Genomic DNA, 139,249 nt, shown 5'->3' on the forward strand with positions numbered 1-139,249 from the left:
CACCTCAGTATTCACCTGCCCCAGCTCAGCAGAGCCCTGACCTGCCCTCCCCTCCAGCCCACTTTTCCCTATCTCCCGTCCTGAAAAGAAAATAAATGGTTGAACTATGGGAATGTTTTTCTTTCCAATGGACCCTATGGTGCTTGTCACCCTCATGCAGATTGGGACATGCAAAAGCAAGCCTGATAGGATGCCCACCCACAGCAGCTCAGGCTGCTGGGGCTGAGGGAGGCTGCAAGGGGAGGGCTGGTTGCCCTGTGTAAAGCAGGTATCACGACAGGAGCTGGTGGGTCCCTTTGAGGACAGGTTACCTTGGGCTAGACCTGCCTCAACAGGGCACTGCTTTGTTGAACCCAGATGGTAGTCCTCTGTGGGACTGGAAGAATCCCAGGACAGGGACTGGCATGGCTTCCTCCACCTCCTGCCCCTGCCCCGGGTTTCCCCATGCTTCCTTGCCTGGCTCCCAGGAGACAAAACTGTGGTGTGTCCTGGACAGTAGACAGGAGCCCAGAGCAGTTTCTGGTGCACTATTTGGACTCTGTCCCTGTCCAGTGCCCTTAAATCCCTCTGATTTTCTCAACTATAGCCCAGAGCAGATGCCAGCCCCTTGCTGGCCCTTGGGCCTCCAGGTCTAAGTGCTGTAGGTAGCAGGTGACTTGTCCAGACTGGTACTGGTAGGCCAACCAGCTTGGCCTCTTCTACCACAGTTCTGCAAGGTCTGGTGGTCTCCCACAGCCTGTTTACTTTTCCCCACCACACACTCCTCCCCCCTCTTGTCTTTTTCTCTCTTTCTTGCTTCCTTTCTCTTCTTTGGATCTGAGTCATCTTTGGCTCAGAAATGTCAGCGCTGAAAAGAGAAAGACACCCAGCTCTGTGTGGGATAGATGAAGAAACTGGTTCAGAGAGACCCAGAGTTATCTGAGGTCACACTGCATGCTTCGGTCAGGGCCTCAGCCTGTTGTCTTTGTGAGGGCTCCTCCTCCTGGCCTCTGTCTGCTTTCCTGTCCATAGCCACATTTGGACACAGCCCTGGGAATGGGGTATTTCACACCATGATGCCCGGGAAGCCTTCAACCCTTTCTTTTCCCAAGAGACAGAAAAATCACTCAGGAGAAAGGATTTCAGGTGTGACAAATGTTGGGGGCAGGTGGGAGTCCTGGCCTCCCTCCCATCTCCTAAAAGGGTGGCTTCAGTTCTCCTGGAGGTTGGGAAGGGGTTTGTCTCCCTGGTCCTTCTTCTCATCAGCCTCCTGGTCCATTATAGCCTTGACTTTAGCTCTTGGGACTGCAAAAGGCAGTAAGACTGTGGCCAAGGGCTGAAGACCAAGTGGGGAATGGAAGGAGGCAGCAGGGCCTGGGTCATTTTGCCTCCAGAAAGAGAATGCTTGTTGAGCTTCAGTATTTAATAAAGTCATCTTTAGGGGCCAGGGTGAGACTGTCCAGTGCACAGGGAAAGAGGAGGCCTGCACAGGGCTCAGGTCTGCTGGGAGCTGGAGGTCTCTGCCTGGGTTTCTGCAGGCTGGCTGGCCTTGGGGTTAGAGTTGGGCAGTGAGACTTCCTGCTTTGAAGGCCTTTTGAGGTCGTTGGCATGGGTCGAGGCATTCTGTGGGAGGCAAGGTGGACATGTGTGTGTATTTCCATTCCCTGGAGTGACCTCTTCAAGGGCATCTTGCCCAGCTGGCCACACCTCTGGGATCCACCGCGCATAACTTATGGAAGATTCCTCAACCCATCTGAACACAGCAGATGACGCGTAATCTCTCCAAGAGACTGTGGGCCCAGAAGGGCTTGCAGATGGTCTCTGTGTGCTTGTCAGTCTGTGTGTCCTTGTAAGGCCCTTTCTAGGTGTGTGGAGACTCAGCCATAAGCAAAATACTGAGGGCCAAGGGCAGAAGTCAGGGCCTTTGGGACAGGGTGAGGTACATCAGCCTGTTTGCTCCTGGGAAACTGCCAAGATGGCGTCTACCTCAGCTGTGTGGGGGCAAAAGGGCAGACCGTAAGTGAGATGTTTAGGCACAATGCATTTAGCAAATGGAGGCTACACAGCCAGTCCTAGAATATAGGCAGTGACAGATAAAACATTCCAGATGTGCCTGTTTGCACACCCCCTCATCCATAGTTATCTCTTCCCAGACTTGCACAACCACCTGTGGAGGAAGGAGCTCCTGTTCTCCCAGATGGATAGGTAAAATGAGACCAAGTGACAGCTTCAGTTGGTAGCAGAGCAGGGACTGAGCTCAGGACTTCCGATCCTAGCCATGGGTCGGCCCTTCAACTTTTTCTCAAGCCCAATGACTTAGGAATGGGGTCCCAGTCCTACCACCTGCGTTCCAGGAATGGGGTCACTCACAGACTGATCTGTGATGAAGAGGTTTGAGTTTCGCCCAAAGCCATGTTCTTGTTCCTGCAGCCGTGTGGCCAAGTTTTGCTTCTCTCGGCCCCATCGTCGGGCTGAGTCCTCCAACTGCAGACATGGACAGGAGCAGTACAAGACCCAGAGGCCGCTGGGGCCCATCAGGATCTGGGCCTGCTTGCTGGGCAGAGAGCAGAGCTCCTGGCAGCCTGGTCCTGATACCCTTCCCAGGGACCTCAAGGGTGGGTGAGGGTGACAGAGAGAGATAAACTGCCAGACAGACGTGGAGGACCTTCTCTGAACCCTGATAATAGTCTGGTCACAGACTGAGTCTAACCAGGTCACACACTGAGCCCAGGTCTTATTGCACACCAAGACCTGACCCTGGTCACACTGAATCCTGGTCTTAATTCCATGCTGAGGGTTGGTCAAATAGCTCAGCGGATTAAAGTGCCTGCTTAGGCAGACACAGGGGCTGAGAGTTCGATCCCCAGGCCTTCCATGCTGGCCCCTCCCCTGGGGTGCACTGAGATGCGATTGAGACTGGGTGTGGTGGCATGCAGCTGTAATCCCAGCACTTGGGAGGCTGTAAACAGGAGGATCACTACTAGTCCTATCTACATAGTGAGACCCTGTACACCCTGTCCTAAATACAAAAAAAAAAAAAAAAAAAAAAGCTAGTTACATGCTGAACCCTGACTTTTGTCCTAGACAGAGCAGTGAGCCTTACCCACCTGACTTTCCAGGGACAAGATCCGGCTCTGAGCCTGCTCCAACTTGGCCATGAGGTTAAACTTGTCTGTGGTACTGGCAAGGAGATCCTGTGGGCAGAATAGAGCTTGTATTTGGCTCCATCTGGGGAAGGGACCCCAGGAATTCAGGCTGCCCCAAGGATGTGGAGGAGGAGCGACCAGTGGGTCTGAGTCCAACCAGCTCCTGGAAGCAGCACCTCCTTCCAGTGTTCTGAGTTTTCTTCACATTTGTTTCCTCTGCAGAGTTGGGGCACCACCCTGTTCTAATATAAAAGGCAGCAAAGAGCTCCCTATAATGTCCAAGAGGGAGTGGGGTGGGGAGTCTTTGTGCAGAATGAAGAGAATGGAAGCCAGGGCCCCACCTCGTTTTCCCTCGATGTCCACCATCAAGGGCTTTCAAGGGGAGCCCACCTCCTACAAGCCGTGTCCCATGCACCCCACCCCACCTGCTGTGATTCCAAGCAGCCTATCATTGGTTGTGTCCAGCACTGGGAACCTGGAGCAGCCTGGATAGAGGAGGGACACCCACCTGTGCGGGTAGGGTCTCTGTGTACTTGTAGTGGCCTGGGCCATCTGTCTTTCGCATCCTCTCTGCCAAGTCTCCACCTGCTCCCAACTCCCTGGGGTCCACCTGGGATGGGGAAAAGGGCTCTCCAGGCCTGCACCAATCCTGGGAAATTATCTGGAAGAACTCCATGAGGCCTGTGTGGGTTCAGCTGGGAGCCAGAGCTCAAGGGTCAGCTAGGGGCTCGCTTTCTCCTAGGATGATTAGCCTGAGCCAAAGTGAGGTTCCAATGCATGCATTCCCAGGAGTTCTAGGTGTATCAGTGAATCTGGGAAGCCCAGCTACAGGCCTGGATCTTCAACTTGGATTGCGCTGTGGGTGATTTGGGGCACCTGGTGACCAGTGCAGATGGGTCCAGGCCAAGCCATGGTGGTGGCTCTTACCGGCAGGGCCTGCTGCTGCAGGATGATTGGTGCTGATTGGTGGTGGTTCTTTTCCAGCTCGGCCCGCAGCCTTGAGTTTTCTGCCAGTAACATTGAGTAAAGGTCGACAGGCAAGGTCTCTCCTATGGAGCCCAGGTGGAGGCCAGAGGCTGAGGGCATGGAGAAGGCTGTGAACATGGCCACAGATGTTTGTGAGCTGACCCTGCCTCCACGTCCCTGCCCTGGTCATTTTGCTCCTTGCTTTGGAATTTGTTCCCACTCTTTCCTGCCTATCTAAACTGCCTCTGGCTGGCAGTTCCAGGGGCTATGGTTCACCTGAAAGGGGGCCATATTGGTTGGTTTACTTTGCAAATGAAACCTTTGAAGATTTGGGAAGATAGTGGAATCATTCAAAGGATCTGGTTAAAGAGTCAAGACTGCTACCCAAGGTGGCTCTCTGCTAGGGAAGCCTCTCTCTGTGGGCCTGTGTCCCTGCTGTGCTCCCAGCCTGCAGGCCTCTCCCTGGACAGTTGGCCTCTTTCCAGCCTCACACTAGTGTCTCCCTAGGGCTGCCCAGGGAGGAGGAAGCTTAGGGCTCTGGGGTAAGGGAACAGCACCGACCTGTGTCCTGGCCCACAGATGTGACTGAGTAGGTTCTCCTGCAGCTGGGGCTCCAGAGGACTAGGCCTCCCTCAAGAGCTGGGCAGGATCTGGGCAGCAGATCCCTGTCTGTCCAGAGTGGAGAGTGGACCCACCTACATGTGGCTTTCCCAGCGGCCTGCCGGAGGGCTTGTGCTCCTTCCTCTCCTGCCGCAGCCGGTCCTCCAGCACCCTCTCCATCTTCTCTATCACCTTTGAGTGGAGCACAAGGCTGGGCTGGGCAGGGGCCACCACACCTTCCCGTGTGCATTCTCCACCCTAGGTGAACCAGGCACCTGCCTTCTCCTGGTGCTGCACGGTATCCTCCAGTGCCTTCATCTTCTGTAGCTTGCCCTGGTACCTCCTCAACAGGGCAGCCTTTGGCTGCTGTGCCTGACACTGTACCAGCAGCTCCTTTTCTCGGTCATTCTTCTGCAAGGAGCAGAGAGGAGTGGAATGGAGTGGTGGGTGGAGAAGAATGGGTGCCTGAGGGAACCCAGGCCCCCTAGAATCTACTGCCAACCCCCTGGCCCCGATTCTCCCAACCCTGCCCACCCCTTCCTCAAATCCTTGCTCACCCGAATCAGCTCATTCTGCAGGTGCTGTACCTTGTCCCTCAGTTTCTTCGCATCCAGCTCATTTAGCAGCAGCTTCTGCCTCATGGACATTGCTAGGGTGGGCAGGGAGTTGGCTCATTGGGGTCTCTGTAGCTCCCCTCATCAGGGGAAGAGGGATCAGGTGCCCCCCAGCCCTGGGCTGGACACTCCTTTTTCTATCTGTGAGGACACAGCTGGGCAGGGACCATGTGACTCTCTGTAAGTGGTTGGGTGGGTGAGGTGTATGAGGACTCCCATCGGCCTGAATCCAGCTGCATAAACATCTGGGGAATCTCCCCACCCACCACCCTGTCTCCAACACAGACTCAGGGCCCCAGAAGGCATCTAGATTCGTATAATGGCCAGAGCTTTCTCACCCAGGTCCCGGGACTCATCAGCCTTGCTCTCGTCCACCTCCTGCTGGACCAGGCGATGCCTGAGCGCCTGGTTCTCCACCTCCAAGAGGCTGGCCTGTTTCCGTAGCAACAGGATGTCCTCTGCCATCCTCTGCATGGCCCGCCGGTAGTTGTTCATTTCCTGGGGGGCCCAGAGCCAGAGCTGAGCCCCTGACCCTTTGAGAGCCCCTGTCCTACATCTGCCCTCATGTTTGGGAGGTAGTGGACCACTCTCCAGGCTAAGCAGCAGCAGCAGCAGGAGCCTCAAAGTGGTGTCCCCAGGTCCCAGTAACTCCCTGGATGGACCACTTGAGCCCCATCCTCTCAGGTGTGTTAGGGCAACTACATAAATTGTTCTCTCTTTGTGGCCATAAGGATTCCAGTGATGGTAGCTTAGGGGGAAAACAAGGGCACAGACCACAGGGCCAACGCTCTGGGTTAGTGAACTGAAAGGATCGGGGTCACCAAATCTTGCTAAGTCATGGCCATTTCCAGCCATTTCCCTCTTGCTTTCTCCTCTTCCAATCCCTCTCTTTCCACAGTCACTGAGCCCAGAGAAAAAAACTCTTAGAAATCCCATTAGTTGCACTGAGAAGCTGACCCTCGTGCCAGCCCAGCAGTCAGGAAGGTCATAAAGGATTCAGGGAGACTCAGGGTCAAGGTCAGATGTAGATTGCTGGTCTGGAGCCAAGAAGCAAGAAGCAGTCAGTCGTTAGGTTAGTAACAGCAATACCAGCGTTCCTGAGCATTGACTATGGTCCAGGCTTCCTTCTGATTGTTTTATGAACCTCCCCTCATTAAGTCCTCACAGTGAAGCTATGGGGGTAGGTGCTCCCATCACCCCACCTTGACAGATGAAGAAACTTGAGAGAAAGGCCCAGAGAGGTGAGTAACCTGCTCAGTGACCAAAGCAGTAGGTGGCAGAGCTGGGCCTAAAACCCAGGCCTGTTTGTGCTCACGTGTTCTTACCTGCTGTGCAATCCTACCCTGATGTCCACCCACACAAAGAGACCTCAAAGTATGCCAAGTGGTGACCAAAGAGGCTACAAAAGCCAGAAACGTTCAGGTAGAGGAGGTGGCAGGACTAGGCGGGAAATGGTATGAGCAGGGACAGGCTTGCTTGGGGAGCTCAATGACCTACGAACTTTCTGATGAAGTGGAGTAGGGACTACCCTAGGGAGCAGAGCTCTGTCCCCAACCCCCCACTTGGGCTTCATACTGCCTGGGGAGGTGACCTGGATATCTGCCACTGCCTCCCACCTGTTGCGTGGCAGGCCACAGGGCTTCTAGGGGAGGAGCCCGAGACAGCAGGAGCCCAGCAGCCACCACTTGTCACCTGTCACTGTCGATGGCTCAGGCTGGACTCCCTCTAGCTGGTGGTGCCAATGTTGGGTCTATCTCACCCATTCCTGCCCCGGCCAAGGTCCAGGTCTTGGCTTCTCCCAATCTTCCCATCTGGCGTCCCCAGACAGTGCATTGGCTAGGGACGCTCAGCTCAGGGACCGCACAAAAGACAGTGGCTGGGATAGGCTGTGCGGATTTGGGACTTGGAGCGCCTCACAGTCCTGGGGTCTCTTTGAGGCTTAGAAGCGGCAGGTGAAGCCACTGCCTAGGCAGGGCTAATTCAGAGGTGCTGTTCTCATCCCTTCCATTTTCTCTCCTCTGCGCTCCTTGAACTCCTTGCTCCCTGCTCTGCTGTGGTGTGGGTCTTGATTTACAGAGTTGGGAGGCTCCACAGGCTCCCTGGAGAAGTCCATGATATTGTGACAAAGGAAATTTGTCTCTTCCTTTCCTTTCCTGCCAGCCCCTGAGTGTCAGCCTGGGCCAATGGCAGCAGCAGCCACAAGGGTTTCTTGCCTTCTAGTCTTCTCTACACATGCGCACACACGCTTGGTCAAGAAGTCGTGTTCAAGAGTGTTCACTGCAGCACAGCTTGTTATCTTTTATGTCAGGGCACGGTTGGTGTTTGCTCAACAGTCACAAAGAATGGCCTGGAATTAACTGTCAGGACCCAAGGACAGCCACAGTCTACCGGGCAATGAAGAGAGCAGAGAAAGGAAGATCCGCCAATAGCCAATGTGGACATGGATGTCCCAAGGAGTCAGCTGGGAAGGGGTTGCCAGCTGTGCTGCCCATGGGTCTGACTCATTCAGGGACTCTAAGACCACGCTGTTCCCAAACCCCTTCAACCTTGGGGTTGTGCTCCGTCATTACATCCCTTGACAGGGATGAGAGTGGAGACGCAGAGCAAGGATGAAAGTGACTCAGGGACATCTGGGCTCCTGACGAGGTGGGTATCTTTGCCTGGGTCTCTATACCTCCACAGCCCTGTCTACTGCCACTGTCCCACCTTGGCCCTGGCCTGCCCCCCTTAGTCTCTGTCCCTGTCAGCGCTCCAAGTACCTGGGAATCAGGGGTCTGTCCTTCCTCCTCAGTTGGCCCCACTCGCCTGGTGGAGTAGAGACCTTGGGAGACCACAGCCTGTAGGCAACAGCCCTGACCTCTCCCCACAGCTGGAGCTGGGCTGTCTCAGGGCCACACTGTGCGTCACAGCCTTGAGAGCATGCGGACACCATGCCCCAGATTTCGCCTGTGGCCCTGCTCCCCCCACCTGTGCCCTTCTGCTGGGGCTGCCTCATTCTCTGTGAGCACTGACTTCAGTGCCACTCTACCTGACGCTGAGCACCCAGCGTCATCCGCTGACACCACCAGTGCCAGGGTCTTGATCCTCACAGCCTGCCCAGATGAGATACTCTGGGGCCCCCAAGCTGTCACTAAGCCCTGGTGACCTTGGCCACAGCAACACCCCCTCTCTGGCTTAGGAGGGTGGCAGCTGTCCCCTGAGCCTCATCCAAGTGGTGGGAAGCCACAGCTCTGGGTTGCTGTGGGCAGGGGAGCACGAGGACAGGCTGGGACCTGGTTCTGGGTGCCTGGCCCCTACCTCCCTTCCCTGCCCCCATTTGAATTCTTTAACCATTCTTCAGAGAGCCCTGGGCATTGGGCACAGAGGTAATTAGGTGGTGGTGCCCACATTATAGGGTAAGGCTGTTCCCATGAAAGAGAAGGGCAGGGCTGTCCCAGAAGAGGTGGAGGGTGCCACTTGGCTCCTTTCTCCCAGGATAAGAGGCCCCTAAGTTAGCTCTGAGCCCCCTTACCCAAGTGAACATTCAACTATACCCACAGCCACTACCAACCACAGGGATCAGAAGGATGCTCAGGCCCTCCTTGTACTAATGGAGACACTGAAGCTGGAAGGGGTGTGTTCAAGATCCCCAAGCCTTCCTTATAAAGCCTATGGTAGAGCAGCGCAGTGAACACCTGGCCAGTCAGGATATGCTGAGGGCCACTGCATCTGGACCAAAGCCCTGATGTCCCTGCCCATGGTGCTCTTGCCTCCACACCAAGGTGGTGGCAGGAGTGTCCTTGCAGAGAGGGCTTAGAGGAGGTTCTTTCCCAGCCTGGAGGTGCTTGAAGGTTTCCTGAAGGTGGTGGCAACTGACGCTGACTCTTGGGTGAATGGGTTCTGTCTTGGGGTGGTGTGAGGGCTTCTAGGCAGAAGGGGAGAGAGCAGGTGACAGGGACAAAGTGAGTGAGATGCTGGAAGGCAGTGGGAGGGGAGGGAGGGCTGCAGGGGATGTGAGAAGCCCTGTCTGGCTGCCCAGTACCAGGATGGCATGGGGACAAAGGCCAAGAGCTATGTGCCAGGGGAGGCACAACAGGGCTGTGTCAGGTAGAGGCAGTGGGCACAGAGGGGGACAGGAGATTTGGGACCTGAGATATCATGGGATGGCAGACACAGGAGTCTCACAGCAAGTGAGAAGACAGGCTGAAAAGTGTGGTTGGGGCTTGGGAAGGACGTCATCTTCAGGGTCAGAGGTGAAGAGTGGGAGGAACCCCGAGAGGCAGAGGCCAAGGGGCAGCACAGGCTGGCAAAGCCAGGGCCACAGATGGCTTCCTAACAGAGGCTGGGGTGGCTGAGCCTGGGCATTGGTTTTGCTGGACTAGGCACACCCTTGCCTCCCTTTCCATTTTCTGGGCATTCTCCAGCTCCCTTGCTGGCCAGCCCAGGCCACATGCATGTCATTTGTCTTTATGGCCAGCAGAGGGCAGCCACCCCCCACAGAAGCCCCTCTTCAGCTCCTGATGCAAAAACCTGGCTGGGTCAGGTGGGGCAGTGCAAACCTGTAATCCCAGCACTGGAGAGGTTGAGGCAGGAGGACTGGCAAGAGTCTAAAGCCAGCCTGGGCTATACAATGAGATCCTGTTTCAAAAAAAATTTAAAAGGGTCTCCCTGAGCAGGTCCCAGCAGAGAGAGGCAGGTCTACCTCCTCCTGACACCACTGGGCTCCTGGCTCCTGGGATGCTAGCTGACATACATAGCCAACCCTTGTTGCAGTGGTGTTTGTTTTCCCCTCCCCCAGCCTCCCAGCTCTGTGCCTCCCTTATGGCTTCAACATACAGCCGCAGGGAGGGTTGGCAGAAGTCCCACTGCTCCTCCCGTCCCCTCATCAGGTCTGGGCTGGCCGCCTTGGGTACTTGCAGGAGGCAGCAGAGTGGCTCCCTGGAGAGGCCACGAGGTGGGACAAGCCCCGCATGCCCAGTCCTGAGCTCCCCTACCTCTGCATCCTGTGTCATCCCACAAAGAGTGGGACATGGGGAATAGCTCTCTCTGCTGGGCCTCAGCTGACATCCTGACTCACAGAACTGAGACAGCACAAAGAAGACAAAATGACTTTAGGCTGTACTGCCCAGAAGGTATTTGTTAGGCAGCAATACACAGGGGGACATTGTCCCTGGCATCTTGGATGAAAAGTTTTCTGTGCCCCCCCTGTGCCCACATCACACACTTCCACTTTGAAGTTGGTGGCAGCCAGTCCCACACAACTCAACCTCCTTGCACAACTGAGCTCTGGCCACTGCACCCATGGGCCCAGCCTCCCAGGCCTCTTCACAGGCTCACTGCTGTGGACAAGGGTCTGTTCCTGCTCCACGCAGCCTGGCACTCACGTCCCTGTGCCAAGTAAAGGCTGCTCTGCCTCTCTTAGGCAAAGCTGGGGGCGGTGCTGCTCCTGCCACGCTATAGACATGGAGCATGACAGAGGACTTTCCTGCTAATCCATTATCCAGTATTTTATGGGAATCAATCACAGCACTCAGGGGAGATGGCTCCCCCATCAATCACAGCACTTGGGGAGATGGCTCAGTTGAATAAGCACTTCCCTGGCAAGCTCAAGGGCCTGAGTTCAAGCCCTGGCTCCACAAAAAAAAAAAAAAAAAGAAAAAAGAAAAAATCACAGCACTCTTAAAATAAATGCAAATGTGTCACCACCAGGGGGCAGGCAAGGGAGGCCTGTGTGCTCCAATGGCAGTGTGGGACACTGAGGCACAAAGCCAGCCAGATGGGGCAGTAAAGGCAGGGACAGTGGGAGATGCCACACACTGAGACAGAGTGCAGGGCTCAGAGGTTTAGGTAGGGAGTGCCATTTGATATGGCCTTGGCCCTGGCACTTGGGGGTCCTCTCTCTGCTTGCCACCTACCTGCTGCTCAGCCCAGCTTCCCAAGCCTGTTCTGGACTCTGTATTGTGATAACTCTCCCTTTCACCTCCTACCGCAGCAAGGCTGACAGCAGGATCTACACCCCACGCTCAGCTCCACTAGAGTGGAGAGACCCTGGTCCCTAGAGAGCCACCAGTCTCAGGGTGGGGATCCGGAGAGGGGAGACATTGCTCACAAAGTATAAGAGGCAAGGAATGAAGATGGGGTCCCCTCCAGATGGGGTGGAACCAGGTGAGGCAGAAGCAGGATTTTCCTGGTCTGGGTGGGATTCGAGAGGGGAGGACACGGCATGCAGCACAGGCCGTGAAGCACTCAGGCTTGCACCACCAGAGAGTAGTGTGGGACTCGCCTGTGGGGCTTGGAGCCCTGCCTCTAACCAGAGGGCAATCAGAAGCCACCAAAGGTTCCAGCACCAGGGCCTGCCCATCCCAGCTGCTGCCCCTTGAATGCTTCACCTTGGAGGTTCAGGGCTCTGTGGCAGCCATGTGGCCTCCTGGGGAGGGGAGGGCTTGCCTCTTTGTTCAACTCAAGGTTACAGTAAAGAAACAAAGGCATAGATTTCCCCTTTCTCCTGTTCTCTTTCTCTCACCTCCTGCAGTGGCAGAGAGGGCTGCATCTAGAAAGCCTTTCCACTGGGCTGGGCTGGGCAAGCTGGGCTGGGCAGCCCGGCCTTGGCCTGCAGCTGACCCCCGCCCTGGTCTAATTGGGCCCTGCAGGAGCCAGGCCTGCTAATTGGGCCATGCCGGGACAATGTGGTGGGCAGCTGGTGGGGATGAGGCTTCCAGGGAGACGCAGGTGCCCCTCCCCCGTGTGTCACTCCCCCGCCCCTCCACCCCCCAGCATCCCTCCATCCTGCTTAACCTTTAAGGCTCAGCTCTGGGGCCTCCACTCCAGGAAGACCACAGGCAACCTAAGCCCAGCCATCAGTCACACTTCCTTCTAGTCCAACAGCACATTGGCCCAACTGGGAAGGACAGGCCTGTACCCTGGGGGCTGGGAAGGGTCTGTCCCTCCACAGAGTGACTCTGTTCACTCTCCCACAGAGACCCCTTCCCACTTGAAGGGATTTCCCCAGGGGCTGGCCTGGCTTCCCTCTCTGGGTTAGGGTGTAGGGTTGGGAATCTCTTAGAAAGTTTCTGTAATCTTGGACAACTAGGAAACAGGGCCTTTCCTCCCTACCTTCCTGTAGGCACTGGAAACACCTCTGCCAGTTGCCTGGCAACCACCCCTACACACCTGCTTGCTGAGAGCCCCATCTAATCCTGGAACGAGGGGCATGGGCGCACGCAGACTTACAGAATCACCATCAGCCAGGCCCAGGGTGGCCTTGGGGGCCAGAGGGGGTGGGGGCCCTGGCTCCCCCATCTTTGCTTCCAGCCGTCCTGATCCTCATCGTGGGTCCTCAGGGGCCGTTGCTACAACAAGTGCCTGCCTGGAGACCCAGCCCAGCCCTGATCAAGGAGGCAGGCAGGCAGGCAGGCAGGAAGGCTGTGGCCACCTCCCCTTTGTCTGGAGAGGTGGGGTGTCTGGGCTGGGCAGCTGGGCTCACTCTTTGGCCAGGGAAAAACTGCTGAGGAGGTGACAGGGCTGTGGCGGGCTGTGGGGACCCTTGAAGACTTGGGGCTTGAGTCCCCCTGCGTGGGTCTCAGGAACCCCACACTATCCTCCACTTCTCTCTCCCCTCCTCTTTCTTGCTCTTGTGTTCTCACTCTTGGTCTGCAATTATTGTCTTGTTTTTGAGACAGGGTCTCACTATGTATCCAACGTGCTGGGATTACAGGTGTGTTCAGTCTTCGCTTTTTCACGTCCTCCATCACGCCCCCTCTCTTCCCTTTCCCTCTTCTGCTGTTTTCCCTCTTCACCCCTCCCCTCTGTGCTGCCTTCCCCTCCCCCCCAGGCCAGGCTCCCTTTCCTCCTTGCAGCTGTGTGGAGCAGTTTGGGGGCCCCACCCGGCCCCTGGGGCCTCCAGGCTCTGCTTTCCTGAGGTCTGGACAAATTCCTTTCCCTTTAGTTCAGCGGAGACAGGGGTGGATGTTTTCAGAAGGAACTCTGGGAAGCAAAGGGAAAACAAACCCAAACCAGCCGGCCCACCCCCTAGAAATCCGGTGGCTGTGGTGGGGTCATGAACTGCCCTAGTCTGGTTGGGGGTGGGTGAGTCGTGTGTCAGGCAGTGCCTGTCTGCCTGTCTGTCCAGGGGCGGCTGCATTTGAACCCAGCAAGGTTCCAGCCCAGAGCCAGGTTTGCTTGCAGAAGTGGTGACTCGGGGCCTGCATGCGTGGGTGCCAGGCAGGGTTCTCTGGGGTCTGGGTGGTGGCACTGGTGCAGTCTGGGCTGGACAGCCAAAGACAGCACCTGCGCCTGTTTCTGCCTCTCCTGGGCTCTGGCCTCTGTCGGTGCTGCAGGGGGCCTTTGTCTTCTCACTTTTTGTTTTATGAGACAAGATCTCTCTGTGTAGTCCAGGCTGGTTTTGAGCTCACTACCTAGCCCAGACTACCCTTGAACTCATGGTGAACTTCCTCCTTCAGCCTCTGAAGTGCTAGAATCACAGGCGTGTGCCACCATGTCTGGCTTCAAGGTCACCGGGATTTCTGCCCCCGTGTGATGGGACAGGCAGTTGGACTGGACCATCGCGTCCTCTCTGCAGCTGCAGATGGCCTGGTGAAATGGAGATCAGCTGTATGACTCTGGACAATCACTCAACCTCTCTGTGCCTCTGTTTCTTCCTCTGTGCTCACCTTATGGAGCACTTTGTAAGGCTGCGTGTGTGGGACTCAGGGCAGTGCCTGGCCCTACTCACTCCAGGGGCAGCATCCGGGTGGCTCTGAAGGTCCTAACCTGGGGAGTGGCAACCAGGCTTGGGGTGGTAGCTAGATGCAGGCTCTAATGTGGTCTAGACCTTTCCCTGCAGGGATGTAGGTTTAGCTTCTTGTTCCCTTCCCAAAAGTCCTAGGCCCTAAGTCTGTGGGCCCGACAGGTGCCCTTCCCTGTAGATGCCCCCATCCTCCTGAACCCACTGAGCTGCCAATCGATAGAATCTGTTCGGTCCTCTGGCGTGACATGAATTTTTCATCAAAGGCCTGTAGACTTTGGGAAACACACAATTAGGACCCTATCAATAATGCATCACACGGTGACTTGGTCCCACCCAGTGGGACCCAGACAAGACTGCATTCCAGCTTGCACCGCCAACAGGGAGAAGGGGTGCTGAGGGGACCCTGGGGTGGGTCTGGACAAACAGGGAGAAGGATGGGAGCTGTACCCTTGAGTGGCTTGGGCCCCAGGGGTTCATCTAGAATACATGTGCTAAGCCCCGCCCCCATGCCTTGCCCACCCCTTACAGCAGAGGGTTCCTGTGGTTCCTATGCCAGGTTGGGACTTTTTTCTTCTTCTAGGGGTTGGCAGGAAGCCAGGCCAGTTCCAGGCCCTGCAGGGGAGAGGAGGGGAGAGAGCAGAGACCCCAGAGGTGATGGAGGCTTTGGGTACCAGTCCTTCCCATGTGGCCATCAAGGTACCTGTGGTACCCTTCCTCAGCCACAGTCCCCCACCTGCAGCTCCTCCCAGACCACCACAGAAGGCCTGGTTGGTGGTGAGCTGTACCTGTGCTGCGCATGACAGCAGAGCCCAGATTCCCAGTTCCCCAGAGCCACAGCCACAGGCCAGTGCAGAAAGCAAGTCTGCTGGAGCACGAAGGGTCTTGGGAAACTTCTGCAGGCTGGGATGTTGGTTACCAAAACCCTTTGCATGGGGACAGCCCAGGGAGCTGCTACCTGCATCAGCTTTCATTTGCCCCAGTGTCCTCACACACCCCACAGTTGTCTGAGTCTCCGCCCCTGTACTGCCCTTGACGCATGTTGCTCCAAGGAAACAGACTTGGGAGTGGTTCCTGAGCGGCTCGCCAAGACTGTGACTCAAATGCGTCCCTGTTCCAGCAGTGGGGACCACCAGACCTCAAAAGCCTGGGAGCCCAGCTTCTCTCACCGAGGCCAGCTTTGGCTTCAGGGGTCTTGGATGAAGGGGATGCCTCAGCGTGGTGAGACTGGGCACCCTGTTGCTGCTCTGGGGCCCATGGAGGAGGAGGTGGGACCCACACACGCCTGACGGATGCAGGAAAAGAACAGATGGCGCCAACAAGTGCAAATTAATTGAGCGCAGCCAGTGTACCAGGCGCTGGGAACAGGCAGTTGACAGGTTGGGAAGGCGGGGGCCAGGGCAGGGAGCAGAGAAGCCGTAATGAGCACTTATCGATGTCTCACTGGCTCTGCAACCGGGTGCGGTTATTGACAAAGCCTGTCTATAAATCTCCCAGCCTCATCCAGAAGCCTTAATTACAGGCCCTCATTACCCTTCACACCTCTTGGTGTGGGGGACCCTCCTGGGCTGGGCTGTGACAGAAGGCTGAGCCCCTTCAAGAAGAGGGGGAACATTCATAGCCAGTGACTGCTCCGAGGACAAGCAGAGCAGGAACTTTGGAGCCAGAGGGCTCTGGGTTTAGGTCCCAGTCTTGCCAGTTACTGCTGGCTATGATGAGCGCTCTGCCTCTCTGTGCCTCAGTTTTCTCCTCTATACAATGGGGCGAAGGCTGTGAGAAGATAAAAGGAGCGACATCTGTGGAAGGCGTGTGAATATGGTGCTGACAGGCATTGACCCCCCTTCTCCACATTGTTCCCTAGCATCGCACAAGGCTGCTGTCTGACCACAGAATCCACCAAACTGCTCTATTCCTGGCTAGCAGGATGCTGCTACTGCTTTACAGTGACAGTTTTAACTTTGTGTCACCTCCCCTGCCTTCTATATGTCCATGACCAGGATCCTTGTTCACTAAGCCGCCCCCCCTCAACATCCAGTTCCTCAAACCTGGAAACACCCGCCCCTGCTGCAATCAATCCCCTAGTCTTTCCCAATCCCACCTCAGGGCTACCTCCTGCCTGGGTCTTGTCCTCTTCTCCAGTGATGAGAATCCAGGGCCCAGCCCCTTACAAGCACAGGCAGCCATGGGGGACGTGGCTTCATGGGGCCAGCTCCCCTGACCTGGCTCTTCTGGGATGGCCCCACCCCTGCCCCATTACTCAAGTCCTGATGAGACTGCTGCCCATACTCAGCACACCCAGCCCACCCAGCCCTGCCTCCCTCCCAGGTTCAGGTGCCCCCTGCTACAGTGGGTGGCACATAGCAGAGTGTGCAGCGGCTAGAACCCAGCCACAGTGTATGGGTGGATTCCCCAAGAGAACAGCTGGTGGATGGCCGTCCCACAGCAGGGTCTTGGATGGGAGAGATAGAACTGGCCCCCAGGCCCTGCTCAAGGGCTCCATGGGGTTCCCATAGCTCATGGGTGATGGTTGGCATCTCCTGAGGTTCCTGGACATGCTGGGTGGAGCACGCTTTCCTCTTGTCTACACCACCCAGCTCCAGTGGGTGTAGATGTACTGAGACCCACCGTGTATCAGGCAGATGGCTGTTCATTTGGGGTTCAGGCAAGGACTTGGGGTATAGGGCTCAGTGGCCCCAGACCCGTCAGGGCTTGGGGCTCAGGCTGCAGGTCACAGAGCCACGGAAGTGTTCAGAGCAGGGGCAGTGTCTCTGGAGCTGCACTAGGGAGGCCAGCCAGCTCCAGATGGGCTGGCGTTCCTGTCATGACAAGAGGGTACTGTAGTGGGGTCCCCACCAAGCCTGCCGAGGAGGAACCAGATGCTTCCAGTCTCCCATGCTGGCCCTCCCAGGGTCTTCCCAAACCCAAGCCACCATCAGTCCCATTCCCAAGGCCCAAGGGGCCAGGCAGATTTGCATATCTGAGATTAAAAAAAAAAAGTCTGTGCAGAGGCTTAGGGCCATTGGGGCTGGGAGCCCCCTTTTGTCTATTTGAGTAAAAGCTGGCTAAAGGCAGAAGGATAATTAGTCCCCTGTGGGCTGTGCGCCCCCTCCTTGAAGATTTAAAGGCACAGCCAGCACTACCCAACCCCCTCTCTTCACTGAGCCTGTGGGAGCCGATGAAGGGGCATTTTATCTGATTAAACTGGGAGTGAACTGGCTGCTCTGTATTATCTGTGGACTCGATTGGATATTTAGCGCTAAGTGTGTACGCCTGCCTTGGGTGTGTGTCGGGTTTTTCTAGTCTGTGGCAGGAGGAAATTGGATTGCACTGGAAAGCATTTAATCTGAGCTCAGGGCCACCCTACCCAAGTCACAGAGCTGGGGTGGCACTGGAGGGACAATTTGCTCTCAGCCCCAGACAAGAGGGGCTCTCTCCCAGGACCCCCTCTGTTAGCATATCCTGTTTCTGGTGCCCCTGGGGTGCAAGCCTTCTATGGGGTGGAGAGTTGCCCTCATGCCCAAGGGTCTCTGTGGAATCTGAGAGATCTCTGAGGTCCTGCATAAGGTCCTTCTGCCATGGTAGAAGGACAGAGCCTATTTAATAGTCTGCCCCTTCAGCCCAACTTGTAACTGAATTATTTGGAGCATAGACATCTGATGCGTGGGCCCTCAATCATACTCTCAAATGCCCAGGTGGGCCTGGGAAGGGGCCGGTAGCTTACAGAGCTGTCTCAGGAAACTGAGGCAGCCCTGTCCCCCAGGTGGGCTGGGAGGATGGTACATCAGGCTTCCCAGGTGCCTGCCCTCTGAGTCACTGAGCTCTGCCCAGCTGGAGACCATGGCTGGTTGCTCAGAGGGGGCCCTGAGTGGTGGTGGAAGTGGAGTGGTCTTTTCCCCACTCTCAAAGTGGAGCTGATAACTGTACAAGATGTGATTGAAAAATAAGGTAAATGTTTAAAAAATGATTACAATTAAAGACCCATGACCATTCACCCCCCTCTTTCTCTCCACTGCTTTAGACATACGTGTCCCAGGGTTTTGGCTACTTTCTGAAGCAGTTCTGAAAGTTCAGTTTTGCATAGGTCTTTAGTTGTGTCATCAGTTCTGCCTGCCTCAGTGACCTAAAATCTACACAAAACATTTCCTTTTCATGGTCATTTTGACTTTGGGGGAGAGCTACAAGTCCAGTAGTGCCAGATCTCTCGGACAAGGCAATGAAGAAGTGATTTTTTTTTTTTTTAAATGGAACTGGGGATTGAACTGAGGCACTTGCGCTTGCCAGGCAAGCGTACTTATTCTACTGGGCTGTCTCCACGGCCCCAGAAGTGATGTTTTTATGAGCCTGCCTTTCCACAGGGCGGCACTCAGTAGCAGTATTCCCTGCTTTTTCGATCATACCTTTTATGTTCCGTCAGCTATGATACCACACTTAAATGAAATTATGTTGAATGTTCTAGGTACAGAGTGAGCCAGGGCTCACTAAACAATGCGGGCTTTGCTCAGCATCATTACCAGGCGGCTCAGGTCGGCAGCTAGCCGTTCACAGGAGACCTGCTCTGTGGCCCAGGCTGGCACTACCACTTGGTGATTCAAGCCCTCAGCAATGATAACCTTTGCCTCGTTGCCCCCTTATTTATGGAGCGCACCTTGCTCTGGCCTTGCCTACCTCCCACGGACCAGTGGTTAATCAAGTGCTGAACAGAGACACCTGGGACACCAGCGCCTTCTAATTCCCCAGTTTTGAAGGATCCAAGAGTGTGTTAGGATTGAGCCCCCCCAGAGGGGACAGCCTTCCCCTGGGCCCAAAGCACTGCCACCTGAACCCATGGGAGGGACAGGGAAACTTTCCTCTACTTGACAGTGAGGACACTGTGGATTAGAGATGCATTGTCCAAGGTTGTACTGCTCTTGGGTGTTGGAGGGCAGAGGCGGCCAGGCAGGCCCACTTGGCGGGGAGCCCTTGCCAGTTTCTCTCCCTTGATCCCTTCTTGGCTCCCTTAGTTCAGCTCACACTGCGGCCGGGTCCTGGCCCTTCCGTGGCTGGAGGTGGGTGATGCCCTTTCTTACGTCCTCCTCAGCCCCCTTGGCCTCTGCAGGCCCCTCCCATTGTTGCCGGCAGCTGAGTTAGATAGAAATATTATAGGCAGACAGACGGGGCCAGGCCCTCGAAGGAGAGGGCACAAAAGATGAGATGACTTCCAACTGTGGGAGGGGCAGATGCTCTTGCTGTGAGCCAGAGCTAAAGACCTAAAGGCCAAACAAATGCTAAAAGAGTAGCACCTGGGATTGATATTCTAAATAGGTATCGATCAGGTGGAAAGACCGAAGAGAGTCACTAGCCCAACCCCCAACGGCAAGAGACCTTGTCCCGTATTCAGGCCCGCTTACTCCGTGACTCGCTTCCCCATTTGGTCCTGGGTCTAATCAATTTTACCTGAGCAATGGTGCTTGTAGTCTCATTGGTTGACCATAGTTTTGTCCCGCCCCACATCCACCGAAGTGAGTTCCCATTCTCTCCACCTTAGCCCCACATGGTTTTACACTATAAAAAGTCCCTGGAAGAGAGAGCTTCCTGGGGAACTACCTGCTCGGGACCCCCTTCTGTCCCTCTGTTGGACAGGAGCTTTCTCTAAATATATTCTGCTCATAATCTCCGTTTGTTCCTAAAATTCATTCGGTTTTAGAGAACATGAACTTGTGCAGGTCAGATCATTATTTTTCCCTATGTCATTTGGAGGTTCTCTGTGTCGTTTGGAGGTCACCCACCCAAGACCAGTTTTTCTCCCTGTACCACCATGAGGCTGGGGCTTTTTCCAAGACACAGGACTCCCCCTGCCCAGGACCAACTCTTAAGTGGCTTCCTCAGTTACACCTAGGTCTAAAGCTGCATGCCTTGAAAATGACCCTGAGAGTGGTCTGAGATGTGGAGTTTGGGCCCTGGGTCCCTCAATCTGACCAGATGGGAAGAGACTAGAGTCCTGGTTCTGGGCTTGTGCTTCTGACCTCTGGGGACCAGCTTTTTTAGCGGCCCTGACTCCCCACCTGTTCTAGGGCTGGCGCTGGGGTGGGGGATGCTGAGCTGTCTGGGTTGTGGGGGGAGGGGAGCTGGCCAGCAGGGGAGCTGGCCCAGCTTCTTGCACACACCGGGAAACAATAAATTGACAAACACTTAATCTCTCTGCAAACTGAAACGGAGTCGTAAATATCTGCTGCGTCCTAGCCGCTGAGTTATGAGTCTCGTTTATTAATCTCTTCATTCTCTGGTGACGGATGGAGGAGGAGAAAGACTCTCGCAGGGGAGGCAAGGCTGGGGGAGGGGACCGCGAATCTGGGGCAGCCCCTCAGAGAAGGGGTCAGAGAGAAAGGGCGAGACCTCAGGGCTTGTGCTTCCTCTCTGTTCAGTCTTGGCCTCGAAGTACCTCGTGAATGCGGAGACTGTTAATCAGGCTCCTGCAAAGTGGCCAGACCTGTACACTTTCCAACACTCTACCTTCCCCTCTCCTGTTAATCCTCCCCACAGCCTCAAGAGCTGGGCACGGGGACAGAATTCCCTCCCTGTTACACTGAGTGCATGGGATCAGAGAGGCGCAGTGCTTTCTCTAAGGTCACACAGCTCTGGAGTGATAGAAATGGAGCTTGTACCTGCTAGAGCCACACAGAGAGGGGAAGGGTCTGTCTGTAGGGAAGTCACAGGCCTGTGCAGGTGATATGAACCTCTTTTTTTCCTGCCCAGCTTTCTCCTTCCCTCTCTCCCTGCTTCAAATGCTTAGTAAGCACCATATGTGTGTGTGTGCATGTGTACCAGAGGAGGAAAAGGACAGAGACAGAGGAAGACCAGGAAAGGAAGCAAGCTGGCAGGGTTATTTTTAGAGCCCCTTCCAGGGACCAACTGAAAGGGCTTGGGGCTTCAGGGGTGCAGTGGGGGGTGGCAGGCCAAGTGAGGGTCAGGGCCCTTTGTGGGTGTGCAGTGCGCATGTGTGGCAGGAGGGTCTTGGGCCACCCAGTAGAGCACCAACCTCCTCAGTGACAGAGGCAGGATCTGGGGACCCGAGAGAGGAAGGGGCGTGCAAAGTCACTAGAGAACCAGGAGAGGCTGTGAGTACTGGGCACAGGGGCCCCCTGCCCTTGAGCACCATAGGGCAGGAGCAGGGAGGCCACGCAGGGGCCACAGCAAACAGGTCATGCTGCTCTCCTGGGTGACTGGTGGGACAACCAAAGCACAGGGAGTTGGGGTGGGACACCTGTCCACTGGAGTGCCCAGGATATTGGGCCTCTGGCTTCAGTTGTCTCTCATCTTTAGGCAGAGTTACATGGGGCAGGAGGAATCCTCTGGGGTCCAGCAGGCTCAGGAAAGGGAAGGAAACAAAGCTGGAGCTGGGGGCAGGGCTGGCAGAGGAGGAGAGGCACTTTCACAGAGAGAAGGAAAAGAAATGAGTTATTCCAGTGTGGGGAAGCTGGCAAAACTCCGCTGAATGTTTAAACAATCCTGTCAATTATTCATCTCCCGGCATGAGGGCCGCTGGTCTGCTGCAGAGCTCCTCTGAACAGGGGAGGAAGGAAGGGGAAGAAGGAAGGGAGGGAAGGAGAGAGAGAGAGAGAGAGAGAGATGGAAGAGAGGTATGCATGTACACGTGTGTGACAACCCCATGCTTGGGTTTCTGGGGTGGAAGCAAGACTGAAGCAGTTTCTTGAACAGCCCCTGAGCACCTGTGCCTCAGTTTGTCCAGAGCACAGCCCACATTCTTCTCCAGGGAGCCTCACTCCCAACTTCAGGGGCCTTAATGTGCCTTGAGTCTATGCTGGACCACTAGTCCTCTAGGGGACATGGCAGCTGCTGCCTCCTGGGGACTGTCCAGGATCATCCTGCCTCCCTCTTCCCAGAAGGCAGGGGGGTCTGGTTTTCTCCATGCCTGGAGCCATGAGGAACCGGGGAACATAGGTGGGAGGGGGACACCTCCTAGGCCTCTGTGGGTGGAGCCCCTCAGCTCACCTGCGGAACATTGGTGTAGGAAGACAGAAGTGGCTGGGGCTCAGCGTGTGCAGGGGAGAAAGGGGTGTTGGAGAGCTGCCACATTTAGAATGACCCTCAAAGTCCCCCTTCACATCTCATCAAGGCAGACATCCTGAGCTGCTCAGAAGGGAGGCACATGTCCCTTAGTTCCTGGAGCCTGGCGCACACACTGGACCTTAGCATGCCTTCCCTGGGCCAGAGCCTTGACCCGCAGGATAAAATGACACTCAAAGGGGCTGTGGCAAGGCCCGGTGTCAGGAGACAGGAAGAAATGGCTGAGTTTGGCAGGGGGCCCAGGTTAGGCTGGTGGGCTGTGGCTGCAGAAGGGAAAGATCTGGGGGTCTTGGCACCGAAAGGCATAGATGCACCCCGCTGTTATCCTGCAAAGAGCTCCATTTTCCACAAAATGTTCTTTTCCTGCTAGGCCAAAGTGGGCTCTAGAGGGAGGTAGGGATACGTGGCTCAGAAGGCATTGCGTGTGTAGACACAGACCAGTACTGGGGGTGGTCGGGAGACACTACGGGCCGTGGCCAGGAGCTGAGAGCGCCTGGGCTCACTCTTGGTTACTACCCATCCCCGCGTGTCTCTGCGCGGCTTCTCCCACAAGCTCCACCACCACTTCAGAGACATGTCTAGGACCCCCAGGCTTGTGGCAGGGTCACTGCTGCCCAGATGGGTCTTGGCTTCTCAGGACCTTTCCCTGATCTGTAAATTTGTCTATGGCTCACACAGCTCTGAACTCTCACTCTGCCCCACAGTTGCAGCCTCCTGCGCTATTACGTGACTTCTGTGCTCCCTGGCCACGTTCTGTTGCTTGTCACTCTGCCTCTTGGTTGCAGGAGTCCAGGCATCGCTATGTAATTTTGCTTGGTTGCTATGGCATGGTGATCTGTGGTTGTGCGACTACCTGTGATCATCTCGGAGCTGTCGATCGTTGCTACCTGCCTACACGCTAAAGCTGTAACGGGCTGCGCTGGCCCCGCAGGAGGATGCGTGTGTGTGTGTGTGTGTGTGTGTGTGTCTTGGTCCTGCTCTGGTCCTTTTGGGCTCTGGCCCGCAGATAGGAGCTGATGTCCAGCAGCCAGTGAGGGCACAGTGTCTGGTGGGACAGCCAGCATGGTACATATGAGTGTGAGAGGCACAGAAAGAGGAGGTAGGAGTCCAACTGGGGTAGGAAAGAAAACAAAGAATGGACCCGAGAGTCAGGAACCAGGAGGGGAGGAAGGGATGGAGATTGGCAAGGATGGGGGAGGTGTCAGAGGGATCTGATAGTGATAGTGAGCAGGGCTCTGGAGCCTTCTGGGGCTTCCTGGGATGGACTCAAAGCAGCACGGGAGGGGGAGGTTGGGAAACCCTGAGGAGGTGTCTCTATACCACCACCTCACGGCTACCACTGGGAGGGGGGAAGGCCACAGTGGATTCTCATGAGGTCTGTTCTGATGCCCTCTCTGTCCAGCCAGGGGTTTTGTGACATTGTCTTTTTTTTTTTTTTTTTTTAGGGAAGTACCTACAAGATGTTCAGGGTCTCACTACTAGATCGGACTCATAGTGATCCTCCTGTTTTCAGCCTCCCAAGAGCTGGGATTACAGACATGTGCCACTATACCCAGTCTCAATCACATCTTAGATTGCTCCAGGGGCGGGGCGGGCACGGCAGGCCCAGAGATTGAACCCCTGGCCCTTGTGCCTGCTTGCAGGCACTTGAATCGGCTGAGCTATTTGGCTGGCCCTGTGACATTGTCTAACAAGCTTTTGACAAAATGTGTGTGTGTGTATGGGAGAGCCCCAGGGCCTTACAGCCCAGAGAGGGGACAACACTGTGTGCATTAGTTCAGGGCTGGGTGGCAACAGCTTGGGGGACACAACTCAACAATGAACCAGCAGCCATTCTTTGGAGCCTCTCCAGATGTCCAGCAAGAGAGAGGAGGAACTGGGGATCGTCCTCTGGAAGCATGGCCCTCCATGGAGTGCCAGGGTGACACTCGGGGTGGACAAGCTGGGGACCTCACCATGGGACCCAAATTACTCTGTAGAGATGGAGCAGCCTGAGCCCCTCTCTATGCCTTGATCCTCCCAGAATTCTATCCTGGCCCCTGAGGCCACCTGTCCTCTCTCCCAGTCTGTCTATTCTTGCTCAAAGACAGGCCCTGCCCATGGCCAACCTTGACATCCTGGCTGCCATCTGGCCAGCTCTCGTCTAGGTTAATCTTTAAGAGAACATCAAGACTAGCGGTGCACTGCCCGTGTGTGATCACACCATTCTTCCAGATACTTTGAAGATGTGTCTGCACTGCCCACCCATCACATCCATCCTGGGTCTCCAGGCCTCTTCCTCCCCACCTCTATTTTTCCCTCCTTCATGCTCCCACTATTAGTCTCATCACACTTGATAAGCGTAGCGTGACTCATGCTAACCCACTGCCCCCAGCCAATCCATGGTACTGAGTTGTTTGTACCTGTTGTCTCCTGCATAATCTAGGCCCTCAGACCTATGGCCTCATATGGACCCTGGATTCTTCGCTCAGCAGATACCAGACCCAGGAACCCAGCCAGAGGGAGCTTTAGAAGTGCTGAGGCTGAGTGCTGTGGCTTGGACAGAAAACGGTGGAACCACTCAGTGAAGATATTCCCGGGCCCACCCAGTGGGAGTCATCCTTGCTATATGTGTGATAGTGTTTGTCCCAGAAGGGTGCAGAGGTACATAGGTGGATGAGGAGGTGGCGAGGGGCAGGGGTAGAGCCCAGAACAAGGAGGACCTGGGTGTCCTTTGGGCTGGTGGCCTTGTCTGTGGCAGTTTCAGATCATCTCTGAAGTACTTCCCATGACCCAGCGGACCCAGCCCTGAGGGGTCTGAGACAGTATAGGCAGGGACTTGCCTCCAAAGAAGTCACATGAGAGTCCGTAGCTGAGTATGCTGGTACACACACACACACATACACCCAACGCCTGGGGGGCTGAGGCAGGAGGATTGCCTGGCGTTTGAAGCCAGCATGGGCTACACAGTGAGTTTAAGTCTAGACTGAACTACACATGACACCCTGTTGCAAAAAACCAAAAACCAAACAAACAAAAAACCCTAAGAAAATACCCAGGTGTGGTGGCACATGCTTGTAATCCCAGCACTAGGGAGGCTGAGGCAGGAGGATTGTTTCGAGTTCAAGACAAGTCTGGGATACAAAGTGAGCTCAAGACCAGCCTGAACTGCATAGCAAGACCTTGTCTCAAAAAAACAATGAAACGAAACAAAACAAAATCCTAAGAAAAATTTTTAAAAAGGACTCCTGCTTTCCATCATGTTCAGAGTGCCCCCATCTCACACCCATCCCCTAGGTGGCTCCTGAGCTGCCTTCCCCAAGGCTCTTGGGGCTACTGGAATGTAGGGAGGCACTCACTGCGTCATGTAATGTGGTCTCTGGTGCCTGGGGCTCCTCTGATTCCCGAGAAGTGGACACACTGGAGTCTGGTGAGCTCACAGTGGACTTGGACCAGGATTCACGGATGGTAGCCAGCTTCTCCTCTAGGATTTTGGGGTCCAGGGTGGGCAGTGTCTTGCTGTTGATGGGTGTCAAGAAGTTTTTTGGCCTCTGAGGAGATGCAGAGAAACTTCAGTTGGATCCTTTCTCTGTGCCTCCCACCCTCGTGGCTCAGCATACCTGGTCTCTGTCTGTCTTTTGCCACCACCCCTGCCAGCCTTTAGCTTGTTTGCTGGGCTCTGGCCACCCTGTCCTGCTGTTACTCTGCCAAGCCAAAGTCTTCCCAGCCTCAGGGCCCTTGTACCTGCTGCTCTCTGTGTGGAAGGCCTCATGGAACTTACGTGCCATCCTCATTGTTCAGAACTCAGCCCAGATACCATCTTCTCTGAGAAGCCCTGGCTGTGGAGGTGTAGACCCCCACTCTGCCCAACCTAACCCCACTTTCAGAGCGCTCTATTCATAGCACCCCATTTTACAGTGCTCACAGAACTTACTCTACAGGAAAATTAACTTACAAAAAGTGGGCTTAGTTGTGAACTGCCTGCTCTCTCCCATCCCTGCAATACTCAGACTATGATGTAGTTCTGTGTAAGCAAGCACAATTTTTACCTCCTGGCTCATGGTAGCTGCTCAACAAACATATATGGGCGCCTAACAAGTTTGCCACCCAGGGCCCCCTCCTCAGGATAGTAACACCTTCCAAAATCCTTTGCTTTCTGGGTGAGGAATATAGCTCAGCAGCATAAGCACCTGCCTGGCAAGTGCAAAGTCCTGACTTTGATCCCCAATACCAGCAAAGCAAGCAAACAAACCAGAAATAAACCCACCCCTCAAATACTTTGCTCTGTGGGCACACTTGTCTGCATAAACTTGTTTCCTTTCATCTTCCCTCATCCTCCAATCTTGTTCCAAAATCTGATCCTACTCAGATCCCTCCTCCCCAGGAAGCCTTCATGCCTCAGCCTAGAGTTATTTGCAGTTTTTCTCTGTTCTTGCAGTTTAGCAACTGGATATCTGTATTTTCACAATGCTCTTTAATCCCAGACTTGCTTGCTATTTTTTTAAAAAAAACTTTAAGTTTCTGGGGTTTAGGGACATACCCATGCTCCCTTTGGAGAGAGATGTCTATAAAGTTTGCTTGAAATCCATGGTTAGTTCTAAAATCTGCCCACTGTTTGAAAAACCATGCATTTGTAGGGCTCTCAAAGGTGACTGACTCAGTGCCACCTCCCTCCCATCAGCTGTTGGAACCCTCCCTTGGTCACCTAGCACACATGTTCTCCCACATCTAGAGTGCTATGCTAGATCAAGGACAGCAATGGAGGGGCCGGGGAGATGGTTCAGTGGAATAAGCACTTCCCTGGCAAGAGCAAGGGCCTGAGTTCGATCCCTGGTTCCGCCAAAACAAAACAAAAAGGACAGCCATGGACATGGTGACAACTGGGACGGTGTGATCAGGGTTAGAGGTACCTCAGTGTTCAACCCTGACCTACCAGAGATCGAATGAGGACAGTGGCTTCCTCTCTAGGTGGACACTTATCTACACACATGAACACGATGACTTGGGAGGGCAAAAGCTCCACATTTTACCACTGAGATCCTCTAAATAATCCCATCATGTGCTCTGCAATTTGGTGTGCAGAAATGCATGAACATGGAGTTTGTTCAGGCTTGAGTCAGTAGATTAAGGGACAGGTGTACAAGAGTGTGGAATCAGCCAGCCCAAGAGGGGTCCCACATGGAGATGGAGACACAGCAAAGGGAAGACAGCTATGAAAAGACTCTGGGAAGGGAAGGGGAAGGCCTGGGTATCCAAGGCTGACTCCAGTAGGCTGGCTACTGCACTGGAGTGCACGACTCTGGGTGCATTCTGTTCAAGTGTGCAGGGCCTTGCTCCTTTTGGTAGCTGCAGGTTGGAGGGTGCAGGATTTATTCAGAGGCTTCCAAGACTTTCTATCTCATACATCTAGTTCAGCACCTGCACCATACAAGTTGGGTTTCCTGTGTGTTTTAGGTAGGAAGCAGTACCACATCTGCCTCCCACTCAGAACTGCTGTATTCCAGACTGGGACACAGAGACAGCTATGATATGCATATTGGATGGATGGATGGTTGTATGCATGCATGCATGGATGGGTAAAGGAATGAAGGAAAAAAACAAGCCAGGGTAAAGGTTGCCTCCTCATTGACCAGGTGGCCCCCAAGGCCAGGGCGAGATGCTGATTCAGGACCTGTAATGACATTTCTCCTCATTTCCAGGCAGAGAGCCAATCTCGATGCCCTGGATTTCATAGACTGCCATCTAATTCAGTTAGGGGAGGAAGTAGAAGTAATGAAATCACGGGAGGCCTCCAGAGGTGCCCCCATCAGTTCTGAAAGCAAGGACAATTGTCTAGGGAGCCCCCTCCCCCACAGTCAGGCCCCCTGATGTCCACTCCACATGGCCTCAGCCATTCAGTGACCCAGAGCCAATGTTTATGGAGCTTCTGGTCAGAGTTCAAAAGAACTTGTCAAGTTCTTTTTTTGTAGAATCCATTAAATTTTATCACAAAGCTGAATTAAAAATGAGACCAGCCCTTCAGTGCAAACTAGTGCCTGCAACCCAATCGGTTTCTGGAGGGTAGGGGGTACCTGAGGCAGCAAGAAGGGGAGTCAGAGTGTCCATGGCTTCACATTGTCCGGACCCAGTATCTTCCTGCAGACCTTGAGGCTCAGGGGCCCTGCTGTGTCCTTCCCTCATCGCCAGCCCTGGCCTGGTTTCCTTGGTGCTGTTACCTCCCACCTCAAGGGTCTCCTGTGCACATACCCAGCCTTCATCGCATTCAGCTTTGCCAGGGTCTGTCCTGGCTTGGGCTTTAGAGGTGAGCTGGGTGGGTGAGTTTTCTGGAAGTAGCTTTACACTTCCAGGCAGTGTAGGTCCTGCAGGGGAGGCCAGAGGCAGTTGCTTTCATCATGTGAGGTTCGGGGACCAGGTGGAGCATTGCACCACCTCCCACAGCACCCAGGTTCTCTCAACAGTTCCTTTTCTTTAGAGCTGGCATCACCTCTTCTGCCTCCACAGCTTCAATGTGCACATGTTTGGGGAAGGAGCAGACCTGAGACCACAGGGAGGAGCCAGGCTGCTGGAGGGTGAGGAGACAGGGAGCCCTGGGATGAACCCTTCCAGGTAAGGCCCATTCATGCCTTTCTGCTCCCTTCTTCAGTGCGGTTGAGAGCAGTGCTGTTAGCCCACCCCACAAACTTGTTTACTTGCTTGTCTATTTGGCAGACTCCACCTCACTTGCTGGGGCAGCTTGGGGCTGACAAGTGGCCCCTGGCTCTGTAACTCCGTGGCTGCAGTACATCCTGCTTCATTAGGGCACTAATTGGAGGCTGACTTTGAAAGCTCAAAGCCATGCACAGCCATGCACTCACTCGGACTCATTGCCCCTATCGCTGCGCTGCTCCATGTGCGGCTGCAGCTGCTCCACCCCCTCCTCCCCACGTGAGTACCGAGGTAGGGAGAAGATGCCCCTTCCCCAGCCTCCTGGCTCTCGCCGCCGGCCGAGACGGACAGACGGGGCCAATGGCATGCTAGGCTGGAAGCTTCTTAGGTCACCTGTCTCCCCGCTCCTGCTAGCATCCTCTGCCTACCTCCTTCCTCTTTTATCCCCTAGATCCCTGGTCATACAAAATGCAACAGCTTCAGCCTGCGGGGCAATTAGGAAGTGGCCAGGCCACAGATGCTGTCCTTGGTGCTGAAAGTGCCCGCCTTCCGGCCAGCCCGCCTCTCGCCCCGCCCCGAGCCTCCCAGCTGAAGAGCACAAGCTTTTAATTGAATTAGCTGGCCCTGAACCCTCCCCAGGGAGCCCGGAGCGGAAACTGACAAATTCTGTTTAACAAAGACATTTGTCCCTCGCCCTGCCGGCTTTGGGTTCTGTACTCCTGTATCCCGTTCATTAGGTATCTAACAAAGTGCGTCCCAAGAAATCTGCTTCCAATCGCTAGTAATTCAGGAGGCCTGATGCAATTTTCTCCCTGATAAGGGTGTCTCGCCCGCTGGCAAGCTCCGTAATGAGCCCTGTGCAGCGGCTCCCTGATCAGTCATTGCTTTGTCATTTCCTGTGGCCACAGTGGTAGGTTCTTATCTCTTCCGTGGTAGGCGAGGCTCAGACAATGGGATCCCTCAAGAGGACTATGCCCTCCCCTGCATACTGCAAGCTCATTTATGGCATCTTGCACGGTCTTACAGCTGTGGTGAGCCTGTCTCCCAGCAAGAAGGGCCCAAGTGTTAATTTTCCATGGGAACATCATTTATTTCCTAGGAAAACATGTCAGAGGGTTAATCCAAAAGCAAGGTATAGGGTCAGGGGAGGGCACCACTGATAAAAGTTTTTGTCAGGGGTTTTAGGATTAAGCAGAGCCTTGGGTGTAGCTCTGTGGATGTGCTATGAACTCTTGTTAGCCTGAAACAGGCTCTTTCTGTATTTAATCTTTATTTTCCTTTAGAGTCCCCTGAGTCATATCTAGAGAGACCTTTACAATCTATAGGTCAGATCACATCCTACTGGGGCTTAAGTACCTTCCTTAGCTTCCCATCACTTTTTGGCCAAGTCCAAATCCTACATCCTGGCACTCAGGTCCTCCACAAGCTGGTACCATCTAAGTTTCTAGTCTCACTGACTGCCAGAGCCCCCAAATGTCCAGGGACTCCAGACACTGCCTTGTCACCACCGTGTTGCATGTGCCTTTTTGCTGGATGCACCTTCGCCAGTCAACTTCCAAGCCACAAGAAGGCAGTGCTCAGACCATGCCTCTATGTGGAGGTCAGTGCACCTGCCTCCACTAAGACCCTGTGGCAAGATGGATGGTGACAATGTCGGAGCACAGACAAGAACAGCTTAGGGATCGGTCATTAACCACCTGTCAGTGGTTGATGACCTGGTTGGCTACAGGCAGGTAAGTCTATGCTAGGGGTAGTCTGGATTTGAGATGAAGACAATCCCAAGGGCATCCACCACCTTCTGAGAAATCTGATCTGCATGCTTCTGCTGCTTCTGCCCCCTGTCTCTCTTCTTTCCCTTTCCCTTCTTCAATCTCACAGTGACTCATTGGTCTCATAAGGAAAGCAGAGCAGGCTGAGCCCAAATGTTTCATATCTCAACCATTCCAGCATTTGGACCTTACTGTGTGGTCTCTGGAGGTGAGTTGCAGGCTCACAGGCCCAGGCAGCACAGGCTCCTGTGAGGGATGTGGGCGAGATGAGCCCGTAGCAGGCCTATGGAATTCCTATCAAGTGGAAGCAGCATAGCTTCTAGAAGCAGGCCTCCATTCCTCCATCTTCTGCATAGCCCCCAGCTCAGGGCAGGCTGCTACCCTGGGAACTTCAGTCCATCTGGCCTCTGGAGGGATCACTGGCTGTCTCTTTCCAGTTTCTTCATTCTCTGAAAAATTTCTGGAGATCACACGTGGGGCTGGGGATATTTATCTTCAGCACTTGACAAGAGTTCCTGATGTCCTTATGGATGCAAAGCTGGTAGGTAGGTGGCTGTCAGGAGGGGCAGGCGCTGAGTGATGGATTAGCGGGGCTCCAGTGTCCCCTCCCTCAAGAGACTGCCCTCATCCCTGATGAGTTCAGCACATTTGCCAGCAATTTATTATTTTGTTTTGGGGGCAGTACTGGAGATTGAACTCAGGGATTTCTGCATGCTGGGCAAGCACTGTACCCTTGACAAACTGTATTAAAAATGAGCAGTGGTGGGACAACATGCTGGGCACTGACCCATGCACCCCCATTCTATTTCCACTATATCCCTGGCTGTGTGGCATGACCACCCCTTTTAGGGACCAAGAAAGTGGAACTCAGAGTTACAAAGGTGCTTCAGGAGATACAGAATTCAAGCCCAGGTCTTGGCTTGTACACTGAGCATTGCAGCACTGGAAGTGTCCTGACTATATTGCAGGTGACCTGGAGTTCAGAGGGGTGTTCAGGTGGGACCCTGAGTGTGCTACGTGACATACTCAGGGTCCGGATTGACCTCAGCCTTTGAAGATGGGCCAGGATGATAAAGGTGAAGTCCTACAGGGAAGAGAAATCCTGTTGGAGTTCAAAAATGCAGGAGTAGAGGTGCAAGGTGAGGACATGCAGCCTTCCTGACATGCCAGAGCTAGACTCCTGCCTCAGTGCACTCTCACCACCTCAGCAAGGATTGACAACAAACTACAGCCTCTGGCTGCCCCAAAGCAAGAGCTTGTTTAGAGAGAGGGGGCAATGGTCCTGTACTCTCCACCAGTTTTGATGGAGTCCTACCCCTTCTGGGGATGCTTTAAGAGGATTGTTGTCAAAAGGAGACAACTAAGAGGATGAGCATCAGAACACAAGTACAAGAAAAGGCACCGGGGGATGGACCTGGGTCAAGCTGAGGAGGACACAGAAGCTTGCAAATGTCAGCAGGGTTGGCATAAGTGTAGGAGCTGACCTCCCTGGGGATATCAGCAAAGAGAAGCCACAGCAAAGTGAGGGCCACTACATGGAGACAGGAAGGAAGGGGCTTCCAAGGGCACTGAGAGAGGTTGGTGAAGCTTTCCCAGGAGGTAGTGAGTTCCCTGTCATGAGAAGCAAGCAAGTAAAGCAAGGCCCTGTGTATGTGCTGACTAGTGTGTCTGACTATTTCTCAGGTGGGGTGCATGGGAGGAGTTTTATGATATCCAAGAGACTATGGAAATCATTATTGTCTTTAAGATAAGGAGCACTGCCTGGAGGAGTTTCACAGTTCAGGCACTGTGAAAAGCAGGTAGGAACTCTATAAAGTGGGACACCGAGCCCTGTCACACACGGTAGATGTGTGATGCAAAGCCAAGTCTGGCCTTTCTCACACACACCTCACCTCAGTTTCCTTTGGGTTGGATGAGAGATGTCTCAAGCGGACCTAGAGCCTAAGATGGAGTGGACAGGGGCACTTGTGAGCTAGGGAGGGGCAGCTTGCACTCGATGTGGGCGGCTTTCAAAAAATTCACCAAGAGCCGTCAAAAGCCAACATGATTTTGCCTGTTCTCCACCCTCCTCTCCTCCTTCTACTAGAGAGTCTCTTGGCCCTACTCTGGACTGGTCCCAGAGAGAGCTTTGTAGAGGAGCAGAGTGCCCCCAGCCTGGAGAGGAGGTCAGACCAGACTGAGACAGTGGCCGTCTCACAGGGGACAGTAGGGGCCATCACCTCCTCTCCTCATATGCACCCTCCTGTGCCCAAATCCAAGGAAGCCAGTACGGTTCAAGTTTTCCCGGTGCTTCCTGGGCTGAGGGCATCAAAGAGGCCATATCCTGCTCAACGCTCTTCACCCTCCCTGGCTGAAGCATGGAATCCAAAGTCTCCACAGGGGGAGTTGTGCTGACCCCTCAGATGTCCTCCCAGGACTTTCTCACCTACAGGGAGCTGCATCTCTAGGCAGGGCCAGGCACTGACCCAGTAAGTACCTACTGTGTGCCTGTCAGCTCCATACCACAGGGTCAGCCCACTCAGTACTTCAAAGAAGCTAGCTGCAGGCTGGAGGGCACCCAGGGTGCTGTGGGACCTGACGCCGGTTCATTAAAAAGAGCCAGTCTGCTTAGCCTGGAGAAGCAGAGCTCCCAGGGCAAAGCACAGCCCACTCTTCAAAGAGAAGGAGCCTGATCAGAAGGGAAGGTGGAGACCAAGATCAACTCCTGTGTGTGCGCTGAGCAGCCAGAGGCTCATGGATTTGACCTAGGGTCTCCTAGGTCAGACCCTCTGGCCTCTGGCCGTGCAATGTGGAGTTTTCCGTGTGTGTGTGTGTGTGTGTGTGTGTGTGCATAGATGTGTGTGCTTTTGATTTTTATGCATCTGTGTATGCATCTTCATGCTCTCACCTACACACCAAATGCCAGCTTAAAGCAGATCAGTCAGCAAATGTCCAAGAAGAAGCGGCATTGGACAGTATAGGTGAAGAGACCGGTCCTGGCTTCTCTGCTGGCTGCTCTGTCCATGCACGTGCTTGCTGACTGGTGCTGTGATGTGCACAGGCTGGACAGGGACACGCTGCAACCCCCAGGGCAGAGCCTGGAGCCTGGATGGAGGGAGGAGGAGGGCACAGCTTGCACTCAATGTAAGGTGAATATTGTGGAGGTAGTGAGCTTCCTGTAGCTGCACAACAGGGGGCGAGGCCAGGAGGACCTCTTGGGGTGGGCGTGGCCAAGCACCTGCCTGTCTAGGTGTCTTGTGGAAGAAAGCCCTGCAGTCTCTATTTAGAAACTGCACCACGTTCTGGTTCCAGGAGCTGACAGTTGTGATGTGGAGATGGTGGATGTGAAAGGCTGCGCCCACCAATGTCTAAGAAACTAGGACAGAAGGAGGCTGTGCCAGGCCTGTGCACACATAGCCCCTCTCCCAAAGCATTTCCTCTCCAGAGCCCCTTGGAGCATTGCTTTGACTTGGCCTTGCCAGTCATGGGGATCAGGGGACCCTGTAGCTAGAGTGTCCACAGGACCCTGACAGCTCCAGGACCCAGGCTCCAGGCTGTGGCTCCTGGCATTTTAGGCAGTGTTTGTTGTAAAGGGAGGAAGACTGAATGGAAGAACTCTGGTCCTTACTCTGCGCTGCCTCCCTACAGCTGCAAGGCAGAGGTGGAAGCCGAGCTCCTCCCTCCAGGAAGGGGCAGGTGGTGAGGCACGTGGGGCAACAGTGTGGGAGGGCCGGGCTCTTTGTTACAGCAGCTTAGCCTGTGCCATGTCTCAGGGAGTCCAAATAGCCTCTGCAAAGACTCCCTCAAATGTTGCCGCCTTATTGTTAGCTGGATCTTGCATGAATGTACTGTTCGTTGTCTGTCCCGCACTCCCTGCTCTCTATCCATGCAAGCTTCATAAAGGAAGGGCTGGGTTTGTTGTTTGTTTTAGCAGGTTGTTTTTGGTCTTGCTCAGTGTAATATTCCTAGAGCCCAGCAAAGTTCAGCTGCACAGCAGGTGATGCATACTTGTGTGGTTGACAGAGGACAGTGATAGCTGGTGGCAGCGGTGACAGGTAGAGGTGGGGATGGAAGTGTGGGCTTGAGACTTATCTGTAGGGCCACCTGGCTCCAGCATCAAATCTCAACACTCTCCTGCCACCCTTAGGGAGAAGTTGACAAAAGAGCTCAAATGCTAGCAGAGGTCAAGGTGACCTTGACCTGAAGGTTACCTTGAGGCAGTTGGGTTCTGTGGCCACTGGCCCCTCTTCCCATGTCAGCATGCTGGGCAAAATGGATTGCTGCTGGGTGTGCAAGAGCCTTCTAGGAGCTCACCCCTGCCAGCGCTTCAACCCAGGCCTATAAATTGATCTGCAGCATGTTTTGATCCGAGTGATTCAGTTATTGGCCAATTCCTAGATCGAGAGGCAGTTAAGCTGCAGAGAGATTTAGCTTGTGTGTGCACCCGCGTGGTTGTGTAAACTGCCTGTCAATTTACACGCGTACATGAGCTTGCATATGTGCACCCTGCAGAGGTGCATGGACATCTGTATGTGACTGTACGTGCGTAGATGTTCAAATGTGACTGCGTGTATATGGGTGGAATCTGTGTGTGTGCATTCTTGGCTGCTGGACCTGAATTTCTCCTAGGACTGTTTTCCTGGTACACACCCAGTCTTGATCTCTTTTCTTTTCCTTTCTTCTTGGAAATCCATTACGAAAAGGATTTTTTTTTTTTTAAACCCACCTCCAGGGGGAGGGGGGCTGAGGGAAGGGGAAGCTAAAATCACAAGGCCCAGATCAAAACACTCAGCAGCTAAATGAATTCGGCAGCATTTTCCCGCATGACTTGGAGGGATAATTTAGTGAGGCTGCCAGCTGGAAGGAAAGGGATTAATTCTGCACTTAGCACAGCTCCAGTGAATAATTCATCACTGGAGACCTTTGTGCCAGCCTCTGGGCCATCAGGCCAGCATCCTGCCCACCTGCCTGTTGCCTGCCTGGGCCCCCGAGTCCCTTGACCAGGGCACCTGACGCTCCCTTCAGCTCCAGGATACCTATGCCTGGGACAGAGGCAGAAGGCAGAAGGAGGCAAGTAAGGGGTACTGGCAGATTCCAGACCCTGAGAAAGGCCCTGGAGGGCTTAGCTTCTCCCTGGAAAGTTTGTGACATTTTTCATCAAGGACCCAACAGTCCTCTTTCCTGGGATCTTGGTTTTTATTGTGACCTCCCCTTTCGGTGCCTTCTTGTAGCTGTGCCTGGTTTGGTGACAGGGTCGCTGTCAGAGCCTTTAAGGAGCTCTGTCCCATCTGGGAGCTACCTAGGCACCAAAGAAGCCTGCCTGGATGGAGAGCACGATGCTAAGCACCCACAGCAGGGAGAGGCTTGGTGGGTGATGCTTCAGGTTGGTACTTTCCAGAGAGAGCCCTTGACCCCATGATGAAGCTCCCCATGTCCTTCCCAAGTAAGGTCCCTCCCTAATCCTGGACCTGTAGCACTGTGAGCTGTCACGTGTGGGACTATGTCATGTCATGTAATGTTGCTGACCTTAAGGCTGGGAGATTACCCAGTAGCCTGATCTCATCTCAGCGGCCTCTTTAAAACCAGTTGTTTCCTTGGATGCTGATGGAAGAAGTCAGAATTTTCAAGCCAGGATAGACTGGATATGCCTGCTGGCATGAGGTGGAGGGGTGGGGTGAGAAGGACTGTGTGTGGGGTGGGGAGCTGGATCTGGGGTGTGGGGCCACGCTGCACAGAGCCAGATCTTGCCAGCAGCCCCGATGAACTTGGAATCAACCTCTTCCCTGAGATCTTTGGGAAGGAAGGGAACTTGCCAGTCTGTGGTGCCCAACTACTTTCCTGTGACAGAACTGTCAATGAGTATGCAGGTGCTACTTGAAGCCAACTTGTCCTAGTTCATATTTGCAGGAAATGGGCCCCGTGGAAATAGGCCCAGCCTGGGCTGGACCAAGGCCAGACCCCTGCTCTAGGCGGTCCTCTGCTCTCACTCTCCTCATCCTAATCCCAGCTTTTTCTCTGGCTTTCTGGAGCCTCAAGTCACCTACAGACATCCAAAGCAGCATCTCTATCCAAATCAGTGGTCATAAGGCCCAGGCTCCAGTCTCCAACCACAGCCAGCAGTCATGAAAGTGGCCGGAACCCAACGGAGGGTCATGGAGCCGGCATGTGTCTTCTGTGACCTTCCAGCCCACAGCCTTACCTCAGAGGAAAGCAGCTGCAAGGAGACGTCCACTGTGGGTGCCTCACCACTGATGGTTTTCAGGGTGGTGTCCTGCGGAAGGAGGGAGCAGTCAGACCGAGCTGGCCAGGGTAGCTTCCAGACTCTGCTCCACCCACAGGAAGTGCTGGGAGATGGAGGCGTGGCCAGGGGGGGTGGAAGGAGGTGAGAGCCAGCCTCTGCCTCTGTTGCCCTCCCTGCTTCCTTGCCATTGCCTTTCTCAACTCCCCTAGAGCCCTGACTGGCAGCTCTGGGCTCATTTCCAGGCATTTATTTATTGAGAGCTCTTATGTCTGGAGGTCAGGAGTACTTTAGGGGAAAAGAAATAGAAACAGACATAGAGAATAGTAACAGAATAGCCATAGGAATAGATAATAAGAATGGGAATGATATTCACTGTTACTGAGGAGCTATTCAAAATGCCTTCTAGACATATATTTTTCCTAACAAAATCTCAAGGCAACCATATGAGAAAAGTTTTGTTACTGTGAGCCCATTTTATAGACTTGGAAACTGAGGCAGTGAGGCTTTAAATAATTTTCCTACAGTCATGTGCCCTGGTAGGTGGTGGAATCAGAATTTGGGCCCAGAAGTCCCAAAGAGTTCTGAGAGCCTGAGTTCTTGACTCTTGTCACACACAGAGGCTGTCCCTGGGCATGTTGTTTCCGTTTTACAGATGAGGACTGAGATTCAAAGAGGTTAAGTCATGTACTCCCGAGAGGACTGGGTAGGCTGAAATTTGAACCCAGGTCTGGTTCGAGATCTTAGCTCTGTCAGCTTTCATGGGGCCTCTGGGCTGCTTCTCTGGCCCTGTTCTTCAGCCCCAGAAGCAAGACTGACTCTGGTGTTGGGGACCTCTTGAACTACAGAGGTGGGCTCACCTGGCAGGTGCCCTGATCTGAACTGCTGAGGGAGCCACATTCTTGAAGATGGAGCAGGCTCAGTGGAGGGGTAGGGTGGGGACACTGGGGGTCGGACAGGGGACTCACGGTGATGGGAAGCCGCTTGACATGCAGCCCATTCAAATCTTTCCCTGTGAGCATCTTGCGGTAGAGCTGGCTCTTCAGTGGCAGCACGGAGATGCCCAGGGGCTGGCTGAGGGTCCACGGTGTGTTGCCATGTGCTGCAGGGAAGGAGCAGCTGGGCTGGGGCCGGGGACCCCTGGGGTCCTCAGGTGCCAGCCTCAGGTCCCACCTGGGCCCAGCTCTGACACGGAGCCTAGCTCCACCCCACCACCCATCTGCTTCCTGCCTCCTGGCTTGTGCCTGCATACCCATCCTCCTTCTCCATCTTCAGGGCTTCAGGAATCTAACCAGGTTCTGCATCTTTGAATATTTGTATGATCACCTTAGTCTCTGTCATTTGGGGGATCTGATCTTAGGCTGTGCCGGTGAGGCCTGACCTGTGTTCTCCGAATCCGATCTTCCCACCCCTCCTTTGTGCTCTGGGAGCTGAAAACTCAGCGGCTCCTCCCGCCCCTCCTCACTGATGGCTGCTGTGAAAGCAGGTGGTGTAGAATAGAAGCAGGTGTACTGGCCGGTGCCCTGTGGCTTCCCCATGGACAAGAGGCCAGGCAGGCCCTCCTATCTTCATCTGCCCGCCTGGGAGCCTGCCTTGGCACCTGGGAGCCTGTAACCTATTGCCACAGGAGGCAGAAGCAGGAAGGTGCAAACACCACTTCCCTGGTGAGTGGCAACCCCTGCATGGCAGCACAGGGCACTGACCTGAAGAGGAGGGGTAGTACTCCAGCACCAGGGCTGTGTCGTCTGAGAAGTTGGTGGCACCATCTCGGCCTTGGAAGAGGAAAGACTGGTTCCACACCGGCAGGTCTGGGGGCCCTCCAGGCTTGGACAGCTGGAAGGAGAGTTGGCAGCAGGTGTGGGGCCACAGACCTCCCAACACCAGGCATCTGTGCATCTATATCTATGTGCACTTTGTCCCAATTGGAAAAGCAACACACACTGAATATCTTTAGAAAACTCAGAAAGTAGGATGGAGAGCGAAACCCTTCTAATCTTACACCAAAGACAAACACTCACAAAACAGTGTTTCTAGATTGCTCTGTGCACGTTTTGCATATAGTTGTCATTCTAGCAGCCTGCATTTTTCATTTCCCACCAAAACCTAAGTATATCCAGAGGTACAAGAAGCTCCTATTGCCCATGACTATAGTAACTCCAGGATCTCCTGTCAGATCCCAGTGCCCTAGTTTCTCTCTCCCATCTCATTTTTTTCCTGCAATAACACTTTACTACACGCCTTACCTCTGTGTCCCAATACCTTAAGAACCGTTGGGTTAAAGGATATGGTACATATTGTAAGCCACTTGGCTGGTGGCATTTTTCCTAGGTATTAGGCCAATGTTTGCAGCTGGTGGTACCATTAATGTGACATTAGATCTGTCCTTTCTGTCACAGCCCCCCTCTGTTCCATATGTATTGTTCAGGCTCTCAGAAAAGCCACAACAGGCTTGCAGATGCCAGGGACTTAGTCTGTGTGGTGGGGGGCATTGGGTACCCTTGAGACTTGGTGGCACACTGATTCAACACTTGGGCATACGCTTGGGGGTGACAAAGATGATGCAATGACAACATTCACTACAGAGGCTACAGGAGATGTTTCTAGGAGTGGTCAGAAGAGTTGCCTTGAAGGAAGCAGGATTAGAGGACGTCTCTGAAGGAAGATCTGGCAGGGTGAAGGCAGGGAGAAAGTGCTGGGTGGGAAAATGGCACAAGTGACAAAAGGTGGAGTTGGCACCAAGCGTGATGTTTGTGGAGGGTGCCTGGAATGAGGAGCGTCCCTGAGGAAACCCCGCATCTGCAGAGGCTACGAGGTGGGGAGATGAGGGCTGGGTGTCAGCTTGCAGCAGGGGGCTCTACACGGCCTCAGCATACACCCTTCACATGGCTGGCTCGTCCATGTGCCCGTCAGGGGCTGTCAGCAACAGGGACAGCTGCCCCTACCTCCCGTGGCCCTGCGGGAGTCAGTCGTCACTGGTAAAGGTCAGCACAAATGTGCTGTGCACTCCAGGAGTTATGGATGCAAGAACAAGGACCGTCAGCACAGAACCACTCCCCCATGGTGGCAGCATCCTGACGCCTGTCACACTAATGTGCCTGCTGCAGAACTCAGAGGCTCAGCTGTGCCTGCCCCCATCCCCAGGGAGATGGGTTGTGGTCAATGTGGGCCAGGGGGCTCCTGAACACTGGAATAGTGGCAGGGGTAAAAGGTGTGTCCCAGACACACAAGTCTGGTCCTAGGTTCTGTGGAGCAAGGGAGTGATCTTTCAGGACTGGTCCCCAGATCATGTCTCCCTGGGTGCCAGAGTGGCATCCATATGGGCTGGGCCAGATGCCAGGCACAGGGGCACCAGGAAGGACCTGTGACTCAGTTCCCTGCTGCCCTGTTGCTTGCTCTCAGCCTAGAGCAGGAATTAATGGATGCAAGCTGTCTGCTCTGGGGCCTATTAATATGTCTAAATGGAGCCTAGAAAGCAAGAGGTAGTGAGTGTGGCTGCCTGCCCAGTAAGAGAGAAAGTCCCTTCAGAGTGGCTTTCCAGAGTAAGTCCCCCTGGAAAGACCCTCTCAGACCTATATCTGGCAGGGAGGGTCAGTCCCCTCCCCACCCCCACACAGGACTTAAGGCCAAATACCTGCGGTCTGATGTCAGGGCTCTGCCGAAGGTATTGGTGCTGATGTGTATGCCGGTGTGGGTAGGGTGGGGGTAGACAATGCTACAGATGCTAATGGGACAGGCCATGGCAGGCTGTGGAATTAAGGGATGTGATTAACCCTCAGCTGTGATCTTCAGAAAAGCCATTAACCCCCGGCCACAGAGACAGCCTTGTCATCCCTGGGGACAGAGCCTTCATTCCATGGGCACACCACACCTCCTCCTGTGCCCCTGGGCCACCCACACATGCAGCCACCCTGCCTGCTGTGCTTGGGGACAGCAGAGGCATCAGGGAAGAGTAGCTGTTGGCAGCTGGGCCTGGAGTGGTGCTTCAGGGAGCCAGGACCTTTTGGCTCTGGGCCTGGTTCTCCCTCAGCCTTGCTGTGTGACCTCTCTTCTCTCTTGGACCTGGGTTTCTCATTGTCCAATAGGAAGACACATTGTGTGCCATACCTGGAAAACCAGTTGTGAGGTTGAAAGGCGCGATAGATATTTTACTATGAAGGTACAAATTCAATTCTGCAAATGCTGCCTGAGGGCTTCTCCACGACAGCCATCTGTAGGGTGCTACAGGGAATACAGGGAGTTAGTGCCAGATCTGTCCTCACTGTCTTGTAGCAGGGGCAGCTGGGATGTCTGAAGAGAATGCCTTACTCTGAGCTGGAGCAGAGAGGGTCTGAGGGATGAGACCAAAGCAAGGATGAGCAAGGCCATTTTGGGCTGAGGGAACAGCAGGGCAAAGGCTAGACATGAGAGAGAACATGAGGATATGACAGCAAGACCTCTAGCCAGTCTGGGGACTGTCCATATGACTTGGAGCAGGGGGTCAGGGGCCTGAACCTGGGCAGAACATGGCTTACCTATTTCTCAGGAGTCTGTGGGGACAGAAAGAGCCCCCATCAGAGCTTGGGGACAAACTGGCTGTGGGCTGAGACAGGAAGAGGAGGTAGTAGACACAACAGGCTCCTAGGGGACCACAGAGCAGAGTGTTGGGTTCAACCCTACCATACTCCTTACTCATTAGTGTCTGATCATCAGTGATTGGCTCAGGGAGTACACATGAGCCTATGCTGGCCAATGAGATGAGAGGGGAGGGCACACATGAACTCTGAGCTCATGGCTACTGACAGGTGGCCTCCCAGGTAGGGCTCTGCCCATCCCCCACTTTCTGCTCCTGCTGTCACTCCTGGCACCTGGGCACCTCTGTACAGGCTGTCAGTGAATTCCCAAACTGGCCTAGCTTTCTTGATGCTGGGTGACCTTCAACAAGTGTCCTACCACTGGACCTCTGGCATTGGGGGGAAGTCTCTGTGGTGAGGGGGCACTTCCCCAGCTGGGGCCAGTTAGGCAGCAAAGGCAAAGAGGATAGGAGGGGGTCCCCTCATTAAAGCAGGCAGAGCCTCCTGCCCCCTGGGACAGCCTGCTGATTGGTTCATAATTTTCTGGGCAAATGCAGGGGCATGTGTGAGATAACTCTGGGGAAATCAGGCCAAGGATTGGTTTGGGTTTGAAGCTTCTGTCCCCAGAGTCCCCCTTTGTCCCGCCCCTCCTCACCGCCATCACTCTTGCCTGTGCCTGAGCCTTCTTCTAAAGGCTTTGTCTTTAAATGAAGGCTGGGACTCCAAAGGGGTATCTCATTCTAGCTTTCCAGTGCCAGGCACAAGCCCTGGTGGGTAGACAGCAGGAGGGTCTTCCCAGAACCCCCCTGTCCTCCAAGGTCCCTAGAACTGTGAGAACCATCACGTAGGGGAAGATCTCACTGAAGTGTGGATGTGGGAAGAGATCAATCCGGACCTAGCCATGACCTGTTGACCCCCTCCGGATCTTCAAACACTGCCCCTATGTTCAATGCCACTCACTACAAACCATGCTCTTTCTGTCCTTGACTGCCCGGACCAACTCTCCCCCTCCCAAAAAAGCATGACCATTCTCCCTAGCCAACCATGCTTCTTGTCTTCTGATTAATTAAAAAAAAAATTTATTGCAGTGAAATAACGTACCATGAAATTTACCATCACGTTTTTTTTTTTTTTTTAAATTTATTTATTTGTGTGTGTGTGTGTATGTGGCCAGCTCAGCCCACCAGGGGGCTGGGCTGGCTGGCATGTGGTGCTGGGGGATTGAACCGCAGTCCCTGTGCTTTGCTAAGCTTGTTCTAAGTAGGTGCTTTAGACCACTGAGCCATCTCACCAGCCCCATCACGGTTATTTTAAACGCACAGTTCAGCACTGTTAATACATTCCTATTATTGTGCAGCCACCAAAAACATTTCTACAACTTTCTCATCGCCCAAACAGAGACTCTGGGTTCATTACACAGCAACTCCCCATCCCCCAGGAACAATACTCTGCTTTCTGCCTCCATGAATACACTGATTCTCTGTCCCCCTGCATGTGGTCAGACAGTATTTGTCCTCTACTATCTCTTCTTCTCTAGTTTTGGCAGCTCTGAAGTCCCTGTTGGCTATTAGGTTGTATATGACCTGGGATGATATTTAACATCCTATGTGTGGGTATCCTGTCATTACCAGGGACAAAACTGGTCCTGGATACACAGCAGGATGGGGTAAACTTGTTTCCAAGTCAGGTAAACCTCTGGTTCACACAGGTGGATGGGTAAGGGTTAGGGTGAGTCACTAGATCTGTGAGCTGGTGACAAGGTGACTGGTGAGGGGCCTTACCTGTGGGCACCCATCCTGGCTGACCTGAGGCATGTCGAAGTTCAGCACTGATGAGACAGGGAAGGAGAGTGTGGTGATGGGCAGCCTCCTGGAGGCTGGGTCCCGCCTTGCCTGGGTGGCCCTGGGGAGGCAAGTAGACAGGGAGGGGTTGGTACTCACCATCCTGTGCCCAGCTGGCACCTATGGCTTCCTTGGGGACTCTGGACTAGTGTGAGAATGGGAGAGGGCACTGAGCACCTGGTGTGGGCTAGACCTTGGCATAGTAGGTGGACCTGGTTCTGTGGCTGCTAACACGCGTCAGGAGGGATCATCTGGATGGGGTGCAGCTCCCAGGGTCCCTTATCTGGGACTTGCTGTGGCCTTGGCCATGTCCGAACAGCTCAGCTTGCCCACTTTTAAAATGATTCCACTTTTGAGAGACCCCCTCAGAGTAACTTTCCTGTCCTACCTTATGGGAATCCTGGCTCAGGCATGGAGAAACGTGTGTGTGTGTGTGTGTGCGAGCGCGCGCGCGCACTGGGCTCCCTGGGCTGTGTATCAGGACACCAGTCATCTCTTTCTTCCAACAATAAAGGGTGCCTGATAGGTCATTAAATCCCCCAGGGATGCAGGTGAGCCAGAGTCCTCTTGGGCCAACATGGAATATGACAGGGGGAGACAGTGGTGTGTGTCTCTGGAGCATGTGTTCACTAGGGGACTTCCCACTGTGGCCTGGGATGGTCAGCATAGCAGAAATCCCTGCATGGGGGCTGGGGAGATAGCTCAGTAGACTAAGCACTTGCCTGGAAAGCACAAGGGCCTGAGTTCAATCCCTGGCTCCGCAAAAAAAAAAAAAAAAAAAAAAAAAAAAAAAAATCCCTATGTGAGGACAGTGATCCAATGAACTCCAAAGGAAGTCAGGGGTGTGTGAAGACAAACAGGGGCCAAGGAGACCTCCAGGAGATGAGGGAAGGGACTTTTACATGGAATTCCGAGATGGCCTTAGGCTGTGTCCTCTGGGGACAGCCACCAGCTGGCAGCTGTAACCCTAAAGTAGATCAGGGGAGGGGACTGTGGAGGTGATGCTGAGATGGGAGGCAGGTTTGGAGGAGCAGTGGCTCCTGGGCAGGGAGGGGCCTGCAGCCTCCTCCACCCAGCTCTCCAAGCCTGTGTGCCCCATCTCATCCCCTCACCATCTCTGGCCTGCAGTGGGAAGCTCATGGGGCCTCCACTGGGATTTAGGGAACTTTGAAGGATCTTGGGGCCAGGGCAGGCTTCCAGGGCTCCTGAAATTAGTCCTCTATCCTTTGTGCTCCATCTCCTCCCTCCTGGCCCACACCCAGCTGGGACCCACTCACTTAAACTCACTGAGGCTGGGAACCACCCGGGCAATCACCACCATGGGTTTGGAGTTGTTGATCAGGGGCTCATTGACTCCCCCAAGAAAGACCTGGAGAAGAAAAGAGGCAAGTGAGGCCCACGTGGACATGGCATCCAGGGTATAGCCCACCCATCATCTTCATTTTCCAGTGAGGCCATCCCCACTGCCAACCTCCACACTGCTCTTCCCTGCTCTGACTGCACTTGGTCTGTGCTCTACTCTCTGTCTGGGGCCTGTGTCCCTGAGTGCCTTGGGGGCACTGATAGGTCTCAATAGGTACCCTCAAGCAACAGCTGCCTCTGGGGACAAGCTCTGAGGAAAGAGCCAGGCTGGGAGCACGGGGTCTTGGGGCAGGATAAGGTTGGGTGAGGCACTCTGCCTCCCCTACATTTCTGTCCATCAAAGAGCACATAAAGCCGGTTCTAGGTTTTTCTGGATCTCCACTTAAAATTTTGTGAGAGAACACTCTATAAACTGAGGACATCAAGTCCAGGTCTGGTCTCTCCAATCATATTGAGCTTTCTGAGATCAGAGGTCACAGTCACCCCCCCCCCCCGCCATCACTCTGGTGCCTGCTTTTGCCCATTTGGAAAAGAATCCTCAGCACTGGCACCTCTAGAATCCTCTCTGCCTCATACCCCCAATGACTTCAGTCATCTGTCACCCTCTGAGTATCCATGTATCCTAAGCCCAACTGCCATCTTCTCTCAGGGCTCCCAGTGGCAGGCAGCAAAGAGGCCATGTCCCCAGGGATTGGTGGTGACCAGAAGTATTGCCCTAATACTGTCACCTGCTCAGCCCAGCCAGGCCAGAGGGAGAAGACAGGGGTTGTGGCCCTGCATTCTTCCTCTGCCACCCCAGAAGCTTCTGACCCAGCTCCCCACCCATCCCCTCTTCACCTCCATTTGTATAGGCTTACCATGTTAAAAGAGAAGTGTGAACCCCAGGGCTGGAGAGAGGCAACAGCAATGGCCTCAGGGAGGCCTGGGAGCTGAGGTCTTGGGGGTGGGGGTACTTAGGAGAAGAACATAAAGGGAAGAGGCTCTGGGAATGGTGAGGAACCATGCCTAGGACAAAACTGGGGGCAGGAAGAGGCCTCACCAGGTCCCTTTCAGCTGGTCACCTGGCATGTGTTTGCTCCAGTCTGGACCACTGTTTCCCAGCTCTTATGCTGAGGGTTTGGGCCAGTCCTTGGGGGCCTTCTAGCTCTGGCCTTCCATGGAAGGAGAGGGCACAGGGAGAGGTTCATGCTGGATCTGTTCCCTGTGTTCCTTCCCCTCAGCACCACGTGGGGGCCCTCTGCCATGATCCCACTTGGCGGGTGTGAGCTAATCAGTGTGTGACAGTTCCCAGGACCTCCCAAGGGATCTCTGAGGATGGCATCCCTGGAGGGCTGTCAGGCCCCATTGCTGACAAGGACTCCAGTAGGTATAAGGTGGGGGGCTAAAATGAGGGCCATTTCACACCTATTCTGTGCTGGCTTGCTCAGGTGTAGGTGACACAGCTACCTAAGCACACCTGTTCACAATGGGGGAGAGACAAACAAGTCCTATCCCTGCACATGTGGCTAAAGCACAGTGCCTGTCCTGCCATGCTCACAGTGTTTGGAAGAGAAGGGGTCAGATCAGCCACACTGGATAGGGAGCCTGGGGCCCTATCCAGGGAGGTCATCTCCAGACCATGCTGGGTGTGACCTGTCATCCACAGGCAGTGTGAAGGCTGCAGAGAAGGGGAGACGGGCCAGGTCCCTGCACCATGTCTGCCTTAAACATCAACTGTTCCTCACTTGTGAGGGCACTGGAAGGCCTGGGATGAAAGGTTTATGGGGACTGGGATGGAGGTTGGGCCTGAGCTAGACCCAGGCCTGGCCTGGCTAATGGAAGAGGCCTGTGAATGGTTTTTGAATGAATGAATAAGCTCCCTCTACCTAATGGGCAGACTAGCCAAACCTCAAGAAGAGTTGGGGATGCCTTGAGTTTTTGCATGGGGAACTTGGGTCAGGGGTCTCTGTGCCAGGAGGAAGGAAAGGATTGAAATCAGCTAGCAGCTGTAGCCCCAAGCAGGAAGTTCAGGGCTCTCTCCACTTTGGTAAAATGCAGGGAGTGCTGAGACTATGGGAGGCCCTGGTCCTGGAGGGACCTTCAGGGCTCCCCCTGCAGCACAGCGCATGTCTGTAGCAGAGGGCAGCAAGGGGCATCTGTCCTCCCACATCACAGCTGTCCTCTCCAACTACTCTGGATATTTTGGAAACATTTGGCCTCTATGTCTTGATCTCTTCCTTGGTTGCCCCTGCTCCAAACTCTCAGGCCAGCCAGAGGTTGCTGCAGGCAGGGCCTGAGCATCTTCCCACACCAAGGACAACCCATAAGCCCCAGCCCTGGTACCTCCAAAGCCGTGTGGTCACTGCCAATGTAGCGGGGGATGAAGCTGCTTTTCCGAACAATGGTTGCGTACAGCTGCGTGTTGGCAGTGGCTTTGTTGCTGACCTCAGACTGTATGGGATAGGGACAGTGTGGGGGAAGAAGATGCACAAGAAAGGGCATGTCTGAGGAACAGAGCTTGGCCATAAATCCAGCCCTCTGCAGCCATCACTTGGCATTGCTCCACCGGGGCTCTGAATGATAATTAAAGCTCATGGTCCCCATGAGCCCTTCCAAGGAGATCAATACAATAAATCTCCCTTGTCCATCTGAATATTTCATCACCCTTTCGAGGGCCACCCAGGCCTGTTGTCTGGGTGAGAGGTGATAACAAGGCTAGGTTGTTAAGGGAGAGAGGGGTGGGGCCTGGCAGATGCTCCCAGAACTGCAGTCTCTATGCATCACACATCTCCAGGCCTTTATTTCCTGCCTGTACCTGGGGCCTCTTCCTAGAGCCTTGGGGTCCCTTGTGTCCTAGGGGAATTAGAGGCCCCTGGGGCTCTGGTCTGAGAGTTGCTCAATGGGAAGGTCAGTGCTGCAACCTGGAAGGGGGTGGGTGAGGAGGAAATGACTGGAACTGAGCCGCTTCTATAAGCTAGGACCTCTCTGTAGAACCCTCCAGATGACCTGGCCAGGAGGGTCCTGTGGCACCTTTGCTGATGAGAGATGGGGGCCTGGCACTAAGTGGCCCCCTGTGAGCATCCAGCTGGTGAGTGGCAGGCATGGGACAGGAACCCAGAGAATCTCCTCTTATAGTTTTTTACTCCAGAAAACTCCAGGGGTCTGCAGTTCCTGAGTGGGGAGGGGACACGGGTGTTGCCACTCATCTGTGGCCCATGCGTGGCACATAGTAGGTGCTCAATTAGTGCTTGAGCAGTAAGAGACTGAGACTTCTTCTTCACCAATGAGTGCTCAGCAGGGAGCAGAGGAACTAACCTGGGTCAAGGACCCAGAGGCTATCTGCTCCAGTGGGAGCTGTCCCTGAGAGCTGCATCCCAGGGAAAGCTTAACCCCTGGTCTTCTTCCTGCTAACATGGAAGGTGGTGGTGGCACAGAAAGAGCTGGAGTGGGGGCCAGCATGACCTGAGCTTACTGTCAGCCACCACTCAGAGGGCTACTCCCCCAGAGCAGCAGTCCCATGAATCAAATGTGATTGATGTTGAGGATTAGGGATGTGTGTGAAGCATGTAGCTCAGGCCTGAAACACAGTACAGACTTTGAAAGTACTCTTTAATTGGTGTATTTATTTAATGTGTTTTATGTAAATTGGGTTGCTTTATGAAGATGAATGGGGAAAATTACAAATTCCTTTCTGTTTTGTATTGTTTTTATGAGACAAAGTTTCACTGTGTAGTTCAGGATGGTGTTGAACACAGTATGTAGCCCACACTCACCTCAAACTCACTGTGATTCTCTGGGCTTAGCTTCCTCGAGTGCTGGGATTATAGGTGTGTACCACCACACCCAGTATAGAGAATTCCAAATTCCTGTGAACATCATTCCTATCAGGGGCTATGAATCCTATGTAATTCTGGACTTGTCTGGCTATGGGGTAGGTGTGGGTTGGCAAACTTGCTCTTGGATAACTGGGGGGGGTAATCAAAGTGCTCCTTACTAATACTTCCATTTGACCAGAGATTATGCCCAAACCCAGGGCTTTGACTCACCTTCCCCAGCTCAAAGTGATAGGGGTGGAAGACACGCAAGTACTTGACAGGAATCTTGTAAGACAAGAGCTCCTCTTTCTTTTTGTCATCCACCACCTGGAGGACCATATCTGGAAAGAGGAAAGGAACACAGGGTTAGGAAAGGAACAGGCATCTTCTCTCCCAGCAAGTAGAGGCAGTGAGAGGTGAGAGGCATTGCTGAGCACAGGGGCACAGGCCACTGCATGGACACACATCTGCACTGCAAGGCTCCGTGTAAGGTGCCATTAGGACCCCAAATGTGTTTTTCTTCCAGAGACAAGAAACTCCCATGGGCCGGGGAGATGGCTCAGTGGAATAAGTGCTTCCCTGGCAAGCACAAGGACCTGAGTTCAATCCCTGGTTCCTCAACAAAAAAAAAAAAAAAAGAAACTCCCAGCCCTGAGGTGCAACACAGAGCTGAGCCCTGACCCCAGAGGTGATAAGCACATGTGCACCCAGACAGAATTGAACAGGGACAGGTCCCTGCTGTTAGCCAAAAACACTCCTAGCTTCTCAGTCAGGATTATCTTCCCATGGTACAGTTGGGAAGGTAGAGGCTCAGTTAGGAAAAGGGATCTGCCCAAGAAATCCTCCAAATGCAGCTGTCAGCCAAGGTTTACTCCAAAACTAGTCTCAATGCCAGGGATAACTTTCCCAAAAGACCACCTTTTGGCATCCAATGGCATGAACATTAAGGTGAACTCCAATGTCCTGAACATAATCATGTAGTCCCACTTAGTGAGCACCTGCTCTGTGTCAGCCATGAGGATGACATTCTTTAGCTATACTCACTAGAGTGGGTGCCACCATCTCTGTTTGTGTGACATAGGCAGGGAGCACAGAGGGATTATAAAACTGGGCTAACACCACACTGCTAAGAAATGGATGATGAGAGAGACCAGGTTTGGTTGCCTTTGAGGCAACTTTCTATTGTTGAAAAATCTAATTTGAGAAGGAAGAGACAGAGAAGGAGGAAAGGAAAGATGGATAGAGGACGGTGGGAGATGGGAGAAGGAGGAAAAAGATCTAGAGGATGGGGAGGGAAGATGGGGAAGGGAGCTTGTGCCTGCAGAAGACCCTTGGGAGTCCCTCCTCTGCAGAGGACCACATTTTCAGCACCACGAACAGCAGCTGACCCAGAGCCCCATGACCCAAAGAAGCCTAGGGCTGACTGCAATCCTGGCAGCAGCTGGGCACCTTAGAGCTGAGGAGCTGTTTGGAGGCGTGGGTGGAGAAGGAAGTGGGGGGACTTTACTAACATTCCTCCTCTCTTGTCTCCCTACAGCCACCCTGAACTCACAGAGAGGGAAAGATACTTGCCAAGATCCAGCTATGGGGTCCATGCTCAAAGGGAAGAGTAGAAAGGGACACCAAAGGTCTTGAGACTGACTTTTATTTTATTTTGTTTTTTATTTTTTTGCAGTACTGGGGGTTGAACTCAGGATCCTACGCTTGCCAGGCAAGTGCTTATTCTATTGAGCTATCTCCCCAGGCCCGAGATTGACTTTTAGAAAGTAGAGTAAGGCAAAGGATTTGAATTATGGGGGCCAGTGAGACAGTTCAGCAGACTAAAGGGCCTGCTTAAGCAAGCTTAGGCAAATGCAGGGACTGAGGTTAGATTCCCGGCTCCACATGCTGCACCATCCTTGCCCCCAGGGCAGGCTGAGCTGGCCAGAGTCAGGGCATAGTGGTGCATGTCTGTAAGGGGAGGCTGAAAGCAGGAGGATCACTATGAGTCTGAGCTGTGTAATGAGACCCAGTAATAACCAAATACATTTTTTTAAAAAAAATTGTATTATTCAGACCTGGGCTCTAAGACTAAGACTAATGTGTTCTGTGACACTTAATTCTCTGAACTTCATGTACCTGCTTTGCAAAATGTTAATACTTTAAGCAAACCAACCAAAGAAGAAAGAAACTCTGTCTCCCTCCTAGGATTGCTGTGGGAGGAGAGTGTGTTTGAAGCTATTCAATTCTGTGAAACACTACTGTGTCCGTCACTGTTTCCCTCTTTGTTACTAATCCACAGCTCTCGGTACACTCAGCCAACACTGAGCAGACACAAGAAAACCAGCTGGGGTCCTGTGCTCCTGGCCACGGCTCCAGTAGCTATGAGGCTGCAGCCGTGCAGGTCCACTCACCATGGGCCCAGGCCAAATGTGATTGGGATTTGCTGAGGCCGAGCAGGAGGACACTGCCTCGTGTTCCCCCCACCCCCAGCAGTGAGCTGTAACGGGGGGATGCTGGCCATCCCTCCTGCTCCTGTCTGCACATTGCACACACGCTTCATCAGCTTCCTCTCTGGGCACTGTGCCCTTCCGGCCCCCTGCTTCTCCCTTTGTGCAGCCAACAAGCCATTTCTGCTGCCTCCTGCTTTGGCCCTGACCCAGGGTCTGCAGCCCCCCTTTGCTTTTCATTAACACATCCTCATGCTACTTCCCACCTTCCCCCGCCTCTTGGTCTGGCCACCCCCTGCCCCCGCCCCCCCTGCACAGACATCACCACAGCAACTGGTTCCCACCAACTACTCAGATTGCAGAGGTGTTTGCCAATTCCCCCTGCCTGCCCATGCGGCCTCCCAATGCTCCCACCTCTCCCACAGTTGTCGGCTCTTCTCTGTGCTGCACAGATGGGCCTCTGGAGCTACTGACTTCATCCCAGCCTTTTCTCCTCACCCCAGATGTCTACAGCCCAGGCTAAGGTCCATCCCAGGTCTGCCCCAGCCCCTAACTTCCTGCACACACACACACAACACACACACACTCACACACACAGGTAATGCCACACGCACACCACCATCCAGATATGGTGCGTCCATGCTGTCATGGTTTGGGATTCTTGCAAGGGGAACAGTATAATACAGAACACATATTATAATGGTATTTCATAATGAATTACCCAAGAATCATACACAAGAAGTGCAGGAAATCTGTCCACACACATAAACACTAAAGACTCCAGCTGAGGGCCTAGATCCTAATACCCTGCATGAGTCCAGATGAAAACCTAGAGCTCATAACAGTGCCTCCCACAAGTCCAGCTGGAGGCCTAGAGCCCACAACAAAGTCTCATGCAGATCTACCTCACAGACCTTGCTGGAAAGATCCAGAGGTCAGTCTGGATCTAGGAGGTCTGTTCCAGTGGAATGACATACTTGCAATAGCAGGCTGAGGGAGCTGAGCTGGAGCTAGAAAACAATGCTCAAGGTAAGCACCGGAGCTCCCCCAAAGGGACCCCAGCTATCTGCAGCAACGGTGAGGTCCTGAGCTCCTCCAGTGATGTATAAAGCTGAGTTCCCATCAGGAAAGCCAACACGACAAGCTTCTCCAAGAGGCTGGGGAGTGCACCATCTTCCCCTCTGGAGCCTGGAAGTCATGCTCAGGATGAGGAAGAAGCTCCCCCAAAGTTCATGAGGAAAGCCAGCATGACAAGGTCCTCCAGCAGAACAGCCCAAGGGAACTAGCAGCTCGCAACAGCTCCAACAGCTTCTCCAAACAGCATCCCTAACAGCATTCTGGCAGCTTCTCTGTTCCGCCTTTATGCTGCTGGCAACAATCCTCAGGTGCGCCTCCTGCACCCAGCACCATGCTAGTTTAATTCAGCTGGGTATAATAAGTTGACCACCAGGTCGAAATCCACTACACATGCACACATAGCTGCAGCCAGACACACCAATGCACACATACAAGACACATAGACATAGGTGCCTATTGGCACAGAGAAAGCATGCACCCACACATATACAGTAATGTTTACATGAACTAGCATGCAGGCATTCACACACACACACACACACACACACACACACACACACACACAGAGCAGCCGCCCTATGAATCCTATGTCAATCTGTCCTCCTTATTGGTACTTTCTCAAACCATCTCCACAGCCCCACCTTTACAGCCAGGAAAACCAATTCTCTGCTTTGACCCAGAACTGGACTACTCCTCTTTATAGAGCCCTCCCTCCCTCCCGTTCCCTCTCCCTCTCAGTTTCTGGCAGCTGGTTTGCTCTTTGTGAAGGGAACAATGGGTTCTGTTCCTACAAGATTCCAGAGAGAAAGGAGAAGCCTGTCCCTTCTGGGAGCACACCTGTAGGGAGACAGCCGAGGGAGTTCTCACTTGATGAGACCAGAGACCTGCCTGCACTCCTGGTTTGGGCTACCAGCACCAGAGGGAGTGCCCTATAACTGCCCTGGCTCCAGCAAGGCAGTCCTCCTGGGTGCCAGCCTCTTCTCTCCCCTGACAGTGGGCATCAGGGAGGCCCACAGTGTGGAACACAGTGGTGTGCATCCAGAAGGCTCTTAGAGGCTCCTTCTGAAACTCCAGAGGTTTAAGCAAGGCTTCCAGGGAAATCAAGACAACCACAGCTGTGCATGGTGGTGCCTGTCTACTAGGAGGCTGAGGCTCGAAGACCGAAAGTTCAAGGCCAGCCTGGGCAATTTGTGGAGACTGTTTAAACATTTAAAAAATTGTAAGAGGTGTGTTTCATCCCCATTACTGAAACAAACCAGGACAACCCACTAAGACGCAAATGGAAGCAACTAGAACCCTGGACTGCTGGTGAGAAGACACAATGCTGAGTCCTGGGCCCTCTGCTGAGAACTTGTTCCTCAGTCAGTTATTAAATTCCCGGAAGCAGAGTCCTCCTGTATGCAATAGGAGTGGCGTGGCTCCTCCCGGGAGGAGGTGATACCAATGACAAATGTAGGGGACATGCCAGGAAGCCATTTCAGGGGAGAGGGCCGTAATAACAACCATGAAAATAATAACATTGGCCATAAAAAAAGATAAGCATGCATTATCTGGCAAATTCATTTATGTGGAACAAGTCATTTTTGGAGCAGGCGGAGACATGAGGCGTGACGGTATTATGATTTGTTTTTTGAGTGCTTTTAACTGTATGGGGGGTGGGGGTAAGGGCTGTTCAGGTGGCTTCCAGCTGAGCAGAGAGGAGGCTGCTAGTGCCTCGCAGCACCTCGTGCCCACACTCCAGCCCCCAACCCAAGCCTCACCTTGCTGCCCCACCTCCTCCACAGGGATCTCCACTTGCACTGTGTCTCCCCAGATGGGGTTTCGGGTGGGCTCTGAAGTCACAGAGGTGACCGTCTTGGAGCTCTCCTTGTTGTCTTCCTCAGATGTGGTTTTCCTAGGGAGAGAGAAGTAGGTGGAGTAGGAAAGAGGAATCTTTCCTACTCCACCATCCATAAATCTGAGTGACACTCATGTCATCCCTGACTCAGGAGACACCAGGCCTCTCCCCTCAGCTGTCCTGCCTGGCTGGTGACCACACTGTCTTGCTGGCCACAGCTGAGGTTTTGTTGGCCCAGGTCCAGGGTGGGGGTGGGTAGATGTCATATCTGTCTGACACTCTGCCCCTCACTGGGGCAGAGTGAGGGGCTCCCAGCAGAGGCCTGTATGTGTGGGCCTCCTCCTGACCTGGCCCCTCCTCCAGGCTTGGTGTCTGGGAGGAAGCTTCAGACAGTGTGGATGAATGAGTTTGCGATGCCCACCCAGCTGGCTGTCCAGGCCTCTTGGTCCTCAATTTCCTAAACATCCAGCCCAGCTACTCCAACTGGGCCCCTTTCAGTGAAGCACACTGCTCTCCTGAGGTGTTCACCAGGTGCGAGGCCTCTGACTGGGCACTCATAGCTGGGCACAAGGGCAGAAGTGAGTGAGTGAATGAATGCTCACAGGTGAGATGGGAGCCTGGCCCTCAGCACCCCTGTATAGCCTGCGGGAACCTGGGGTATGTGTCCCCAAATCCAGAGCCACCAGGCAACTCAGTGCAAACTAATACTGCTCATGTTGCAGGATATCCTATTGGGCTGCAAGTGGTGCTGCCACCTAACTTGGAGTCATCCTGGCACACTGGCAAAGGAGCTGTGCATGCATGGTGACCAGGTGCAATGCAGGGACAGCAGCTCCACCAGCCTTTACCTGAACCCAAAAGCCCCCAGATGAGTGTAGTATGAACCAGCCAGCTTGGAAACCCAGTACAATCTTTCCAGTGCTTCAGCTATACCAGCCTGCACCCTTCCCTTTCAGCCCAGCAGTGCCCTTCTCTGGAATGTCCTGGGCCTCATCACTGCCTCTGACTCCTGTAGCCTGGCTCCTAACCAGTTTTTGGAGAGTTTCATCGCCAAGCTCTGGGGGTCCAAGTAGATCCTCTTCTCTGCTTTGCCTGAAGAGGCTGTACTATATGATGAGTCTATGGGCATCCTGCAGCCACAGTGCCTGGGTGCCAAGTCCTGCTCTGCTGCTACTGGCTGTTTGACTCTAGGCAAGGCGCACAGCCTCCTTGGGCATTGGTTCCTTTATATGGAATGTGGGGTGGTCATGGTACCCACCCTGCTGGGTTGTGGTGGGAATGAAATGAACACGTAGTGGCTGGCACATCAGTAAGCACAGGCGATGCTACTAATAATTATTATTAACTTGTGAGTATAAATGAATCCCTTGTTATTGACCCATTGTCTGAAGATCTTGGCCTCAGTAGCCCTCCCATGACTGGCCCCTTTGCTCCTGGCCTGGTTTCTTTCTAGGATGACCCCCAATTCTGGGTCTGAGATGGGGGTCTCCAGCTGCCATGGCTGAGGTGTGGAGCAGGGGCTCTGGAGGTAGAGGCTGATTTTTTACCTCCCGGCACCTGGCCTCCCAGCTGAGCCTCAGCACCTTCTCTGTAGGAGGCTGGTTGTGGACATCATCACAAGGGAAGAAAGCCTGTGGTGCCTAGGAAGTGGGAGTGCATCTGTGTGATCTCCCTGGGTGGCACAAGTCAACCTGGGCTTTCCCCAAAGGGAAGAAAGCAAGCACTGAGGGGCTAGGGTTGAAAAGGTGCATGTCCTAGAGAGCCTGAGCCCCTGGGCCCATGTCCTTCAGGCCCTGCAGACTTGAGTGTGCTCCTGACACCTGAAGATGGCCATCTGGGCCAGTGGTAGGGGCTGTGAGCCTGGAGAGGGGGCCACATGAGACCTGGCAGGGCACCGGGGCTCAGCCCCACCATCTGCCCCCACTTCCTGGTTCTGTGACCTTGAATATAGGTGCAACACACCCTCCTCATGCCAGCCCGAGCCTCCTGCCAGACCCACCACTCTGTCCTCACAGTGGCAGTGCACCATGGTGGTGTCTTGGCCTTGCTGCCAGGGACCTGTATGTGGCAGCAGCAGACAGGTAGAAGTGCCAGGAACATAAGGAGGAAGGCAGCCATCTATGCCCGAAATGCCCCCAACCCACTCCTGTGTGGGCTCATCTTGGTGGGATCTTTTCTTTTCTTTTCTTTTTTCTTTTCTTTTTCCTTTCCTTTTCTTTTCTTTTCTTTTCTTTTCTTTTCTTTTCTTTTCTTTTCTTTTCTTTTCTTTTCTTTTCTTTTCTTTTCTTTCTTTCTTTCTTTCTTTCTTTCTTTCTTTCTTTCTTTCTTTTTTTTTGCAGAACCGGGATTGAACTCAGACCCTTGTGCTTGCCAGGCAAGTGCTTATTCTACTGAGCCAGCTCCCTGGCCCCTTGGTGGGATCTTCAAGCGGCTCTGTGTGCCCAGAGAAGACAGTACCCAAGGCGTGAAGCCACAGCCATGCAGGGACAGGATTCAGGCTGGACCCTGAGCAGGACTTGCCAGCCTATCAATGCCTTCCTGATGTCTGTGCCCCATCCCCTCCCCTTCTCCATATGACTCTGTGTGTGTGTGTGTGTGTGTGTGTGTGTGTGTGCCTGGGCTGGCACGGGATGAATTCCAGGTGCCAAGAGAGGGGAAGAGCTATGTGTCCAGACCAAGGACTAATTCCCGCAGGCCTACGAAGAGTTAAGTCTCCTCATTCCCGGCCCTGACACTCAGGGGTCTGCAGGGCCGGGTGAGGGAGATGGAGCTGGGTGGGAGGGGGAGGCTCCAGGGATGGGAGGCTTTTAGCAGGTGGAGGAAGCTGTCAGGGCAATGGCTTTTCCTGGCACTGCAGATTCCTTTCCTAGATGCGCTTCCAGCAGAGAGCAAGGGGGCCTCTGATCACTCAGGGAATAGGCAGGGGACCTGGCCAGTCCCCTCCCCCACCAGCTGGGAATAGGGCTGAGTTCTATCCCCCCCAGGGCATGTGCAAGACCTCATCCCTGCAGACTGTCTGCAAGGACAGAGAGGCCCCATCCCTGCCCCCAAAGCTCTGTCCTGGCTTTGCAGCCTGGCGCCAGGCAGACAGGGGCAGGAGGTGCTGACGGTGGTGCCTGCTGTCTCAGGGCTCAGACTTAATCCAGCTGCAGTAGGCTGGGACTGAGTGTGGCGTCAGAGGTAGAGGGTGTGTATCCTGGGCCCCAGCTGCTGGCTGGGGAGAATGTAACCCAAGGGCTGGTGTGTGTGTGTGTGTGTGTGTGTGTGTGTGTGACAAACGCCAGGCCCAAGCCTCTAGTCCTTGGGTCTGCACCCCAGCAGGGGAGAGAGGCCAGGTGCAAGGGCAGCTGGGAGGGAGTGGGAAGGAAAATAACTCAACTTTGCTTCCGCACACACAGTCGCAGTCACAGCTGAGAGAAAGTGGGTTGTCTGGTTCCCTGCGGCTATGGCTGAGAGTGGAGAGGAGTGGAGGAAAAGCACAGGATACTGATGGAGCCTGCAGAGGACACATACTGCCCTTGGAGGGTTCTGGGCCACATCAGACACTGTGCAGCCTTTGGCCCTTTACACCTGAGTCTGCCCCCACCTATGCCATAGCTTCCCTTGGCTTCCCCCTCTCCTCAGCCCATCAAAGTACAAATGAGAGTCACGGTCTTCCCTCCTTCCAAAGCAGAGGTTTGGAAGCCCAGGAGACAGGTGACCTAGTTTATGCTGGGTGCCAATCTCAGGAAAGGCTCTAGGAAGCCAACAGAAAGGGAAGGGTCACAATCCAAGTTTGGGCTACAGAGCAAACTACAGGGTCCTGGTGGGGAGGCTCCCAGGAGAATGGGAAAGACCAAGGGAATTTCCCATAAGCCCCTGGGTAGGAAGCAGCCAGACAGTACTGAGCCAGTTGACAAAGGCATACCCTTAGATGGATGGGCAACAGACATGCGCTCTTGTGTCCCTTTGATGTGGTTCGCCATGGCCCAGCAACTTGGAAGAAGGTTGGAAGAACAGGTTCAGGCTGAGTCCTTTTGATATAGAGGAATGAAATTCCCAACCAGAAAGTTATCTGGCTGAGTTTGTATTCCCTAAAACCGAAGAATTAATTTTAGGAACAAATGGAGATTAAGAGCAGAATATTTGTTGGACAAAAGAAAGCTTCTGTCCCAGAGAAGGACAGAAGTGGGACCTGAGCTGGTTGCTCAAGAAGCTGTCTCTTGCAGGGATTTTTATACAGTAAAACCATGTGGTGAGGTGGGTCTAACATGGAGAACATGGAAACTTGCTTAGGTGAGCATGAAGTGGGACAAAACTATGGTCAACCAATAAGATTAGGCACCATTGCTCAGGTAAAATTGATTAAATCCAGGACCTAAGGGAGAAGCAAGTCACATAGCAAGCAAGCATGAATATAGAACAGGACTTTATCGAGTATGTGGTAGCAGTTGGACTTTATCCAGTATCTGGTAACAGCTTCTTGAGCAACCAGCTCAGGTCCCACTTCTGGCTTCCTCAAGGTGATGATCAATCCCCGATGCTTATCTTTAGGGAAATAAGCACTTATTTGATCTTTCGTCTTTAGGTCTTGCCCACAGCAGGGGCATCCATCCTCTTACAGTTGCAAGGAACCTTTTTTTTTTTTTTTTTTTTTTTTTTTTGGCAGTACTAGGGATTGAACTCAGGACCTTGTGCTTGCCAGGCAGGTGCTTATGCCACTGAGCTATCTCGCCAGCCCAGTTACAAGGTATCTTGTCTTCCGTGCTATCTCCTTTGAGGGCCTAGCCGTGTCTTACTGCCTATAATATTTCTATCTAATCCAGCAGCCTACAACACTTTGAGCTAACTGTCCTGAGAAGGTCAGGCTGTTTCCCTCTTTCACATTCTCTATGCCTGGCTCTGAGCCACAACAGCCTCCCCTCCAGAGTCCATGAGGAGCTAGGCTCCCTCCTTGGAAGACACCCAAAACTTAGTGACCTCTTGCCTGATCCCAGAGCCCAGCCTTAGGCATCAAGGACAGGAATTGGGGAGGTGGCCTCTGCAGAGGGCCATCAAAGTGTGGTCAGAGGCTAAATTCCTATGTCTGAGCCCACCAGGCTGCCTGGGGAGGGAGGGCTCCTGGGAGGAGCCCAGGCTCACAGAGATGTGGAGGACAGAGACTGAGACTGGGGCAGGCTGGCCTCCTGGACAGTCATAATCACGGGAGGGAGGGAAGGAGGGATGGGCTAGCTCATCCAGTTTCCGTGGGCTGCCTTAGCCTGGCAAGTTCCCTCCCTAACCCTCTTCTTTCCATGCCACCTGCAGTGTTGTGGAGGTCAAGCAGACAGGAGGGCGAAGCCTCCCACTCTGTGCTTGGTCAAGCCTCTGGGATGCTGGGCAAGAAGTATGCAGAGGCTGTTCCAACAGGAGAGGGGCTGAGGTCTGAGGCAGAGAGGGCCTTGCCTGGAGCCTCCTTCTTACCCTTTTTCCATTCCTCCAGATGCAGCCTATCATCCAGGCCCCCACAGCAAGGTCCCAAAGAAGAGTGGCTGATCGCCCTGGGCCTGAGTCTCTGGAGGACCCACTCATGGCATGAGCTGGGCATTATTCTCAGCAAAGCAGTGGGCTCATTCTGGATTCTACTTATTAACTGCACTCTAATGAACCATCTCTAATTGCTGATGATGCTACAAGCCTGCAGGGGACCTCAATTTATAGACTAACTGACTCAGGACACATGTAAGCTGGAGATTAGCATCTATGGTCAGCGCAGTCATGTCTTCAGGGGCCAGGGCCCCTGCTTGGCAGGACGGTGCTCCACTCTGGAAATAAGAAGGGGCACATTCCAGGGAGTTCTGAGATTCTAAGGATCTCTGAGATTCCAAAGAATTCTCAGTCAAGGCCAAGATCTCTGAAAAACAGGATTGCTTTATCTCTAAACACATTGCATCTGGGTGGCCCAAGTGTTCCCAGAGGACCCCTTCATGGGCAGCATGAACCCCTCACCACACCCTCAGTATTCAGGGAGCCAGGTGAGCCAGAGGAGCCCCCCCAGGTGACCCAGGAGAGAACCCTGCGAAGTGAGACTCAAGGCCCCTATACGTTGGGGATTTTTTTTTTTTTTAATCAAATCTGCCTTTTCCTGGAAGAGGATTTTCTTGTTTTTCATAGATATTTCTTTCTTTACTTGAGGCTGGGGCAGGGCAGAGCAGGGCTTTGCCCTGGTCTATCCTGTGTCACAGCTGGTGAAGGTCGCAGAGTAAGAGGAAGGAGGGACCCCTGGGGGGTCAACTCTGAATCTCATGGGGTAGTGTGACAGTGCCTTCATAAGACAAGGCCTGGGTGAGACGACATGGAGCTTCTGGTGGTCCTCAGATGTGTCTGTCACTCTGAACACTGACTGTCCCAAGTGAGTGACAGAGGAAGGAAAGTGTCTTCTTTCTGCTCTCCCAGGGTTGGCTCCTTGGTCCTCACCTTTCCCATCATGACATGCATAGATTCTCCCATTTCCTGGGCCAGTCATGTTAGTGCTTGGGCTCCTGGATCATGGGTTCAAGTCCTGGCTTCTGGCTCTGCTATTACCCACGAGAGACTCATCCCTTAGACATCTTTGACCTCAGCTCTTCCCTGGCTATGTTGTACTGTGTATCTCACAGGCTCCTCATAGACAGCAGAGCCAGAGGAGGGGATAAGAAATTCAGCTGGGGGAGGCTGAGCCTCCAAGGGGCACATGCTGGAAGGTGGGCCTATGGGGTTCAGCAGAGGCTTGGACAGGACAGGGCCTTCAGATGTGGGTAGAAGGGAACCCAGGGGAGGGAAAGTAGAGATGCAGAGGACAGGCAGGGGTGGAGCTGGGAGGGACAACACTGCCAGGCCTGGAGAGGAAGAGGAACCCACAGACATTGTCCTGAGGCAGGGGAGCAAGTCAGGAGAGGCTGTTCCGGAAGTGAGAAGAAACATCCTCCATCAGGGGACATGCTAGCTGGGTGTGCTGCCACATGCCTTTTATCCTATCACTTGGCAGGCCGAGGCAGGAGGATTGTGAGCTCAAGATCAGCCCGGACTACATAGTGAGAACTTGTCTCAAAATTTTAGAAAAGAGGAGGAAGAGATATGCTGTTATGGTTTGTATCAAGACAGTATCCCAAGGGCTGGCCAGTAAACTAAGTGGACTAAAGCACCTGTTTAGGCAGGGCAGGGACCAGTGTTCGATCCCAGCATGCCATGCCGGCCCCAACCCTGTGGCTCACTGAGATGGTGACTGAGACCGGGTGTGGTGACATGCACCTGTAATCCCAGCACTTGGGAGGCTGAAAACAGGAGGATCACTATGAGTCTGATCTGTGTAGTAAGACCCTATAGACCCTGTACTAAATACATTTAAAAAAAAAAAAAAAAAAAGAATGTCTTCCAAAGGCCATGCACACTCATTTGTAGGCAGGGCTTTTGGAAGGTATCTAATCATGGGGTGATGATATATGGTTGACTTGAGGAAGTGGACTCTGGAAGCATGGCCCGGAAGGGTTTGTCTCCCTCTCTGGCTCCTCCCTTCTCTCTACTTCCTATACAACCAGGCTGTGAGCAGCTTTTCCTTCACCCAGACCCTTCCACAACGCCATTCTGCCATCTCCTCTGTGCTGCAGGGGTAGGTACTGTGTCTCAGCCTCAGGGACTAAGACAGGCTGTGTAAGTAGTGAGGGCACACAGCCACGGGAGGCTCCAAGGGAAAGACAGGAGGGGTCACCGCGGAGACCCAACTGGGCAGCGCTGTCTGGTCTGCACTGGTGGATTTCATACAGAAATCTGGATTTTTAAAATTTTATTTTACTTTATTTTTTGCTGGGTGGGGGGTGGCTCAGTAGAATAAGTGCTGCTCTGGCAAGTGCAAGGGCCTGAGTTCAATCCCTGGTTCTGCAAAAAATAAAATAAAAATAAATAGAAATCTGGGTTTTTATCTTCTCTCAAACAGCATAGGTAAGCCAAGCCCACTTCCTCCAGGTCAGAAATCAGGAGGAGGAGCTTGGGGACTACTCCTTCTCAGGAGCCAGGTGGTTTGGTTTTGTCAGTGTTTTTTATTCTGGGTGAAACTGTGGTGAACACCAGGGCAGGAGAGCTGAATTGGGCTCCAGGGCCCAGCCTCTGCCCAGTGGCCTACCTTGCCTTCCCCAGGTACTGGCTGTGTGGCATCTGCCCCCAAAGCCCACAGGGAACAGGCCAGGACAGAGGGAAGTCAGGCCAAGCCTAGAGGAGGACCAAGCTCCTGATGGCTGTTCTTAACATCTGGGGAGGGAGGTGCAGGACCCCTGGCTGCTGCTCTCTGCAAGCTCAGGAATAAGCAGCCTGTGCAGAACACACCAGGGTACCTGAAGGCCCAAGCTTGCCTTCACCCAGGCATACTTGCTTCCCTTGGGCAGCACTGTCCCCCAGGAGCATCCCAGGAGTCCTAAGCCTTTGGGAAGTACTCGTGCTTTGGTGTCTGACTGTGTGTGGGGTTCTGGTGTGAGAAGACCTTAGGGGCCCTGGGTAGAGGTCATGGAGGATATCTGGAAAGAGATCTTGTAGCTTCGGTCCAGCTTGGGCATCTTAGTCTGGCCCTGCCTTAACCATAGATGCTAGCTGTGTTTATAGTCTGGGTTGCAGGGAAGTTCTCACTGAAAAAAAATGTGAAGGCTCTGAGACCTGAGAGGCCAAAGCCACTGGGAGTAGGTACAGGCAGGGAATCAGGCCAAAGGGTAGGAGCCTGCAGAGCCTCTAGAGTCCTAGGTCCCACCCAGGATCTGCTCCAAGCTCATCTCTTGCCTGACTCTGTCTCTTCTCCCAACTGTTGTCTTTTCCCAGGGCATCCTGCTAGGATAGAGAAGAAGTTTGGCCTCCTCTGAAGCCAGGGGTCAGATAAGAAGGATCCTCTCCATCTGTTCCTCCCTATTGACCAGCCATGTGACCCCTCAATGGTCCTTTCAGTCCCCTGGGCCTGGAACTCCAGCACCAGCACTGCTTGGTGAGGCCAGAAGGCACAGAGACCTGGGCTCTGTGTGAGCTTAGAATGGGCCAGTGGGCAGAGCGGGTAGCTTTATTCCTCCTGAACCTGTCCCATGAGCAATGGGACTTTAGTTAGTCATACTGAGCCTGATCCTCCTACAGCTGGGACGAAGGTTGCCTGTGAGTCATGCCCGCCTTTACCCCCTCTGCTCAGGTCCCTGCCTCTGGGGCAACTGTCGAAAGCCAAAGGCACACAAGGAGGATGGGGAGTGCAGAAGGGGGTGGTGCTGCAGAGTGGTCCCTGGAAGTCTAGGTTAGGGCCTTAATGCCGACTGTCTCCTTCTAAGAGGGGAAACTGCTGCGTGAAAGATCAGTGTAGCAGTGAGATAGCAAGAACTTTTGGAGTCTTTGGGTGCAGACTGGTCCTGTGACCATGGGCAATCATGGAAATGTTCCTAACCTCGGGAACCTCATCCGTAAATGGGAACAGTATTACATCTAGCTCATAGGACTGGGTGACAATTAAAGTATCTGAAACACACACACACACACACACACACACACACACACATCTGGAGCATTTGTCAGCTCTGTGTATGGAAGGCACTTCTTTAACCACATGTGAGGCCCGGGCAGGGATCCACAGGTGCTCTGAGCATGGCCTCCCTTCTGCCCTGCCGAGGCCAGTTGGTGCATGCATGAAGGAGCCTCCCCCCTGGGCTCTGGCTCTGTCCCACTCAGTAGCCCTGGGCAGCGGGCGGCCAAAGCATTGGCTGCCAACCATGGCAGCCTTCACCAGTCCTGGGCCAATGGTCAGAACCACAGGCTGCCTCCTGGCCAGTGCCTTCCCTCTCATCCTGCCCACTGGGGCACCCCACCTCCACTACCTCTGCCAGTGCCAGTTTCTGGTCCATTCTGTGCTCTAACTGGCAGGTCTGTCTATGCCAGGTGAGGAGGCAGGTACTGGACTCTGGTCAGAACCCAGGGCCTTAGGTCGGGCTGTAACCAGTCAAGAGAGACCCTGGACCCAGGCGCCGACCCAGCAGGTATGGGCATAGAGTCTTTCTTGGGTAGCACAGCACAGCTGGGTTCTGAAGAACTGAGACCATGACCCAGGTCAGAACACAGCACCACACAGATCTGTACTATAGTGGAAATATGGAGAAACTGAGTCTCAGAGAGGGGTAGGGGTTGGCTGGAGGTCACAGCAGGAGGCAGGGGCTTCTAGATCCCAGCCTCGCCTCTGCCCACTGCCCTTGGCTTTCTCCTGTTCAGTCTCACATGTCCACTGCAGGCACTGGCAAGGCATTCTTCTCCTTCCCAGCAGGCTTTGCACCTGTGGCATCTCCTGCCCAGCTATCTGGTCTCTGTAGCCCTTCCAAGGGCTACAAAGGAGTCCCAGGAGGTCACCAGCCACTGAGAAGTGAGGTAACTCTCCACAAATGGCACCCATGAGCTAGATACACAGCTGCATCAATGCATTCAGCAGTGATTTATTGCCAGCTTCCTGTTTCCACTTTTGTAATTCATACTGGAGAAGTAATAGTGAGCAAAATGAACCTGGTGGATGCTCATGGAATGCATGGGACTGGGAGATCAGGAAAGGCTTCCTGGAGGAGGTGATGATGCAGGGGAGGCTGAAGAAGGGACCAGATTATGCTCTGAGGAGGGGAATGCAAAGGCCTGGGGTGGGAGGGGACAGAGCTTCCCAGAGAACTGAGAGATGCCCCATATGGCTAGAACAGAGAGGAAATTGGGGACAACCAGCAAGCCCCAACCACTCTGGGCCTGGAATCTTCCTTATCCTGGGAGCTGTCCTCGAAGAGGGTGAGTGTAGACAGATCAAGAGCTGCTGGGAAAATGTGCAGTGGGCAGAGGAGCTGGTGGAGAGAAGCAGCCTACTCCAGGAGGCAAGAGGGACAGGGGCACCTGGTGATAGATTGGACGGGGGCAGGAGGGAGAGGGGTAGAGAAAGAGTGGGGTAGAAACCTGAGGAGGCACAGTTAGTGCCAGAGAAGAGAGAGAGAGGTGTGGCTGGGGAGGGAAGCAAGGAGAAGAGACTGAGTGGCACAGGGGCAAGGCCACTGGGCGATACCGTGGGGCGCAGTGCCAGCAGCACACCAGTGAGCACTGTGGCCACTGGAAGCCCAGAGAAAGTTGTTCGCATGGAGAAGTGGGGTTGGAGCGGATGCAGAACAGCGGACAGACACAGGCAGGGTTAAGGTTGTGCCCAGGGCTGCTGTATAACTAGAGGAGGCGCCCTGTGACCACGCAAACCCAGACCAGTGCCACAGAGGGGTGGGGTGGCTACACCTCAGGCCCCAGCTTTGGGCCTGCAGCTCTCCCGTCTCTGCTCATGCACTGATGGCATGAAAGGCTTTGGGGCACTGTCCTCCTGGACTTCACTCCCTCCCAGCACCCTAACTGTTGGTCCACCTGCCAGGGAGGTGGCAAAGCCCTTCTCAGGCTGGGACAACACAGGCTGGCAGAGAGCAGGAAGCCAAACCAGGAAACTATGCATAGAGCACCAGAAAGCAGGGGTCCAGGGAGATTGCTCAGTGGAATAAGTGTTTCCCTGGCAAGTACAAGGGCCTGAGCTCAATCCCTGGTTCCATTAAAAAAAAAAAAAAATTAGAAAGCAAGGCCACTGAAAGGCGGGGAAATGCTTAGAGAGACCACAAAACGTTGTACCTTCCCCCCCAGCTCCACTGAAGCATGACTGGCATTTATATTTTCAAATGCACACCGTATCTAATGTGGATTACCCCATGATCAGGGTAGTGAACACAACCATCGCTCTAACAGTTATCCTTTCTGTGTGTGTCAGAGGAGACCCGTAGGCTAACCCTCACCAAATCCCACCTGTGCAGCAGTTTTATCAGCTACAGTCACCATGCTGCACATGAGAATCCCTGAATTTACTCGTTTGTTTCCCTGGAAATTCACACCCTTTGACAAATCTCTCCTTATTTCCTCATCCTCCAGCCCTACCCCTCTCCTCTCCACTCCTATGGATTCAACGACTATCACACATTAAGTGAGATTGTGCATTATTTTATTTTATTTATTTTCCTGTATTTTAGGGAAAGCTTACGGGGTGTTCAGGGTCTCACTACTAGATTGGACTCAGTGATTCTCCTGTCTACAGCCTCCCAAGAGCTGGGATTACAGGCACACGCCCAGTCTCAATCAACATCTCAGTGCGCCCTGGGGGTGGGGGAGGCATGGCTGGCCCACTGTTTTTTTTTTTTTTTTTTTTATTTAAATGTATTTGGTTGTTGCAGGCTTTCACTACACAGCTTGGGCTCGTAGTGATCCTTCTGCTTTCAGCCTCCCCAGCACTGAGATTACAGGTATGCGCCACCACGCCCCGACTCTGGCCAGCTCAGCGCACCCTGTGCTTGCCGAAGCGGGCACTTTAGTCCACTGAGCTGTCTCATTGGGCCCAAGTGCACTAATTTTGTCTTTTTGGGTCTGGCTTATTTCATGGAACAGAATGTCTTCCATGCATGTTGTCACAAATGGCAAAATTATTTATTTAGTTATTTATTTAATTTATTTATTTTTGTGGCACTGGGAATTCAACCTAGGCCCTTAGCATCAGCTGAGCTACATAGTCAGTTCATTTGTTTATTTGTTTATTTAGAGACAGGGTCTCACTGAATGACCCAGCCTAGGCTTAAACTTTCAGTCCTCCTGCCTCAGCCTCCCAGAGTTACAGGGTTATGTACACTTGCAATCATGCCCAGCTAAGACTTTTTTTTTTTTTTTTGTGGCTGAAATCTTTATGTGTACATCTCTGTCTCTATTTCTATATTGCTAATGCTCTGTCTCTATCTCTATATGTCTACATACACATATCTGTGTCTCTCTGTCTCTATCTCTATCTCTATATACCTACATATCTATGTCTGTATCTGTATATTTATATCTCTAAATCTGTATCATCTACATCTCACTGGCAGATGGGTGGAGGCCAGGCAATTCCATACCTTGGCTTTTGTGAATAATCCTGTAGTGAACACAGGGAGGCAGAGAGTCCTCAAGACACTATTTCATTTCATTTGGCTCTATGTCCAAATATGGGATGGAGGGGATTGTATAGCAGTTTTAGCTTTTTGAGAAACCCTCATCCCATTTTGCAGCACGCCTGTACCGTCTACACCCCGGATAGCAGAGGCAGCAGGCAGGATTCCCTTTACCCAGACCCTTGCCAACAAACCAACAATTGCTGCGACTGTTTTGATACCAGCCCTCCTTTCAGGTGTGCGGTGTTCTTGCTTCCTAGTTTTCACTTGCTTCTCTTTGATGCTGAGTGACGTGAGTGGCCTTTCTTTCTCCTTGCTTGCTTGCTTTTTTCTTTCTTTCTTTCTTTCTTTCTTTCTTTCTTTCTTTCTTTCTTTCTTTCTTTCTTTCTTCTTTCTTTCTTTTTCCTTCCTTCCTTCCTTCCTTCCTTCCTTCCTTCCTTCCTTCCTTCCTTTTTTGTATTTAGGACAGGGTGTACAGGGTCTCACTACATAGATCAGACTCATAGTAATCCTCCTGTTTACAGCCTCCCAAGCGCTGGGATTACAGGTGCGTGCACCACCACACCCAGTTTCCCAGTTTCAGTTGTCATCTCAGCATGACCCTGGGGCAGGGCCAGCATGGCAGGCCAGGGAATCGAACTCCTGGCCCCTGTGTCTGCCTAAGCAGGCACTTTAATCTGCCGAACTATTTGGCCAGTCTTTTCTTTTCTTTTCTTTCTTTCTATGCAGGGGATCGAGCTCACAATCTTATTCTTGTCAGGCAGGTGTGTAAACCATTCAGCTATCTCCCCAGCCCATGTGAGGGGCTTTTCATGTACCTCAGTCATTTCTCTTTTGTTTGTGTTTTTTATGTGGTACCAGGGATCAAACTCAGGACCTTGCCCTTTCCAGGCAGGCGCTTATGCCGCTGAGCTATCTCCCTGGCGCCATTTCTATCTTGTTTGGAAAAATAATCTACTCAAGTTCCTTTGCCCATTTCTTAACCAGGTTTTTCTGCCACTGAGTTGTGCAGGTCTGGCCTATATTTTAACTCCTTATTTAGCTCCACATACCTCTTCTCATGATTTGCGTGTATCTTCCCCCCAAGTTGTTTTTCCACTTGATTTAATGTTGTCCCTGCTCTGTAGACCTTTCTACCTGTAGCTCTACTTTTTAATTCTCATTTTTAGGCTTGTACTTCAGGCGTCCAACCCGAAGAAATCATTGCCAAGACCAAAGTAAGGAACTTTTCCCACCCCATTTTCTTCTAGGAGTTTGACAGTTTCAGATTTTATGTTTAAGTATTTTTGTGTTTTAAAAAAGCATTGATGGGGCCGGGGAGATGGCTCAGTGGAATAAGCGCTTCCCTGGCAAGCGCAATGGCCTGAGTTCAATCCCCGGTTCTGCCAAAAAAAAAAGAATAAATAAAAAGCATTGATATATTCATTACGAAAGTGAAAGCTTGACTGGACTTTCTCCTCCTTGGTGGCTGCTTTGTCACTGCGTTGTAACAAAACAGAGAGCATCAACTTCTTTTCCTGTGCTTGGAGGCTGTGGAGGTCCTGTCTTCACTCGGGGGTTCCCACCTGCCTGGAGCGGGAGAGCCCTAAAAACCTCCCTCAGGTCCCGACAGCTGGGCCCCTCTTGGAAGCCCTCCCTCCTCTAATTTGCATCTCATTAGCACCACCTGGAGCTGGTGGCCCTGGGACACAGTCTGCAGCCTGGACCAGGCCTGGTTCTCAGCTTTGCGCTCTGCCTCCCACCCCCACCCCATCCCACATGCCACAGGGATGTGCAGACAGACTGGGGCTTGCCCCATGCTCCACACCCCCACCTGATTAGTTGTCGCCTAGGCTCCCAGCAGCGCGTTCCCATGGCAACGGGGTGATGGTGCAGGGTTGTAATGCCTGCTGAGGAGCAGTGGGGCCACCCTGCTCCTCACCCCTCCACCACCCAGACTGGATTGTTGACAAGCAGGGCTTCAATCTCCAGAGATGATCAGTGATAATTGGTTTATGGAAATTGTAGAGGGGTGCTGGCCGGCAAGCTCCCAGCTAGGAGCCAGCCTCTGCTCCCTGCCACCTGTCCCTCTCCGTGATGGTGGAGCTGGGGGAGGGGAGGGCTTAGGAGCCAGGCTGTGCACATGAAGCTCTGGGTCACCTGTTGGTCCTCAGCACAGTATCTCTCCCTCTTCCCCATGGTCATCCTAACCCCTTGAGCCTTGGTCCCAAGGCTGGGCTCAGTCCAAGGCTGGGTGCACTGCTGGAGAAGTGGGGGATGAACCTTGGGACCCTGAGAGAGAACTACTGTTCAGGGACAGAAGAGGAGCATACACGCCACATTTCTATAAAGTCAGGCCAGTGTTGCCACTGCCATGGGACTCCAGAGGAACCAGTGCTCAGCTCTGGGGACTGCCTGGAGGAGGGGGAGCCCTGGACAAGGCTTTGGGGGTGTGGGTTTGGTGGGTGCTGGAAGGGGAGCAGGCACCCACAAAGGCAGGAGCTGAATGCTGCTGGCTTGGAGGAGGAGGGAAGTTGGGTGGGGATTAGAGCGGGACCTGCAGGGCTGAGCCAGGGTAGTGAGGCAGTGAGATGGGCAGTAGACACGGTATGGAGGCCTCATATCTGCTGCATGCTGGGGCTGCAGGGAGGGAGCCGTGAAAGGACCAGGGGCCCTGAGATGGAAAGCACTGGGGAGCGGTGAGGGCCTCCAGCCACTTGGGCATGGTGGGATAGGGCACCAGAGGCCAGAGGCCACTCCAGTCTTCTCTGACCATCGCCTCCCACTGAGCCCACCCAAGACCCCTGTGGGCTGTAGCCAAGACCTGTCCAGACACATGTGCAACCAAGAGATGGCCTCCTGGCCCCTTGGTACCTTTCCTCCCCATCTGCAGAGCCACAGCCCCAGTGTGACTTTTTTGGTTGGATCAGTCGCAGTGCTGAACCGCTGAGGACCCTTTCCAAATACCCATCCCCTGGTTTCTGCTCACAGTGCCAACACCACCCCTGTCCCCACTCCCCACTACTCACACCACCACGTAGGGAAATGGCTCGGAGCCATCTGCGCATGTAGGGAGGTTGGTAGCCCCATGCAGAGTGACCATAATGGTCTCCTTGTTGGAGGGAGACAGGTGGCTGATGTCAGGCAGTATGCTCTGGGGGACACTCAGGCCATCTTCCGGGCCCTCAGTGACCTGCAGGGAGAGTGGGGCTGAATGGCTTTTTCCTCTAACCTCTATCCCCCTGTCCCTGCACAATTCCTCCCCAGGTCTCTGTCACCTTGGCCACACATTGCAGCACCGTCACCCTTGAAGCTGTTCTCTCCATGCCTCTATCCCATACCCCATGTGTCCCTCAGTGCCACCTCTAAGCCTCAATGCTTCTCATGTCCCAGTGGTTGGTCACCCTCACTGGGGGTCTGTCACATGCACAGTACTTTGCAGTTTGCAAAGCACATCACCAAAGATGGGGATGGAGGGGGCTGTCAGGTAGAGACTGGTGGTGACAGGAATGTGTCCCCCCTCACGTGTCCATCTACCTTCTACTCAGAGGACCTGTACAGAAGGAAGTGGGGTCCTGGTCCCCTCCCAGTGTTGCCTGGCTCTGACTCCACTCCTTGCCTGGAGTGACCCTTGCTGGACCACCCATGGCAGGAGGCTGCCTGCCCTTTGCCCTTCTGGTTTGATGACCTGATGAGGGGCCACAGTCTTCTTAGGGCCGTGGATGTTGGCTACTGAGGGGCATCGTCAGTACAGCTGGGTCCCCTGCTCTGTCTCTCCCCACAGTGGGACTTGAGCCACTGTGCTCTGAGAGTGAGTTTCCCCAGTGGACACGAGGGTTTGGAGTAGTCTGTCTCGACCCAACCCTCTCCCAACTTGCTATGGGGATCTGGACACAGGGCCCTCTCCCGGATCCAGTAAGCCTTGGGCACAGGAAGACAAGGACCAAACACTCAGAGGCTCAGCCCTGAGGACCTCCAGGGATGTGACCTCATTCAGTTCTCAGGAAAGTGAGTGCAAGGATCTCCTAGGAGCCACGCACCCCTCAACAGCTCCTCTGAAGTTTCTTGGCGACCCAGAGCCAGCACCCCAAAGGCTACCCCTTGACTCCTCTCTGACACACTACTTGCTGTCACCCCACTCTGTGATGGCCGCTTCACTCTTCTGGTCATTCTAAGTCCCAACCTTGGAGTCCCTGATTGCTGTCTCATCTCCTAACTTCCTGTTGGGTCATCACTACTGCCTCCCAGCATTTGTCCTACTGGATCCTCTGACTGAACTGTTCTTTCCAGATGTCACTGGGAAGGAGGGGAATGTCATCCCCTCATCCCTGTGGCTTATTTCTTTGTTTCTTTTGGCTTTGCCATGTAAGTCCTTGTCTAACAAGATGCCTCATTAGGAGGTGAGAACATGCCTCACCCCAGGCCCGGTGAGGCTGTCACCATCTGTAGTAGTTTTGATGAGTGTCCCCTTCCCCATTCTTCTGCCAGGTCAGGTGGGAAGACAGAGGGAACCCCTGGTGTGGGACAAGCACAGACAATGCCTCCCCCTTAGTCTGACCACTTCCTCCCTGGCTTTCCCACGACTCCCTGCAGGTTGCTCTCCTGGTTTGGTGGTTGGGGACCAAGACCAGTAGCCTGTGGAGCAAGAGTTATAGGCTGCATCTGGCTCTGCCAGTTCTCTTTGCCACCTTTCTGGGCCTCTGTCTCTCCCTGCAAAACCTGGACTCACTTGCAACTCTGCCTGCCCAGCAGCACGCAGGAGTGCCCATGGCTCCTGCAGGTGGCCTGGAGAGGGGACTCATCTCCCTTACACCCTGACCTTGACTACCTCCATTGCTGTGAGTACATGAGGCCTATTGTGAGCTCTCTGATTGTCACAGAGGTGAAGACCCAGAAGCACCGAGGCCATCTCGGCACCCTGCATCCCAGCCAGGTTACTGTGCCACCCCTTCCCTAACCTCAGTGTCTAGAGCACAGCCTTCCAGGAATGCAGCCTGAAGGGACAGTTTGGAGAATGACTCGTACTTCCCTCAGACATGAGGCCAGCTGGCAGGCTGGTGTCTCCTGGCAAGGCCTGCAGGTCTGTGCCCACTGTACCCACTGGGCAGGCTGAGATAGGGCCAGGGAGGCCTAGGCCAAGGAGGACGTCTGTGGTGGGGACTGCGGGCCAGGCTCCCAGGCTCTCTCCTTGCTTAAAGCTCCCTACCTCCACAGGCCTCCTCAGGGGTCCTGCATCAGGACAGCATCCTCTGCCTGGCCCCTACCCTGGCCAGCACTGAGTGATGTACTCGTGGTGACTCACACATGGCAGAGTGAATCTGGCTACTGATGAAATACCCCTCAATCTCAGATTGCACAAACCCAGCAGACAGTGGGCTGAGCCCCAGGGATGAAATTCATTTCCTCTGAAAGTTCCGACTAGCTGGGTGTGGAGCTGGGACTCCCAATGGCTTCTCAGGCCTGCTCTGAACTCTCACACCAAATGCTACTAGGGGCAGAAGTCAGCAAGTCACTCTTCCAGGCCACAGTGCCCACAGATGGCATGGCTAGGTCAGCACTGAAGCCCACCAGTACCCAAATATGGCACCCGGCACCCTGCTCAGTCTGGCACAGGGCAGGCTCGGAAGCTGCTAATTTGGGTGACTTGCCCATTCAGACAGGTGGATTTGCTGTCAGAAAGCCAGGAGCAGCAGCTGCTCTCCTAGAGGAGCTGGGATTGCCTATCTGTCACACAGGATATTTGGTATTAGACTCCAGCGCCTTGAGCTAGTGTGTGACTGAGCAGGTAGGGCCAGGGCTGAGGCAAGAACCAGAAGCTGCTGGCTACACAGTCTTGGGGCCTCTGCTCTGCCCTCTGCGTGTGCCTTTGGACGTGGGGCTCATCCACTGGGCTACAAAGTCTACCATGCAGGCCTACGACCTGGAGATCCATTAACAGTGGCAGAATTTGTGGCATCTGGGGCAGGAGAGACCTCCTTGAGAGATGACAGAGGGGGCTGGGGAGATGGCTCAGTAGAATAGGCACTTGCCTGGCAAGCGCAAGGGCCTGAGTCCAATCTCCGGTTCCAGAAAAAAAAAAAATAAAGAAAAAAATAAAGAAAAGAAAAGAAAAGAAAGATGACAGAGCTGGCAGCGTGGCTCAGTGGTAGAGCAGGTGCCAAGCGTGTACACGGGGAAAAAAGATATGAAATGCAAATCATAAAGAGAATCAATAGGCTTGACTGTTTGATTACATTTTAAAAAATCCATACTAATTTTTATAATGGCCCAATTTCACCATAATATGAGAGAGGGAGAGAGGGAGAGAGATGAGTGGGGGAGGAAAGTTGCAACAGATAAAAAGAATTAACATTAACATCCTTAATTCAAAGAGCACTGACATTTATAAACATAACTCAATAAAAAGACAGGGCTGAGATTTACAGAGGAAGAAATATGACTATATGGTACCGTATAAATTATGAATGTCTTTTTACAGAGAATTCTGCTTAGCTATTAAAATATTTCCACAGCTACAAATCCAATGGATCTGGCTCCTCTTCAGGGCCCTCCACACTCCCTGGGTCCCAGAATCTGCTGCTGCTTAGGGATCCCATCTGGCCAGCACGGTCCCAGTGCTGAATGTGTGACAGTGCAGGAGAAGGTGTAAGCAGGAGGGTGGGATCTGGGCAGAGAACATGAGGGTGCAGGGACATCTGAGCCGAGGGTAGGAAAGCTGGAAACCACACTGGCTCTGGGCACCCCGAGATCTTTGGCTTATTTGACCTAAGAGTGTAGCTGCAACCAGGTGTTCTCAGGGAGCACATACCTGTGTGCCTTAGGTCTTGGCTCTTCCTGCCATCCCTGTGGGTGACACTGTCACAGCTTGGCATTGCCAGTTAGCACAAGGCAAGGAAGCTCCTATGCTGAACTATTGGCGTGTCACTGCACTGAATCTAGCCCCCTCTTGCAGGCCCTGTTCCTCTGCCAAAGCTTTTTATTAAGCACCTACCAAAAAACCAAACAACAAAATCCTTTCTTTCTAGGGTTCCAGGACCTGAGTCCCAGCAGGCAACCTGATCATGGGACTGGCAGGGCAGGTGCTTGGCGGGCATGGGGGCCACTGTCATGGCTGCTAAAGGGGATGAGCCACTTTGGAGGGCTCTCTGAGCCCCAAATCTGGGGGCAGAACCCACCAGGGAAGGGCAGTCCTAGTCAACACTGTGAAAACTACATTTCAGTTCCCACAGGGCTCAAGGAAGATCTGAGACCACCCTGCTCCCCATTTCACAGCTGTAGAAACAGACCCACAAAAGGAATATTTTTGTCACAATTTAGGAGCAAGCAAAACAAAGGACTATCCAGGAGGGATGGGCTCATATGGGTGCCTGGTCTGTGTACCCAGTCTCACCTTGCTCTTTTTCCACCCCATCATCTCTGGGCAGGTGCATCCAGCCTATCAAGCTCCAAGATCAGTATGTGGTGGGAGAGGGTGACCAGGCGTCAGTCCTGCGCCAACAGCTGGCCTGGGCACCTCAGTGTCAATGTGGTCTCAGGACTGCCATACAAGAACACGGGGCTCAGAAAAGCCAGGGAAAAAGGGAGTGTGGGCAGGTGGCAGCGTCTGGATCTTTCTCAGCAAGGAGAGGTTCTGTGGGTGCAGGGGTCTGGTGGGATCTGGGCCATGCCAGTTGGGCAGGGGGCTGAGCACCCCTAGGAAGGTGAGAGAGCTTGGCCTCCTTCTTCCTGGACCTGGAAACACAGTGAGCTTTTCTACCTAGCTGGGTCACCAGGCAACACTGTGTGACATCGTAGCTGAAGTCACACGGGCCCCTGTGCAGGAACAGAGGGTGGAATCAAGCCTTTTTCTGTCTCCCTGGAGCTGCTGCCTGTCACCTGGTATCCTCTCCACCCACTCCAGCCTTGGTACCAAGCTCCCACTGTGTGCCCAGCCCCACCCTGCTCCCTCTCCTGCAGAGAGGGTCCACCATTGCCCTCAACTACTTCTGCTAAAGATGTACAGCCATGCTGGCTCTCTGGGTACCTATGGTCTTCCTCATGTTTAAGAATACAAACACAGGGGCCGGGGAGATGGCTCAGTGGAATAAGCGCTTCCCCGGCAAACGCAAGGGCCTGAGTTCAATCCCCGGTTCCTCCAAAAAAAAAAAAAAAAAAAAGAATACAAACACACTACTCAAGAGGGTGGTTTCTTCTTGGAGGGCAGGTTGGAAGATTGGGGAGAGATTGGTGAGTGGATATGTAAATAAATACATCACTAATGATGCTCTGCTTTTTGGGTTGGGTGGTTAGTTCATGGGAGTTTGTCACAGAGCAGTCCCTCTTATTGTGTCTTTTGATTGATAGTCACCCAGAGTCAACTATGGTGATGAGGTTTATATCTGGATGTATCTCTAGAGCCTCATATGCTCATAAGTACAGCTTTTGGTGGATGGTGGGAGTAGGGGAGCTTATAGCTGGCTTGATGTTAGAAGGTGGGGCCTCATGGGAAGAGGTGGGTCAATAAGGGCGTGGCCTGGATGGGCTCATCGCCCTCCCTGGCCCTACCCTTATCTCTCTGCTTCTTGTCCTCCATGCTGAGTGGCTCTCCTCTGCCAGGTCCCTCTACCATGAGACTCTTTGGGGTTTTTTGGAGACAGGGTTTTACTGTGTAGTACAAGTAGTCCTTGAACTCACCGAGGGTTTTTTGGTCTCATTTGAGACAGCATCTTGCTATAAAGTTCAGGCTGGTCTTGAGCTCATTTTATAGCCCAGGCTAGTCTTGATCTTTCAAAATTCCTCCTGCCTCAGTCTCCCAAGTTCTGGGATTAAAAATGTGCACCACCACTACACACAGCAGTCATGAAAGTTCTGCTTGGAGCCAGCCAACTATACAAAGGCTGAGACTGCTAAAACAAGCCAAATAACCTTATTCTCCTTTAGGTTGCGTATATTGGGGTATTTTGTCCTAGCAATGAGGAAAGTAACTAAGGTGTACAACCTGAAAATAGTAAATGGCCAAGCCCAGAAATAACAATTGTTGCGTTTTAAATAAATCTAAATTTTAATATAACATATTGTTATGATGATTCTATTTTATTAATAGTTATTGTTAATTTCTTGAGAACTTGTTTGGAGGTTCTAGCAGGGGAGCGCAGTTACTCATATACCCTTGACCGAAGAATGGTCCTCCTCTATCGGGGGTGGTCATCCTCTTCAACCGAGTGCGCAGCTTTGGGAGGGACGCACATGGATTGTTGAGGGAGGAAGGGGACACATGCCTAGTCGGCCAGATCCAACCCTGGTGGTCAGTGGGGTGACAGATGTCACAGCAAGATCACCCCCACATCCGTTAATTTCTAACTGTGCCTAACTTGTACATTAAAATTTTTCCACAGGTGTGGATATGTAAGAAAAATTACGGTAGGGTTTGGTACAATCAGCAGTTTCAGGTGCCCTGGGGGGTCTTGGAACAGCCCCAGTAGGTCAGGGACACAGCTGCATCATTCAAAATAAGTTGTAATTAAAGAGGGCTGTGTATGGGGCAAGAACAGTCCTAGGGCATGCAGCAAAGGTGGAAGAAATGATTGCAAAGAAACAAGTCCTCCATTAAATTCTAGTGGCATGCGGGGTAGAGTGGGAGGATGAGGACAACGAGGTGGGGGGCTGCTCCACAGGGAGGGGACAAGTGGGCTGAGCTAGAAAAGGACAGCAGGGAGCCAGCCAGGCCTGAGTTCTCCTAGGGCCTCTAGAAAGCCAACTGCAGTTAAGGGGGACCCGTGCCCAGACTGTGCAAACACTCTAGTCCCCACAAAGTGCTTCCGCACCAGGTAGCCCGTCTTTCTGCAGCTCAGGTTCTGTCCTGTTGCACCCTCTGATTCCCAGGATGCTGGGCTGCCCCCAGCTGCCCTGCCTGGCACCTGAGTTTCCTGCCCTGGAGGAGGTCAATGCATCTGGGTGCTGGTTCCTAGCTGCCTGGCTCCAAGATGCAGGTGCCCTGCATATACAGCAGCCACCAGCAGCCACACTCTCCCTGCCTCTTTCCTGTATCCATCTCCTTGGACAGAAGAGCCTGGAGATGCTGGCTCCAGTGTCTCTGCTGTCCTCCCCTACCGCAGTGAGTAGGCCTTGTGCCCCAGCCCCTCTGTCTTCCCTGCCCTTCGAAAGGTGCCTGATCTTCAGGTGTTCTTTTTGTTTAATTTTAATATTTTTTTGCCATAATTTTATTGATAAACAAATAGCAATGAGACAGTTTCAAATCAAATCGGTAGGACAGTTTCAATAATTAACACACTGCATACATTCTTCTTAGTGGTTAATTGCTGTACAAGATCTCCAGGTGTTCTGAGGAACTTTTGCTGCCCTCCCTGCAAAGAGCCCAGCCCCAAACTCTGATGAGTCAGTGTGATCTCAGAGACTGATGAATCTCATAGCTAACTGGTAACCCTGATCCTACCAGCACTCCCAGGAGGGAGCACTGAGGTTAAATACACCATTAGGGAGCCCAGCTGAGGCAGAGGCAAGGCCCTGCAGCCAGATCCCAAGGAGGGAGAGCTTTTGATTCCTTCTTGGGTTTGCCCTGGGCCCCTTTGGCAGCAAGATGATGCTTGCATGGACATAGTGGGCTTTGTCTCTCTTGCCAAGCCTGGGCCTGGATCCCAAGAAGGAGGCAGGCCTGGAGGCCTACAGCTCAATCAGCAAGTCTCAGGGAGACATCTCTCCCAGAGCTCCCTGGCTCGGCCTTCCCTTGCCCCTTGGTCATGTCCTTGCCCCCCCCCACTGCACTCCATTTCTTTCTCCCTTCTCTGGGTGACTAAGTAGGGTGAGATAGAAGACACAGGCTCTAGGCCCTACCCCAGCAGGCTGACCCCAGGTGACTACCTCAACCAGCTCTGGTCTGAGTTGCCAGGTTACCCAAGTTCAAGCTGGGCTTGAACTCGCCATCTCCCTGGCTCAGCCTCCCAGAGTGCTGGATTTGTAGGCCAGCACCCTCATGCCCTTCAGTGAGGGCTCCTCACCTTTCCTATCCCCAGGGAATATACCCTCTGTTTTGCTCCTCCTAAACCTCACCTTCAACTTTGCAAAAGGTCCTTATTAAATTCCCCTCAAACCTCCAATTAAGAACTCCCTTTTCCTGCCAGGCCCCTTTCTGTGGGCCTCAGCCCTCACCTGGCATCTTCGTGTCGCCACCACCTCCATCACCACCAGCACACACACAGACCCACATTGAACGATCACTCCCTTTGTGCCAGATATCCTATCTCAGGTGTAGCCTCGCTATCTCACTTGAGCTTCATGCTCACATGCCCAGGAATAATTGCTGTTCTCCATGGTGCCGATGAGGACGTGGCTGCACTGGGGAAAGAGCTCTGCCCAAGGCTGGGAAGCAGCAGACCCAAGACTTCAGTCCAGGGAGCCCGCCCCTTAGCTCAGTTTTAAGTGGTTGCTTCAACAAAGCAGTCAGGCTCAGGTTGCTGTGGTTCCGATCCCCACAACTCAAGCCAGCCAAACCTGCCCTGAAGCCATTCAAAGCAAAAAAAAAAAAAAAAAAAAAAACATCTCACTTTGGGGCCAGGGAAATGGCTCAGTAAAATAAGCACTTCCCTGGCATGCACAAGGGCCTGAGTTCAATTCCCAGTTCCGCAAAAAAAAAAAAAGACTTCAGTCCAGCCCTGCTTGCTTGAGGTCTGTGATCATGGCCACAAAACCATCTGCCTTTCATTTCCTGCTGGGAAAGGAGTTGCATCTCCTTCCATCTCTCCACATCTCTCCAGAAACTAGAGAAACACATAGACAGGGTCAAGCCCTGTCATTCGTTCGTTTGTTCGTTCATCCATCCATCCATCCGTCCATTCATGCTGGGGAACCTAGAGCTTTGCACAAGCTCAGAAATCACTTCATCACTGGGCTGTACCCCCAGCCCTGCCTGTCCTTTTGAATAACCATGGAGCCCAGATGCTGGCCCCAGGATGAGATGGCCTGTGTTGGAGGTCCGGCTGGGCATGGCAGGGGAGGTGGAAGGAAGCTAGGGCAAAATTAGGGCCTGGCAGGAGGTTGTTCTACACAGTATAATTAGGTCATTCTGATCATGACCTTGGGCTGTGCCAGGTAGCACTGAGGTTGTAGGATACTGCCCCAGGCCCTATAGCTGCATGGGACACAGAGATTATGGGGGACCCTTCTGCATCCCAAGGTCCTTACTGTGCAGCTGTGACCTGGGCTAAATGGCTATGGGATAAACCCATTGGTGCCTCAGTTTTGTCACAGCCTCTTCTGAACTGGTCCCTGCTGCCCTTGGTTCTTGTGGACTCTGGCCAATAGGACAGCTTTGCCTAATACCACCAAGGAGACAGAAAACAATTGGCAAAAATATAGAATCGAATAAAAATATAAAATCCTCAAAATTCCACAGGCCCAAGTCTCTAACCCTGGCTCTGCCAGGCAGGCATCGAGTACACAGGGAGTCACTTGACACTTTGAAGCTTCAAATTCCTTGTCTGCCAAGCAGATCTGAAAACAGCATAGAGGTGAGGGTCACACAGAACAGATGTTCCACATGTGCTCCCCAAATGAACTTCCCCTCCCTCCTCCACCAGTTTATGTCCAGGGCCTCCCAGGCCCAGCTTTGGTGGCAGGAGCCTGGGAGATGATTCTAAGAGGCTGTCACATTCTTGTTGGCCACCGCTGGTCCCACTTGCCTAGCAGGCACATTTGCAGAGTGCTGACAGAAGGGTTCCTCTTAGTGTCTGGTAACCAGAGCTCCCGTTTAAGGCAGCTGAGGTCCCTGCAGCAATTCATAAATTATTTTGCTAAACGTGCTATGTGGCTTCAGGGCATTTTTCTTTTAAAAAAGTCAATATCTCATTAACAAGAGTCCGGATAAAGAGGTGAGCCATTAAGATGCCCGCTCTTGCCTCCTATCAGGAGGAGGCTGAAGTGGCATCCTGCCAAGATCTCCGGGTTCGCACGAGAGGCAGCAGCCTCCATCAGTCTTCTGCAAATTGTGTCCCCTCTTCCAATACAAAAATTCAGCCAAGTCTTTCTGTGGCATCTATACTTTGATCCCCTGGTCTGCTCACCCAAGCAGCTGCCATCTTGACTCACTGGTCCCTACCTCATGCCCATGTTCTGGCTCATGATACACCTGTGATCCCCCTGTGTGGGCAGGGTCTCTCCTGCTGCTGGGTCTTCCTGTTCACTATTCCCTATGCCTGCTGGGCCTCTAGCAATCTAAGTACTTCATGCACTCTTTCAAGATACAGGCAGCATAGCCTTCTCCCTGGCTCTGGCTCCACCGCCACCTGGGACCATCAGATCCACGACTCTGGGGCTTCTCCCCACCCTGGCTCATGAGCCTCTGTTCATTTCTGTAGCACAGGGTTTGTCTTCCCTGGGAGCAGGGACTGTGCCTGGGTGTTGGCCCTGTGTCCCCAGGGCCCAGCCTATTGCCTGACACTCGGTGGGTACTTGCTGAATGACTAATGGATAATGTCAGTGGAAGGTGCCTTTCTTCTCTTTGCAGCAGCACTGTGGGATGTGCTGCCTGCTCCCCCAAACCTTTCCCCTCCAGGCTGCAAACCCTCAGGACCTCTCTCATACTAGGGGGATGAGGCACCTCATCATCATGGCTAATAGTGCCAAGCCCTGTAGTATGCACTTCACACATGCTGGTCTTCACAGCTCCACACAAGAGAGCTGAAGGCAGATGAAAAATTTAAGGCAGAAACAGGAGCAGATGAGGCCAGCTTCAGACCCATGGTGCTAGGCTCATGCCAGCTTTCTCCCTTCCTGAAGCTGTTGGTTTGTGAGGAGTCTGGGGACAGGTGAGCCAGCCCCAAGCAACTCACCCACAGAAATGGATGAACCAGCAGGCCTGAGGGCTTCAGTTACAGGAATCTGCTTATTCAGGTCAACTGGGCCAGGCTCCTTCCCTCTCAGACTCTCAGTTCACCCCTGGTCACCCTGGCCCAGGCCACCTGCCTGCCATCTCCACCAGACAGCACAGCCTCTGGCCCTAATCTCATTTGAAGGCAGGAAATCACATTCACAGTGTGTTAATGCAGCGTGGAGCTGGCCCAGCCCTCCTGTCTGCTGGAAGAGAGAGGAGCCTGGAAAGCAATCTCCTGGGGAAGGATGCGTCTCCAGGAACGCCCGCTGATAAAAAGCAATTATGCTTCAAGAGGAAAGTTCAGAAGATGTCTACCCCCCCCCCCCATGCCCACTGAGGGCTTCAACGGCATCCTGCCCAATGTGACTCAGGGCAAACTTCCTGCTGGAGAAGGGGAGGGGTTCCCAGGGCAGGGCTCTCCTCTACCCTGTCCATCACTTCCCCAGAGGCCCCAGGTTCTCTGAAGGAGCTTTACATCACTGCCCAAGCTGTCCATCTGCCTGTGCCTCAGCCCCCAGCCCTGTCTCCCTGGCAAGCTGCCACTTACCTGCCTAATGATCAAGGCTAATGGGCTGTGAGCATTTGCCATGTTCTTTAAAGGTACTAGATACGCAGTTCAATGCTCCTGTCAGGGGAGGATTGTTATCACCAGTAACAAAGGAGGTGCAGAGAGGTTAAATCCCACTGCTGGATGGTGGCAGAACAGGGATTAAGCCAAATTCCCACTACTATCTTCCCTGCCTCCATCCTGACTCAGATACAGCTGGCCCTTGGGATCTGTGGGTTACCTGTCTGTGTGTTTGGCAAACTTAAATTGAAAAGATTCAGGGAAAAATTGGGACTGGGGTATAGCGCAGAGGTCATTACACACTTAGCATGTGTGAGGCTCTGGGTTTGATCCTGAGCACCAAAAGAAAGAAGAAAAGGAGGGAGGGAAGAGGAAGAATGGAAAAAGAAAGGAAAGGGTAGGAAGGCTGAGGGAGGGAACAAGATTACACCTGTACTGGATCTGTATAGCATTTTCCAATCATTACTCCCTAAACAATAGAGTGTAACAGATATTTACATAGCATTTGCTATTTGCATTGTGTATTAGGTATTTAACTCATCTAGAGATGATTTTAAAGCACATGGGAGGATGTGTATAAGTTCTACGCAAATTCTACACCATTTTATATAAATAACTTGAGCACCTACAGGTTGTGGTAGCGGGGGGGGCGTCCTGGAACTGGGAGGGTCCCCAGGAAGGGCCCAGCTGTGCTCCCTCCTATGCCCGATGACTGCTCGAGGTCTCCCCATGGTGCTATTGACTTGAGAGCTCTGAGATGCCAGGCCTGGTGTAGAACCAGCGCTCAACACAATATTCCTGGATGGAAGAATCTGCAACACCTCCCTGTGGATCCTAAGCAGGGAGACATGCATCTGGGCTGCTCTACCAGGCTGCTACAGCCTGGGACTCTTTGGAATCCCCTCTCCTCCACTAGGCCCTCCTAGACTACAGTGCAGCTAGCATACGAATCCTAACACGCACAGTGTAGAGTGGGCATCATTACTCCTTCCTACCAAGGAGGAGGCCAAGGGCCGGAGACACAGAATGACTTGCTGAGAAACCCCCACCACGAGGCAGAGCACGTATCTGATTCCAGGCCTGAGTCTGAAGCACCTTCTTGGCAAAGGGAACTCACTGTCTCTCCTCAGATAGGGTTAGCACTCCTTCTGTCTGGGCTGCGACCTTCATGTAACACTTTTTGAAAATATCTTCCTTGGGGCCGGGGAGATGGCTCAGTGGAATAAGCGCTTCCCTGGCAAGTGCCGGGGCCTGAGTTCAATCCCCGGTTCCTTCCTCTGGAACTACCTTATGCGATGAGCAGTTGTGGGACTCAGGGGAACACTGGGTACCCTGTCTTGGTTCAGTGGAACACTGGATATCCTGTCTTGGCTGTCCTGTCTTGGCTGTTCTTGGCGTGATATAGTTCCATCGGGAAGAAATCTACTCCCTGAATCTGCTTCCCAATCCTGTAACACAGCCCAGAAAGCCCAGCATCGTCCAAAGTGTGAGTCCCCTGGGAAGGGGTGCTCTAAGCCACGCCCACCTGCGTGCCGATTGGAGAGCCCGTGGAAAGGGATGTGCTAAGCCACGCCTATAGGTGTGCTGATTTGTGATCTTACAGACGGAAGGCTGTGGGAACCTGGATTCCAGCCTGACCTTGCTCTTTATTCCGAGGAGACCTCAGGCAACTCATTCCTCTAGGGGTTCAGTTCCTGCTCCCAAAATGGGCACTGCTACGGGTACCCTATCTAGCTCTTAAGACCCGATGCCCCAGTGGGGCTTGCAGGGATCTGGGGGTATCTGAGTTCGGTTTGCCAGCCGGGTTCAGAGCAGCCCCCACTACAGAGGGAAGGAGGGGGGGGGGCGGGGGGCGCTCAGAGCTCTCAGAGATGGTGCATTCCATCTATTCCCAGACATTCCTAGCCCTCCCTACCCTGCAAAGCTTCAGTCTGTGTCCTGATTTCTCCTGTCTTCCTGTTCCTTGCACACCCACATTGCAGCCTCTACCCCTCTGCTCCCACTGCCCTCCCCACTAGAAACCTGTCCTCAAGGGCTGCTGGACACCCCAGCCATCCCTGCGATGGCCTTAGCCTCCTGCTGCCTGTGAGCTGGGCTGTAACACACCAGGTGCCTTCCACCTTCATCCACACTGGTCACCTGGCTCCCCTGTCCTCACACAGATGAGAAATAGCAGGGCCCCAGGAGGAAAGTGACCTGCTCTTCTGAGCCATTGTTACTCTCTGCTCAGATGCAACTGGGAAGTGAGGTCCTAAGCCAAAGTTGCCGGCTCCCAGCCAGACTTGTTTCCTACAGTAGACAAATGGACAGAATCCTTGGTGACCACCCCACCTAACTTGGAAAGCCATTGTTCTTGGCTCCTATTCCCTGTTTCTGCACAACTGGGTCTCCCCAACGTCCCAGCTGACATCAACTAATTCCCCACTTGGGAGAGTGAATGAATGAATGAATGAATGAAGAGAGTAGGAAGGAAGAAATAAGAAAGGAAGACAAGGAGGCAGGGAGAGAGGAAGAAAAGAGGGAAGGAGAGGATGAATAACAGGAAGGAAGGAGAGAGGGAAGGACAGAGGAAGGGAGGGAGAGGAGGGCAGATGGGCCACTGTATGTCAAGGCAGTGTGACCACAGAGCCCGCACAGGCCTTGGGCCCAGGTGGAGGAAGCACAACCCACACACATGGACACAGGTCTGGGAAGGGGACTGCCCCTGTGGGCCTCAGCTACTCCTGACCCAGGACTCTGGGTGCCACCCGACAGCACAGTCCCTCTGCAGGGCTAGAGCCCAGATGTGCTGACGTGACCCTTCCCCTAGGCCCTTCCTGTGCTGTTGAGCTGTGTAGAGACCACTTCACAGGGTATGGCCCCCTCATGACACCCCTTCTTCCTGCTTATTTGGTGGAGGTTGCGCTTGGGGTTTGTACAAGGTGAACCAGGAGGTTCCTCGGGGTGTGGGCAAAGCGAGGGAGGAAGTGTACTTCCCATGTGTGGCTGAGAGCCTGTTCCTGTGATGAGGAGACTCTGGGTGTTGGGGACATTTGGCCCGTGTGCACAGGCACATGCATTCATGCTTGCACGTCCCTGTGGGACTGAGCCTCCATGCTTAGAGTCCTTGGCACCAGGAAAGGCAGCTATAGCCCGGCCTCCTGCCCTGCAGCCCCCTTTGCTGCTGTGTGGGTCATTCTGGAAATGAGAACCTCCCTATATTCCCTCTGCTGGAGCTGGAGGGCTCCCTTCTTCCCTGTCCCGCCTCACACACAGGGACCCCAGGAGGAGTGCATCAGGGAGCCCCTGGTGGGATGGGGGAAGGGATGCAGGGCCATCTGGTGTGTTCTGTTTCCACAATCTGCTAATGGAGCCACTTCCCAGACTGGCATCCAGTCAAGGCTGGCCCAGAGAGACAGCGCCATTCACAAGTTCACCACCATGCTCCCTTGGGAGACTGGCTTGGTAAGAAACAGCAGATCTGCTCCCCGGGCACAGAGACAGAGGCCCAGACCCACCTGCTACCCAACCCAGCCAGCCCACCTCATGCGTTACTGGAACACCAAGTATGCATTGGGCGCCTCCTGTGGGGCAGGCTGGGTGCAGGCCAGCTCCTTCAATCTTCCCTGTAATGGAGGATGTACCCATTTCACAAATGTGGATGAGGTCGGGGAAGTTGTATAAGGTACACAAAGTAAAGCAGCTACTAAATAAAAGCCAGCGCTTAATCTGCACCCAGGTCCACCTGACTCCCCTGTGCTTTGGCTCACTAATTCCATGCCAGACCCCCAAGAGGAGCCCAGAGGCATGCAGAGGTGGGGAGCAGCCAATGTCTAGGATATGAACATGGGATCCCTCTATTCTGCTTCCTCAGGCCTCATCCAGGACACCCATTCAGGATCCCCCTCCCTCAGAGACGCTCTGAACGCGAGCTCCTCCCCAGCCTCTGCTCTCTGCCACCGGGCTGGGCCTGCACCCCTCCCTGCGCGGTGACAGCCTCTCTGCAAACGCCTTGACAGTGCCTTTGTTCCCCTGAAATAAAAGAAAATCGAGCTACAAAGAAAAACCTCAGGTAGCTTTTAGCGGGGCTCAGCTGCCTGGGGCAGAGTGTGTTTAAGCTAGAGGCAGTTGTCACTGCAAGTAGAAGGGGGAGCCCCCACGGGCCCCCTCCCGTTCCCTTCTGTACGGGGTGGGGGTGGGGACGCCCAGGATTGCGTTTACTCAAGGAAAAGGCTCTTTCAAATAGTGGCGAAGAGAAAAATCAATGAAAATTGATAGAGAAATGGAAAGCAGCTTGTCTGCTGTGTCTGCAGCGCGCTTGTGTGTGTGTGTGTGTGTGTCCGCGCGCGCGCGTGCGTGTGTGTCCCCGAGGTGAGTATGGTCACACCAGAAGCTGCTGCCTGGACCCAGTGTGACTGGCTTGGGCTCAAGGCCTGGGAGGGTGGGGGCTGGGAATCAGCGTCCCGCACGTGCGGTTGGGGGAGGGGCGGCAGCCGAGTCTCTAACTCGAGTTAAGGGAGAGATTAATATATTCAATCTGCTCCGGGGTAATTGAGGGAACAATTGCAGTGTTTTTCTTCAGCCCATAAAGCTGCCTCATTTGCAAGGAGGAGCTGGCTGGCTGCAGGTCTTCAGTTTGACGGAGACGGGAAAGACGGAGGAGGGGTGGCTTCGCAGTCCCAGGCAGGGGGGCTGGCAGTCCTGGTCCAGCCCGGTCTCACCTTCCTCCTGTTCTACCACTTGGGAGGATGGCAGCCCCTGTAGCGCCTTCCAGTGGCGCCGGTCTCCCCACCTGTGACTGACGTACCCCGACCGATCCCTGCGTCTACTTCCCCTAGGGCCACTGGAGAGAGCGGCTGAGACTGGGAAAGTCGTGGGGTCTGGCACTGTGAGGGTAGGCCTGGGCAGCGAGGTGCCCAGCTCTCCAGCGAGGCCAGCCCCCCTGGGATTCGACAGGCTGTAAAGAGTAAAGTTAATGAAATTCGCATTGTACACCTCTCCCGGCTTGAACCACTCCAGTCTCCAGGGCAATAGAAATAGCGTATGCAATAGCCAGCAATAAAAGGCATAATGAATTTAAAAGCAGGGCAGAGAGGGGAGTGGAGACTCTTCTGTGCTCCTGCCTGAAGGCCCAGAGTGCCTGGGACTTGGAGGCGCTGCCCTGGAGCTCCAGCCTGCGTCAGGAGGGCACAGAGTGGCAGAATGGGGCAGGGAGAGAGAGCACAGAGGTCTAGGGACACAGGGCACAAGGGACACCAGGCAAGCCACTAATGGCTCCTGACCACTCTCTGTTCCCCTCCACTTGTCCTTAATAAAAGCCCCCAGCCTGGCGTCACAGACCCGCCGTCAGAAGCCACAGGCTTAGAGCCAGGTGCTCCACATTCGATGATTGCTTTATTAGCTTTTCCTTCTCTCTTTCTCCCTCCAGGGCAAGAAAAAAAAAAAAAAAAAAAAAAAGGTGTTTTAAATGGAAAGAATTTAAAAAAAGAAAAAAAAATCTTAAAAGCTCCATTTGAAAAGCTCCTGGGAAACTGAATCCTTCGCACTAAACAAAACTACGATTGTTTGGAAGAGGCGGGGGAGCAGAACCACACTCTTCCCCTCCCTCTCCTGTCTGGGGTCCCGGGTGAGCTGTGTGGGAGGGAGCCCCGGGATGGCTCCCAGAGCCTGGAGCAGGGAACAGGTTCATGTTTTCAGCAATTCTATCCCTGGGGTTTTCCAGACTGAGTTTCCCTCTTAGGGCTCTGCCACTGAAAGGTTGTCCTTGACCCTTTGGGGATCTTTGGGAGGGGGGCAGGAAGGTCTGGGGGCACAAGGCCTCTACAAAAGCATGATTTGTCCTCAGAGGTCACAGATGTTCCCCATGGCCCCTCACCCAGGCTGTGCCCTGTACCCTCCTGTTCTCCTTGCCCCGTGCTAGACAGGTTGTTCTCCTTCCAGCCTGATAACTGCCCCAACCCTGGGAAATAGGGGCAGGGTGCTGGGGTGGCCTAACATCTGATCCCAATGCTGGTGAGAGGGGATCTCAGGCAGGTCAGTGTGTGGGCTGAGTGGGGATCCTGGGGAGTGACCTCCATCCCCAGGTCACAGATGCCGTGACTATGCATGGTGGGAACATCTGTGAGGACAGTCCCTTCTGCTCAGATCTGCTATGAATAATCGACTGTTCCATTTCCAGAGGCTCTAGGACCTGGAAAATACTGGAGGCAGCATTAGGAAGACCAGCCTAGGGCCACAGAATCTATGGGGATGGCTAAGAGGAAAACCATTCAGATTCCAAGGCAGTCTCGAAGTTTACAGTGTCCTGCTCTGGTCACACACAGTGCCCGTCTCTGCCACCATGGCTCATTCTGGAGCAAGATGATTATTGCACCCCCAATCCCCTGCCTTCTACCATCCTGTCTCTTACACCATGACCACCCTCATGGTGAGAAAAAAATGACACACAATGCAAATTAGAGAACCACTTGGGAGTCTACAATAAAGATCTCAGTGGATTAGAATCAACTGTTGAGATGCCTGGTGCACAGTGTAGAAGGGTAAAATCCATGCTGGGGAAACTTCCTGGAAGATAGGGGCTTCAATTTAGGCATTTGGGGCACAGAAGCCCCTTTTTAGACTTGAGGTAAGTATTGCCGAAGCTAAGCTAGATCTCCAGTCCTCTGAGTTCTTCCTACAGCTAAGTGTCACCCCCCCCCCACAATGTCCCTTTCTCCTCCTCTTGGGGAGATGGCTCAGTAGAATAAGTGCTTGCCTGGCAAGTGCAAGGGCCTGAGTTCAATCCCTGGTTCTACAAAAAAAAAAAAAAAAAAAAAAGAGTTGGGGGGGGGAGTCTGCCCCTTCTAGGCTTCCCAGCCCTGATTCACAAAAGAAGGAAAGGATGGCTTCGAGGTGATTTGGGGTCATTTCCACTTCCCAGGAGAGCTGGCCACAGGTCCAAAGAATAAGGAGGGCCCATGGGATCTGGTCTTGCAGTCCTTCTGGCTGTGTCTGAACCTCCAGCACCTGCCCACTTGTCTGCAGAACCAGAATAGGAACTACCGCATTCCCTGGCTGAAAGTACCGCCCTCTTTTCAAGCCCCTCCATTGTCTGCTCCTCTCTCAGGGCTATGATTGCTGACCCCCTGGAGGGGGCGGTTTCTTTTTCCCTCCAAAGCCATTTTCTTGTCTTGGCAGAAACAGACATCTGACACTTTAACAGGGAGTATGATGCAGAGATGATGGCTTTAAATAACAGAAATTAGAGCTGCTGGGGCCGTCTCAGCCATCTCGCCATCCCCTTCACTGCAGCAGTCCCTTCATTGCGGTAGCCCCCCTCCCTGTAGCAGCCCCCCTTCCCCCCTGCACACTTTGCAGACTGCAGTCTGAAATGCACAGCACTAGTGGCCAGGCCAGGCCAGGCCAGGGCCTACAGAGCAGGAGACATCTTGTTCTCCAGATCAGCCTCCTGCATTCCTGGCCCTGTGATAAACGGTAGAACAATGGTACCAGGGACCAGGCTCTGAAGTCAGGAGGGACCAGCATGTCCCAGAGGAACCCAGGTAACACCTATTTCATTCTATAAGCTTGGCACAAAAGGGTTAAAAAGTATGCCGATTAACTTATGCATGAACAGAGGCCAAAGTGGGACATGAGGGGCCCCAGGAGGGGAGCTATCCCTGGGTCTCTAGCATAGGCTGCCTGCCTCCTCTGCTTGTACCCATCCTCCCATCCTGGCTTTCTTCCCAGGTGGAGTACTCCCTCTGCTTCTTGCCTCTGTACCTTTTCTTCCTACACTTTCTGTTTTCTCTCACTTCCATGCTCCACTCAGCTCCAAACTTGAGCTCTGTTAGAAAAAGGAGCCCTGCCCCACACTGCTTTGGGGTGGCAAATGTTTAAGGCAGTGGCCCCCTGAGTTTTGGGGCTGACCTTGCTGTGGGTTTTTATAGTACACAGAGCTCCCCTGGACATATTGATGCTAAATGGGATAGAGACTCCTTCAGCCTCAGAGTCCACTTGTTCTGTCTGCTTCTTCTTTCTGGCTGTGAGGCCTGCAGGACTCTCTGCCTGGCTGCAGAACAGGGCCACAGTGGGAGATCCCCTCTTGCATCTCAGATGAGGACTGGCCCCCTTACCTGAGGCTGCCGGAGTGCTGCTTTGAGGCTGAGGCCCTGCTGGTCATGGTGGAGGCTGGATGGGCTTAAGGGCAGGCACACAGCAGAGACCTCTGCCCTGTGGTCCCTGAAAGCCTCCTTGGGAATCTGGTGAGAAGGGATGCCATTGATGTTGGGGACTACAGGGTTGCAGGGGATGCTCAACCCCTGAGCAAAAATATTCCTGTCCACATATATTCCTGCTCTGTGGAGTTTTGTTTCTTTTTGGAGGGGAGTGGGATATTCGTCTTTACTTTTTGGAGACAAGTTCTTACTGTGTAGCCCTAGATGGTCTTGAACTCATGGTGATCCTTTCAAATGCTGTACCACGTCCAGCTTGATACTATACTAGGAACTAAACTCAAGGCCTTCACATACTGGCCCAACCCTTTTTAATTTTGTTCTTTCTTTTCAGGCAAAACCTTCCACCGAGTCACTAAGTTGCCCAAGCTGAGTTTGCACTTGTGATCCTCCTGCCTCAGCCTCTCAGAGCACTTTGTTCATTTTTTGGTCACTTTAGACCAGGACTTCCAAGTCCATCCCCAGACAGCAGGCTTCCCAGAGGAAAGAAATCTGTCTGGGAAGTGGCTCTGCCTTATTTACTCAAGGGGTGGGGCTGCCAGCCTCACAGAGAAGCTGTGATTTGGGTCTAGGGCATCTGGCACCTGAGCAGGGACCCCAGGAGCACCCACCTACAACTGGGGCTCTGGACATGGTGACACCATTCCTGGCTGGAAGGACCCCAGGCCCCGGTATACATGGAAGGCCACCTTATAGGGCAGGCCCCCACAGTGGCGGGCTGTGGGATCTGGGCTAGCACAGAGTAGAGCCAGGCTGCCACAGTAGCTGTACAGGTCCTTGTGCTCATGTGCCATGAGATTCATGGGGGGCTTCTCAGGCCATGGGTAGATGGGGAAGATGGCCTGCCCCACGCACTGCTGGTCCCCCTGGTCCACCGCTCCGCCCAGCTGCAGCACCTCCACACACAGCTGGGCATCATACTGCCCATCGTTCTTGCAGAAGCCTGGGGGGGGGGCGGCGAGTTCAAATAGGGGTTTTCCCTGGCTCATTCACAGGGCAAGGGACAGTCAGGGCCCTAGGCAACTAGGCTGCCTAGCTTTGGGGACCCAGTGACACTTTCTTCACCCATAACTCCCTCTGTTACCCATGTGAGGTACAAGTTCACTGGAGTGATAAGGAAGCACCCAGTCTATGCGTCCTCACCCACCCTGGATGAGACTTCAGCCTACCTGTGGCTACTGGCCACTAGTGCCTAGACTTGGCTTCCCCAATTTTCCTGCCCCCAACGGCTTCCTAGGGAACTCCACAGTCAGAGCTCTCTGCCCCTGTTGAGAGATCCTGCCTCTCTACTTGATCTGGATACTCCTGGCAGGGACACCTAGGTGGCTGTCCTTGTCACTGTCTCCCTACCATGGGCACTCAGGACTGGTTCTAGTGCTACCTGGTGTCTCAGCCGCTGCCCACAGCTACTCCAAGGCTGCTGTGGGCTCAGTTCCTTGTAGGTCACACCTGCCTCTCCATTCCCTCCTCTCCTGATGCTGTATGACCAGCTCCAGCATCCCTGTGCCACACTAACGAGGCAGGGTTCACACAGGTTCTCACACAAGCAGGGCTGTGGAATTCAGTTCCCTGTTCCTGAGGCTCCCCAGAGTCCCCAAACTGGGCTTGGGCAGAAGTTTCAGGGACCTTCTCCCTACTATCCTGGCCCCACCATGTTTTGTACCTTTGGGTAGAGTAAAGATAAACTTGTTCCTGGTGAGGGTGAGGCTCCGCCCGGGATCCTGCTGCTCAATGACATCCGTGACAGCAGAGCAGGCTGGGAGGGGGTCCCCATCATTCACCTGCAGCTGCACTCCAGCCCCAGAGCCTACCTGCAGGGGTTCTCAGTAAACAGCCACAAAGTGTACTGCCCTCCTCGTTGAAGCTCACTCTCAGGATCTCAAACTCCAGATCCAGGGTCTTCTCCTCCGCCTTCAGCCTCTGGCTGAGTTGGGATGCAGGGAGCCAGGGCTTAGGACCCCTAGAGACCATGACTATGGGCAGGGCCCAACCCCAGGAAGAGCACTGCCCCCTCCTGTGCCAGCCTCAGCTGGGTGAATCTGAGAGCCTGCAGGCTGGGTGCTCCGCTGTTTGTTTGCAGAGAAACTAGGTAACAAGCCAGGAAGCAGGATTTGACTCACCTGGACAGCAAAGGCAGCCACTAGCCCCACCCTGCTCATATTTGTTTCAGCACCTACTGTGTATGCGGCCCTATTTTAGGCATGTGGAATATAGCAGTGAATCCAAAATTTTTGCCCTCCGGAGGATCCTTACTTATCTTCTTGTGAGGGAGGCAAGTGGTGAAGACAAAACGAATATGAAATACAGCAAATAAGTAACTCATAATGTGTGCTAGCTGTTAAATTCCAACATTAGGGCAGGAAAGCAGGAGATGGTGGTACATACCTGTAATCCTGAAACTTAGGAGGCTGAGGCAGGGAGATCACTACAAGGGTGAGGCTGGCCTGGGCGACTTAGTGAGCTGAAGGGCAGCCTGAACTACACAGTGAGACCCTGTCCCAAACAACAAACATTAGAGCAGGGTCAGAGATGCAAGGCATATGATCTGTGGTAGTCAGAGGGTCCTGTTTCTGCAAAGCCCATCTCTGTGTGTCATGCCCTTCATTCCCAAGAGTCCTTATCCTGGACTTGGGGACCCTCCAGGCCTACCTCTGCAACCAGATCAGAGACTGAGCCAGCACTCAGAGCATGGGGGCTCGCTCACTCAGCACTACCCACAGGCAGTGCACAGCCTCTGGTACCAAAAAGTCGAGCTGGGGGCTGGAGAGATGGCTCAGTGGTCTAAAGCACCTACTTGGAACAAGCTTGGCAAAGCACAGGGACCGCGGTTCGATCCCCCAGCACCACATGCCAGCCAGCCCCGCCCCCTGGTGGGCTGAGCTGGCCATACACACACACACACACACACACACACACACACACACACAATAAATAAATGTTAAAAAAAAAAAAAAAAAAAAGTCGAGCTGGACTCTTTCCTCAACCCAGGCCTTACTGATGCCCGGTGGGAGTCAGGCGACTCTGGGTGCTCCTCAGTAAGGACTATCTGCTGCCACTCCGCTACTGCCACCACCTCTATCATCACCACCCCCATCAGCATCATCACCAGCTTCGCCACAGCTACTACCACCACCACCTACCCTCACCACCAGCCCCGCCCACACCACCGCCATCCCCCTCACGGTCACCATTGCCACCATCATCACTGCCATTTTTGCGAAGGTCATTATCAGCATCATTCATGAGACTTCTCAGTAAGTAGCTGTGGAGCACCAGGCAGTCTGTGTGGCTCTGTGAGGCAAGGATAATTATTTCCTGTTTCTTAAATGGGGAACCCAAGGCTAAAAGAATTAAACTCCTCCCAGTTCACATGGCTAGTAAGTAAGAGTTGAGATAACAATCTAGGAATCTTGTCTACACTCGTCCCTATTAAACATGTCCTGGGACTGGCTCAAAGATAAGAACTCATCCTATTAGGGAATTTTATGCCAACAATGCAGAAAGATACTTCTGAGTTTTTTTTTTTTTTTTTTTTTTTGGCAGAACAGGGGATTGAACTCAGGCCCTTGCACTTGCCAGGGAAGCGCTTATTCCACTGAGCCATCTCCCCGGCCCCAATACTCCTGAGTCTTTTTTAATTTTTTTTATTTTTTATTTTTTTTATTTATTTATTTATTTATTTTTTATTTTTTTTTACTCTGAGTCTTAAGAGAACACTTATGTACAGCAGAGACTACATCCAAAAGAAGTTCACTTCAAGTTACCTTGGCTAGGACATACCATTTTCCATAAAGGGAGATTTCAGTCAAAAGGTGGGTGATAGTCAGGCCAGCTGAGGGTCTCAGCATATGCAGTCGGCTTCCTTTGCAATGAGTCAAACTCAATTTCTTTGGGTTCCTCCGGGGGTAACTGAGGCCCTGAACTGTAGGTCAAGTTCATTCAACAGATCCCGTCTTTGGTTGTCTAGGTCCCCTTCTGGACACTGGGTGGGAGTGGGGTAGGGTAAGTCAGGCCTCAGCTTAGTGATCTACAACTCTAAGGCACACTGGGAAGGGCAACAGGATGGTCATGACAGGGAGAGGGTGGGTGGCCCAGGCTGCCCAGAGACCACTGTCTCTATGGCAGTGCTTGGCTAGCTATGGCCTAGAACATCATGATGTGGGGGAGCAGCATTTTTCTCTTGCATGTTTGAAGAGACCCCTAGAGAGGTTGCAACAGGGGGATCTGCTCCCCTTATCCGAGGGGCAACCTCTGCTCCCCAGCGCTATGCTCTGAAAGCCAGGACTGTGCCCAGAATCTGTATGTGTTTCTGAGTTTCTTCTGCACTCTCCCTTCCCCCTTCTTCACCTTTCTACAATGCCTTAGTGATCTCCACCATCTGGCATCTACACCCTGTTCCCTACACTGTCCCCAAGAAAACCTCACTTTTTGATATATGCACATGGTTACTTAAAAAAAAGAGAAAAAACTATGGTAAAATAGCATAAAATAAAATTTACCCTTAACCATTTTCAAATGTGCAGTTTAGTAGTGCTAAATACCTTCACCTTGTGCAATCCATCTCCAGAATTCTTTCCATCTCATAAAATGGAAACGGTATCCATTCAACCACAGCCACCCCCACCACCCGCCCCCATCCCTAGGAGCCGCCCTTCTATTCTCTTTCCTCTAGAATCTGACTGATCCGGGCACTCACGTGAGTGCAGCCCTCCAGCATGTGTCCTTTTGTGACTGGCTCCTTTCAGGAGGCAGAGTGTCCTGGGGAAGGCCATTTGCCCAGGCCAGGCTGCCCTTTCCCCCTCTTGTCCCTGCTACTGCTGCTGCTGCCTCTGCCTGCACTGCCCAGAGCCCCCCAAGCAGCCCTGCTCCTCCTGCAGACCGGTAAGCATAGGCAGTGACCCAGGCATGACTCTGCCATTCCTTTCCTATCTCCAGTGGATGACCTGTGGTTGCTGGATGGAATGTTCCTTCAGGACAGGTTTGGTTGCCTGGGGAACAATTAAAGTACCATGGATGGATGGATGGGTGGGTATGATGGATGGATGGATGGATGGATGGATGGACGAGCTGATGGACAGAAGGATATATGCATTGATAAACAAACCCAGCTTAACTTCTGCTTGTGGTTTCCATCTATAAGAAGCAAAGACCATTCTGGGCTTTTGAATCAAACTTGCCTCAGAGATGCATCAACTGCCCCCATGGTCCAGCTGGTACTCAGAAGGGAGGACAGTGGTGAGAGGGTAAGCAGAAGGGCAGGAGGGAGGGGCTGCTGATGCTTGGGCTGCCCTAGACCTGGCCTTAGTCCTACAGAGAAAGCCTGGCACCACAAGGGAACGTTAGCATGCTGGGTCAGATAGCACCCCACTTTATAGTTGAGGCTGGCATGGCAAATCCCTGCCCCCACCTCAGGCTTCTTTTTACTCCTAGCCACCTCCCTGGCTGAGCTCCAGGGGTCTGGGCACCAGGTGAAGCTGTTGTGGAGGGTAGAGGCAGGAGGTGAGCAGGAGCAGCCCCTAAAGGATGACTTCCAAGCCACTTCTTCTATCTAGCATGGGAGATGCAGTGCAGCCCTGAGCTCCTTTCTCTCTTCAGCATTGGAGTGACCCCTTGAGTCCTGCCTTGGTTGAGGAGCCTGGGCTTGCAATTAGACTACAGAAGGTGGGGAGAGGGATAGAGGGTGGGGTGGGGGGGCCCTCTCCTGATTCCCACAATGACTCCCTTCAGCCTCTTTTGCCACTACCTCAAGGGCCCTGGGGCTCTTAGGCTCTAGTCCTCAAGGACCCATCTAGCCTGGTGGCCTCTCTGAGGAGAGGGGAATCTTCCTTGTAAGCTGGACATCAGTGAGTCCTGAGAGTGTGACCTTACCTGGGCTGCAGCTGTGCCCCTACCATGAGGAGGAAGTGGCCTCCAGAGGTCAAGTGGGTAGGGAGGATAGTGGGGTCTCTGCCATTCCATGAGATCTTCAGACCCTACCTCTCTGCAGCATCCCCACCCTCATGGGACACACCCATTGCTTTAGGGCTGAGGCCCACAGGTTAGGAGGTGACCCCAGTCTGGGGCTGGTAGGGTGAGACACGATACCTTCTGTCTGTGTGGCACAGGTGGGAAAGTGACAGGGGACCTGGAAGGTCTGTGTTTGTGGCACTTGGCTACTAAAGAACAAGGACAAAGTTAGAGACCTGGGCTCTTTGTCCCTCCACTGAGTCCCCGGCCAAAGGAGACTCCCCACAGCAGCACCTGTCACCCTGCACAGGTAGGAGCTACTTGGGCCTCTGAGAAGCCCTCTTGCCCTAGCTCAGCTGGGTACATGGAGTTCCCCTCCCAAACCCCTCCTCCAGCCTGATCCCCAGGGGCTAAAGTTCTTGGGCAGGAGGGAGGAGGACAGCATCCCTGCAGCATCAGCCATGCTGGCCTTGGCTTTCATGTGCCAGACAGTCGCCCTGGCAGGCTCTCAGGGCTTATCCCAGCAGGAGGCCATCTGGGACTATGAGACCAGCTCCACTGTTCCTGCAGCACCGCAGGGGACAGAGAGAAGGTAAGGGGTAGGAAGAGCAGAGCTAGAAGCCTGCTCCAAGTCAGACCAAGCCAGCCCTGGGTCAGACTGAAGTGGGGCAGGGAACAGTTTGGAAAAAGTACTGCCTGAAACTGTTAGGAGGAGAGGGACAGACTTCACAGCCAGGCAGAGAGAGACACACACAGAGGCAGAGAAACAGTGACAGAGAGAGAGAGAGAGAGAGAGAGAGAGAGAGAGAGAGAGAGAGACAGACAGACAGACACAGACAGAGACAAAGAGTTGTAAAGACACATAGAGAAAGAAAGAGACAGAAACTTACCTTGAAGCACACACTTATCATCTCAGTGAGGTTGACAGAAGGAAGCAGTTTGAGTCCAGCATGGACAGCTAGATCCTATCTCAAACTAAAAAATTTTTAAAAGGCTGGGAATGCAGCTCAGTGGCAAGGCCCTGTGTTCAATCCCTGATACTACAAAGAAAAGAAAAGGGAAAAAAATTTTTTTTAAAGAAAACAGGCAGGAAAGAAAGATAGGCAAGTTGGATTTAGACAGAAAGTGTGAAAATAATGGGGATAGAAAAAGGCTGGTGGGCAGCGCAGAACAAAAGCACAGTAAGGTAGAAAGAATGAAGACTACCAGGGAGTAGACAGAGGCTGTCAGTGGGCACCCATGCTGAAGGGTGTGCCAATTCAGCAACTTAGGAGTTCCCCTTCCACCCAAGGGGTCTCTCTACCACAGAGCAGAGCAGAGTCCACAGTCTAGGATGGGAGATTTCTGGGGAGAGGGCACTGGGCTGTGTGAGGGCCCTCGGGGATGGAGCTGGGGTCTCTGGCAAAACTTCCAGCTCAGAGGTTGACCCTGACACCCAGTGATCTCCCAGCCTCAGGGTTCCTGTAGATGTGTTGGAGTACTGGGTACTCTGAGGGTCTCTGAGTCTCTTTCTGCTTGCTTGCTTGCTTGCTTTCTCAGTATAGGGAATCAAACTTGGGACCTTGCACTTGCCAGGCAGGCACTTATGCTGCTGAGCTATCTCCTCGGCCTCTGCTTCCTTTTTCTATCTCCCTAGCCAACACTTAATTTCAAGGTTGTGCTAGCTTCAATGGAAGCTGAGGGGTGAGCAAGACTCTGCCAGGGGCAGACTCTATGCACACAGCCCTGTGGTTCCCTACATCAGTCTTCACTGCAGCCTTACAATTTCCTTTTGCTTAGTAAAAACAATTACACAGGCAACGCAAGGTTTCCAACACGTGAAAATCCTCCCCCACCTTCCCCCAAGTGTAAGGCTGTGAGCTGCTGGTTGTTTGCCTGCCAGGCTCACCTTCTCTGTCTGAACTTACGTCTACCTCGTTTAAGAGGTAGGAGATGAGATCATGATATCTGCATTGTCCCACCACAGGCTTCCTGGGCTACTGTGCTCGGCCAGTGTCCAGGAAGTTCCGCCATATCCGGAAGCCCTTTACCACGTACACTGTCAAAACCAATTGTGATGGCTATTGGGCTTACTGCCAGTTTCTTGCCATAAATAAACAGTTTGGGGCATCTTGTCTGCATCCCTACCTAAGCCCTTCTTTTTTCTTTTTCTTTGTTTTTGTAAGACAGGGTCTTAACTACACAGTCTGGGCTGGCCTTGAACTCTCTATGTAGCCCAGTCTGGCCTTGAATTCTTTTTTTTTAAAGACTCTTTTTTTTTTTTAATTATTTATTTTTATTTATTACATTTATTTATTGTGTGTGTGTGTGTGTGGCCAGCTCAGCCCACCAGGGGGCGGGGCTGGCTGGCATGTGGTGCTGGGGGATCGAACCGCGGTCCCTGTGCTTTGCCAAGCTTGTTTCAAGTAGGTGCTTTAGACCACTGAGCCATCTCTCCAGCCCTAAAGACTCTTTTTTTTGGTGGAACCAGGAATTGAAGTCAGGCACCTGCACTTGTCAGGCAAGCGCTTATTCTACTGAGCTATTTCCCTGGCCCCTGGCCTTGAATTTTTTTTTTTAATTTTTATTTATTTATTTGTGTGTGTGTGTGTGTGTGTGTGTGTGTGTGTGTGTGGCCAGCTCAGCCCACCAGGGGGCAGGGCTGGCTGGCATGTGGTGCTGGGGGATTGAACCGCGGTCCCTGTGCTTTGCCAAGCTTGTTCTAAGTAGATGCTTAAGACCACTGAGCCATCTCACCAGCCCTGGCCTTGAATTCTTGATGATCCTCCTGCCTCAGCCACCATGCCTGACCACCAAAGTCTTTCTTCAAGATGGGTTCCTCAAAGTGAACCAATTAATTGATTCTCTGTGTGGGTTTAATCCTTCCTACCTGCAAGTAATTCTCAATGGCTAAGGAACATCATGCTTAGCTCCAAGCTGGTCACAGGATGGCTTCTCTGCCTAGTCTTGAGCTCCCTCCTGCTCCTCCCAAGGCCCCTGGGCTGCCCTTTGATCATGGGCTGCTCTTTGATCAACTACCTCAGCCTTTCTGCTTCAAAGAGGCAAAGGCAGCCTGCCCTGCCCCGCTCCCTCCTCCTGAGAATTTAGCACCCGCTTCTTGTTCTGTCTTTCTTGGGCTTTTGGAAGGAGGAGTGGAGTATGGTAACCAGAGCTCAGGTGCTGCCCCACACCCTGGGGTACACAGGAATGTGCTGGGATAAAGAGCAGGACCCCAGGACCCCACTTTTCTAGGAATGGAGGGGAAGTTCTGAGGGCGCCTTTTGGTCCCCCCTGAATGGATCACACCAGGAAAGTGTGCAGAGGTCCCCCTCCCCTGGCTGCCTAGCCCAGCTGGACAACAGCAGGGCGCTGATCACCTATTAAAAGCTGAGCTGGTGGCCAGCTCTGTGCAATTCATCAGGCCATGGCCCCCTGGGACTGAGGGATGCTGACAAATGGGGGAAGGTGGGGGGTTCCTGAGCCCATCCTGACCACAGCTGGAGAAACTCAGCCATCAAAGCCCTGTGCAGGCTGCTCTGCTGGGGTTACTCAGAGGGCCAAGGGGATCAAGTTTCGGGCAAATGGCTGGGGGGGGGGGACTCAGATGGAGAGGCCCTGCTGAGGGGATCAGGGCCTGTGTGTGGGGCCCCAAGATCTGGGCCTGAGCTGCAGGAAGGGGGTGGGGTGGGCTCCTGGAGAATCAGAACAGCAAGGTCTGGGGACAGGAGGAGGGGCAGGGTCCAGGCTGCCTTCCGGAGGAGGAGGAGATCACACACCTTTTAAGGCAGGTGCTGGAGACTGCTGGGGCCAGTGGCTGAGACCCACAACCAGCGCTTCCTCTGGGACCCCAGCTTGAGTGGTTGTGAGTCTTGGGAAGGAGGGCCTGGTGTTGGGGGATGCTATGCAACCCCCCAGAGTGACCAGTGGAGGACAAGGAACAGACGCAGGGTGTGAAGCAAAGAAAGCCCTGGCAGAAGTGGGCTGGAACTAAGCTGGAGGACCAGGTAGGGCCTGGACAGGTGGGAGCAGGGAAATATGGGCCAGGGTTAGGGTGGGCACTGAGGCTGGATGAGGCAGGACAGGCTGGCACAGGGGGCTGATGGCACAATTGTGTGTGCCAAAGGGCAAGGAAGTGAAGGGTCACCTCCGAGTGGGGCCTGACCGCCACAGCACGAGGTTGTCCTGCATCAGCAGAGATCTGCCCAGCGCGAAGCCTGCTTTCCAAGGCCTGGCTGTGTGGTACCGTGCCAGCGAGGATGAGCTGTGCAAGCAGAAGCAGAGCTCTCGCAGCTGGCCAGTGCTCATGCCCTTTGGGCTAGGGCGCCTTGAGGCTACCTTTTCTCAACTGCCTCCTGTGCAGGGAGTCTCACTACTCCAGGAAAGTAAGAAAGCTGCCTTTGTCCTAGCTGAAATCTGCTCTCTATTGTCCTTCCTCCAAGCCAGTATTAGAACAGCCCTGTGGAAAGGGAAAGGAAGGGAAAGGGGAATACACCACTCCCTGGAACAGCAAGCCACACTCCTCCTCCTCTTCTTCCTCTTCTTCCACCTCCTCCTCCTCCTCTTCCTCTTTACACTATCCGCTCTCCTCACAGGCCAGAATGGCCGAAGGCCCTCCTGTCAGGGTGGTGCTGTTAGTGCACGGCTGTGAGAACCCTGGGATGAGTACGTCATAGGTGTCTTGAGCCTCCTGCATGGCACTGGAGACAGGAGGAGGACAGACATACACACACCCTCTCACCTTGAACCTTGGCAGACTTGTTCCCCAGGCCACTGCAGGGCAGGCCAGACTAGGTGGACCAGAGTTAAGCCCTGTGTGTGCTGGGTCATTCGGAACGTACACGTGCATGTGGTGTGCATGTTTGCATGAGTGTGTGTGCATGAGTGTGTGTGCATGTGTATGGGCATGCCTGTGCGTGTGTCTATGCGTGTGTGTGTGTGTGTGTGTGCACGCGGTTGGGCAACCCCCTGCCAGACTGGGACTGACCAGCTTGGCCACTCACGCATGGGCTGCCAGGGCCCTCCGACTGCTCAGGAAAGCACATAGTTCCTGTCCTCCTTGTCTCCACTGCTAGTCTGTAGCCCGCTGCTGCAGGTGCCTTGTGGGGTTGGGGTATTATTGCTGAGTATTAGGGTGTTAGAGCAATGAGGATGTGCTGCTGGACTCAGCAGGAGCTGGGGTGGGAGACTGGATCGCAACAGGTGTGGGACCTCCTCTCTGGGGTTGTGGACTATCTTGCTCTGACTCAGGCTTGATTCACCAGTCTCAGTGCCCCGTGAGTGTTGCTGAGGTCCCACAGTGTGACAGTTCTGTGGGGTTCTTGCAGTTGGGAGGATTCCTTGGGGCCATGTGGAAGCTCTGGAGGGGTCTGGGGTGACCCTAAAGTTCTGGGGATTTGCCGACCTCCTGTAGGCAATCTGGATATTGGGGGGTCCATAGCATATTTCTGAGGTCCTTAGGGATTCTGCTGGCCTTCTCTGGGCTTTGCTCTTTGCCCTGGGAGGATCTGATGACTACAGACAGCCGAGAGCATGCATGTGGCCTCCATTCCTGGACACAAACATTCCTCAGGTTTAATCAACTTGAACAAAAACACAAGGAGGAAGGAAGCCCTGTATCAAGGCTTCACAAGCCAGCTGCGGCCTGTGGACAGGCACCCCATGCCAGGCCCAGATGGCAGATGACCTTCACTGACTGAGTGCAGAAGACCTGAGGACTTCTCCTTCCCATGGGGGTAGGCCTTAGCACCCTATCCATGCCCAGCGGGAACTCCACTGGCCAGGGATGCTCCAGGGACATTGGCATCTCCCTTCTCAGAGTGCTCCAGGCCTCATGCTGGCCCTGCCAGAGGGATGCCCTGCCCTTCTCCCTTCCTGCCTCTCCCACACTGCATCGCTGCTCTCTTGAGATGCTTATTCATTCTTGCTATTCTTCATTCATGCTATTTACTATTCCTGGCCCCCTATGCCTCTGGGCCCTGCTGTGCACTCTCGTCCAAGAACCTTCAAGATGGGCCAAGCCTTATCCTCACTCCCTCCTCTGAGCCTCTGCAGGTGTCCCCAGGAGTCCCTGCTCTCCAGCCTTGCACTGGTAGCACAGCTGCTTCTTAGGGCCCTGCTGCCCAGGCGTTTGGTGAAGTTCCCCAGAGGTGCGGCTGTACCATCCTCTCTACAGCTCCTCTATGCCAGCTGGCTCCTTCCTGACTCCCTTGAACCAGTCTGCCACTTGCAGATAGGTACCTCAGGCTCAACAACTGGGGTCTGTTTCCCAGCTGGAGCTGCATGGCTACCGGCACCCATAGGTCTTCACCTGGGCTGGTCCCTGCTCCCACAGAGGGGGTGGAACTGGGGGCAGTGGGGCAGGCAGAGAGCAGTGGGCACGTGGGCAGCCTGGCCAACTCAGTGGCTTTGATCTGCTTGCTACGACTGGGGCTGGTGTGCTGCTGGCTCTGCATTCTTGAGCTGTGAAGTCACTGAGGGAGGATAGGGAGAGAGACAGTTTGTGGGGTGCCCACAATAGAAGAATCTGGGGGCTGAAATCCCTCCTCTTGAGAGGTGGGGTCAAGACCAAGAAAGGGGAGGGACTCACAGGGCCCGGGGCCAGCCTAGGGCTCAGACTCAGACAGTATCCATAGAAAGTGCTTTTCACAGAACAAGTTTGGTACAGAGAAGGGAGGCATTGTGCCTGGGGGTTCTTCTGCTCTGGCTGCACCCCTAAGGTTGAAGGGTCCTCTTCCTCTCTCCTCCCTCTATCTCTCTATCTTTCCTCCCCTCCAGATACAAACCAAACCTCCCCGAAGCAGCCTTCCCTGCACACCTATCTGGAAGTCAGCTCCAACTCTACCTCTCTCTTCTCCCCACTGTATGTCTCTCTCAGCAATTGGACGTGGGTTTGTCCCCTCCACACCACTGCCTGTTCAGTGCCCCCAAGGTGCAGGGCTTGCCCTCTGCTGCCACGGCAGCAGCTTTTCCTGGCATGGAAGATAGATTTGTTGAATGGATGAAGACAGGGTTGTGCAGGGCAGGGTTCTGATGGGGTCTGGGGCAGAAATTCTCAACCCTGGCAGCTCTGCTTGTGTAGGAAGTGAGCTTCCCAGCAAGGATGAGGCTCCAGCTGTTGGGGTCTTGCAAGGAGGATTACCTGGGACCCCTGAGTGGTAAAAAGCATGGGGGCTCCGGTGATGGAGGAGAGGGTTCTAAAAAGCCTGGTTGGCTGGTGGCATTGCCCTACAGGACAGGCCTATTGACAGATGAATGTCACCAAAACACAAGAGGCCTTTGCCAAACTCAATTTCCAAAGGTCCTCTGACCCCAGCACAGGCCCTGTGCTCACAGGAAGGAGAGGCAGAGTTCATCTGCATGTGGGCCCAAGCCTGGGGGCAGCTTTCACCCTCGACTTTGTGTGAGCTCCTGTATTGTTGTAAAACTCAGGCTCCTTTGGAGTGGGAGAGCTGATTTCTCTGCAGGTCAGGAGGGTGGACACTTTAGGCTCTGGAATTCACTTGGCACTCAGGGTGCCCCCTCTCAAAAGTGTACACCTCCTAGCCCTGGGGCACATAGTGGGCTCACTTTAGGTATGTGCTCATAGTAGGCGCTCCATTTTTGTGAAAGAAGGGACAGATGCATGTTGCAGCCTCCAGCCCTGATATGTGGCTGAGAACTTTCTCTGCCTCTCCTGTCCCTTCAGGGGGTGGCCAAAAGGTCCAGGTACCCCAGGAGGAGGGATGAGGAACCCAGACCCGGCAGGAGGATCAGCAGGAGGCGGGGTGCTGCTTGCCTGCCTGTAGGTCTGGTTCACATTTAAAGGACTCATTTCCGCCTACGGGAGTGAGTTATCTTCTTGTGAAATCAAGCTGTAGGAACAAAAAGGTTCCACCAGTGAGACGCATGTGGCCTCCTTCCTGGAAATGCCAGGAGTCGGCTCAGCTTGCCTCTCTCTATGGGCTGCTGTTATCCCCTACTCTGCTGATGTAGGCAGAGGTGCAGGGGTGCTGGGGCAGGTGCCGAGGGCAGGTACGTGAGCCCCGTGGACAGCTGCCGCTCCTCCTGGCCATACCCAGCAGGGATCCTCCTTGGGGGCTTTACCAAAGATGATGGTGTAGGCCTGTCACCAAGGTTCCAGGGGTCAGGACAGGGGGGAGGGGGGCTGGGAAGGGTCTCCAGGGACAATGGGCTAAAGGTGGGGGCTGGACCCCAGAGCAGGAGGGGTGGGAGCCCAGCTGGGAGGGCCCGACTGGGCAGACGGAGTGGAGCCACCCGCAGCCCGCCCACCCTTTCATCTCCACAGCTCTTTCCTCTCCAGTCCTGTCCTCCCTTTGCTGTGCCTGTGGGATTATCTGTGGGATGGGAGGGGAAGGAATAGGGTCTCTGGGGGCCCGTGCACCATGCTCTGCACTGGGAACGTCTTTGCAAATGGTCCTCTGAGCAAAGGCTTCCTGGCAGCTGTTTCGACAGCCAGATAGGTGCTACAGCCAGAACTCAGGGACCCCAAGGGGGGCATTCAGATAACTCTCTTCAGGCTGGGCAGGATTGGGCAGGAAGGGCCAGGAGGGGCCAGGAGGGGCCAGGAGGGGCCAGGAGGGGCCAGGAGAGGCTCTTCTCCTCCTCCCTTGCCAGCCTTCCCAGGCCTGCTGTCCCAGGCCGTGTTTTCCCAGAAAGCCAAAAGCAAGAAAGTAACCTTTAGGATTAAAAAGAAATCTCTCTTTGTTTGGGATTTTTCTTTTTCTTTTTTTTTTTTTAAGCCTCTTTTCACATTTTAGTGGCTTTGATTTTCCTTCTCTTGTCTGGGGGTCAAAGGAGAAAGGCCCAAGAATGTCCTTATTCCAAGCATCAGAGAACCAGACCTCTTTCGGGGATGAAGATGACTACAACAGCTGGTACATTAACGAGCCCCCGGTGGGCAAGGAGCTCCAGACAGAGGGGTGAGTGTGGCAGCCCCACTCTGACAGCCATCAGAGTGGGATCTGGGACTCAGACCTGGGACAGGACTGGCTCTACTATTCCTTTGCTATGTGAGCCTAGACAAGCCACAGCCTCTCTGGGCTTCAGTCTGCATCTGGTTCTTAACAGCTCCAGTTCTGCTGTCAAAATGCTTTAGGGGCAAGTTTGGGGTGCTCTTGGTCATCTGACTTGCAGTCAATGAGGGAGGAACTTGGTGAGGGGCCTGGAAGAGGTTCCTGTAATGACATTTAGGGGATGGCATTTACGGGTGCTGGGTTTTCTGGGCCTGCTGGGAGGGTGGAGGGGCACAGAACTGGGCAAAAGGAGGGTCTTGGGGTGGATTCCTGGGCAAACCCTGCCACTCTGTTGTCTTTGGACAGTTCAGTCTCGGGAGGGTGGATGAACAGGTCCTGTTTCTGTAGAAGGGGTTTGGGGCCAGGGGAGGGTGGCGAAGGAGGCAGGCAGCCAGTTCACCCTGGGATGGCCTGAGGATTCCTGGCCCAGGTCCTTTCCATCATGGTTCCATCTGGGCACCCTGGTGGAGGAGCTGGGCCTTTCTCTGCCCCTTGCCTGTTTCCAAGGCTGTCCAGCTATGGGAGATCAGGAGCCAAGTTTGCCCCTGTTGACTCTGGCTCTGTCCCCTGCTTCACTGCTCTGCCTGAGGGTTGGGGGGGTGCTGAAAAGGTGAGACTCTGTGTGTGTGTGTGTGTGTGTGTGTGTGCGCGCGCGCGCACGCGCATGCATGCACACACACTGAGCCACATGTGTGCACATCTGTTTTCCATTAAAACTTGAAACTAGAGAAGGAAAAAAAGCTTGTGTACCTTCCCAAGGCTAGGGCTGTAGCCTGCCCAGGCCTGGGTCACCCAGCAGGGGCAGAGGCCCCACCCATGCCTGGGGAAAGCACTGTCATTTGGAGAACTTGGGGTTCTGACCACCTGGAAAACAGCTCAACTGTCAGGGTGCATGCCATTCCCTTCCCCAGCTGTCTCCAAGAGTATTGGGTAGCCTGTGTCTTTGTCGTGTGTGTGTGTATACATGTGTACATACATGTGTACAGGCTGGGGAGGGAGGGGCCTGGAGAGGCCTGGGAGCCCCTGGAGAACTGAGAGCCTGGTCTGGCTGAGCCCTCATCAGAATCTGTGTCCTTGGGAGGGCCAGGGCCTGGGCACCATCTGAGGGCCAGGTACCTGCAGCCAGCTCTGTGGCCAGAGATATCATCTGCAAATAAAATTGGGGGACTAGGGGGACCTGGGAGCTAGGGGGTGATGGAGGTGCGGCCCCTCATATGGGTAGTAACTGGAATTTTCAGCCCCCTTCTCCCACCATGGGACACAGTACCCACAGGTAAGGAGGGTGCTTTGAGTCTATTTAGTAAAACCAAGAAGAGATACTTGCTAAACCTCCTACACACCCCTACCCCAAATGGGGAGCAGGAAGCTGGGACAGCAGGGGAATTCCAAGGCTGTGAACTTGAGCTCACCTCTCCCCCTGTGAGTCAGATACCTCGGGATGTGGTATGTCAAGGCTGTGAAGGATTCCACGTAGTGGGCCACATGTCCAGCTGGAGCTGGGGCTGGTAGACACTGGTGCCTGTGGTTTGGGTGGGCTCAGATGCAGAAACCTCCCAAATGGTTGGACATGGTCTTGCTTGGACACCCTAATGCTCCCAGGGGCCTGTATCTCCTATAACCTGGCCCAGCTCCAGGAACCTGGTCCCAGGCATCCTGCCTCCCACCTGCCTCTCATCTCCACCTCTTCCTCATGGCTTTCTTTCCTTTTCTTTGCCCAGACAGATGCCAACCCTAGCCCATGCTCAAATCAAAATTTAATCCTTCTTCCAGGCATCCTTTACCTCTGCCTATGCCTCTCCTGGGATGGAGCCTGCCTTCACTCCCTGTGGGAATGTCCCTGCTTGTCCCATGACACAAAACAGAATCCATACATGGTCACCCAAACATGGGCTCATGGGTGAACACACGGAGCTGAGGGTCAGACAGAGCCATCAGGGCCCTGCTCATTGTGTGGCGTCTGATTTGGGGCAGAGGCTTTGGGGAAATGGCCCAGCTGCTCTAGGGACAGGTGCTGGGTCCCTACCTGGCTGATAAGGGAGGACAGGACTGAGAAAGCCCTGAGGGGCTCTCAGAAGGTGAGTTTCTCCATTCTTGGGGAGCCAGATGCACGAAGGACATCTGCTCTCAGAGTCCTTCAATAGGGAATGCATACCAGGACAAAGCAGGCGGTGAATCCAAAGGGGGTTTGTGGGACCTTTGTCCATAGGGAGCACTGAACAGGGTCAACTTGGTCTTCTTGGAGGGGAGATAAAGTGGCCCTGAAGGACAGGGTTATTAGTTGAGCTAGACAAGATACTTTGGCCAGGCTGGCTTCCCCAGGAGCCTGTGGTCCTCAGCCCTAAACCCAGTGCCCTAGCATTTAGTACAGGAAGAACTGAAACCTGGGCCGCTGTGTGGGAGAGGGCAGAAGGTTGAGGGAAGTACCAGGTGGACACAGCCTCGGCCTCAGACCCAGCAGCACTCCAAGCCCCCAGGCTGAGCCAGCCTTCCTTTGCCCACAGGGAAGTGCCCTCCTGCCAGCCCAGTGTGCCACCTTCCCTGTGCCATGCCTGTCTGGCTGTGTTGTCGGTGAGTCCAACTGGCCTGCTATGTGTGCCTACCTGCGCATGGGGACTGGTGCAGGGGTTGCCATCCTAGGAATGGGTATTGGGGCTGGTCCCAGGTGGGGAATCCTTGCTGGGTGCAGGCCAAATCCAGGGTGGCATCCCAAGATGGCACAGCATGGGCACTTGGTAGGTATTGGGTACTTTGGGACAGACTAGGACCAAGGCCTCGGGCTTAGGTCCCAGGGGAGGCCTGAGTCCCCCGATCTCTTCTGCCCTCTCCTTCTAGATGCTCGTCCTGCTGCTGCTGTCCTGGCTGCTGTTGCATCGACGGCTCCAGCCCGGACATGGGCGAGGAGGGCCTGCTCTGCCCAGGTTGGTGCTGGGCTTGGGTGCCCTTGCTCAGGGCCCTCTGGGAGATGGGGGGGCATGTTGGGCATTAGTAGCCAGCTCTGAGTCAGTGACACCCCACTTCTGATTTGGGGATCTCCCCACCCCCACCAAGATCTGTTGTAGTCTGGAGCCCCAGGGTGGGAAGGGGACCTGCTCAGGAGCAGTTGAGACCTGACTGAGCTCTCAAGCTGCCCTCAGTAGTCCCGCTGCCTGCCATAACCACTACCGGGTGCTGTGTGACCCTCCTATCCCTGAGGGTGTCTGGGGACCCTGCCTGACTCAGGAGGAAGGGACTGACCTCCTCTGCAGCGGAACTTTCTCTTGTAGCTGTATCACCTCACAGTTCAGGGCAGGCAACCCCAGGGACCAGGGTTGGGGGAGGTGGTAGCAGAGGAGCCAGAGTGTAGATCAGGTTGGGTTGTGTGTGAACCTGGTAGGGGGTCCCTGGCTGAGCAGGGAACCGGGGAAGAGCTGGACAAGAGCCATGGAGGCTGGGGTCAAAGCTAGGGCAGCCGTGTGTGCTGTCTGCTGGGCCGGGGCTCCGCCCAGGCGGGGTGGTGGCTGTTACACAAGGGTGTTGTGGCTCCCAGCGCTCTGAAGCCCTGCCAGCCCACACAGACAGCAGGGTGATGTGGAGGCCGTGTTTCCTGGAGCTTCCTGGCGGTGCAGGGAGCAGGGCCGCTGCCGGGGCTTGTTCCTGCGGGGTGCACGTTGTTATCCTTTGCCACACACAGCCCAAGGGCAGCCAGGAGACGAAGCCCTACACGAACACCCCAGATGAGTGGATGAGGGACGGGCAGGTGCTCTCCGGATCCCCAGTTCCTGGACACAGCCCGGGGGTGATCCAGGTGCTGGGCTTCATGACTCCCTCCTGACCTGTTCCCATCTCTGTGCCAGCCCTGTGGATTTCCTGGCTGGGCACAGACCTTGGGCCGTGCCTGCTGCTGTCTTCATGGTCCTCTTCAGCGCCCTGTGCCTTCTACTGCCCAGCGAAGACCCACTGCCCTTCCTGCCCCTCACCTATACACCTGGCCCAGGTACACTGTGCAGTGGCAGCCTGGAGCTGGGGGCTGGGGTGGGCTCAAGATGGTGATGATAGGAAAAACTGCCCTGCCGCACGACCTCCAGAGGTGTGGATAGCACCTTGTTTTACAGTGGAGGAAACCAGAAGCCAGAGAGAAAACAGCCATAAATAGCAGCTGAGATGGAGTCCTTCGGTTGCCACTGTGCTAAGTGCTGTCTATAGAGTTCTTCCTGTTCTTGATAACACACTGACCAAGGGGTGTGGATGAAGGAGACAGGAGAGAGACCCCTCCAGCGTGTGTCTCCTGCCCATTTTACTTCCTAGGGCCCTGGAAGATGCTGGCCCTGTTCTACTACCCCGTTCTGTACTACCCTTTGGCTGCCTGTGCCACAGCCAGGCACAGAGTTGCATACCTGCTGGGGAGCGTGCTGTCCTGGGCCCATTTGGGCGTCCATGTCTGGCAGGGAGCTGAGTGTCCCCAGGCACCCAAGGTAAACCATTGACTCACAGTGGTCCAGGGAGAGGGGTGCACACAGCAGCCTGCTCGGACCTGCATGGCTGCTTTTATCTCTGTTTATATGCCAGACTTCTCCCTTATGCATGGATTCCATGCCTCTAGGCATAGGCAGTGCCAACTTGGCTCTTCTAGGGGTGAGGCAGGGGACAAGGCAGCTGGGAGGGGGCTGAGGGGAGGAAGAGGAAGTTTGTGATCCTCATCACTGATCTCAGCCTCCCTTGGTCAGGATGGAATAGGAAGGGAAGGAAAAGGAAGGGAAGAGGAAGGAAGGGGAGGGGAGTGGGAGGAGGAGAGGAAGGGCAAAGTAGGAGAGGGGAGGGGAGGAGAGAAGAGGGGAGCGAGGGGGAGGGGAGGAAGAGAGGAAGGGAAGACTAGGGGAGAGAAGGGGAGGAGAGGAGAGGAGAGGAGAGGAGTCAGAGGGGTTCAGAGGAGAATCCAGAAAACCAGTGCTGAGTCAGGGAGGGGTTCAGAGGAGAATCCAGAGCCCCAGAACTCGATGCTCAGTTGCAAACTATACCTACACAGAATTAGGCCGCCATCTACTTTCTGGGATACCTGGGACCTAACATACTAGGAAAGAAACCTGAGTGATGGAGCCTAGAAATAGGAGTCGAGTTGTGTAGCTACCTCCCTTTGGCTCTGTCAGGCCTATGGGCATCAAGGGAAGGGGCTGTGGGTGCTCATGGCGGGGGGAAGGGGCAGAGAACCACAAGATCCCCATGGCTCTCCTATCCATCCTGGGGTCCTTGGGGATGAGGTAGGAAGGGAAGTGGATTCGGCACTGGTTGGAGAAGAAGGCTAGAGGCAATTGTCTGTCTGCCCATCCAGATCTACAAATACTACTCCCTCTTGGCTTCCCTGCCTCTCCTGCTGGGCCTCGGCTTCCTGAGCCTCTGGTACCCAGTGCAGCTGGTGCAGAGCTTCAGCCACAGAACAAGCGCAGGCTCTGAGGTAAAGGGACAGCTGGGGGGGGATGTCTGTTGCCTGCACACAGCCATGATGAGCTGCTGGGTGACCTCTGAGTCCCCCCCACCTCAGGCAGAGCTGCGTCCTGACCCAGCCCTAGGTCGAAGGCAGCTGGGTAATGGCAGGTGCAGGGGAGGCACAGGAAGGCTTCTCAGAGGAGGTGGACTTTAGCAGTAGCCTGAAGGATAGGAGGATCTAGAACAGGAGAGGATAGGAGGCAAGCGTGCAGGTGCGGGACAGTGTCACAAAGGGCAGAGAGAGCTGTGCATCTGTTCTGTCCACGCCCACACTGGTGCCACTGGGCACAGCATAGCACAGACTAGATACTCAGCAAGTATTTTTTTTTTAAGTAATGGTTTTTGAATCTTATTTTTTTAAAAATTTTATTTATTTATTTATGTGTGTGTGTGTGTGTGTGTGTGTGGCCAGCTCAGCCCACCAGGGGACGGGGCTGGCTGGCATGTGGTGCTGGGGGATTGAACTGCGGTCCCTGTGCTTTGCTAAGCTTGTTCTACGTAGGTGCTTTAGACCACTGAGCCATCTCACCAGCCCCCTCAGCAAGTATTTTTGAATCTGGGGATGAACGGATACATCATGGGGAGAAAGGATTGTGACTATTTTGTTGTTGTTGTTGTTTGAGATAAGGTTTCACTATGCAACCCAGCCTGGCCCTGAAGTCCTGGCATCCTCCAGACTCTGCCTCCTGAGTGCAGGGATTACAGGCCATGCCATCATGCCCAGCTGAGAGAGGATTTGAAAGATATTGAAGAGGTGTTTTTGTTTTTTTTTTTTTGTACCAGGAATTGAATTCATGACCTTGCACTTGCCAAACACGTGCTGTGCCACTGAGCTCTATCCCTGGCTTATACTATATTTTTATAGGGTGCCCTGTTGGCCCTGACACTCAGAGCTGAGTAACCCAGCCTGGATGCTGGAGCTTCCAGGGCAATGATCAGAGCAACAGACCTGGATATTGTCCCCAGAAAGGCACCATGGGAAATGTGAACACAGCCCAGTGGGTTCCTGCTGGCAGGGAGGGTGAGTGAGCCTCCCCAGAGGCCCTCAAAGGGTAGAGGGGTGACAAGAAAAGCTGGGGACACAGGGCCTGAGGACCCAAATACTGAGTGCCACCTTTCCTGCCCTCCTGTCACTCATGCTCCTCTAAGGTGTCCCCCACTTTCTTTCTTTCTCTTTCTTTCTTTCTTTCTTTCTTTCTTTCTTTCTTTCTTTCTTTCTTTCTTTCTTTCTATACCAGGAATTGAACTCATGCCCTTGTGCATGTGACAGATGCTGCTCCACTGAGCTATATCCCTGGCCCTTCCCTGCAGTATCATAGAGGGCTCAGCAGAGGGGTACAGCTTTCCTGGACATGGATCTGCCATGTGCTGGGCTGGTCACTGCCTCCAGGGACCCTACCCAGGGTCCCCGCCTCACTTCTCCTCCTGAAAGGGATAAACACTGGACGTGCTCAAAGAGATCTAATCCACAAAGGACCTGGCCAAGCTCAGCTGACCCACTTCATCCAGGGCCAGGGTTTCCATGGCAACGACTGACCAGGGCCTACATTCTTGGGATCTCAGCTTAGGCACTGGCCCAAAGCCTCTGCCACTTTGCAGGAGACATGAGGCTCTGAATGTGCCTCCGGCAAATATGGTCATCCTTGTGATCTCTCTGAGTCATAGTGGGAGAGGCCAGGGCCCTGCCTTGGAACACCCTGTGCTATGTCCTGGTCAGCAGTGTACTGGGGGGCCTGGGTTCCTCAGATCCTGTCTCGGGAAGAAGGGTCCAGAAGGTGGGACTGAAGCAGGATGAGGCTGAGACTGTATTGGCAGGATGTCCCAGCCTGGGGCTCTCAGAACAAACAGGCTACCGAGTCTCAGATGTATGGGAGAGAACAGAGCAGCATCGCCAAGTGCGGGCCCTGTTGCTGTAGGTCAACTGTCAGCCTTGCACATCTCCAACCTCGTATGGCCAGGAGGTCCCCATGGAGACCTGCTTGCTGTCCCCACTTGTGTCCAGAGCCTGGGGGCAGCTCAGGAAGACCCAACCCTATTTGTCCCCAGGGGCTGTGGAGCAGTGACTCTGAGGAATACCTGAGAAGCCTCCTGTGCCGGAAGCAGCCAGGAGGCCGGTGAGGCTCAGGAACACGAGGGAGGCTGTGGTGGTGGCCAGGTGGGGAGAGATGAGGAGTGGCTTGGTCAGCGCAGGGGCTTCTCCTATGACCCCAGCTGCCTGGTCTTCCTGCAGCTCCTGCCACTCTGCCAAGCAGAGCTTCCTGTCCCGGGCCTGGGACTGCTCCCGACGCTGCCTCTACACCCCACAGCCGGGTATGTGTCCTTTGTCACCAGGAATGACAATTGTCAGCTTGGAATAGTGGGAGCCCTGGACCTGGTCCTGGTGGCCTAGCCTTCTGGCGTTTCCCCAGGCCCCTTGGAAGGGTGGGCTGTGCCTGATGCTACTCCTCACCACACCCCTTTCTTTGGGGACCCCAGGATTCCGCCTTCCCTTGAAGCTGGTGATCTCAGCCACCCTGACAGGGACTGCCACTTACCAGGTATGTCCTACAACCCCTGGTGCTGTCCACCTCTGAGTCCCTGCCTGTGGCCCTCAAGCCTGAAATAGCTCTGACCCAACTCAGATGACAGCAGATCAATGATAGACTATGGACAGATAGACGACAGGTAGGTGACAGATAGTTGGAGGGCAGCTCTGCAAGGCCCTGTCCAGCCCTCCAGGGTAATGCTGTCTCTGTCTACATTGTGTGGCTTTGGGGCCTGGGGACACAATGCATACAGGATGCCCTGAGAGCCACAGGCTGTGGCTGTGCTGCTTCGGCACAGGACATTCTCTGGCTCCCGTAGGTGGCCCTGCTGCTGCTGGCAAGTGTGGTGCCCACTCTGCAGAAGGTGCGGGCAGACATTACCACAGACGTATCCTACTTGCTGACTGGCTTTGGGGTCGTGCTGTCCGAGGACAAACAGGAGGTGGTGGAGCTGGTGCGGCACCATCTGTGGGCACTGGAAGGTGAGACCCCCCCAGGGTCTCCAGGGACTGTGATGGGCACAGGAGTGGGGGACTGGGTCCCTTGCCATGGGAGCTGAATCCCCTTGGGCACCATCCTCCCCTCCCTGAGCTCTGCTGTTCCATCATCACTGGAGCAGCTGGGGCTTCCAGCCCAGGTTCCTGGGCCCTGAGGCACCATGTCTGGGCAGCCCCCACCCCTTGTCACCTTCAGGGCTGTTTCCACCCCAGGCCTAGTGTTTGTGACCACTGTTCCAGGTGGGTCCACAGAGGAGATTGTGGCCATGGGGGCTGAGGCTGAGGAGGAGACAAGACAGTGACGAGCGGGGGTAGGGCACTGTGATGGACCCGCTGGTCTGGGATGTGTTGTGAAGGGCGGCAAGTACTTTCCTCCCCTCGTTGGCCTCTGCTGGCTTGAGGGTCCTCACTCTGGCTGGGCTTAGTGAAGGGATGGAGCTGCAGTCAGACTGGGCTTGGGTCCTTGGATCTGCTCTTAGCACAAGGAGCAGATGTCTTAGGCCTACCTCTACTTTCCCTACCACTAGTCAGGCATGGTGATGCACACCTATAATCCTAGCACTTGGGAGACTGAGGCAGGAGGATCACCACGAGTTTGAGGCTGCCCAGGCTATATAGTGAGACCCTGTCTCACTGAAGCTGAAACAGCTCCCTTATCCTGGAGGTCCCAATGGCTGTAGGAAAGCAGCTCCAGCCACCAAGAGGCCCAGAGTGGGCAGAATGAGGATCAGAGAGGCAGCAGGGAGTGGGAAGGTGCTAGCGTTTGCAGCCGATGGAGGGAGAGAGAAGCAGGAGGTGGGCAGATGGTGACCAAAGGCCAGGCCTGTGACTCAGAGGCCTTGTGAGCCTGTCACCCACCACTTTGCTCCCTGGGGAGGGTTGGCCAGTGTAGGCACCATGGGGTCCGATGACAGCCTTGTCCTGGGACACAGACAGTAGGGGCACTGTGTGAGCACATGGGCACTTGGTGACTATAGGAGATGGTGCCTCTGGGGGTCATGCAGCTGGGATGGGGTGGAGTCAGATTTAGGCTGGGACCCCTCCCTGGGAATTGTAGCAGTGAGGTGCGTGGCCTCAGAACCTCCTATGGCCTATGGCTGGGGAGGCAGTGCCCGAGGCTCTGTGACCCCAGCTCCACCTATCCCCCTGCAGTGTGCTATGTCTCCGCCCTGACCCTGTCCTGCTTATGCACCATCCTGCTGTTGGTCCGCTCACTGGCCACACACAGGTGAGAGGCCAGGCCGGGACCCTGGGGGCCCAGGGAAGCCCTGGGTTAAACAGGGCAGCCAGCATCCACCTGTTAGGAATGAGACCCTGTCTGCCTTGCTTTCTGTGTTGGTGGCCATGTGTCACCCTCATTGCCACTGCCAGTCCCTGCTGTTCTTGTCTGACTTAGATTGAGCCCTTCACCTGCCTTTGTCTCCCCTTGTCATACCTCCAACTCCAGGCTGAGTGGGTGGCCTTCTCTTCCAGGCTCTTGTGGTCCTGACTGTCCCTGCAGGTAGCTGTGGTGGCAGTTAGACCTGCAGTGTGCCCACAGGCTGGGCTGGGGAAAGAGTAGGGAGAGTGTACCAACCCTGAGGCTCCTGCCATCCTCACCCCAGGGCCAACCTTCAAGCTCTGTACCGAGGGGCCACGCTGGACCTAGGTCCCCCAGCACGGAGCATTCACCCATCCCGAAAAGCCATATTCTGCTGGATGAGCTTCTGTGCCTACCAGGCTGCCTTCACCTGCTTTGGTGAGCTCCTTACCTAGCACCCCAAGGTGCCTGCCCTCCCAATGAAGTGGGGTGCAGGAGCCGTCAAGGAAAGGGGTCCCTGCATGTGGCCCCAGTGCTGGCTGCTCCTAGGTTTGAGTACATGGGTGGCATATGTCTGGAGGAGGGGTGTATTCAGTGGTGGCATATTCCTGATCCTGCAAGATGCTGAGGCTCCCATCGCTGGGAGTATGTAAGCAGACAGGCACTTGCTGGGGACTATAAAGAGGGCCCTACCTTGAAAGAGTTGGAATTGGGGACTTTGGGGGAGCTTCCCAGTGCAGTTTGTGATCATCCCTTTGGGCACTGCACTGTTGTAGGAGAGGCTGGGGCAGCACGTAGTCCAGGGCCCCATGTCCTTCTTGTCAGTGCCTCTGTGTTATCCTTGCTGGGCAGAAGGAGAAGGGTGGTAAGGAGCAGAGGCCTCACGGGGGCCTGAAAGCAGGGCTCTCTCATGCCTACAAGCCCTTTGCCCCGTGTCCCATTGAGCAGGGGCCTGGCTATTGCCATCAACAGCTCCTGCCATCTGCCCAGTTTGACTCACAGGAAGAAGGCCACTGATTTCCAAGGGGTGCTCATCTCTGAGGGTACAGGAGCATATACAAGAGATGACCTTTGCAAGTGCTTTGGTTTTCTAAGCACTGCCCCAGACCCGATGTCCCTTGATCCCTTTTCACAGAGGGGGAAACAGGCTGGGAGAGTTAGTCTAAACTGTGCAAGGTGGCACCACTAGGCAGTGGCAGAGCAGGGCCCCAAAGCTCTGAATTTCTGGGACTAGGGGGCAGGGATCAGCTCATTTATCTGTCCCCTACTGCTCCCATCCCCCAGGATTCCTGATACAACAAATTGTCTTCTTCCTGGGGACCACGATCCTCACCTTCCTGGTGTTCATGCCTGTGCTTCACGGCAAAAACCTCCTGCTCCTGCGGTCCCTGGAGTCTTCCTGGTGAGGGGACAGGGTGGGAGAATGGAGATCCTACCCCAGGGGCCACTAACTGCAGCTGCCCCTGCCTGCCTGCAGGCCCTTCTGGCTCATCTTGGTCCTGGCTGGGGCTCTGCAGAATGCAGCAGCCCGTTGGGTTTTCCTGGATACTCAGCATGGGCACCCTGAGGTGACCAACAGGTAAGCGGCCCTGGGCTTGTGGTCCCCCGGGCTCCTGGTCTCTTCTTCAGTGTCTCTTTCCACCCCTTTGTTCCTCCACTGCCCTCACAACCCATCTCTGTCAGGGTCCTGGTGGGTAGAAGAGAGGGCTGCCCTCCCAGGAGGGAAGGGTCAGTGGCCAAGCCTACATTTTTCTTTTCATTTTTGCAGGATACAGAATGAAACGGGAGGGAACCCAGGGCCTTTGCCCTGAGCTATGCCCCTAACCTGGCCCCTGTCCTCTCCCCTGTGTAGGAAAGAGGTTCAAATGGAAACACTGGGGAACACAGGCCTCAGGAGAAATTTGGGTTGGGGACCTAGAGGAGGGAGGTGGGAGATGCCATGGCCAGAGCGAGCCCCAGGTGGATACAGCCTTCACTCTTGTCCTTGCCACTAGAAGCTCTGTAGCCTCAGCTAAGTCCCTTAGGCTTCTGAGTCTCAGTTTCTCCTTTCCTAGAATGGTGGATAGAGAGAGGGAGAGAAACCCTAACTTAGAGTGGGATATACAGAAGGTGTGCTTGATAAACAGCAGACGCTCAATACATGCACAGCCACATGGGCATGTGGTTTTCACACTGGTTGAGAAAGCCCTGCCTCAGGCTCCTCTCCCTACCCCCAGGCGAGTGCTCTACGCAGCCACCTTTCTTCTCTTCCCTATCAATGTGCTGGTGGGTGCGGTGGTGGCCACCTGGAGAGTGCTGCTGTCTGCCCTCTACAACATGGTCCACCTCAGCCAGATGGACTTCAGCCTGCTGCCCCCAAGAGCTGCCACTCTGGACCCTGGTAAGGTCCTTGGTGAGGGCTGGGGCTAGGGGTCACTCTGACCTCAGAGCTGATGTGGCCAGTGCAGCAGGTGGGCTGCAGGTGCATGTGTCATGTGCCCAGAGTGCCTACGTGCTCGGACAAAGGGTGCACACACAGTCCCTGGGTGTGTGTGCTGGGGTTTCTGTGCCACTCCTGCCCTGGCACTGGCACCTCTGCTCTGCTGCAGCCTACGACACATATCAAAACTTCCTGAAGCTGGAGGTCAGCGAGTCACACCCCGCCGTGACAGCCTTCAGTGCCCTGCTCCTGGGAGCACGGAGGTCCCCAGCCCAGGCTCGATCCCCAGCAGCTGCCCAGAGCAGCCTCAAGCCAGGGGAGGAGGAAGAAGGTTTGTGGTCCTCTGGGGTCAGGTGACCCTGGACACTAAGCCAGCTCTTTCCTCCAGAGACCCCACCTCTCCCTGCGGGTGACTCCCCAGCTCTTCTCAAGCCCCATGCTTTTCCTGTGTCCTCTTTGGGCCTGGAGCTGGAGCCCAGGCTCCCTGCCGGGACTACGTGAGAACTTGTAAACTCTGCCCAAGTCTAGGATGGGGAAGGCTTGGCAGGGTGTTTGCAAAGTGACTCACAGACGGTTTTTCCCTCTCAGGGATGCAGTTGCTGCAGACAAAGGGTTCCATGGCCAAGGCGGCAGGGCTCCGTGCTGGCCGGAGCTGTGCCCGCTGGGGCATAGCCTACACCCTGCTGCATAACCCGGCCCTGAAGGCTGCCCGGAAGGCAGCCCTGGCTGGAGCCCAGGCCAGCAACGCCCGGCGCTGAGGGCCACCTGACCCTGCACCCCCTGGCTCTCCCGCCCCACCCCAGGTGGGTAGCCCCTCCTTTTAGCAGCCAGGCCAGCGATCCCATCCTGGGGATCATGGGTCCTGGGACCAGCGAGGGATGGGAGTGATTGGGGTTGGATGGCCCTAGGAGTACCAGCCCAGGTATTGAGGATGGGTGGGGCGCTCAGCTTTGGAACTGGCAGGATGGGGGCTATGTGCCTGTCTGTATCCCCTGCCCAGCAGGGACCCCTGAGGCCACTTGACAGGGCTGGTGATCGGGGTCAGAACAGCCCAGCCCCACCTTCCAGCCGAGCCTCAGCCATGGCTTCCCCCTTCTGTTTCCCCTCCCTACCCAGCCCTCCCCTCTCCTTCCTGGGGCTGGTGGATCCTCTCCTTGGGTCACCAAGGCAACCCAGGAGGAAGACCTGGGCTCCGGCCCCAACAGCAGAATCACAACTTGAACCAGGCTCTGTGCTGAGCTGCCTGCTCTTGGGACCCAGGTGCTTGTAGTTGCTTTGCCTGGGGGATGAGGAGAGAGCTGAGCGTGGTCCTGGTAATAAAGCTGTCCCCAAGAAGTTGTGTTCCTTATGGAGAGGGCACAGGGATGCCACTCACAGCAAATCCACAGGAATGCAAGGGGCTCGTGTGGGCAGGGGAGGCTGAGAGGCACCAAGCTGTTATCTTTTGGATGATGGAGATGGAGGACCCTGCCATGCCATTCCTGAGTAGGATGGGCTGGGCTGGGGGAAGAGGTGCTCCTGCTGGGGTGGGGAAAGGGGTGTCATAATGGCCAAAGACCCCGTGTGCATGTGTGTAGGGGGTGGTGAGACCGGTTGGGATCCCTCCTCTGTCAGGGGCTGGTAGAACTGGAGACCCTTGAAGAAGGGCGATGCTGTGCTGCAGTTCCCCAGGGCTGGAGCCACAGGGCAAGGGTGGCCCCGCACTGATCCGGATCACCAGACAGCGCCTTCCTGGCAACCAACAGGACCACAGGGAGAGGGGTGCACACTTGCCCTGTGCCCTTGCTGAGGACACAGGCAAGGAAGCATGACAAGCTTGCATTATGGGATGGTGGGCCTGGTTCACCCAGGGGCGGGGCTCACCCTAGAAGGCTACCTGGAAGAGCTGGTATGACTCTATCAAAGGAAGATCAAGGAAAGGGTGTCTCTAGGCTGAGGGAACTGTGTCGCTGAAAGATTGGGGGACAGTTGCAGAGCAGTATGGGAACACAGCCTGGGAGAGGCTGGCAAAGGGGCTCAGTTGGCCTTCTGGGGGGGGGGTCAGGCTTCATCCCAACAGCAGCAGTGTCACTAGTTCACTGGTGTGATATCCCCAACTGCCCTGACTCAAATTGGGGTCCCCTTCTCCAGGAGCTAGAGATACTGGGGTCCATGGAGTCCATCCCCATGGTGAATCCTGTCTCACTCTGTCATTTGATTTGAGCTAGCTCAAGCCCAGAAATAGGCAGTGACTTACCCAAGGCAGCACAGTGCATGAGAGCAGGCTCTGTCCTAGTGCAGATGTGGGGTCCTCCTGTATCCTGACTGGTGGCCCAACCCAGCCCCAAGTACACATTGATAGAAGATGAGGGAGAGGCCCTGGGCAGGACCTCCAGAGGGGGGAGGCCAGTGCCCTGGGTCACTGCTGCCCCTAAACTCTTCCGACTCCTGCTTGTACTTCACTGAGCTCAGCCACCAAGGACGCTTAGCTCAATAACACCCCACCCTTGTCTTGGAAGGGCAAATGGAGGGAGAAGGAGTCACTCTGGCCTGACACAGAGCCTCAGAGCTGATCTGCCCCTGTGTCCTCTTCTGAGAGCCCCTCAGATTCCCTCCAGCCTGTTCTCACATCCTCTGATGCTGCCTTCCCCCTACCCCCAGTGTCCCCCCTTCTGTACCTTCCCTCCCCACCTTCTTCCCAATTCCTAACATTTCTCCAGGAAGCAGGGCAGGGATAGGGGCTACAACCCAGCCAACCTCTGCCTGTTCCTAGGGCCATGTCTGGCATTGCTCAGGGTCCCTGGAGGCCCCAAAGAACCCCTGTAAGTATTGCCAGGATTCCACCTGCTGGTCCTCTGACAACTGTGACAGCTGAGCACCCCCCCACCCCATTTTCGATCCTATTCCTTGTTCCGGACTCCTCCATCCAGACACAACTCCAGGCAGACACAAGGAAGCATGAAAAATGTGGTTTATTCTTTGTCATCCCAGGTGGTCCCTCTGCAGGCCAGGCTGCATATACAAACTGGAGGGAAGAAAGGGCAGGTGGGCATCCAGGCCAGATGGCACTGGGAAGGAGAAGGGAGGAAAGGGAGGTCAGGCCTGTCCGGGATGAGTCAGAGGAGCTCTGTAGCCTGTGGTGTGGAGAGCACCAGTGGCCAGGGGAGAACAGGGACTGCATAGCCACCTCCTTGCCACCTTCCTTGGCTCCCACTGCCTACTCCTGGCTCTGCCCTACTGTCTAGCCCCCACTGCATGGCCCCCACTGTCAGCCCAGGACCCCAGTGACTTTGTTAGCAGCAATGGGCCCTAAGTTGTTTCTGGGACCCAGCTCCCCACCAGCCCCTCATTTTGAGCAGGTCTAGGAGCTGGGGCCTTGGGTGCCCAGAAGAGATTAGAAGGGAGGTAGGAGAATGTGAAGTCACCATTCAGAGTCCCTGGCACTTATGAGAAACAGACAGGGTCAGAGCCAGCCTCAGGCTGGGCTGTGGTTCAGCTAGAAGTGGGTGCTGAGGAGGAGCAGGATCTGGGCCAGCACCAGGATCAGGCCTGGACACCACTGCCCTGCAACCCTATTTCCCACCACAGCTGCCTTGGGGTTCCCATCAAGGGTGAAATAAATGATGACCACGTTGTCTTCGGGCCCGGATGGCTGTACCTCATTGTCAACTGTGTAGCAGCCCTTGCCCTCCACTGCCTTGCCATGGAACCTGCGGCCCAGTGCATCCTCACCACCCTCACCCATGGTGGCCAGTGCCACGTTCACTGAGCTCTTTGCGCTGCCCAACTCATTCGTGGCCAGGCAGCTGTAGGTGCCCTCCTCCAGCTTGCCAAAGTTGGGGATGAGCAGGCTGCCATTGGCGAAGGCCTGGAAGCGCGGCCAGCCCCCAGGCACTGCTGGGGCTCCAGGCAGGGCGCGGCCATCAGGGCCCACATTGGGGCTGGAGATCTCCACAGTGCCACCAGGGGTCTGGATGTTCCAGTGCAGCTGCGGGGCCGGCTGCCCATCCACGGCACAGTGCAGCACCAGCACAAAGCCTGGCCGCAGCTCAGCACCATCCTGGTTGGGCTGGTGGCTGAGATGCACAGAGGGTGCAGAGCAGGGTAGAGGTGGCAGGCGGCTCAGTGGGGTGCCCTTGAGCACGTGGGGTGATATGCAGGCCACATTGTCCTGCTCCGGAATGGACACAGCCGTGGCCAGAGCCCATGTCTTGAGCCACATGAGGCCACAGTTGCAGTCAAAGGGGTTGTCGTTGATCTGCAGGTGGGACAGTGCGGTAAGTGGTGCAAAGGTGCCCTCAGCCAGCGTGTGCAGGCGGTTGTGGTTGAGCTGCAGGGAGCGCAGGGCACGCAAGCTGCGGAAGGCATCACGTGGGATGAAGCTCAGCTCATTACTGTCCATCTTGAGCAGCTGCAGGGCACTGAGGTTGTGCAGGTCGCTCCAGGCGAAGTCTGATATGAGGTTGTGGCTGAGGTCCAGGCTCTTGAGGTGGCCCAGTGGGGCCAGAGCGCCCACAGCCACCTTGCGGATCTCGTTGTGTGCCAGCCACAGTGACTGCAGCAGCAGCACCTCCCCAAAGGCACCCTGGGGCAGCCCTGGTAGCCGGTTGACCGACAGACTCAGTGTGGTCACATTGGCTGGGAAGCCGGGCGGTACAGCCTCCAGGTCTCGATAGGCACAGTCGGCAATCTGGAAGCCATACTTCTGGCTGCAGTCACAAGGCTCAGGACAGCCTCTCGCCAGGCCCAGAAACAGCGCCCAGCACAGCAGGCGCAGCCCCAGCATTGTCTCTCCTGTGGAGGGGTGTATGTCACGCTGGCGACCCCACGACTTACCCCAGGGACCTGTCCCTCCCCAGACACCCTCTCAAACTTCCCAGTCAGAGGAGGCTCTGTCCCACAAAACTCAAGGAAAGCTCAGCATTCTCTAGATCACCAACCACCTTCCACCCTCCGCAGAAGGCAAAACTCAGGGCCAGAGGAACACCCGTACTTGCCAAGACTGCACAGCCAGGCAGGGCAGAGACAGGATGAAGAGGACCCCAGCTTCTCTGCGCCGAGCTCTCCCTGCCTCGGCCTGTTCCTGGCTAGCTTTATGACTTGAAATCTGTTTTCCAGTCACCCCTTCCCCCAGCACATCAGAGCCTCCCTCCTGCCCTCCCACATCCTAGACATGGTCCCTCCCACCCAAGCCCCCATAGGTGCACTCTTCCCCTGGCCCACACAAGGCCCCTTGTGCAGTGCAGGCCACCCCCACTCTTCCTGCCATGACCACAGCGGACACCAGGCCTTTTCTGTGGAATCACACCAAACAGGAACACTTGGTTCCAACTGCACTAGGCAGCTGCCTAAATAAACCCCACCAGGACCTCTGGGCTGACTTGGGCCAGGGTGGGGTCTCCGCCCAAAGGTAGTAAGATTCCGGGGGTCTAGGCTGTTCAAGAAGCAGCTACTCTTTGGATGGCTCTCAACAAGAGACTGTCCCCAGCACCTTGGATGAACCAAAGGGAAAGAGCCCCTGAGTCCCCTGGGCCATGCCTCCACCCCCTGGCCACTGCCCTCCTCCCCAGCTTACCTTCAAAGTACTATCCCTCTTCAGGCAAGGCTCTTCCAAGACAGAATCAGAAGGCAACAAAGGACTGAGCAGAGGGTTGCAAGGCCAGGCAGCGTACCTCAGGGAGGGCCGGGTGCTGCAAGAGGGAAGATTTGCGTCCCCTGGCAGGGCAGCGGCAGTGTAGCCCAGGCACTCTCCTCCCAGAGCACGCAGGAATGCAGCTCTGCAGAGGGACGTTTCCTAAGTGACACCAGAAACTTAACTGGAGGGGAAGAGGCCAAATATTTTAGGGTTGTGCTCTCTCTCCCTCTCTCTCTCTCTCTCTCTCTCTCTCTCTCTCTCTCTCTCTCTCTCCCCCCCTTCATCCCCCCCCAACTTCCTTAAAGACATAGCACAGCCTGGACAGGACCCAAGAATAGAGCAAGAGTTTTGAGGGGGGGGAGGGTGAGAAATCGGATCTCAGGAAAAGTGGGAAACTTCTACCCTTGCCAACAGGGAGACAGGATCTGCTCTTTTTCCCTGCAGCTGTGTGTGTATGTGCATGTGCGCATGTTTGTGCGTGTGCGTTAGTGCAGATACAGTAGGAGACTGTGTGTGTGAGAATTTGTGTGTTTGAATGTTGAAGTTGTGGGGCTGTGTGTGACCCTCAGTATGCAGCTGTGTCTTCTGTGTGGGTGTGACAGCCTGTGTGTGTGTTAGTACATGTGAGTTTTGGTGTAGAAGTGAGTATATGTTTGTATATATTTGTATGTGTATGCTTATGTGTGTTCTCCGTGTTTGTGTGACACCCAGTGTGCTGTGTGTGTGTGCATGCACATGCATGTGTGTGTCATCTCCACGAAAGGCCGAGAAGGCTGGAGTGTATGAAGCAGCCGCCAGGCCCCAGCCTCTGGGCGAGAAGCCAAAGCACTGGGCGAGTTTTGCTAAGAAAACACAACCAGCCGCACATTCTGTCCAGGCAGAGCTGGGCCCCACTGGGCTGGGAGGAGGGATGACAGCAGCCCCAGAAGCGGGCTCAGAACCCCTGACCACATTTTGGGGCAGGAACTGGGACAAATCAGTGTGCCCAGCTGCAGTTCTGCCCCCCACCCCCAGACTCACAGGGTGGCTCCCAGGCCCAGGGCAGCCACCCAGGAGCAGGCGTGAGGCCTCCCCTCCGAACATCCTGTATGGCACAGAACATGAAATCCTGCTGGCCCCTCTGGGTTCACTGTTCCCCTGGGTGAAGGATGCACATGGTCAGGGGGAGCATGGGTAATGGCTTTTTTCCCCCCAAACAGGAATCGGGATAGAAGGACAAAGAGGCGCAAAACCTCTGGGTGTGATGGTGCATGCCTATAACACAAGCATTCTGGGAGGCTGAAGCAAGAGGACCGCAAGTCTGAGCCTTCCCCTGGCAACTTAATGATTCAGTAAAACCTTCTCTGGAGATAAAAAAGAACCAAGAATATACTCAATGTAAAGGCCCCGGGTTCAATCTTCAACCTGGTTCTCTGCACCTGTAGCAGAGAACTGAGGGAGAAACTAAAGGATAAGGAGCCTGGGCTGGATGACTCTGCCTTCCGTCATGAATCTAGTCATGGCTTCTCCATAGCCCTCATCCAAGGTTCCTGAATCTTTTGTTTGCTAAGCTGCTGAATTCTGACTCAGTTTACCTCTTGGCAGGGCCAAAGACTAACACTGTTATCTTTGATTGAAAGCATGAGAAGCCCTGGCCATTCCCTCCTATCCCTGCCCTGTCCCCAAGCAATGCTGCAGAAGTCCTAGATGCTGAGGCACAGCCCGGGGCTATGACTAGCATCCAGGTCACACTGCTCGCCCTGCAGAGGAAGCCTTCTCTTGCCGCCTCCCAGTGCGCCAGAAGCTTTCTGAGAAAGCCCTGTCCTGGGAGGCTCAGCCAGAGGCTGGAAGCACATACACCCAGGCCTCAATGGGTGGAGAGAATTGGTGACATCAGGGCCAATCAGAAGGGCTTCTTGGCAGAGGAGACTCTGTGTCGGGCATGTTCACCGAAATGACCTCTGACCAGTCTGTTGGAGACACCCATGGCTTGCACAGTCCTCCTGAATTTCCTTCTTACCCTCCCTCTCATTGACAGTGGCCTGTGCTTTCCTGCTGAACCTGTGGCAGCTGCGGGGAGGACAGGGACCTATTGATAGCTTCTTGATAAATGTTCTCAGTGGCATAAGTGAGCCAGGTGGATGGTCACCTGGCACCAGAAAGGAAAATACCGGGTGGCCACCTGTGGCACAGATGGGAAGGGAATGTGCCCAAGGTCACAGGATCCCTTCAAGGAGGGCGTTTAGAGAAGTCATATGCCATACCAGAGGTCCCGCTCTCTAGTTAGGGAATGCATTACCAACTGTACCCAGGTGAGGGAGTCCTGGTCCCCTGGTGTCCTGTCTTTGAATCCCTGGCTGGAGCCACACCAGCACATCCTCTGGAACCCACCTCAGTCCCTAGAGGTGGTGGCTCCTGTTTGCCTAGGGTCTGCCACTACCTCCAGGGTAAACCCTCACTGCTACCAGGAAAGACAGCGAGACCAGGTTCACCGGGGCTAAAGTGGACCTCAGATAAGGAGCATCCATCTGATACCTAAGCGATTTCACAATGGGACATGGATGGGGAATTGTTATCTCTTGGGCAGCTCCTCTTGCTTAGCCCTTTGTGGCCTAGCTGAGACATAATGTAGGAGACAGCTAGGTCCCCATCTTCTCCCAGCCAGAGCTTCCTGCAGGGCCCGCAATTCTGCTCCTGGGTCCTCAGGCAGCTGTCAAGGTGACAAACCACCACCCTAGTTTGCCTGGCCCTGGGCCTTTCAGTGTTAACATCTGGACTGCCCCAGGTTGACAGTGGCCCACCCTAGCATGGGACATGGCCTTCCTTGAATCCTCTGCCAGCTGCCGCTATCCCACCAGGACACCTCCACCCTGGAGACGCTCAGGGCTGCTGGCAGCCAGGTCTGCTTTGCCCGGAAGGCAAATTGAATGAAAGATCCTGAAGAGAAAATGGAGGAGACACACAGGGCCTGGCAGAGACAGAAGTGGAGAGAGACCTAGAAGCAAGAGAGGGGGCAAACAGAGCCACAGGCAGCAGGGGATGAGGGAGGTGGAGAAAGGAAGATCTGGGCCCATAGTTAACGTCATCACGCCCCCACCAATCTTCCAGAAGATTCCCTGGTTTTAGCCCCACCTCTTCACAGGGAATCTGGAGCCCTGAACCAATCACAGTCCTGCACTTCGCCTGGACCAATCACACTCCTGCAGCTGCTATACAGGCGGAACTCCATCACTTTGCTTGGTCTCTCCCCAGTGTGCGATGCTGCTGTGCTATATGTACCACAGGCCCTGTTAAAGGTTCATTTTGGTGGTCTTGCAAACCTGCTCTTGATTTATTTTGTAGGTACCGTGGGCTTCAAAAGTCCTGTAAAACTATTTGGGATTCTTATCTGAGTAGTGGGGACTGAGTGGTCAACTCAAAAGAAATGGTAACAAGCACCTAGGGGCTGCTAGTGCTGAAGCACTCAGAGATTGGTGGCAGCCAAGGGAGAGCAGGAGCAGAGGCCAGCTCCTGCCAGAGTCAACCTAAGGTGTCCACTGCAAGCTGGCTGTGTCCACTACTGCCACCCAGCATTGTCTGGGTAACTTCTCAGAGTCATGATTTCTGTCTGAATTGAGCAAAATACCCCAGGCTAGTTGGCATCAAAGCCAGGCTGTACAAATGATTTTTGTCACCCTGCCTGATCTGTCTGTCCTTCTCCCTAATATTTCCACTGATATATAACTGTGTTCCTTTCCTGTTTCCCCAATGTAAATGTGAGATGGGGACCTGGTACTGCCGCTGCTTCCCCCAGCTCTTGTGAAGGGCCTGCCACTTGGTAACTGGCTGGAGAATCTCAACCCCCAGAAGCTCCTGAGGTCACTGCCACCTCAGTCCTCTAGGCATGTTGAATCTTAGGAGGAAGAGTGTGGAGTGGGCTAGAAGCGAAAGGGCATTTGCCCCATGGGGAAAGACATCCAGGCAGTGGGTAGAACTGGAGGGCATGGGGGAGGGGAGGAAGAAGGGAAATGGAGAGAATGTGAGGGAGAGGGGGCCTGAAAGGTAGAGATGGAAAGGTAGGAAGAGCTGTGATGGAAAGGCCTTCCCCAGGACAGCAGAAGGCTAGCCACTTGCTGACAGTGGAGCTGTGGCCCAGGGATGCCTGCTCCTCCTGAACAGGTCCAGCTGCTCGCTGTCTCCATGCAGGGCTGCTCTCTCCTCACCATCAGCCCCAGCACCAGGCTGCAGCCAGGAGCGCCAGGCTGGACACATGGAGGAGGGGCCTCTGGTGGAGACCACACTGGCCGTGGGAAGGGGCAGGGCTGACCTCAGACCAGGGGACCCTCTCAGGGGAGCCAAGGAAGAGAAGAAAGGAGGTGGTCAGGAAGCCTGGGGAGGTGGCCCTGGCTTCGGAGGGCTCATGGAGGGCAGCCTGAGGCAGGGAAGCATGCTGCACAGCGGGGATCAGACTCTCAGAGAAGAAGGAGGTGGGGATCAGGAAGCCTCTAGGGAGTATGTGGGAGCCAGGAGAGTCTTCCTGAGTTTGATCATAGGACAGCATGCCTGGTAACAAGCATTCCCACAGAGGCGCTCGCCCGGACCCTGTCCTCCTCCTTCCTTCCTTCCTTCCTTCCTTCCTTCCTTCCTTCCTTCCTTCCCTCTCCTTGGAGGCAGTTATTTCAGATGGTTTTTATGTTGGTTCTGTGTGGTCACATACTTCAGCCTGCTCAAAACATTTGCAAGAGCAAGAGAACAGCAGGAGGCCACCTATCCTATGTCTAGATATTTCAGAGTTACAAACACAATCTCCCAGTAAGTAAGCTGCTCTCACTTTTTCCAGTACTATAGCAACCAGGGCTTTGCACATGCTAGGCGAGTGCTCTACCATGGAGCTGCACCCCTGCCTTTTATTTTTAAGTTTATTCTATTTAATTAATTAATTGATTGATTGATTGATTGATTGATTTAGTTATACTGGGATTGAGCTCAGGACTTTATCCTTGCCAGGCAGGTGCCTGTGCTGCTGAGCTATCTCCCCGGCCCTTAAGCTTATTTTTGAGACAGTATCTTGCTAGCTTGCTCAGATTGGCTTCTAATTTGCAATCTTCCTGCCTCAGCCACCTGGGTAGCTGGGATTACAGGTGTACACTACACCACTGTGCCCGACTTTACAGGCTGTGTAATACATTCTAGTTTTCTACCTTGGGAAAAGGAATTAAGAATTCAAAGTTAGAATTCTTAATGTCTTTATATAAAGGGGACAGTGCTGGGCATTTAGCTTCCAGATAGAACGCTTGCTGGGTTTGGTCCTTGGCTCCAAAAACAAAACAAAATAAACTAAACCTCAACTAACCCCCCCCCAAAAAAAAACCCCCAAATATATAAAGGGACCTTGGGACACAGAAAATGGTCTGAAGACAACAAGTAAGGGAGCTCAAAAGAAGGCAAAGAGAACATCTACCACCCAAGGCACACCCAAGATGGTTGCCAAGCTGGCAGGGGCTGGGGAGAGGGAGGAGACAGATCCCCCCAGCCCAGCTGCCACCTCAGTTTCACAGCATCTGGAACTGTGAGGTGATACATTTCTCTGCTCTAAGACCCTAGTTTTCGGTGCACCACGATGGCAGCCCTAGAACACGGAACACAATCTCCCAGGAAATGTAAGGGTTGAGTTCCCTTTTATGGCTTCCTTTCACCTGCCGCCTCCTTAGTCCTCTCGGGGTTCGCTAGCTACAATACCTGCCGAGTCCATTTGAGCCCTGATTTATCTCACTTCCTACTCTGAGCAGTGGACACAACCTCATGGCTCTTCGCTGTATGAAACGAGATGCGTATCACTTCCATCTCCCTTCATGCCCTTTCATGCGTGCACCACTCAATTTACCATTCTTTTACATTTTAAAAGATGCTAACATTTAGATATGGTTCTAAAATCATAATGATGATGGTTGCAATCTGTCCCTAGATCGACTCTAAAAGTTAAGGAAAAAAAAATCAATAAGCCAATATTAACTTATGGCCACTGCTGAGCCAACGGGAATCTGAGGATCATGTTTCTGTCACTCATCCAGTGTCAGGATGCCTGGCCCACTCAGAAGGGGTTCTTAGCGCAAGGTCAGACACGTTCACTTTTCTTTTGCTCCACCAATTCCTCAAAGGAGGGCCATGTTTCATCTGCTTTATCTTGGAGCTATGGCTTTTTTTGGTACAGCTTTTGTTTTTTCCGGGAGCTCCTAATCGTTTTCTTTATTCTTCTTGTCAAAAAATAATGTGCCTCCACCAGATACTAAAAATAACCTGCCTTTGTGAACACCTCCATACGCTGACATTGCCTGGTATCACAAGCACTACTTTCCTTAATTGCTTGCCTTATTGACAAATGAGCTGCTTCTGTTTACTTTGGCTTTTCAAACAACGGAGAGCCCTTTGAGTCCCCGAAGGCTGCTCTGTTGTAGAAGCCACAAGTCTGGGCTACAGAAGGCAACCAATGGGAACCTACGCAGCACTTCTTGTCCACCCTGCTACATGGCTCTAGATCAAAACAGTGCAGGGGCTCTCTCTATTCCGTTCTCTGTCCCCTTTGGAAAAGTTGTGAGTGTCCTCTCCTCAGAACAGCTCTGCCATAGACCGTGTGGGCTGCGCTAACAAAATATCCAGGACTTGGGCTGGGGAAACTCAACGGTCTTTTTTTTTTTTTTTTTTTTTATATTTTAGGGAAGGGTCTACATGGTGTTCAGGGTCTCACTACTAGAGCAGACTTGTAGTGATCCACCTGTTTAGAGCCTCCTAAGAGCTGGGATTACAGGCATCAACAGTCTTAAACACCCGCCTGGCAAGTACAAGGACCTGGGTTCAAATCCCATGTCATGCTGGCCCCGGAACCCCAGGACACTATGCTGCCCGGAAACCAGGCATGGTGGCGTATACCTGTAATCCCAGAGCTGGGGAGGCTGAGACATGAGGATCATTAAGAGTCCGAGCTGCATAGTAAGACCCTGTACCAGATAGATGATTGATAGATAGATAGATAGATAGATAGATAGATACCTAGATAGACAGATAGATGATAGATAAAATACTTTTTAAAAAGACTTATAAGGGCCAGCTAGATAGCTCAACAGGCTAAAGCACCTGCTTTAACAGGCTCAGGGACCAGGGTTCAATCTCCAGCATGCTGTGCAGGCGCCGGCCCCACTCTGCCCCTGGGACATGCTGAGACAGTGAAAGTGACTGGGCATGGTGGCATATACCTGTAATCCCAGCACTGGGGAGGCTGAAAACAGGAAGATCTCTATGAGTCCGATCTGTGTAGTAAGACCCTGTAGACCTTGTATGAAATACATAAATAAATAAAAAATTAAAAATGATAAATAAAAAGACATTAAAAGTACACGGGCTGCTGAAGTTTTAAAGAATAGACTTATTTTCTCACATTCTGGCATCTGGGAAGTCCAGGGTCAAGGCACAGACAGGCTCAGTTGTCTGGCAGATGCTGAGGCTGCAGATGGCAGAAGGAAAGAAGAGGGCCAATGGCCTCCCCTCGGTACCTCTTGCTCACTTGGGCGTCCCCACAGCCACCCTCTGGCTACCACTGTGACAGGGGTTGAATTTCCTCGTGGTCTGTGGATAGCACACCAGCCCTCAAACCACAGCCAGCTCCGACCATCATTAGATGCATGACTCTGCCCAAGTGACCACCTTCTGTTTGCTTGTCCTTACCTTCCTCCTTCATGACGCCCAACTGCGGGATGCTCTCAAATGTCCACAGTTGAGAATGGACGGTTCCTCTTGCCCAGCTGTTTTCCTCTGTGCCCTTGGTCTCTCATGAGCCACTAGGCTGGGGCAGGGTCACCACACTAGAAACGTCATCTCTATACCCAGGCTGTTTCTTTAGTGTCCAGAGAGAAACATGCCCCAGTTTTTGAGATAGTAGATTAGAAAATAATGTATTAATTATGCCCTATTTTTAGGCTTAGTGTCTTTTTCACTCAAGGCAGAAGTCACCCCAAATCCTGCCTACTATTCTTTAAGCCTCTCCCCGTGTGCTGGGTTCTTGGTGTATAGAAACTCTCATAACCACAATACAAAGTAGATGCTATTTTTTTCCCATTTCAGAAAAAAGAATATTGAGGCTCAGGTCAAGGCATTTGTCATTGCCCCTTAATTAAGAAATAGAGAAACAGATTTCAAGTACAGATCTCTCTTTGTGCCATGTTTTGCCATTCAGTTCTCCCATCCCAGTGAGGGAGATGGGATGGGGTTAGCTTCATTGGGGGGGGGGGAGCCAGGGTCAAAGACACAAAATCCCACACATTCCAGGGGGTCGGTGGAATTGGGAATGTAGCAAAAGGGGGCCAGACTGCCTTGCCGGGTCCTCTTGTGGTTGTCAGGGAGTGTAGGACAATGTGACAGGGACATAGTGGCATCTGGTGCAGGTGACTGGATAGAAAGTGGGGGACAGAGGGTACTGGGGGAAGCCCGTGAGGAGGGAAGGGAAATGATGAGGGAAGAAGGCCATGAGGTGACTGGGATGGCCAAGGGGTTTTTCCCAGACAGGCAGACGGCAGTCCCAGCTGCTGAGTGTGGCAGGAACAGCACAGGGAGGCACTGAAACAGACTGCATTTCATTCATTCCATGTGGTATCTTGGGCTCCTATTGGGGGACTGGGTGGGGGGAACTGTGACAGCCAGGGACATAGGCACCACACTCCACAAATGAACTTCCTGTCCTGCTCCACTGCCCCTTCCATTTGAAACACAACACCAGGACACTGGGACTCTGCTGTGAGTTCCAAGGGGGTGCTTAGCTGTATTTCTCTCTCTCTCTCTCTCTCTCTCTCTCCCTCTCCCTTCTCTCTCTCCTCTCTCTGTCTCCCCTCTCCCCCTCCTGCTTGGCCAACTCTAATCCTTAACCAAGAATAAACTCAAGGTCTCACACATTCCCCAGGCCCTTTCCACACCTGTTCCGTTTTTGGTTTCATGGAAGGACTACGCTTCTTTCGTGTTTTGTTTCTGCCTCAGTACCATCCAAGGCAGCTGCAAATGCCTATCCGAATGGCTGCTGGGAGCTTCGGAAAGAAAACAATAGTGGAGAAGTTGGAAATGAGGGGAAAAAATCAGCTCTGAAAGGATCAGTTGCCAGCTATCCTGCAGAGCCGCTCATACCTCCATGCAGGAATGCAGCATGGTTGGACCACTTTGGGAAATAAATGAGGAGGTTCTCACAATGCAACACACTTGCTGCATCAGCTGTTGAGTGCTGCTCTTATGGAGTTACTCCAGAACAGGAAAACATTATTTTAAAAAGGGGGGAATATGTATACTCCCATAAAACTCAGGAACTTGCACTTGCCAAGCAGGTGCTTATGCCACTGAGCTATCTGCCTGGCCCATGTCCACCATTTGTAAACAGACCCAACAAACAAAACCCCAGATCTGTCACCTTGCGATGGGGGCTGCTCAGCAAGGAAAAGGATCAAGGATGGGCCAAATAGCTCAACGGATTAAAGTGCCTGCAAGCAGGCGCAGGAAAGGTTTTGACCAGGGAGTACTGTGCTGGTCCCGCGCACTGAGATTGAGACTGAGACTGGGTGTGGTGGCACGCACCTGTAATCCCAGCTCTTGGGAGGCTGTAAACAGGTGGATCGCTATGAGTCTGATCTAGTAGTGAGACCCTGAACACCCTGTAGACCTGTCCCTAAAATACAATAAATAAATAAATGCAATAAAAAGGATCAGCACATTGCCACGCTTTCTCGGAAGCACAATGCTGAGTGACAGGTGGGGTCACTAATTTTGAGAATGACAAGCCAGGACAATGCCATCTCAATACAAAAACCCACAAAAATACAAGATCGTGACAAATAATTGTATGCATAGGGGCTGCTTTTAAAGTAGTACTGTAAACATAGGAAAAACAGGTGCTGCTTTGAAATCATATGTTCTGTATTATTTTCTGCTATATGAATTCTATTATTTAAACAAAACAATATGACTACTTGGTGGCAATGAGTAGTACTCGATAGAACTAATTGAATAACATGTGTGAGACAAATATAATAGTATTTTGGTAGTTTCTATCCCTGCAACAACAATTTACTGAACATCTATTTTTATTTATTTATTTTCTTATATATTTTAGTGGAGGGTCTACAGGGTCTCACTACACAGATGGGACTTGTAGTGATCCTCCTGTTTTCAGCCGCCCAAGCGCTGGGATTACAGATGCATATACCACTACACCCAATCTCAGTCGCCATCTCAGTGCATGGGGGGGGGGGCGCCAGACTGGCATTCCAGGAATCGAACCCCAGACCCTGAGCCTGCCTAAGCAGGCCCTTTAGTCCGCTGAGCTATCTGGCCAGCCCTTATTTTAACTTTCAGTCATCTCCATATGCAATACTTAAATTTTAGAGACTATTGTATATTCTTTCTTTTTTTATTTTTTATTTATTTATTTTGTGTGTGTGTGTGTGTGGCCAGCTCAGCCCACCAGGGGGCGGGGCTGGCTGGCATGTGGTGCAGGGGGATTGAACCACGGTCCCTGTGCTTTAGCTAAGCTTGTTTTAAGTAGGTGCTTTAGACCACTGAGCCATCTCACCAGCCCATGTATATTCTTAAGATATGTAAACATATGTAGCTAAAATGTGTGTCTGTGTTTCTAGGACAGAAACATAAATGCACCAGGATTCCTTAAATAGCCATTAAATAGATTTAATTTAAAAAAAAAATAGTGTTTCTTTCTGTCCCAGGAGATTTCTACTCTTACAGCTTCCTTTTCTAATAATACCTTTCAAAATGGCCTGTGGCATTGAGAACATCTGTCTTTTCTTTCACGCAGTGGGAAAGCCAAAGAGAAACAAATGTAAAATTCATTCTGTGACCCACCCAGCTCTGTTCTCAGACCCACAGCGCTCTAATTCCTGCACCCCACCGATGTCCCCTAAGAGATATGCCTGAGCGTGGACCACTTAGGGTTTTCCTTACTCCCAATAGCAGGGTTGTAGGCCTGTAGAAATTAATTTCTCCTTCTCCACAATGGTCCTTCTTTGAGTTATGTCATTGGTGTGGACTGGCTTTATTCCACAGACCAACTACTGTGGACCAGATCTCTTATATCCATCTGTCCATCACAACTGTCCACATCTAAATTTCACCCCCCCCCAAAAAAAAAACCCTTCAGAGGACAGTGATGTTACTTAAAGCCAGGTTTATCTCTTGTGAAAACAGATGCAAAGCACAGGGGTAATCTGAACTTGCAAAATTGAAATTGGATCCTAAGGAGAATACAGTTTTAGTAAAGAAATTGAGACGGTCCTGTTTTAACTTGTATATCTTTTCCTGGTGATAATATTTTTTAATTCCAAGTAAGTCTTACTTCCAAGAAATGAGTCACCTTTTTTTCCATCAGATGAGTTTCCTTGACACAACCCACATCTAAATGAAAAAAGCCGGGAGCGCTTAGTTCATCCTCTTCTCTGGCCTTTTCAGAGATCATGAAGCAATTTTGAAGAAACAGCACATGTGGTTTTTTTGGAGCAGGCAGGAGCAAACTACAGGAGTTTGGGCTCAATTTTCACGCATGGTTGGCCAAGCACTTTAGCATGGGGTTGCCTCCCAAGTCTTTTGAATTTTGAGACAGACGGACTTTTGCAGTGTAGACCCAGACTAGTCTTGAGCTTGTAATCATCCTGCCTCATCCTCTTAGGTAGCACTACCTTGCCCAGCATAACAGTATATATGTTTCTAGGCTGGTGAGATAGCTCAGTGGACTAAGCGCCTGCTTAGGCAAGCACAGAGACCAGGGTTCAATCCCCAGTACCACATGCCACGAAGGCCCGCCCCTGGGCAGGCTGAGCTGGCAGCTGAGTCCGGGTGTGGTGGTGCACACCTGTAATGCCAGTGCAGGGGAGGCTCAAAACAGGAGGATCACTACAAGGTTGAGCTGCGTAGTGAGACCCTGAGCAAAATACAAAAAACAGAAACAAAGGGCCAGCCAGATAGCTCAACAGACTAAAGGACCTGTTTAGGCAGAGAACAGTTTCAGGGTTCAATCCCTGGCATGCTGTGCTAGCCCAGCCCCCCGGGGTGCACTGAGATGGTGACTGAGACTGGGTGTGGTGGCGCATGCCTGTAATCCCAGTGCTTAGGAGTCTGAAAACAGGAGGATCACTTGGAGTCCCATCTACATAGAGAGACCCTGTAGACCCTGTACTAAATACATTTTTTTCAAAAAGTATATAAGTTTCTATTTCATAGTAATTTTTTCTCCGTTCTCAATTTCCAAATTAGAGAAAGCACATTTCTCTTAGTCCACACTTTAAAAGTGTGATTTTATGCTAGGCCAGCATTCTAGCATCTTTTCCACATGACGTCATGCACGCATATGTCTAAGAAGGCTGTCTCCTCCCACTTCCATAAATCAAAAATGTCATAAAGTGTTCTGCACACTGGAGGACACTGAGAAGAGACCCCAGATGCATTACAAAAGTGTCAGTATCTCAAGGAAGCGCTCCACACCTCTTTTTTTGCAGTGGTGTATAAAAGCTGCAAAAATGTTACATTTTTCTTTGGTAAGAAAGTTTATCAACTGAATGGAATTTTCCAAAGTTTATGTTTGCACCCTTTGCCAGAAACGCAGACGGAAGAGCAAAGTCTAGTTTGAGTTTGGCCAGATGTCAGCAGTCTTTTGTTTTATGTATTCTGTGGCTCCCTGACAATCTTTACACAAATCAGGAAAACAACTTGAAACTTCATTTTCCCAAGTCAAAATACCTCCGTGCTAGGGAGGACATGGTTTTGTTGCCCTAATTCAGCACATTGCTTGATGGACTGCAGAACACGTGCCCGCTGGAATGGCTCACAGCCAGCCCTGTACTGTACAGCGTGCAGCCATCTGCTATGAGCCTTCCTCTTCCTTCTTCCCAGAGGATCTTTGAGTTGGGAAATGCAACCTTCCTCAAGGCCGAAGAGCACCCAGGAACCAGTGTAATAATGAGTGTGCTACTCCCAGGCCTCTTCTGTGGCTGCTGCTTTCAGCTGGGCATTAACATCTTCCTGAAAGACAAAGAAGCGGGATTTGCTGCCCAATGGACTGATTTAGAAGGCCCTGTCTCATCGCGGACCTCCGAGATCCAGTGTCCACATCAGTGTACAAGTCTCTCTCACCCACACAGCGCTCTGGCACACGGCCGAGGACACTTTCTCCACTGCCAGGACGGCAGAAGAGTGTGTCATTTCCTCAAACTAGAGCTGTTTTTCAGGGTGACTTTTCTAGCCTGATGCACAGCTATTCAACCATGCAGATGGCAAGGTGGGAGGTGACACTGTAATCATTGTTCCTGCGCCTGGGCTTTACATGTGACAGAGTGCTGGGCTCTGTGAGTGGCTGGAGCTCGGCACTGGGGAAAGGGTGGGGGAGGGGCGAGGTGGGTGGATGTAGCACCTAGAATCCAGTCTCCTTCCTAGACAAGGAACTATGGGGGACAAGCTAGACACACATTTGTCATCAGTTATCTGTGTATGAGACTGTTTCCCTCAACCCCACACAGCACCCTCAACAAGAATGTGCTTTCCCAGTCTGGGAAGGGCCAGGCACACATCACCTGTGGGGAAACGATCCCTGGAAAAGACAGAGCTGTGGGTCCCCAAGCCTCAGGTCAGTGAAAGTCGCAGGACATCTGTAACCTTCAGCCAGGACTCTAACCTCTAGAGGGCACTCAGGGCAGAGGAAAAATGCTTTTCATTGTTGGGTAATTTTTTTTTTTTAATTTGTCCTAGCTTGTTCTATTAAGGCAGGAGAAATAATCCACTAAAAATGGATTTAAATGATTTCCTAAGTAAGGGGAGAAAAACTATCACACTTAAGAAAACCAGACCATAAAAATGCTTCAGGATGCATAGATGTTTTCCATGGAGGATGAATTACTAAATGGAGAAAGCCAGGGGTTGGGACTGTTCAGGGAGGGGCTGGAGACATTCGTAATTTGTATGCACACTATTTAAAATTTATTTATTGGGGCTGGTGAGATGGCTCAGTGGTCTAAAGCACCTACTTAGAACAAGCTTGGCAAAGCACAGGGACCGCGGTTCAATCCCCCAGCACCACATGCCAGCCAGCCCCGCCCCCTGGTGGGCTGAGCTGGCCACACACACAAAAATAAATAAAGTTATAAAATAAAATAAAATTTATTTATTGTTATTTTTAAAATGTATTTAGTATACAGGGACTACAGGGTTTCACTACATAGATCAGATTCATAGTGATTCTCCCATTTTCAGCCTCCCAAGCGCTAGGATTACAGGCACCACCAAGCCCAGTCTCAGTCACAGTCTCAGTGCGCCCCATTGGCAGGCTGGGGGTGAACCCTGGTCCCTGCATGTGCCTAAGCAGGCTGTTGGTTCTGCGATGTCGTTTCTCTCTGCCTCTCAGTGTCACGGACACCGGGACATTCTCAGAGATGCTAGGCCTGTCAGAGGACAGATCCAGACCCAGAAAAAAAAAACCAGAGACTGCCCAGAGTGATGAAAAATAAATAAGACCAGCAAAGCCACCTAGCAGGTGGGAAGCGGCCCTAGCTGCAGATTCTGGGAGAAGAGTGAGGAGAATTTAGCTGACTCAGCTTTGTCGGGAGCAGCTGAGGCTCAGAGGATGCCTCTGCCTCCGTGGCAGGGTGGTATCTGGGTGGTGGCTGAGATATGTGGGCACATCTGATTGCAGGAAGAGGAGAAGGTAAACACGGAGAGGGAAAGACGGGTCCTGGCAGGAATCGCAAGACGCTGGCCATGCTGTTTGCATTTCCAGCTAGTTATTTTAGCTTCATGTAACAGTGTCACATTTGAGCATGTGAACTCGATTACTATCACCCAGTCACCAACTCCAGCAGGTCCCACTCCTTCAGAAGAGTCATATCCCTCTGCCCACCCTGTGTCTATATTCAGTTTCACAGCAGCAGGTGGGGTTTGAAGAATTTGGGAGGAAAAGTAAAATTAAAAAAAAAAAAAAATTTTTTTGGAGGGCTGCAGCTAAGCACAAGGAGAAGCGAGGCACTTTCCAGCTTCTTTCTCTGTCTTCTGAGCTTAACAACAATTCATTCATTGATAAGACACAAGCTAAGCACCTACTATACCACAAGTGCAGCCTCAGGAAGGAAAATGAAAGTGCGGCATTCCTGACTCTGAAGAGTAGACGCCCGGGTCTCTGGTGTTATCCAAGCCTGCATTCTGAGCAACCAGTGATTGTATACCCTGTATCACATATAAAACTAATCCACACTTTGATAGGGGAGACTTCCACAAGAAACAGCATCACAATGTGAAGAAACACCCATTCTCAGAAATGCACAAGCACCTCAAAATCAAACAGAAAAGGGTTTGCTTTTCTAGGGTCAAGGAGGAGAAACAAGCAGATCTGTAGAAGGGCGCTGAGCCAGCAAAAGAAAGGGACTAGCAAATTCTAACAGGAAGTGTCTGGCGGAGGCCAGGCAGTTCCCAGGAGGAGCTGCTAGGGGGTCACATCCTACATTTTTTGTATGCGCCTACTCAGCTGTGGCGAAATCAGAGCCCAGGGGCCTTGGGCAGAGAAGCCTGGCCAAAGCTTGGCTGAGACAAAGTAGAAGGTGAGAAACAGGCAAAAATGGTAAGCTCCAGGAAGCAATGCTTTGACAAAACCTAAAAGGGAGGCTGGGAAGTCCCAGGCTCTACTAGTAAGCGTCCTTCCAGGACGATCTCCCCAGAATCATCCATTCACACACAGAGAGAGAGAGAGAGAGAGAGAGAGAGAGAGAGAGAGAGAGAGAGAGAGAGAGAGACCCAGAAGGCTCCCTTCCTACAGTGAATTTGATTGCTCTACTGCGTAACTTAATAAAACCTTGTCTCAAATTAAAAATTAGAAAGGGCTGGGCATGTAGTCCAATGTGAAGGCCCTGGGTTCAGTCTTCAGTACTTCTATCAATCAATCAATCAATCAATCAATCAATCAATTTTTTTTTCTTTTTTGTGAAACTGGGGATTGAACTCAGGTCCTTGTGCTTGCCAGGCAAGCTCTTATTCCACTGAGCCATCTCCCCGGCCCCTCAATTAAATTTTTGAGACAGGGATTGCTAAGTTTCCCAGGGTGGCCACAAACTCATGATCCTCCTCTCTCTCAGACCTCTAAATAGCTCAGACTATGCAAGTGCACCACAGCACCCATCCCCAAATACGTTATAATAGGACCACTTACCACCCCACTGAAGAAAGTGGAGAACCTGGTCAACAGCCACACTACCAACTCCCAGACACGTAGGGAAGACATCTGGGTCTCCCCAGTCCTGCGGAGGGGTCAGCTGACAGCAGCCACAAATATTAGTTGCCCAGACTGCCAGCCCACTGGATTGCAAAAAATGATACACAAATCATTTTTGTCTAAAACCACTAAATTTTGGTAAGTTTGCCTTGTAGCACTAGATGCCAGAACATTTGTGAATGGCATCTATCTAGGTTTTCACAAATCCAGTCAGAATACCTTTCTTCAATGCCTAACAAAGGATTCACAATTTATTACGGTTAATATATGTCTGGATCAATTCCTGGCATTTTACTTTGTGTCTTCTGTCTACCATTTTCCCCTGCCTTTGCTTTTGTTACACAGCTCCCACTTACGCTATTGTAAGTTACGTGTGTGGCAGTTGGTAGCGCCTGTGGACCTGGGATCTCCTTAAGTGGCCCAGGCTGGGCTTGTGTCAGTCAGGGTTTTACTAGAGGAACAGATATAGTACAAGGAACAGATGTAACACAAGACGTACAAATGTATAAGGAATTATAAGATTGGCTTACGACGGTCAGCAGCAGAGTCAGATAAGGAAGTGTACTGAGGGCGTCTGCACACCCGAGACTGAAGGATTCAGTCCCAAGGGCTGCACTGTTCCATGCAAGTCTCTATCAGTCTGCCGATGGGTCTGTGATGAAAGGGATGGAAGGCTGATGAGTCTGCAACTGAAGGCTGAATAATCTGTGGCGGATAGCTTAAGGATCCAAGCCAGAGCTGAAAAGTCTGCCCTGGAAGCCAGGAGGTGATGTCCAAGCTGACTGTGATTGGCCCGCCCCACCCTATGGGATATGGCATCCCAAGGCGATCCAGCCAAGTTGACACAATGTATCTTATAGGGTTTCAACTTGTGATCCTCCTGCCTCAGCCTCCCAGAGTGCTAAGATTATATGTGTGTGTCGTTGCATGCAGCTCCAAGTAAAAATTTTATCACAGCCTGAGGATGTAGCTCGAACTAGCATGCTTGTCAAAGCACGTACAAGGCCCTGAGTTTGGGGATGTTCCCACCACCTTCCCTGGGTCGACCTGATTTACCAGTCTTGTGTCCTGATGGGACAAGGACAAATGTAGT

At 53.5% G+C, this 139,249-nt stretch overlaps 4 protein-coding genes across 20 annotated transcripts in view; 2 read left to right on the forward strand and 2 right to left on the reverse strand.

Annotated features, from left to right (window-relative positions):
* The window catches only part of LOC101589633 (cholesterol side-chain cleavage enzyme, mitochondrial), a 10,980-nt gene extending 10,849 nt beyond the window's left edge, over positions 1-131 (forward strand). For both annotated transcript variants that reach the window (XM_023712568.1, XM_004628900.2), the window contains one exon: positions 1-131. This exon is cut by the window's left edge and continues 253 nt beyond it. The gene's annotated coding sequence lies outside the window, so the exon portion shown is untranslated.
* Positions 132-1,312: 1,181 nt separating this feature from the next.
* Ccdc33 (coiled-coil domain containing 33) lies at positions 1,313-74,217 on the reverse strand. Of its 7 annotated transcripts, none has more exons than XM_023712588.1 (20): positions 73,929-74,217; positions 69,568-69,731; positions 53,515-53,648; positions 48,480-48,589; positions 46,777-46,884; positions 44,370-44,461; positions 43,033-43,153; positions 38,405-38,534; positions 37,670-37,803; positions 36,663-36,734; positions 25,430-25,621; positions 5,644-5,803; positions 5,249-5,340; positions 4,971-5,102; positions 4,787-4,883; positions 4,053-4,174; positions 3,634-3,735; positions 3,087-3,173; positions 2,350-2,463; positions 1,313-1,602 (listed from the first exon to the last, which is right to left on the reverse strand). In XM_023712588.1, exons 1-20 carry the CDS (start codon positions 73,950-73,952, stop codon positions 1,474-1,476), a joined length of 2,316 nt encoding a protein of 771 aa, XP_023568356.1. In that variant the 5' UTR covers positions 73,953-74,217; the 3' UTR covers positions 1,313-1,473. The 7 variants fall into 7 exon arrangements, with proteins under 7 accessions (XP_023568356.1, XP_023568355.1, XP_023568359.1 ...); XM_023712587.1 differs by having other exon boundaries at positions 4,053-4,219; XM_023712590.1 differs by having other exon boundaries at positions 1,513-1,970; positions 4,053-4,219.
* A 21,330-nt stretch (positions 74,218-95,547) lies between these two features.
* Stra6 (stimulated by retinoic acid 6) lies at positions 95,548-117,634 on the forward strand. Of its 9 annotated transcripts, none has more exons than XM_023712594.1 (20): positions 95,548-95,700; positions 100,657-100,819; positions 102,772-102,867; positions 103,881-104,005; positions 106,600-106,666; positions 106,931-107,016; positions 107,932-108,071; positions 108,383-108,549; positions 109,404-109,526; positions 111,605-111,672; positions 111,786-111,868; positions 112,034-112,095; positions 112,403-112,565; positions 113,733-113,808; positions 114,185-114,318; positions 115,165-115,282; positions 115,358-115,459; positions 116,097-116,260; positions 116,469-116,630; positions 116,888-117,634. In XM_023712594.1, the coding sequence occupies exons 2-20, from the start codon at positions 100,814-100,816 to the stop codon at positions 117,055-117,057; spliced, it is 2,112 nt and encodes a 703-aa protein (XP_023568362.1). In that variant the 5' UTR covers positions 95,548-95,700; positions 100,657-100,813; the 3' UTR covers positions 117,058-117,634. The 9 variants fall into 9 exon arrangements, with proteins under 9 accessions (XP_023568362.1, XP_023568363.1, XP_023568364.1 ...); XM_023712595.1 differs by having other exon boundaries at positions 111,789-111,868; XM_023712596.1 differs by lacking the exon at positions 102,772-102,867.
* Positions 117,635-119,233: 1,599 nt separating this feature from the next.
* On the reverse strand, positions 119,234-122,105 carry Islr (immunoglobulin superfamily containing leucine rich repeat). 2 transcript variants are annotated; one of them, XM_004628903.2, is made up of 2 exons: positions 121,854-122,105; positions 119,234-121,072 (listed from the first exon to the last, which is right to left on the reverse strand). In XM_004628903.2, the coding sequence occupies exon 2, from the start codon at positions 121,062-121,064 to the stop codon at positions 119,775-119,777; it is 1,290 nt and encodes a 429-aa protein (XP_004628960.1). In that variant the 5' UTR covers positions 121,065-121,072; positions 121,854-122,105; the 3' UTR covers positions 119,234-119,774. The 2 variants fall into 2 exon arrangements, with proteins under 2 accessions (XP_004628960.1, XP_023568463.1); XM_023712695.1 differs by lacking the exon at positions 121,854-122,105 and adding an exon at positions 121,276-121,357.
* Between the last annotated feature and the right edge of the window lie 17,144 nt (positions 122,106-139,249).

The sequence above is a fragment of the Octodon degus genome, unplaced genomic scaffold (genome assembly GCF_000260255.1).
Source record: "Octodon degus isolate 3935 unplaced genomic scaffold, OctDeg1.0 scaffold00026, whole genome shotgun sequence".
Classification (NCBI taxonomy): domain Eukaryota; kingdom Metazoa; phylum Chordata; class Mammalia; order Rodentia; family Octodontidae; genus Octodon; species Octodon degus.

Excerpts from the sequence above, each read along its gene's own strand:
- Ccdc33 (XM_023712587.1), bottom strand. The coding sequence starts at position 73,952 with ATGATGGGGTGGAAAAAGAGCAAG. Across the intron at positions 5,103-5,248 it reads TGCAGAATGAGCTGATTCGG|AAGAATGACCGAGAAAAGGA; the intron begins GTGAGCAAGGAT and ends TGCTCCTTGCAG. Across the intron at positions 3,174-3,633 it reads CAGAGACCCTACCCGCACAG|GATCTCCTTGCCAGTACCAC; the intron begins GTGGGTGTCCCT and ends TTCTGCCCACAG.
- Islr (XM_004628903.2), bottom strand. The coding sequence starts at position 121,064 with ATGCTGGGGCTGCGCCTGCTGTGCTGGGCGCTGTTTCTGGGCCTGGCG.
- Stra6 (XM_023712594.1), top strand. Across the intron at positions 104,006-106,599 it reads AAGGAGCTCCAGACAGAGGG|GGAAGTGCCCTCCTGCCAGC; the intron begins GTGAGTGTGGCA and ends CTTTGCCCACAG. Across the intron at positions 107,017-107,931 it reads GGAGGGCCTGCTCTGCCCAG|CCCTGTGGATTTCCTGGCTG; the intron begins GTTGGTGCTGGG and ends TCTCTGTGCCAG.